The following is a 144,179-nucleotide window of genomic DNA, read 5'->3' as shown; positions in this document are numbered from 1 at the left end:
GAGGCAGCAAAGAAGCAACCATATCAGATTTTTGCAAACACAACAAACTGGAAAAATTCAGATGCTCAAAACGTGCATGCCAAAGTTTTGCATTTGAAGTATCCACATTTGCATTTGCAAAATTCTACCCACACTTGTCATACAAAGTGAGCTTAGCTTATATAACCCACGACATAAAATGCCTGATGCAATAATCTCATCACTAAAACTGACATCATGAATTGTACATCTGTCATCCACAAATTTCACAACAAGACCAAGTCTAGCAAGTGCAGATAGAGACAAAAGGTTCTTCTTGATCCTAGGTACATAAAGTGCATCAACAAGTGTGAAAGAACTACCATTTGCAGCAGCCAACAATCTTTCCAACTCCTGTGACCGAATAAGAGGCATTGTTGGCACAAATGATTGAATTCTCATGATGGACATCCTCGAGAGAGGTAAACAAGTCATGATAAGAGGTAATGTGCTTTCTAGCACCATTGTCAAAGTACCACACATGAGCATCTACGGCAACTGACATACATGCATCATGGACAGAAGGATCATAAGTGCACTCTGCACTAAAAGCCCATTTTGCATCAACATCAAAATCACAATCTTCTTTCATAGAAGACTCAAAAATAGTTGCATTTGTAGTGGAACCAGCCTATTTTTCCTGCAACTTAGGACATTGCTTGATTAAGGGATCATTAGCTTTACAATAATGGCAACACATCTTCTTTTTGCCCTTTTCACCAAAATTCCCAGACGAATTGCTGCTAGCAAAAGCATTAGGAACATGTGATTTACCACTCGCAAAAGAACCATATGAGAAGTGGCTACATTGTTGTTACCACCTTTCCTTTGAGCAATAATAAAGGCATGTTCAACTGCACACTGTTTAGCCCTGTTTTTTTTGGAAAGTGACACTTGCAACAGCAATGTGCATAATGCATCAAACTTGACAACTTCTGGATTTCCTTGAGTCATAAGTCTCATGGTACTAGCAAAAGTCTTGTAAGAATTTGGCAAAGCATCAAGAACAGTCTGCACAAGGGAACTGTCAGAAATGACTTTGCCTGCAGAAATAAGCTACCCATTAATATCCTTGACACCAACAAGAAAAATTTCTATCTCATCGTCCTCATGCATAATCTTTGACTCCATCTCTTTACACAACAATGCAATCTTAGCCTCATTGTGACCTGCGTAAAGACCAACCAAAGTATCCCAAGCCTATCTTGCAGATTTTGTTGAACAAATTGGAGCAGTAATAGTGCACTTCACATACAACGCAATCAATGCATGAGCCTGCGCATCTCTTGTCATAAAAACTAATATCTAATTCTCCCAAATAATTTTATCATGTTCAAACGATCATTTAATATGGGGAATTACCAGGGGAGTAAAAGCTAGAATATCGGTAAGGCTGTCAGACCGGTCTCAGTAGGGATCCAAAGGAGGGAGCATAGGGATCCAAAGGGGGGCAGTATGCAAAAGAGAAATGTGAATCAATGGAGCTTAGAAGACCTACGGTTCAACTCCATTAAGACCTCCATATGCTAAGGTTCCAAAAATTAACTTAAAAGTCCAATGGCCAAAGGTGGGAAAATTGGATGGTTATGGGAAGACTAAAAAGTCTTCCCACATCCCTAGGAAGGAGGGGGCGAACCCTAATGATAGGGGATGAGTGAGAAACACACACACACACACATACACACACTCCCAAGCTCTCCCCAAAGGGAAGAATGGACACATGGCAGGCTCCTAGCCCAGTTGCCCCCAATCTCCCCTCAAATCCTATTGGATGGCCATAGAGGTGGACCAATGAGAATTAGGCTAGAGTAAAATTAGTATAATCAATTTAATAATGCCTGATAAAAGAAACGATAGAAATTAAGCTCCCTAGAAGACTATTCGATAGTCTACCAAGGGTCCAATGAGCATCCAACAGCCTAATGGCTTGCTTGATTCCTATTGGCCCGAGAGTTTAAATAAATTATTCAATTATCTAAAGCTCTTACAAAAGGGGAAAGGGGAACACATGTCACAAGGCTATCAATTATGCTTCCAAATTGTTATTAGCTAATCTTTGTAGGGGCCAATGGGAAGCCAGCAAGAGCGATTTGGAGGAGGGATCAACCAAGTAGAGAGAGAGTTGGAATTTTTACTCTAACCAACTTTGCTACACATACACACACACAACTTATGTGTTGAGCAAGAACTCCATCTCCTTCTCCAAGCATTGAGAAGTAGAGGTGTACACCAACAACTCTTGGCTATGGAATGCAAATCCACCCAAGAGCCAAGCTTCAATGGCATGCTCATCTCCTCTACCAAGCTAATTACTAAGCTAAGCTATGCTATTAGAGTGATTATGTGAGGAGAATACTTCTTTCTCATAAGATAAATCTTCTTCCTCTCAATCTTTCCTTATTCCTTGCTAGCTCTCACCATTTTTGAAGGTGTGTGAGGTCTTGGGACTGAGGCTAGGGACACTAGGTGTGTTTTTCAAGCATAATTTGGTGCATGAAGCTTCCATCTTCATTGCACCAACTATTTTTTGTAAAGAAACACAAAGATTGTATTGTACAAAAGTCTCCTTTGATGGGAGAAGCTATAATACAAAGCCTTTTTGGAGACGGGACTGGCTCCATGTAAATCCGGTCCTCAATTGTTATCAATTGTTCTATTTCTCTCTTTTTTCAAGTATTGTCTATGCTAAACAACCTGGGTGTAAAATGCTATGTTGCTTTCTCAAACTAAGTACTCTCTCTATGCTCATTAGGAACTTGTTCTTAATGAAATGCTCGCTATGTTATCAATTTCCGCTACACACAAGTTACTAGTGCATTAAATGTTACATCTCTTACATCCCAACGAGCTTGCTCAGTCGTCCCAGGCAAAACAGCTCTGACAGCAACAACTCTGTCACCAAATCCTGCAACATCGCCTACATCCTAAAAATCGGGACGTACATCAATGCTAGGCCTACACAATATTTCAAACGTCCTTTGACACAAAGACACGTTGCATCATGTAAGCCCTCATAGGGTAATTGTCCCCATCCAATCTATTCTCAGTACCAAACATCTTGAACACATTTTTGTTGTTGTCAGCCATGTCAAATGCCTGCACCTGATGTGAAAATTGCCTGAAAAGATGAGAAACGAAGCGGGACCAACACGTGCTATATAACACAACCCGTAGAAGACCGTAAGGACCCATTATGCAAAATATGGAACTAATAAAAATTCTGCACAAAATGACGAAATTGCATGTGCAGCTTTGTTTGTACTGAAAACAGAGGCAAAAATGAGCCCGAATAAAAAATCTAAGCAGTCTAAGCTCTACTAGCTTACCTGAAGTATATTTCGACTTGCTGACGCTCACCAAAGCTCACAAAAATCTGAGAAAGTGAGCACATGTGTGCTGGCAATGCTTGCGACTAAGCGCGAGAGGATGCACCCTGCTCTGATACCGATTGTTGAAAATAGGGTTGCAGGGAAACACAAGCAGCTTGGAGAAGACGAAGAAAGTTCAAGGCGCACAACAGAGAGTGTATTACTTAGTGTGCATGGAAAGATCAGTTAGCCCTAGAGTGATGGGTGTATACACAATGCACGGGGGAAAAAACCTCCTAGTCATGGAAAAAAAATGCCCCGACGGTCCTAAGTGTTCACACACATCACTACCACATAAATATGGTAACATCTCAAGGGGAAGGTATGAGATATACCCTTACAAAGATACAATCCATAGGGGGAAGGGCGATAAGCAGTAATACAACCATGTAGGCATGGTAGATGGTGATAAAAGACAAGAACACAATCATAAAGACCGCATAGATAGCTCATGTAGGGCTGCCACACATTTGGAGATCTAGACTATACATGTTGAGCATAAGGGTTGTGCGAATATGACAAAAATTTTGCTTGGGGCATCAACAGATCTATGAAGCAGGTTGGCAATTATGAGCTCCAATGTTGGTCTCTATGTTCCCTTTGAGCATCATAAGAGCTTGCATGATCGTTGCATCTGGAAAATACGTCTAATGCCTAATAACACGGTGAGCCTCTCATGACAACAATAAAGAGCTGTGAGCTTTTATGGTAAATGGTAAGGCATGCCATTTTAAGTTGGTTACACATTGCTACATGTGCCTGCAATATCCACGGATATCACCAGTGAAACAATGGCACATAAGGTGTGAGCGTTGAGTCGCTTACACATTGCTACCTGTGCCCGCCATATCCACGGATCTCACCAGTGACTCAATAGCACATAATGTGTGAGCGTTGAGTCGCTTACACACAACCAATTCTTAACCATGTCAAATCCCTGTTGGATGCCATCTCAATGCCAAACGAGAGAGAGTTTTGGACGGCGCCTTGAGGTCGGTCAAATATGGTGCTGTGTTTGCCATGTTGATGACAAACAATCAGAGCTCGAAGCCATAAAACAAGTTAGAACTTTCGTGGCATAGGGGGAGAGGTGCCCAAAACTATATGGCAATGTGTAAGCAGCCTTAATTTATCTTCTTCTTCTTGTAGTTCATGAAAAGTACTTAGAACGCTGAGACTTCTCTTCTTCTTGCGGAAGAGAAATGCAGAAGGCCGACAATGCTCCATGGCAAAAATTGATTGGTTGAAGTTGAGGCTCGGCGGCGGCAGATTTGCAAAGGCTTGTTTCTTCCGCCGGTTCAGTCTGAACCCAGCCTTATTCCTCTTTCTCAATTTGCGTTGCCTCAGAAGAGTGACTTCTTGATCAATGCTGACGTTCACCGGATTCATGAGAGTTATGGGAACATCCTGTGCTGTAGGCGGACCCTGTGTCTGCGTCTTTGCAGCTGATGTGTCTGAGCCCTAGAGTGCTCGGTTGCAGAATCAATCAAACAATTGCAAGGAAAGATCAGGTACGCTCATATGATGGTAAATCTCTTGGCTTATGCTTTCACAAATGCACCAGGAGATATGCAAGATCTGCTTCACTTGCAGAAGATGATTTCGATGACCTGCAATCAGATTCGCAACCGGACAGCGCTTCATTTGGGTCCCTTTTGCGAAAATGTGGAGATGGAAAGATTTGGAAGGATGGCATGCTTGTTCATCATCACATTATTGAGCATGGTCTTGCACATGATGCATTTTTGCAGGGCCTCCTTGTGCAGATGTATGGCAAATGTGGACATATGGATCATGCTCTTCACATCTTTCGTGCTATGCCAGAGCACTCTGCATTTTCTTGGAACTTCATCATTCGAGCATCTGCCCAGCAGGAATACTATCAGGAAGCCCTTGATCTGTTTAATCGAATGCAACAGGAAGGTGCAGCACCTGATAAATTCACTTATGTGTGTGCTTTTGCAGCCTGCACTGGGAAGGGTGATTTTCTTTGCAGCATGCAATTGCATGCACGGATAGTCAACAGCACTAATGAATCAGATACCGTGATAGGGACAGCCGTGGTTAACATGTATGGAAAATGCGGAAGAATCAATGATGCAAGAAGCAACTTTCAGAAGATGAATGAACATGATGTCATTTCATGGAATGTCATGCTTGCGATTTATGCCGAGCATGACCAGATGGAACAAGCACTGCAACTTTTTTCTCACATGCGGCAACAAAGTTATTTGCCAACACGTGTTTCGTTTCTAAGCGTGCTGGATGTGTGTGCCATCAGGTCGGATCTAGTAGAAGGGAAAAGAGTTCATGTCTGTATCTTAGCAGGCGGGATGGAGGTAGATATAATGGTGGAGAATGCTCTTGTTAAAATGTATGGGAAGTGCTGCCTTCAGCATGCAAGGGCGGTATTTCAGTTGATGTACCTACGGAATGTGGTTACCTGGACCACAATGATTGCATCATGTGCCGAACATGAGCAAATGGAGTTAGCGTTTCATTTGTACGACCAAATGTGTCAGGAGGGTGTCCTTCCAGAGAAGGTCACTTTTCTGGAAATTCTAGCAGCATGTAGTAATAGTGTTTGGCTTCTCAAAGGTGAAAGATTACTGGCTTGTTTGACTGGTGTTGATGATGACATGATAATGACAGAGGTTGTAAATATGTATGGTAGGTGTGATAGTGTCGAAAATGCTCGTAAAGTGTTTGATTCAATATCTTCACAAAGCATAGTGGCTTGGAACACAATGATATCAGTGTATTCACAGCATGGAGAAGCTGATGAAGCTTTTCTGCTATTTGCACGAATGCTGTCAAAAGTACAGACGCCAACTAGGATCACCTTCATTAGCATGCTCGGTGCTTGTATCAAGATTGTTGAAGGCAGGACCTTGCATGCTCTTGTAATTGAGAGCTATCATGAAGCAGGTACCATTATGAGCAATGCCATTATGAGCATGTATAGTAGACATTTGAACATAGAGGATGCCTGGAGCATCTTTTCTAGCATGGGGAGACGAGATCTAATATCGTGGAACACAATGATTGCTGCCTATGCGCTGGATGAAAGAATAGGAATAGGGGAGGTGTTTGGCCTTCTTGAGAAGATGGTGAATGAAGGAATAACACCTGACAAGGTTACTTACACAACGATCCTGGAAGCATATGCCCATTACAAGATGCCAAGAGTCAATGATCCGCTTGGTAGCTTAGGTTCGGATGGGGAATGGGTGCAAGCTGCAGGATCAGCTTCCGTAAATAAGCTAAGCGAGCCTGCCACACTGCAGAACGTAAGGAGGCTATTTTATGAGGTGCATGAGCACGATGTGAGGGCATGGAATGCGATGATTAATATCTGTGTTAGTCATAATGAAGAGTCAGCCGCTTGTTCCCTGTTCAATAGAATGCTTGAGGAGGCTTTTCTTCCTAACAGGGACAGCTTCATTGCAATTATATCTGCATGCACCAGTGAGAGAGCTTTGATTGACGGAAAGAGGTTACATTCCTGCATTACCTGTAGTGAATTTGAGGCAGAATTTGCCGTAGGCACAGCTCTGGTTACTATGTATGGCAAGAACCTTGGAGTTCTGATTGAGGCAAGGAAAGCTTTTGATCAATTCACATACAAGAATGTGGTGCTATGGACCGCCATGATTTCTGTGTACGCTCAGGGTTGGCATGGAGATGAAGGGTTCAAGCTCTTTCTGTTTATGCAGCAGTGTGGCGTGTTGCCCAACAAAGTCACGTATGTGAGTGCATTGGAAGCATGTGTCGCCCAAGGATCTCTTTGTGAAGGGAAGAGCCTTCATGCTTGTATATCTGGTGGCGGCTTTCTGTCAGATGTTCCGGTCATTACATCTCTGATTGACATGTACTCAAAGTGTGGGAAACTGGATGATGCATGGGAGATCTTTGATCAAGCGCCTGCTCATGATATTCTTCTGTATAACACGATGATATCATTGTACAGCCAACATGGTGATGCGTTGAGAGCTTTGAAGGTTTTTGAGGCAATGGCAAAGGAAGGTATGAAGGCAGACAAAGTAACCTTCATCAGTATTCTGACAGCATGCAGCCACTGTGGCTTGATAGAGGATGGTTTCTACTGGCTTAGTACATTGCAGCAAGATCATGAGCTGTCAGCAAACAGTGCGCATTACAACTGCATGATAGATGTAGTTGGAAGAGCAGGGCAACTTGAAATAGCATGGTCTTTGGCGAGTCGTATGCCTTTCCAACCGACAGAGGTGCCGTATATCATGTTACTGCGTGCTTGCCAGCAGGCAGCAGATGTGAAGCATGGAGGGTGGGCTGCAACACATTCCTTTGAGGTGGGTGGTGAAAACACTGCTCCTTATGTGCTTCTATCAAACATTCATATGGTCGATAACAGGATACTCTTAGCAGAGCCTTTTCTTGCTAAAGAAGAGGTTGAATGTAAGATGTACATTTGATCAGCATGAAAATTGATGATGAAATATATCCCAATGGCTTCTAGCAACATAAATTCAACAGGGCTGAGTGCAATGAATTGTGCCCCAGAACCTCTATAGATATCATTGTGCGACAGATCAGCATCAAGAATATTGAAGGTTGTGCAACACCTCAACAGCGGAAAAACCAAGGACAGTGTGCCACCTCAACACAAAGAACTTGCAGCACGCTGTCAACTCTGGCCCTGCTCCCTCCGACTGTGATGGGAAGGACTTTCCGTCCTTTCCTACAGAAACAGCTCCACCATGGCTCCGAGCCTCTGCCAGTTTTCTGAAGGAAAGGACACTGTGTGTCCTTTCCCTCCCCCTTGAAAAGCCTTTATCCCAAACAAACACAAAATTCCTTTAAGCGGATTCCTGAAGCCTAAATTTACAAATTAAACTATAAGATCGGCTATATTTATACTATTCTCTTGCAAAATGAACAAATGAACCACTCCCCGGTTTGCTTCCTCTCCCCAAATTATGCAAACCCTCATCCAAAGTTTTTCGAATTGTATTGCACAAGCAAGGGGTGTGTTGTGTGAGCAATGCCCTAAGTTATCTCTAAGCTATTTCTTCCTAGATCAAGCTATTTTTGGTTTGAATCATATTCACCACTGGTTGCTCTCGTGTAAAGATTTCACTCCTCAAAAGTGGCTTCATCATCTAATGAGATAGGTTCCTGGAAGTGGTTGCATCCATGGGTTATTGTATGAAGTTTTAGTTGATGGGGAATTGTTGCTGATTTGCCTTTTTTTGTTTTTGCTATATGTGCTTGTTGCATTTTAGCATTATGAGTTGCCCAAAAATGTTAAACTCGGTACCTCATGTCAAAAGGAAAGCTCAAAATCTAGCCACGATTTTGCAATTTAGCCACTTAGGAATACTGTTTTCACTTTGTTCAAACACTTGACATCATGTGAAGGTGTCCTAGAACACTTTGTGTAAGAGGTGACCGGGTAGGATCGTAGAGGAGCAGGGAAATAGAGAGGGGGATAGTAATATGCTTGTAGTTGCATCTTTGAAACTTGGGTTGGGTGATGTTTAGAGGAATGCTCTCTTGCTGCACGCTTTAGGCAAAGAGGGGTCCCCTTGTTGGGACGGATTGACTACTAAGTTTTTGAAAGAATTTTGGCATGATCTTAAGTCCCCTATTACGCGGATGGCTAACCAAGCCCTGGTCGATGGAGTCATTGACTTAAGCATTCAAACGGGTCTCATTAAGCCTACCTCCAAACAAGTTTGTTGCTCCCAACTGAAACATTAGCGTCCCATAATGATGTTAGTAGCCTATAAAATAATTGCCAAAAAAAAAATTGTAGTCCTCATGCTCTCTCCCCTCCTAGACAAAGTCCTTACTCTCCACCATAATGGATTTATCAAGGGAAGGTCAATCTATGATAACATTGTGGCAGCAATGGTCGGCATAGAATATGTTGCTTTTACTAAGCAAGAGTGCATCATGCTACATTTGGATTTGGATAAAGCCTATGATAGGATCACTTGGTCATTCATTGAAGATGTCATGAAATCATTGGACTTTGGGCCGTGGATGTTTCAATTGGTAAGCACCCTTGGTGCTGGTAGCCAATTTGAACTCCTATTCAATGAAAGAATTGTGGGTGCATTCGAGCTCAAAAGGTCAATGAATAGGACTGCCCACTTTCCTCTCTAGTGTTCGCCATTGGATCCCATCCTTTTGTAATAATAGTCGAAGACAATGCTGCGAAAGGGGAGATTCTGTTACCATATACATGTGGTAGTGATGTGTGTGAACACACTTAGGACAGTCGAGGCATTTTTTCCCTCTTTAGGAGGTTTTTTCCCCCATGCATTGTATATACACCCATCACTCTAGGGCTATCTATCTTTCCATTGCACACTAAGTAATATACTCTTTGTTGTGTGCCTTGAGCTTACTTCGTCTTCTCCAAGATGTGTGTGTTTTTCTGCAGCCCTAATTCCAACAATTGGTATCAGAGCAGGTTGCGTCCTCCCGGGCTTAGTCACCCAGCAGCATCAGCAACGCTTGCTCACTTTATCCGTTTTCAGTGATCTTTGACGATTCGGGCTCATTTTGGCCTCCGTTTCCACTACATGCAATATTGCACAGGCTATTTCTTCATTTTGTGCAGAATTTTTGTCAGTGCCATTTTCTCCATAACAGGTCTCTACAGCCTTCTGCGGTTTGTGCTATATAGTACGTGTTGGTCCCGCTTTGTTTCTCCTTTTTTCGGACAATTTTCACATCAAGTGCAACATTTACCATGGCTCACAACAACACAGATGTGTTCAAGATGTTTGTTGCTGACGAAAAATTGGATGGGGACAATTACCCTATGTGGGCTTACATGATGCAACATGTTCTTGTGTCAAAGGGCATATGGAATATTGTGCAGGGCATTGATGTACGTCCTGGTTCTGAGGATGTAGGCGATGTTGAGGATGTTGCAGGTCTTACTGCAAGGATTGTTGTTGTTAGAGTTGTTTTGCCTACGGTCAGAGCACGCTCGTTGGATGTAAAGGATGCGTAGGCTCATGCGTTGATTGCGTTGTCTGTGAATTGCACCATTACTCCTCACATTCGTTCAATGAAATCTGCAAAACAGGCTTGGGATATTCTGGCTGGTCTTTATGCAAGCCGCAATGAGGAAAAAAATGCATTGCTGCGTAAAGAGCTGGAGAAAGATTATGCATGAGGAAGATGATATGGACACTTTCCTTGCTGGTGTCAAGGATATCAATGAGCAACTTATTTCTGCGGGTGAAGTCATTTCAGACAGTTCCCTTGTGCAGAGTGTTCTTGATGCCTAACTCTTACCAGGCTTTTGCTAGTACTTGGAGACTTATGACCCAAGGAAATCCTGAAGTTGCCAAATTTGATGCATTGTGCACATTGTTATTGCAAGAGTCACTTTCCAGAAAAAACAGGATTAGACAGCGTGCAGTTGAACAGGCTTTCATTGCTTCTCAAAGAAAGGGTCGTAAAAGCAATGCAGCCACTTCTTTTGGTTCTTCTGCGAGTGGAAAATCACTTGTTCCTAATGCTTTTGTTGGCAGCAATTCGTCCCGAAATTCTGGTGATAAGGGCAAAAAGAAGATGTGTTGCCATTACTGTAAAGCTAATGATCACTTGATCAAACAATGTCCTAAGTTGAAGGCCAAAAAGGCAAAGAAGAAATAGGGTGGTTCCATTGCAAATGCTGGCTCCATTACAAATCCAACTATTGTTGAGTCTTCCGTGAAAGGAGACTGTGATGCTGGTGTTGATGCAGAATGGGCTTTTAGTGCAGAGTGCACTTACAATCCTGCTATCCATGATGCATGCATATCAGTTGCTGCAGATTCACATGTGTGGTATTTCGACAGTGGTGCTACAAAGCACAATACTCACATCGTGAATTGTTCATCTCTCTCGAGTCTGTCTCTCATGGGAATTCAGTCACTTGTGCCAACAATGCCTCCTATCCGGTTCAGGGAGTTGGAAAGATTGTGCTTTACTGCTGCAAATGGCAGTTCTTTCACATTTATTGAAGCACTTTATGTACCTTGGATAAAGAAGAATCTTTTGTTTGTATCTGCACTTGCTAGACTTGGACTTGTAATCAAATTTGTGGACGACAGATGTACAGTTCATGATCTCAGTTTTGGTGATGAAATTGTTGCATCTAACCTTTTGTACTGTTATCATATACATGTGGTAGTGATGTGTGTGAACACACTAGAACCATCAGGGCATTTTTTCCCTCTTTAGGAGGTTTTTTCCCCCGAGCATTGTATATACGCCCATCACTCTAGGGCTATCTATGTTTCCATTGCACACTAAGTAACACACTCTCTATTGTGTGCCTTGAGCTTCCTTCGTCTTCTCCAAGCTATGTGCGTTTCTCTGCAACCCTAATTCCAACAATTGGTATTAGAGCAGGTTATGTTCTCCCAGGCTTAGTCGCCAGCTGCTCTAGCACACGTATGCTCACTTTCTCCAATTACAGTGAGATTTGGCGAGCGCTCGTAGGTCGAAAAATATTTCGGGAAAGCTCGTATAGCATAGTCTGCTCAGATTTCTAATTCAGGCTCATTTCGGCCTCCGTTTCCACTACAGGTAGGTTTGCACAGGCAATTTCGTCATTTTGTGCAGAATTTCTATTAGTGTCAATTTTTGCATAACAGGTGCCTTACAGTCTTCTACGGTTTGTGCTATATAGCACGTGTTGTTCCCGCTCCATTTCTCCTATTTTCGAGCAATTTTCACATCAGGTGCAGCATTTACCACGGCTGACAACAAAACAGATGTGTTCAAGATGTTTCCTGCCGAGGACAGGTTGGATGGGGACAATTACCCTATGTGGGCTTACATGATGCAACATGTTCTTATGTTAAAGGGCGTCTGGAATATTGTGCAGGGCATTGACGTAAGTTCTGGCTGAGGATGTAGGCGATGTTGAGGATGTTGCAGGTCTTGCTGTAAGGATTGTTGCTATTAGAGTTGTTTTGCCTACGACAGAACAAGCTCGTTGAGATGTAAAAGATGCGCAGGCTCATGCATTGATTGCATTATCAGTGAAGCGCATCATTGTTCCTCACATCCATTCAGCAAAATCTGCAAAACAGGCTTGGGATATTTTGGCTCGTCTTTATGCAAGCCGCAATGAGGCTAAAATTGCTTTGCTGCGTAAAGATCTGGAGTTGAAGATTATGCATGAGGAAGATGATATGGACACTTTCCTTGCTAGTGTCAAGGATATCAATGAGCAACTTATTTTTGCAGGTGAAGTCATTTCAGACAGTTCCCTTGTGCAGACTGTTCTTGATGCCTTACCAGATTCTTACGAGACTTTTGCTAGTACTTGGAGACTTATGACCCAAGGAAATCCAGAAGTTGTCAAGTTTGATGCATTATGAACATTGCTGTTGCAAGAGTCACTTTCCACAAAAAAAAAGGACTAGACAGCGTGCAGTTGAATAGGCTTTTATTGCTTCTCAAAGAAAGGGTGGTAACACCAATGCAGCTACTTCTTATGGTTCTGCTGCGAGTGGCAAAACTTATGTTCCTAATTCTTCTACTGGCAGCACTTCGTCTGGAAATTCTGGTGATAAGGGAAAAAAGAAGATGCGTTGCCATTATTGTAAAGCTAATGATCACTTGATCAAGCAATGTCCTAAGTTGAAGGCCAAAGAGGCTAAGAAGAAAGAGGGTGGTTCCACTGCAAATGCTGGTTCCACTACAAATGTAATCATTTTTTAGTCTTCTGTGAAAGGAGACTGTGCTGCAGATGTCAATGCAGAGTGGGCTTTTAGCGCAGAGTGCACTTACAATCCTGTTGTCCATGATGCATGCTTGTCAACTGCTGCAGATTCACATTGTGGTATTTCAACAGTGGTGCTACAAAGCACATTACCTCACATCGTGAATTGTTCACCTCTCTCGAGTCTGTCCCTCATGGGAATTTTGTCACTTGTGCCAACAATGCCTCTTATCCAGTTCAGGGAGTTGGAAAGATTGTGCTTACTGCTGCTAATGGAAGTTCTTTCACACTTGTTGATGCACTTTATGTACCTGGGATCAAGAAGAATCTTTTGTCTGTATCTGCACTTGCTAGACTTGTACTTGTAGTCAAATTTGTGGATGACAGATGTACAGTTCATGATCTCAGTTTTGGTGATGAAATCGTTGCATCTGGGCTTTTGTGCCATGGGCTATATAAGCTCACTTTGGATGACAAGTGTGGACAAAATTTTGCAAATGCAGTTGCAGATTCAAGGGCTATTTCAGATGCAAAACTTTGGCATGCACGTTTTGTTCATCTGAATTTTGTCAGTTTGCTGCGTTTGCAGAAATATGATATGGTTGCTTCTTTGCCGCCTCTTGAAGCACCTGTCAAACATTTTTATGAAGGTTGTATTTTGGGTTAGATGCAGCGTTCTAAGTTTCCAAAGGATGGTTCAGCTCGGGCCACATGCAGGTTCCAGCTTGTGCATGGTGATGTTTGTGGGCCCATGCAAACTCCGTCCTTGGGAAATTACCTTTACTTTGTGACTTTTATTGATGATTACTCCAGGCATGCATGGGTTCTTCTGCTTAAAGCGAAGTCCGAAGTTTTTATGTGCTTCAAACAATTTCTAGCTATGGCTGAAAATGTCTCGAAATGTACTATGGGCACCCTCCGTTCCGATCGAGGGGGGGAGTATATGTCTCATGAATTCAATGCATTTCTAGCTAGTCGTGGGATAAAACACCTATGTACAGTGCCTTATACACCTCAGCAAAATGGTGTTGCTGAGAGGAAAAGCAGGTCACTTACGGAAATGGCACGATGTATGGTCAAAAGTCAAGATTTGCCGCATTCTTTTTGGCTTGAGGCCATCATGTGTGCCACTTATGTACTAAACAGGTGTCCTACGAAAGCTTTGCAGTCTATTACTCCATATGAAGCATGGCATGATAGAAAGCCTTCTATTGAGCACATGCGTGTTTTTGGCTGTTTGGCATATGCTTTGGTGCCATAAACACAACGCAGAAAATTGAATGATAAGGATGCCAAATGTATTTTTGTTGGTTATAGTGTTGAAAGAAAATGTTAAGGGTTGTATCATCCGCAAACAAAACGTATTCTGGTTTCATGGGATGTAGTGTTTGTGGAAGATTCTGTTCAGCCCTTGCTGTCATGTACTAGAGACAATAATGTAAGCTCACAGGACATTTATGACACTTTGTTGGCTCTTTTCGGTGGTGGAAATACGAATGTAAGTTCCAATGAGGCAAATATACATCCTATGGGGGTTTCTCAAAATGTTACAGATCAGCCTATTACTGATGCAGATGTACATGATGTACTTGATGAGGAAAGGCCTGAAAATGAGCAGGCTAGAGGTATGCCAAAATGGCTGGTGCACACTTTGCGTGACAGTAAATTGGATGCATCTTTGTCTAGTCGTACTCGTTCAGGCTCTTGCCATGCATATTATGCATCAGATTGTTATGCTTTGGCTGTGTCTAGCTTACATAATGTTGAGGAGCCTCTGTCTTTTGATGAAGCACAGAATTCAAAAAATTGGATGGCTGCCATGCAATCAAAATATGATGCACTTATAGAAAATGACACATGAACTTTATGTGATTTGCCTCCTGGCGAAAAGGCCATTGGTACGAAGTGGGTTTACAAGTTGAAACGCAAGCCGGATGGTGAGATCGATCGCCATAAGGCTCGACTTGTTGCAAAGGGTTATGCATAGCAAAAAGGCATAGATTATGAAGAGACTTTTGCTCCCACTTGTCGTATGACTACTGTGTGTTTTCTATGTGCATTGGCGCCTCATTTTGGTTGGGATGTACATCAATCAGACATTGTTACTGATTTCTTGAATGGTGACATATTTGAGGAAGTTTATGTAACGCAGCCTCGCGGTTTTGTCATAAAAGGACAAGAGGAAAAAGTGTGCAAATGTAACAAGGATTTGTATGGGTTGAAGCAATCTCCTCGTGCTTGGTATGAGAAAGCTAACACTCATTTGGTCAAACAAGGATTTCGTAACAGTCCAACAGAAAGCACATTGTATGTAAAGCGTGAGGGTGATGTACTTCTCATTGTGGTTCTTTATGTCGATGATTTGCTGATCACTGGACCAAATGAGAGACATATTGATGTATTTAAGGCTGATTTGAATGCTACTTTCAAGATGAAAGATTTGGGGCTGCTGCATCATTACTTGGGTATACAGTTTAAGCAGTGTGATGGTGGTATTGCCTTGTGTCAGAAAAGTTACATAGAGACATTTCTATATAAGTTTGGACTTGAGGATTGCAAACCTATCGCCACTCCCATGGAAACAGGTTTGAAGTTGATTCTATATGATGCTGGCGATCCTGCTGATGTCACTCTTTACCAAACTGTTGTCGGCTGCCTCATTTATGTATGCAATACGAGGCCGGATATTCAGTTTGCAGTCTCACAGGTCAGCAGATTTATGCATAGCCTAGGGTCTAAGCATTGGCACGCTGTCAAGAGGATTTTCTGCTAATTGAGTGGCAGTTTACATCTTGGCTTGTTTTATCCCAAGGGGGGATCATCATCGCCAGACTTACATGCTTTTTCAGACTCAGATTGGGCTGGTTGTTTTGACACGCAAGTGTCCACAAGTGGTTTTTGTTTCATGCTTGGAAGTTCATGTATATCATGATTGAGCAAGAAGCAACCTACTGTGGCCACTTCGGGTTGTGAGGCTGAGTAGGGGGCAGTCTTCACAGCTACGGTTGATTCTGTATGGCTCAGACGTCTTATGTGGCTGATTTGGGTGTTGGACAGGACACTGCCAACACTATCTACACTGACATTCAGAGCGCATTGGCAGTTGCGAGGAACCCAGTTTTTCATGCTCACATTGAGGTGCATTACCACTATGTCAGGGAGAGGCTCTCAGCAGGAGAGATCAGCTTGGCTTATGTGCCAACACAAGACAACCTTGCAGATCTTTTCACAAGGCATTATCTCGTGAGAAGTTTGAAGCTTTTTGCAAAGCTTTGAGCTTACACCCCTTTGTGGTTTGATCATGTCCTCAGGGCATGAAACTTCCCTTTACTCATGTGCCAGCTCTCGTTCACCGCATCACTCCAGGGGGGATTTGTTACCATATACATGTAGTAGTGATGTGTGTGAACACCCTTAGGACCACTGAGGCATTTTTTCCCTCTTTAGGAGGTTTTTTCCCCTGTGCATTGTATATACGCGCATCACTCTAGGGCTATCTATCTTTCCCTTGCATACTAAGTAATATACTCTCTGTTGTGTGCCTTTAGCTTCCTTCATCTTCTCCAAGCTGTGTGTGTTTTCTTGCAACTCTAATTCCAGTAGATTCAAGGGTTGTCTCTAACTAACAACGACCAACTTCTAGCGAAGATTTTTGTGAATGACTCCCCGCTTTTCCTCAAAGATTTCCCTCAGGTAATTAGGAAGGCTCTAGGGATTGTGCAAATGTATGCCTTAGCATCAGGGTCAAGATTGATTTCTCTCTCTGAGAACAATCCATCAATGTGGGCTAGGGAGATAGTGTTAAGAGGAAAAATAGTTCGGCACCTCAGAGCCCCTCTAAGGGTGGGCGGACCTAACCCACAAGCAAAGATTCCTATGGGTCATGGAAAAGGTGGAAGTATGTGCTCCCCTTTCCGAGCAGAGTAAAAGTGATCAATTCATTTATGCACCCTTATATAACCTTTAATGGTCCGTTTCTTAAGCTAGCCAAGTGCAACTAGAAAGAGTTCTTAAAACCGGTGAAAATATTTTAATTGAAGAACAACACTGAAGACTCGACGCCCTGGCAGTGGGCTAAATGGGAGGCAATTACGAGACTTGTAGAGAAAGATGATATCGAGATTGTTAACCCTAGTACTCATGCGGAGGCCCAGTACACCAAGTTTGTGGTAGTACTCACGAAGCAAGACCATGCATGGTATGTTATGGAAAAGGCCAGGATGGACTATACCAAATTATGTCCGCAAGGTGGCCAGTGTAAAAGGCTCGGGGTGCATGACAAGCTGCTTGCCCCTCACCGGACCATCCTAAAACTGGGGGTACGATAGGTGAGCTCACTCAAAAATGTAACAAGGAAATAGAGTGACAAAACGATATCGATTAAATGATGATTTAGAGCAAGAGTACGCTACTATGCAACTTGGCACATCTAATCCCAATGCTAGAGATCAGCTATACGGAACCTTAGGTGCAAGGCAATCAACTTATGGGTTGATGGCCATATTCACCCTAGTGATCCAATGACCGATGCATCACCGTTCTTTTGTAACGTCACTGAGCTACTGCATTTTATTGGAGATGGGAGAGACGGATTGTTTGAAGATTGTATTCAACTTTTGTCAATGAAAGGAAAGTAAGAAAATATCTCTGTGCTACCTATTTGTCATTGCAAGATAAGTACGTGAAGGACATTCAGCAAGTCAGAGATGAAGCCAACGAGACGATGAAGTAGCTGAACGATGATATGGTGAAGCTTAATAAAAAAGTAGAGCATCAAAAAATGGAGCAAGAGTTCCATCTAGACAATCACATTCAGCTACAACACACTGCATGTAATATGCGTCGGTGAATCGATCATCTCGACACACATTCCATTGGGCTACCACATTCGCAAGTACAAGAGACATGCGATGTCTATGCTATCTTCAAGCGGTTGAGCTCAAAAGAAACGTGTCCGTCAAACTCGGTAGGGATACAAATACAAGCTTCTAATTTCTTACATTTTCTGCAGGTTGCTATAATATTATTTCAGTATGCTGGAACTTGGCTCAGATGATGATGGGGATCGATTTCGATGCTCAAACAACTGGACATACTCTATTGCAGCATATCATCAAGCGAAAGGACTTGGTGGATCTATTGGATGATCCATCCAATGTTGGAATTGCTAATGTTTTGCACCAAAAATATTTTAGTGAGCTAAAGAGCATTGTGTCGCCTCAGGAGATGATGGAGGTGTGTGACAGTGCAGGAATAAGTTTCAAGGCCTACAAAGCTCTGTATAGAATCGTTACACTAGTTCATATAGTAAAAGGTTTGTTTAGGCTGGTGCCAACACCTTACAGTGTCAGCATTGTAAAAAGGTATGCCAACAATGATGTTGCAAGCTTTTTGGGTGGATTTCAATATGTGGAGGATGCACCCTTCCATTACAACGAGTTCAATAATGTCTATGTTGACTTGTTGAAGATCCAGGAGTCAATTATCAGATTTTATGGGTTGACAAAGGAAGAGTGTGATGGAAAAGTTATATTTGTGATGAAGCTTGACGAGTGCCAGATTGTCAAAGGTCAACGGATCGAAAGGGTAAGTGTTATGCTTATGAATGGAGCCTAGGTGGGTGTCAATGTTGAGCCAAATGCCAATGATAAGGAAAACACCTGTTTAGGTGTTCAGTTAGAGAAGAATATTTGGTGGTAGGCAGCTTTTCATCTCCCACACGAGACACATGAGTCCCTTAAATGGTCTTTTAATCACACCCCAATCATTGATGTCATTCGGCAACAACAAGAAGGACAACGATTGCCGATTTCAGGTCCGGGTCGTTCCAAGTGGAGTGGCATTTGGCTAAAGACTCTCAAGTGTATCTAAGGGTGCAAGCAAGTTGTAATGACCCTCTTTCCATGCATTTATTACTACCACAATAAAGTACTACATAAAAATTGGGTAAAGAACTACAACAATGGTTTCAAGTTATCCTCAGTTGTAACCAGAGTGTACCCCCTAATCGAAACATGGATGATCCAAATTGGGATTCTATTCTACCGATTTCTTTGATAAATGTGCATGTGTGCACTCTTCATGCGCGTCTATGAATTCTTGACAAGTTTCTTATGATGCATATTAATTATTCTTGGAATATGGAGCCTGCAAAAAGAAAAGAAGAGTGTATAAGAGAACTCAAATCTATTCTATCAAGTGTTGGTCTACATGGGGGTGCAATTGAGTTATCAAAGAACAAGAAGACATCTGGAAGTACATGAGATTGTCCTAATAAAATATGTATGGGTGATAGTAAAGATAGGCATTTGCTTTCAGACTATTCTAACTCCCAAAGTCCCAATGAGTTTCAAATGTGGAAAAAAGTGTGTGACATTACCACCTACAAAGGTAACAAAGCAGCCCTAGGAATTAAGCGTGCTCATGTGTGGCAGTCTGTAGATGATATTTTTTGTTTGCTTGAAAAGGAAAAGCTAACCAATGCTGAGATATCCACCTGTACTGACAGCCTGGAAAAAATACATCGGCAGTCCTAAGTGTGTTCACACACATCACTACCACATGTATATGGTAACAAATCCCCCCTGAAGTGATGCGGTGAACAAGAGCTGGCACATAGAGTAAAGGGAAGTTCCATGCCCTGAGGACATGATCAGTTCACAAAGGGGAGTAAGCCCAAAACTTTGCGGAAAGCTTCAAATTTCTCACAAGAGAATGCCTTTGTGAAAAGATCTGCAAGGTTGTCCTGCGTTGGCACATAAGCCAAGATGATCTCTCCTGCTGAGATCCTCTCCTTGACATAGTGGTAATGCACCTCAATGTGCTTTGTGCGAGCATGAAAAATTGGATTCCTCGCAACTACCAATAAGCTCTAACTGTCAGTGTAGATAGTGTTGGTAGTGTCCTGTCCAACACTCAAATCAACCATAAGGCGTCTGAGCCATACACACTCAACTGTAGCTATAAAGACTGCTCTGTACTCAGCCTCACAATTGGAAGTGGCCACAGTAGGTTGCTTCTTGCTCAACCATGATATGCATGAGCTGCCAAGCATGAAACAAAAACCACTTGTGGACACTCGTGTGTCAAAACAATCAGCCCAATTTGAGTCCAAAAAGCATGTAAGTCTGGCGGCAATGATCCCCCTTGGGATAAAACAAGCCAAGATGTAAAGTGCCACTCAAGTAGTAAAAAATCCTCTTAACAGCCTGCCAATGCTTAGACCATGGGCTATGCATAAATCTGCTGACCTATGAGACTACAAACTGAATATTTGGCCTCGTGTTTCATACATAAATGACGCATCCAATAGAAATTTGGTAAAGAGTGACATCTTCAAGATCACCAGCATCATGAAGACTCAATTTCAAACCTATTTCCATGGGAGTGGCAATAGGTTTGCAATCCTCAAGTCCAAACTTACATAGCAATGTCTCTATGTAACTTTTTTGACACAAGGCAATACAACCATCACACTGCTTAAACTATATACCCAAGTAATGATGCAACAACCCAAATCTTTCATCTTGAAAGTAGTATTCAAATCAACCTTCTTAAATTCAATAATATGTCTCTCATTTGGTCAGACTTCTCTCATACAAAGGCTGACACTCATTTTGGTTGAAATGTACATCAATCAGACATTATTACTGCTTTCTTGAATGGTGACATATTTGAGGAAGTTTATGTAATGCAGCTATGCGGTTTTGTCAAGAAAGGACAAGAGGATAAGGTGTGCAACTGTAACAAAGCTTTGTATGGGTTGAAGCAATCTCCTCGTGCTTGGTATGAGAAGACTGACACTTAAATTCAGCAATATGTCTCTCATTTGAGCCTTGTTTGACCAAATGAGTGTTAGCTTTCTCATACCAAGCGCAAGGAGATTGCTTCAACCCATACAAATATTTGTTACATTTGCACACCTTATCCTCTTGTCCTTTCTTGACAAAACCGCGAGGCTGCGTTACATAAACTTCCTCAAACATGTCACCATTCAAGAAAGCAGCAATAATGTCTGATTTATGTACATCTCAACCAAAATGAGCTACCAATGCACATACCAATGCACATAGAAAATGCACAGTAGTCATACGACAAGTGGGATCAAAGTTTCTTCATAATCTATGTCTTTTTGTTGTACATAACCCTTTGCAACAAGTCGAGTCTTATAGCGATCAATCTCACCATCTAGCTTGCATTTCAATTTGTAAACCCACGTCATACCAATGGCCTTTTTTCCAGGAGGCAAATCACATAAATTCCATGTGTAATTTTCTACAAGTGTATCATTTTCTGATTGCATGGCAGCCATCCAATTTTCTGAATTTTGTGCTTCATCAAAAGACAGAGGTTCATCAACATCATGTAAGCTAGACACAGCCAAAGCATAACAATCTGCTGCATAAGATGCATGGTGAGAACCAGAACAAGTGCGATAGACAAAGGTGCATCCAATTTACTATCAGGCAATGTATGCACCAGCCATTTTGGCATACCTCTAGCGTGCTCATTTTCAGCCCTTTCCTCATCAAGTACATCATGTACATCTGCCTCAGTAATAGGCTGATCTGTAACATTTTCAGAAACCCCCATAGGCTGTACATTTGCCTCATTGGAATTTACATTCGAACTTCCACCACTGAAAAGAGGCAACAAAGTGTCATAAATGTTATGTGAGCTTACATTATTGTCTCTAGTACATGACAACAAGGGCTAAATAGAATCTTCCACAAACACAACATCCCGTGAAACCAAAATATGCTTTGTTCTAGATGATACAACCTATAACCTTTTCTTTTAGCACTATAACCAACAAAAATACATTTGACAGCCTTACCATCCAATTTTGTGCGATGTATTTGTGGCACCAAAGCATATGCCAAACAGCCAAAAACACGCATGTGCTCAATAGAATGCTTTCTATCATGCCATGCTTCATATGGAGTAATAGATAGCAAAGCGTTTGTAGGACAGCTATTTAGTACATAAGTAATATACATGATGTCCTCAAGCCAAAACAAACACGACAAAGCTTGATTTTTGACCATACATCATACCATTTCCGTAAGTGACATGTTTTTCCTCTCAGCAACACCATTTTGCTAAGGCGTATAAGGCATTGTACATTGGTGTTTTATCCCACGACTAGCTAGAAATTCATTGAATTCATGAGATATATACCCCCCCCCCCCCCTCGATCAAAATGGAGGGTGCCCATAATACATTTCGAGAAATTTTTAGCCATATATAAAAATTGTTTGAAGCACATAGACTTTGCTTTAAGTGGATAAACCCATGCATTCCTGGAGTAATTGTCAATGAAAGTCACGAAGTAAAGGTAATTGCCCAAGGACGGAGTTTGCATGGGCCCACAAACATCACTATGCACAAGCTACAACCTGCATGTGGCCCTAACTGAACCATCCTTTGGAAACTTTGAACGCTGCATCTTACCCAAAATACAGCCTTCACAAACATGTTTGACAGGTGCTTCAAGAGGCGGCCAAGAAGCAACCATATCAGATTTTTGCAAACGCAGCAAACTAGCAAAATTCAGATGACTAAAACGTGCATGCCAAAGTTTTGCATCTGAAATAGCCTTTGGATCCACGACTGCATTTGCAAAATTCTGCCTACACTTGTCATACAAAGTGAGCTTATATAGCCCACGACATAAAATGCTAGATGCAACAATTTCATCACCGAAGTTGAGATCATGTACAGTACATCTGTCATCCACAAATTTGACTACAAGACCAAGTCTAGCAAGAGCATATACAGACAAACGATTCTTCTTGATCGGAGGTACATAAAGTGCATCAACAAGTGTGAAAGAATTGCCATTTGTAGCAGTAAGCACAATCTCTCCAACTCCCTGAACCGAATAAGAGGCATTGTTGGAACAAGTAATTGAATTCCCATGAGGGACAGACTCATGAGAGGTGAACAAATCACAATGTGAGGTAATGTGCTTCGTCGCATCACTGTCAAAATACCACACATGTGAATCTGCAGCAACTGACATGCATGCATCATGGAAATCAGAGTTATAGGTACACTCTGCACTAAAAGCCCATTCTGCATCAACATCAGCATCACAGTTTCCTTCACAAAAGGCTCGACAATAGCTACATTTGTAGTGGAACCACCCTCTTTCATCTTTGCCTCTTTGGCCTTCAGCTTAGGACACTGTTTGATCAAGTGATCATTAGCTTTAAAATAATGGAAATGCATCTTCCTTTTGTCCTTATCGCCAAAATTCCCAGATGAATTGCTACCAGCAGAAGAATTAGGAACAGATGATTTTCCACTCGTAGAAGAACCATGAGAAGTGGCTGCATTACTCTTACCACCTTTTCTTTGAGCAACAATAAAGGCATGTTCAATTGCATGCTATCTAGTCCTTTTTTTTTGGAAAGCGACTCTTGCAGCAGCAATGTGCATAATTCATCAAACTTGACAACTTCAGGATTTCCTTGGGTCATAAGTCTCCAAGTACTAGCAAAAGTCTGGTAAGAATCTGGCAAAGCATCAAGAACAATCTACACAAGGGAACTGTCTGAAATGACTTCACCTGCAAAAATAAGTTGCTTATTGATATCCTTGACACCAGCAAGGGAAGTGTCCATATCATCTTCCTCTTTACGCAGCAATGCACTTTTAGCCTCATTGCGACTTGCATAAAGACAAGCAAGAATATCCCAAGCCTGTTTTGCAGATTTTGTTGAACGAATGTGGGGAGTAATAGCACGCTTCATAGACAATGCAATCAATGCATGAGCCTGCGCATGTTTTACATCCCAACAAGCTTGCTCAGCTCTAGGCAAAACAACTCTTATAGCAGCAATCCTTGCAGCAAGATCTGCAACATCCTCAACATCGCCTACATCCTCAAAACCAGGACGTACATCAATGCCGTGCACAATATTCTAGACGCCCTTCGACACAAGAACATGTTGCATCATATAAGCTCACATAGGGTAATTGTCCCCATCCAAATTGTCCTCAGCTACAAACATCTTGAACACATTGGTGTTGTTGCCAGCCATGGTAAATGCTACACCTAATGTGAAAAGTGCCCGAAAAGAGGAGAAACAAAGATGGAACAACATGTGCTATATAGCACAAACCGTAGAAGACTGTAAGGGACATGTTATGCAGAAAATGGCACTGACAAAAATTCTGCACAAACTAACAAAATAGCTTGCACATATTGCCTGTACTGGAAACGGAGGCCGAAATGAGCCCGAATCAAAATCGTTTTTCGATCTGTGAATGCTCACCAAAGCTCACTGAAATCGGGGAAAGTGAGCAAGCGTGTGCCGGAGCTACTGGCGACTAAGCTGGGGAGGATGCAACCTGCTCTCATACCAATTGTTGGAATTAGGGTTGTAGGAAAATACACACAGCTTGGAGAAGATGAAGGAAGCTCAAGGCACACAATAGAGAGTGTTTTACTTAATATGCGATGGAAAGATAGATAACCCTAGAATGATGGGCGTACATACAATGCACGGGGGAGCAAACCTCCTAAAGAGGGAGAAAATGCTCTAGAGGTCCTAAGTGTGTTCACACACATCACTAACACATGTGTATGGTAACAAACATGTCTTAAAGGGGTTCCAACATGTAAAGCCATGTCATATGCTTTTTTAGATCACTTTGTTACTTATGAGCCCATCAAAAAACTCTCTTGCATAGCATAATGCCTTCCATGCATTTTTGTATATGCATATAGGATGTCTCATCATTGGACACACTCATATTTTTCCACTCATGTACCTATGGTCAATAAATAAGCAAACATAAATTCTATCTTGCTATACTTATAGTTGCAACCATTTGTTACTCTACTGTTGTACATATCAAATAAGCAACAAAAAAAAATAAAAATTCATAAATCCTATATTTAATGGTACCACACACAAATTTTTATATCAAATGCACTTTTTTTGCACTCGATTTTTTCATGCTTAGTCACCAAAGTATTTGGAACGTAGTATAGGTTTACTTCTTTCCTTATGACTCTTCTACATGCCCCATGATAACTATGAGCATCATACTAACAATTTTTTGCCACAAAGAGCATACCTTATAAATCCATCATATACAAAACAATTTAGATTTCTAAAGATCTACAATGACATGAACATATTGAATCTTTATTATCAATATCTCATAAACATGCAAATAGAGTCTAAGCTCTCAAACAATAATGAATAAATATATTCCAAGATAAGGTGCAGATGAAGAGGAAATATTGATGAAAGGATGCATTCAAGATTGGAGGGACATCATACAAGTTTTCTCATCTATTGTAAAATCTCATTATTTCTCACCAACTTAACCTTCTATAAGTTGATACAAGCTCCAAGTGTTGAATATGGGCTTTAACCATGAACCTTCCCTTATGAGATGACATGAGATGATAGTTATTCATAGAAGTCCACATGAGGCATTCATTAAGGTCCGCGATTCCTACTATTGTGGGTGGATCCTTGTTCCTGGAAATACTTGTTGGAGGTATTTTTCCTTAAATACATTTTGTACTACAGAAATTGTACTAACCCTAAGATCCTAACTCATCGTTATTAAAGAGAACCCTCTTGTACTCTCTTCATCTTGAATAATATAAGTTAGTTTTTGGTTTAATTATCACTTGTCTAATTTTGCTTTCCTAATCATGACTGTCTCTTTTTCCTATCCACACTAATCCTAACAAGTGGTATTAGAGACACATTAGGATTAGTATTTTTCTAATCCATTATGATCTAATCAACACTAGTATAATAATCCATGTGACTAAGAATTCAAAGATTTATTAAGTGAGATAATGTTCTTGGGCTTTAATCCCTTGAAGCACTAGTCACCTTGGCTAAGTGAATGGTGATTAAGTAGAGGATTAATTCTTCTATTAGTGTGTGCACTTTGTAAGGGTAAGTCCAACTTGTGGCACCATGTGGGAAAGCCCTCTAGCCACCTAGGAAGGATAAATGTTGACATGGTCCAATAGCAAAAGGATGCAACCCATCTAGCCAATGATTGTTAAGCACCAAGATTTGTATAGAGGCTACTTTCTAATCAATAAATCGCACTTTGAATCCTATCATTGTGTCTCCTCTCTCTCTCTCTCTCTCTCTCTCTCTCTCTCTCTCTCTCTCTCTATGCGCCTGCTTTTGGCATAACCTAATCCTAAACCCTTCTCACCGTCTCTCTAACCCTAACCCTAACACCATGGTTGAGCTAAGGCTTCACCTTCCATAGCCCAATGCTAATCATTGGTGATTAGGAACACGCTTCCACAACCACTAACCCTTCAAGTGGTATCAGAGCTGACAGTTTGGTACCTACGCCTATCGCTCAATTAATCTCTATTTTAGCTTTCTTAATAATCCATATCCCTAATCACCACTTGAGCATGAGCATGCTCCACTACCCTTTGGTGATTAGGTGAGGAAAATTTACATTGCATTTTGCATTGCAATTAGTGTGTGTGTGTGTGTGTGTGTGTGTGTGTGTGTGTGTGTGTGTGTGTGTAGCTGTTTTAATTTTAATAAATACACACCAAGGAACAAGACGTTCAAAAGACGACTGGCTAAAGATGTCTATGCAAAGATTAGTACAAAAACAACTCAGTCTTTGATTCATAATTGTACAGCATAATAAGAATGAAGTATCATTCCAAATGAGTTTATACAAAGGTATCAGAACTATCCCAGTTGAATCATCAAGTGTTTTCAAAGTCGGACTGCAGCAAGCTAAACCTTTTTAAGCCAAGATAGAATTCTCACCTGTATCCATATAGTCAAGACAATAGATATGTTAGACTTGGCTACATATGGCAGGCTTCAAAGAACCTATCAGTTGTTATCCATGTCAAACTTCAAAATTATTAGACTAGCTACTATCCTATACATTAAAGTAGATAATATCTCAAGGTTTTTCTGCATATAAAGTAATCCTACCAGATTTGCTTCATATGTTTATAACAGTTCTTCTTTATAGCAACCATTTACTGTGAGAAGAAGTCGTCTACACCATATCATTCAAAGTATTCTTTAGCTAACATTGTATGAAAAAACAACAAAAGTTTTTAGATAGTTTTTTCCAAGCTCAGTGAGCAGGCCCGAAGCACAATCATCCAGTTTTAAGCCATATTTGGCCCGAAGAATTCCAACCTATTTTGTGTTGAAGCCAAATTTCCATATTTTATTTCTGTTAGACCATCGAGACCAAGTGAGCAGATCTTCCTGGATTATAAAAGATATTTTCTCAGACATTTCAAGTAAAACTTCAACTACTTAGTGCACCAAAACTAGGTAGTAAAGTACCACCAAGAAAATGAGCTAGCTGTAAAAAGTTTCAGGACTAAGCCAGATATCCAAGACCCAAAGGGCCAACAAGTAATCAACAGTCAAGGTGTAGGTGAATCAAAGCAAACCAGTACCCCCACCTCAGTATAGAGATTATTGTATTTTTTGCAACAAGTATGTATCATAAACAAACTCATATTTCATCAGTACATCAAACTAAGTCCAAGTCCAAGCTTATTTAAAGCCAAAGAAATATCCAATGGTGAACCTGGCATCCTTCATACCATATTTTCAAACATGGACCAAATTAAAGGCATTAATCCAGTATGTTGTATGTTTAGAGATTTTTTTAAAAGTCAAGGAAAGCAAGACAAAGTCAAGCAAGGTCAGCAAAAAGAAGTGAAAGGATCTTGCAAAAAAACACCTCAGAGAAGTTTTAGTCAGAGCTAGAGCAGGCCAAAACATTATGGAAGTAACCCTAAGAGCTAGCTGTAGTAGAAAAAAGATCAGGACGTATCACCACCAAGAACTAATTGTATGTATGAATAAGGTTAATAAAACCAGATCTAAACCTGTCATCCAAGCCAGATATCAAATCACACTCAGCATGTCAAGGCCATCAGGCTTCCAACATCATACCCACCACAGGTAGCATGCTTCATGTTTTGGGTTGAAGATTAGTTATTAACTTCCCTCAAAGAGGCCCCAAAAGTAAAATATGGCTAGAGTTCATCTATAAAAACCGGTATACCATAGGTTGAATAGAAGCTTAGTGTTAGAATCCCCCATGTTACATCATAAGCACAAGGTCCTGCCGAATCAATTTTTCTCAAAAAATGCCTTCAACCATAAAACAGGGCCAGAACACAGCTATTCCACAAAATCTCAGTAATAGTAACAATTTTAACCATTTGTTATGCTCAAGTCTTCCCATTAAAGGCATATAACAAGTTTAGAGTTTTAAGTTTTTTAAAAGAGCAGGAATGTATATTAAAATTATCCCTGCAACAATGGATTATAACAGGTATATCTTCAATTATTACCATTAGTCTAAAACAGAAGCTAATTAGGAAAAAAGCAAATTTGGTAAAATGCACAGTATACACAAATGATTGGTGAATAAAACCTTTTCATGTGGACGCAGCAGATAAGGTTTATTGCAAAGCCAGGCATTAGTTTGCCCTTTCACGCGTATTCTTATCCTATACCAAGTCTAAGTGAGGGAGGAGAAACAAACCCTCACCTTATATAGTGGAAGAGGGAGGGGAAATCATCAAAATGCCCTTAGTTATGGATGTGTTGCAGCATCCTAGCCTCGAACTTGAAGCCAGATTCACTGCCAAGAATCATATCGAGAGATGGAGGCAAAAGAATCCCTGCCAAGCCAACCACTGTCCAACGAAAACGTGAAGCATCATGGGTGAAGGGGGAGAGAGACCAGTCGCGACAAAGATCAGAGTGTAATCCCTTTACGCCAGAAGGGAGGGAAACCTAACCCCCTTTTTTTACTTTATGGGTTAAAAGATTTATTAAGGGATTGTTCCCACAGAGCTCTTATTCAAAAAATTGGTCCATATTGAACCATGCTAACCAAGATAGCAGTGTAAGTAATAATCAAAATCAAGGACCTAATTAAAATCATCTTATGAGCTAATTTACAAGTGTGGCATCAGATATTGAATAAAAAACATTGCATTGGTTTATGCCAGGAGGAGCTTATAAGAGGTACTCATACGACCATGCTCACCAAGTCAGCATAGTGAGCCAACAACAAGGAGTTCAAATCTTAATTTAGTAATTTCAATCTTAAGGTGGAGAACCTTATGCTAAGAGTAGGCTATTTGTAATTATGTAGCAAAAGGATTAGTTCACTACCAGAAGTATGTTGGGTACAGCATGAGCTACATACATAGTCTAGGTAGTGTTACTACTAGGTTGAGTTAGTGTAACTAGAACTAGTCATCATGGTCAGATGTTGTGACCATGTGTGTGTGTGTGTGTGTGTGTGTGTGTGTGTGTGTGTGTGTGTGTGTGTGTGTGTGTGTGTGTGCGCGCATCGTACCATTTAGTGATTTTTATTGCATTTTCATTTAGTGATTTTTGCTTCACAATTAGTTTTCTTCTCAATCTGCAACTCATTGCATTGTGAGTGTGTGGAGCACGTGCTTATCAAAAGCTTTTATTCCATGCCATCTTGGTTCAAGTATTGGGAGTAAATTGCTCGATTAATTGCTGCAAAGTCTCAATTTTTGCTATCAATTCTCTGTAGGAATTTGGTGGACAGACCCTAAACTTGGGTTTGTATACACACACTAAGAATAGAAGTGTGTATGTGATCTCGTGTGAAGAACCTCGGGGGCAAGCCCGGCAAGGTCAAAGGGAGGTCCACGTCCCAAAGGAGCACCCATACACACAACGGCCACCCCCAACGGATTTCAAAGAAGAGGCGCTCAAGCCTCAGCCGCTCAAGCCCATTTTGCAAAGGTTTCGGATCCAAGCTGTTTGGTTGCATATGCTCGTCACATTGTTCGAAAAAAATGTGTCTCAACTTAATATCGTGTTGTTTTCAATTTCAAAAATGCATGCCGGTTGAAGGCAAGGGGAAAAGGAGAAATTCGACCCCAAAATAGAGAAAATTAGTGTAAAAACCCAAAAAATAAACCTAATTTTCAAAATTTCCTCTTGGAAAATTCAAGAAAGGGAATTTTGTATGTTTGCAGAGATGATTTTTCCCGAACACTGGCTCGTCATCAACTGCACATGTCGTCGTCATTGGTCAACTTTGCTTCGTCAAAGCCTACTGACGCTAACTGAGCTAGCTCAAGGCCTCATCATCATTGCAGTGCAATCAACGTTGCACGCACACCCCGTAGCGTGAGTCGACGCTCGGCCAGGCTCCTTGTTGCTCATTGACGGATACATATCTCCCTGTCGAGTCCCGACCTTGTCCAGCTCTTCAAAGCCTTAAAGCTGTTGGGCACCGTTCCCGCACCAGGTCGTCGGCAACCGCTCCAGATAGGTTCCCTTTCTTGCGGGCAAGAGCTCCAAGCCATTGAAGCCATACAAGGGACAATTCCCACGGTGGAACCAGCTTCCTTCGAACACTCTTAGCAAGGGTCCATTCCCGTGAGCAGGAGATTCAAGCACAAGGCCTCAAGCTTCCAGAGAGTAGGATTTTTCGGGCATCCAAAAAAGGCCTTCACCAAGCAAGCTCAAAAGCACCATTAGCACCATGCTCAAGCACAAAGCACACTCCAATTTGAATGCATCACAAGTGCATGAAGCTACGTATGAAATGTATGTAACATTTGTGTCCAAAAGCACTTTGCACGGATGTAGACATTTCCTACACACTAAAGTGTATGGTAAGACGGCCCTTTTCCATGAGCACATACACAAGCACAAAAAACGATATGTATGTGTGCATTACAACATTAGCCAAGACAATTGCACCTTCAACACAATGCACCGATGAAAATCGACATCAACATGAAAATCAAGACATGAAGACAACGAAGGATGACATGAAGACACCAACATCAAACAAAGACAACAACATGAAGATGAAGATAGTGACAACAAACAAACACCCTGTTGTAGATTTGTGTGGAAGAGAAATTCCTCCAAAATACAAACAAAAATAATATTGTGAATCTGTGCGCACCCAATTTGTGTGTCACCCTTATTTGTGATAGGAGGAAGCTTTGTGTGTCTATCGTTGTGCTTGGGAGACTTGTGTGAGGAAAAGTTTGTGTGCTTACACCCATTGTGATAGGGGAGGAAAATTTGTGTAGCTTCAGCCTCATTTGTGTTTGAGACAAGACAATTTTTGTGAGTTCAGTACCCTTTGTGTTATGTGCAACAATACCTTATTTGTGTGAAACTTGTGTCAGCCATGTGAACCAAAACACATAAAGTCTTTGTAAAACCCAAAGTTTGGCTTAAGGGGGCGATTGGAAGGGTAAGCCCAACTTGTGGCACCATGTGGGAAAGCCCTCTAGCTAGCTAGGAAGGATAAATGTTGACATGGTCCAATAGCAAAAGGATGCAATCCATCTAGCCAATGATTGTAAAGCACCAAGCCTATTTAGAGGCTACTTTCTAATCAAGTAATTGCACTTTGAGTCGTATCATTGTGTCTATACTCTCTCTCTCTGTGTGTGTCTCTGCCTCTGCACCTAATCACCAGCTCTCTAACCCTAGCCCTAACACCATGGTTGAGCTAATGCTTCACCCTCCGTAGCCTAACGCTAATCTTTGGTGTTTAGGGAGTATGATTTTGCAACCACTAACCCTTCACACTTAGCTCCTTAATTAGGTCATTTCTAATAAAACCCACTTTTTAATCACCTATCATATACACACATTGATAGATTTGAGTTAACCTATAATCACTCTTATTAAGTGTTGATGATAGTGTTTGATTGATCTAGCTTGGTTCATTTCTCAAAGCTTTTCAACTTTATTTAGTGTGCATTAGTAGACCTATTCTCAAAATCACAATCATCAAATATTTTGAGCCTCAATTGTATTCACTTGCATGTGTTTGGAGTTTCCTTAATTTTCTTTTGTTTGAGCTATCAAAGGCTCAATTTTCATGTGATTAGCACCATTAACAAACACCCTATCTTTAGGCGGGTGTGTAGGAAATGTCGACAATGCCAAGAATAATTTCGGCTTCTCTCACACAAGTAACCATGTGGGTTGAAGTGGGTACACTATCAATAGTAAGCATATACTTTTTGTGTAGTCATGGGCTCATACCCACCTTCTTTTGAGGAGAGCACCTCAGGTGCATATGAAACTGAACCTCGTTGGACTTGACTCTCTATGGGTTTGTTAGTAGAAGCTCCCATTGAACAACCCTTTTAATTATTGCAGTTACATTCCCGTGAGCATTCTCTACAAAAGACAAGTGCCTTGGTGCTTTATTACCCAAGGGATCTTTCCCGCTCCTCTTGTGGTGTAAACAATCTCTTGTACAAATATACATTCCCACTTTGCACAATGCCAACTCTAGAGCAAAGGCAATTTACACAGGAGGCAGCCAATATCCTCATTAGAGGCTTGTCCCACATTTAGGAAAAGGCTTTAAAGATTTGAATTAGGGTGGAAGGTCACTTGAAAGAAAACTCTCTCTCTCTCTCTCTCTCTCTCTCTCTCTCTCTCTCTCTCTCTCTCTCTCTCTCTCTCTCTCTCAGTTTTTTATACAAGCACAATTAAGCAAAGGGATTTGTACGTCATTGCGATTTAAGGAGATTCTGTTTAAGTTGTGCTATTGTGAGGAGTTAGACAATGATCCTTGGTGAGTCTGCAAAGTGTAAAGATCGTTCCATAAGCACAATGAGGGAGATGGACATGGACAAATCTAATGGCCAAGGCTTCCACACTTGGCAAGGAAAAAATGAGGAGATATTTGATGAAAAATAACCTATGGTCACTCATAAAAGTCTCACTAGACAAACAACCTAAGCTAGATTTTGCTCAAACTACAACACCATCAACAACAATTGTTTGTGAATTGGCTTCAAAAGATGAGTAAGCCTTCGACATACTCATCACAAAACTACGTATAAACTATGTGGGCACTTTATAGATGAATGCACTAGTGCTTAGGAGACTTGGGAACTTCTTGAAAAGAACTTTGGTGCTAGGGCAAAGAAGAGTACATTCAGATTGATTAAACAATTGTACAAATTAATAGGAGAAGACATTGCAAGCCTTGTGAACAGGCTTAAAAGCAGCTTGCATACGTCAAATTTGAAGTACTAGAAGAGGATAAAATTACAGTACTCTTAGGAGCTCTACCCAAAGATTATGATCACCTAGTCACAATGCTTGAAGAAAAGGACCCAACATCAAATTTGCAAATTGTATGCAAATCACTGGAAGAGCTAGAAAGAAAGCACAAAAATGAATCACAATCCACTTCACGAATGCTTAGTTGCAAAGGGAGTGAATGTTGATAGACTTCTTTCACCGCATCTGGTAGATTCAAGCATTCGGAGAGATAGGAGGCTTCAGATTAGTACAAGGTGTCCCCAACTTGATTAAAGCAATTAGAATTGTAAAATTTTCTCCTTTATCATTACTACCACTACTTTGTCTCCAGCAAGAGGTTATTAAGATTCACAAAGAGCATAGCTCTTGGTACATAGCTTGGTATGCAGCGATGTCACAATAATAAGATAACCTCAGTTCAATCACAAACTCTACAAGGTCGAGTCACTGAGGAGAATTGCAAAATGCAGAGTGGTATGCTTGATGAAGCGCCGCCAAACTTTGGCTAAATACAGAGTTTGGTATGCTCTAACACCACACCAAATGAATGTGTGGAGAATGGACTACAAAGAGCGAATGTAGCAAGCGAACTGCTCGCTGTTTTGGCAAGTCATGAGTGATAAATTCGAAGAAATTAGGCTCGGGGTGCCTTGTTACATTCAATTGAGTGGACAAGCTGAGACAGACTTCTCTTCGAATACAAAACCTAAAGAAACTCATAGTGCCTGTGGTGACAATCTCAAGGCAACTCTCTTCCTTCCAAAAAAGGCTCCTACATTAATTTTGGCCTTTTCATGCATTAAGGAGATGGACTAAAAACGAATAAACGAGTCAAACCATTGGAGTTTAAGCCAAGAGATCTGGGCACGATATTAGCAAACTAGACACTTAACCATCACTACCATGGGTCATGACTAATACTAAACATCGTATTTAAAATTATAATTACTAGACATGAGCAAAGCTGAATAAGACTCAATGAGGTGGACAAAATGTGAATAGATTATTTACAGGCTTAACACGAGTGTGGTGGGATGAGCATCATCAAGGGGAGAATCAAAGGAAGGCAGGTGCAAGCTGGCAAAGTGGATAGGTGAATCTAAAAGGTGCAATTCAACCCCTAATCGATGGGTAGACCCCACTTTCTAGGGGAGATTTTACATGCTTTACAATATGTGAACTCATGGTAAATTACCTTCAGGTTGAGCAACCATACAATACAAAATAGGGAGCCAGTAGATTGCATTTTTCCTAACATTGAAGGATTGGGGGGTGGGGGGGGTTAGGTTTGGCTGGCTGGCTTTTATGTGGTAAGAACAACAACACAAATGTGAGAGGGTAGAAACTTTAGACAAAGCTCAGCAATTGCTTGCCAATATGGGATTGACCATTGGTTGCCAATATGGGATCCACGTAGTTGTTTGCAAAGACGAGTTTACGATTTATTGAGTGCATTCAACAATGGCGAGAATCAAACGTGGATACAATCATAATTAGCACCAACACCTTCAAATATCATTACTCAGCACAAATGTATATCATGATAGATCTCCACACTTGGCACACTTGCCCTCCACACACATCTCCTCACGGTAAGATGCCCCATCCACACACTCATAGAGCAAAGAGTGGACAACCAAGAGCACATTATAGTCGTCGGCAAGCTTTAACACCTCAATTGCCCACTGCAAATGAAAACCAAAAAAAGCTTCCAAGAGAGCAGCGGAGATGAATATAGATGCTTTTACATGTGTCCATGAAATAGCTTCCTAAGTTGCCCCAATAGACACAAAAAATTGCACGTAGTTGCCAAATTCCCACTATAAATGTAGCAATATGTATTACTGGCTGCAGAGATACTTCAGCCATAAATCCCACCTTTATGATTTCCAGGTAGCCTCAATAGAGGCCAGCCATAGTATACAATTTCTCGAATTTGAGAAAGGAAAAATGCGTAATAATCTAAAATCTGTTTTACCTTTGGTCAAAGTGAGTAGACTCATGCGAATTGCTGAGGATGTGTCAACCCAATTTCTATATGAACAGCTCAGCAAGTTTTACTTTTAGTAAGATCTGAAACTGACTTCAACTTCATCTTGAACTCGATGAGCCTTGATTTTTTGATCTTGTAAAATCTGTCAAGCCTTCCCGCAATGCTTTGATGTTGACACCATCATCGACAAGGATACTGGTCACACCCATCCGAGAAACCTGCACAATGGAGAAAAAGAAGTTGAAGCCATTTCATTCATTCAAAAGACTGCCACAATGTGCAAAAACTCACCTCTGTGGCCTTCATTAGTTCGATGTACTAAGCTAGCGATTAAATCGCTTGAAACACAATTTGTAAAATAACAAATGCATATTTTGTGTGCCATGCTACTGTCATATGTTTAGATACGGGATCTAGCAAACTAGAAGAAGTCCTGAATTCAGAAAAGATACAGATGCAGAGCAACAAAATGCAGACGACAGTTAACTCCGAGGCTCTCATTAATCAAATAACTTTGGCATATAAAGGAAATTTTTAGATGCTTATATTTCCCCAGGACATAGGTTGGGACATGGACATGGGACTCAACAATACGATGAATAATTTTGTTCGCTTTCAATTGGGACCCTAGCCAAGGCAATTTCCTGCATCATGACACTGGACAGTTCTTTTTTTTCCTTTCCTTTTCTTTCCTTTCTTGGCGGGAGTTGCCACAAGCTGTGGCATTTAATTCCCTTGCCGGAGCCAGGAGGTTTACGGCTTTTAACGCTAACAGCGGATTCAGTAACTTTTCAAGGACCCCTCGTCTGTCGAAGCTGTGGCATAAGAGCAGTAAGCAAAATAGATGAAAGCACTAGTACAAGCAAGTGTAGACAAAGCTACAACGATAATCCGTCTTACCTTTCGACATCGCCATTTTTTTTAAAAAAAATTAGCATGCTTTGAGAGAGAAAGAAAGAAAGAAAGATTTTTTAACGTCCATAAGAGGGCCTATGAGACATATCAAAGTACATGAGGTGGGTGTCCTCTGGATATCCGTGAAGGATAAAAAGTACGAAGTAAAAATAACTATCCTGTGTAATGACTGAGGGAGAAGGAAGGTGATACAAGGGTGGGGGGTGGAGCTCTAAACTAGGAAATAGATGCAATCCTATATGCTGGGGTAAATACAATCATGAGAGAAAATGCTATCATATCTCTAGCTCCATCCAGTCCCATAGTCAGGGTGCACGATATGATGCATGGGTAAGTGGGGTGTGAACAATCCGCGTAGGATGACGGTTGGATCTGCAAAAGCCCATATGCGTCTCTCCCCTAGAGATCTGTAGTAGCGCTCCTAGATCTCTCTCTGGTGAAATCGGGGTGCCCTAAGTCCATGGGTGCGTGGGCGTCTGCGAGCTCGGACCTCCTCAACCTGCTGTAGGGTCACTCCTCTCTGAGTAGTCTGGGGTGGTGGTTGTAAGGTGCAGCGGAAGTGAATGTAGAACTTTGCTCAAGATGAGTGCTCCGAACTGTGCTCAAGGTTCCTTTTACTTACAGAAGGGAGAGCCTTCCGTTCCTTTAGTGAGAGAGTGCAAAGGACACAAACGAAGTGGTGAACACTGTGAATGAAGGTGCTCAGACTGAGAGAGAGAGAGAGAGAGAGAGAGAGAGAGAGAGAGAGAGAGAAGAATCCGACACCAGAATGTTGTCAAACCCTCCTCCGAAGGGCCCACTCTCTATGGCGAGAGCGGTCTACTATTGATTGCACAAATCTCTACAATGCTTGGACTTGCCAACGATGTCGACGACGATGAGGACGACGACGAGACGGGCTGAAATCTGAAAATTCTAAGAGCTGAAATCTGCAAATCTTTATCTGATGAATTCTAACTCTATGTCGGTGACGATGTCGATGATGACAATGCAACGATGAGGCGCTGAAAACGCAGATGCTGAAATCTGGTCTACTATTGATTGCACAAATCTCTACAATGCTTGGACTTGCCAACGATGTCGACGACGATGAGGACGACGACGAGACGGGCTGAAATCTGAAAATTCTAAGAGCTGAAATCTGCAAATCTTTATCTGATGAATTCTAACTCTATGTCGGTGACGATGTCGATGATGACAATGCAACGATGAGGCGCTGAAAACGCAGATGCTGAAATCTGTGTTTTCCGGGCTGAATCTGCAAACTACGCTGGATCTGACCGTGCGGCGAGGAACTGCTGCGGGAAGGTGAGATCTGCGAGGTTTGGGGGTTCTATTGCGGAAACTGACTGCTGAAAACTGAAAACGCTGAGTCTAGGGCTGATTCCGTCACGAAGATCTGCAAAAACGCTGAGGTGGTTCTGCAAATCAAAAACGCTAGGAGCTGAAAATGGTTCCTGCTGTGGAATCTGCTAACGCTAGGGGATCTGCTGTCTACTGTGGTCGCCGGGGCGGATCTGCTGTGCAAAACGCAAGGGCTGGTCTTGAATCCAAAAACGCTAGGTTATGCTATCTCTTGCAAAAACGCTAGGCCTCTGTGGGGGTCTTGCTAAGAAGTTGCCTGTTGAGCAAGGTGCTCTTGTTGCCTCTTCTGCCAGAAAGTGATAGCGCTAGGTTTCTATGTATACAAACTTAGTAAATTTGCCCTACCTAGTTCCCAACAAAAGTCAGTTAAAAATATTAAGTGAAAAATGTCAAAAATAGGAAAAATAGGTCTATGCACTGTAAAAATGCTCCTGATGGGTTCTGATGGAAATCTGATGATCATGCTGTGTGCAACCAGAGGATATGCATCTACGTCCAAGTGTCTGGACATGCACGGTCTGCGAACACACTCACAAAAGTGCCAGATCATATCCTATTCTAGACTGACTTGACTAAACTGAACCCTAGTCATGCTGTAGCTTGTCCACCGACACATAGGGTTGGATGTGTCATGTGACATCCCCTCCTTTTCAAAGTGAGGTACTGGTACCGAACTGTATGGCGTCGAGGGAGATCGCCAATAACATCTGGAATCCTGGAAAGGACTCTTCGCCGGCCCACTCTGATGTGTGGGTCGTGCGATACTTGAACTTCATAAAGGTCTGCAACGCTTGCTTCTTTGGGCCGCGCCGAAAGCGACACAAATGACACAGTCATTTGTGGCTCCTTCAATGCTTCAACTTCGTTTATAGTCATGCGTCTACCTTCTTCAAGAATCTCCGAGGCTGAAAATTCCTGAAACCACTTCCAACTCAAAAACATGAACATACCCATACCACGTAAAGTGATTGGAAAAGCTCTTGTCTTCTCTAAAGACTCTGCATGCAATGTAGATAAACATAGAGACGGAGTGCCAAACCGTTCATCAAACACATGCAAACAATAAGATCGAATCTTTTCTTTCTGATCTAAATCAATCAATTGTGGCAAATCATAATAGAAATGCCGATGCTTGATGCTCAATCCTTCTTGTGCTCTTTCTACGATTGGGTCGTGCCAAGGAAGAGACATGAAATGTGACTTCCTTGAATGCATACTTTTCAGCTTTTCATGAGAAATCCCCATACATCTGTGCTCATTCATGAGTGAATCGTGCTCAACGTACAATATGGCATGCCTATGAAAAGGGATCACATAAGGACGGTGACTAAAATACAGGAAACGATCACGAATGATACACTCACTGCGTGCTGACTAATCCTTCGAACACATAATACTTCCTGTGGGGGTTCTTGAGACCTAGGCTCGAGAGCCAAGATCGGTTCTTCGTGATCTATCGAATCTGTAATGAGGTTAGCTTTACTAGAAAAAGTATCAACTAACCCATCCTTCTTGTGAACAATCACATCATCATGCTCGTGAATAATCACATCATCTTCCTGCAAATCAACGTGCTTATCATCATGCAAATCCTGTGTATCATACTTTGGAGAAGATGAGACTGAAAGAGTCTCCTTCTCCTGAATCCATTCAATCTTCGCCTAGCCTACACATTAGAAATGAGAGAGAGAGAATGAACAACTTGCTCTCCACAAATGACAAGAGAAGAGTCACTTTTGGCATTGAAAATGAACGTATTTTTTGCTAAATCAATAAGAGGGTTATGTTCACGAAACCATCAAATGCCTAAAAGCATATCACATCCTAAAAGCGGAGAGACTACAAATTTTCTGCAAAAGGACACTTGTTGAACAGTGAACAAAACATCAAGGCACTCTTGCGTGATGAGAGAGTCCATACCGGGAGAGAAGCCAGACACCTCGAAAGGAGATGTCTTGCGAACCTCCAAGCGGGCTCTTTCGACAAGAGAGTCACTAATCAAATCATGCATACTGCCTGGGTCAAACAATATGACAAAACGTTGACCATTCACATGACCATAACACTTAATGAGAGACTCATCAATGGGAGGATCATGAGAGACTTGGATCACACTCGTGTTCTCATTTATTGCATTGACAGAGGAAGTGGGTTCTATGGGTTCTTTAGATTCAATAGATTTAAGCTTAGGACATGTTCTTTTTATGTGACCCTTGATGTGACAATGAAAACAACAACCTTCCTTAGAATAAATGCTTTGTTCTTTCGACGTGATGTATCCTCCTAAAATTCCTTGTTCTGCCTTTTCATCTGGAGTGAGCTTAGGTTTAGCAATTGTGTTAGCTTTACCCTTAGGTTCATTGGAAGAATTCTTTTCTGAGAGACTATTGGAAGATTGGTTAGAAGAGTTACCGTTCTTACCATTCTTACCCTTTTGAGGGTTCTGAGAAGTCTGAGAGGTACTTGTGGAAATCTTGTTTTCCTTAGGCTTTCCATTGTCGTGCTTCATCTCCTGTGCAAGAGCAATCGCTACCGCCTTGTTGAGATCGATTGGATCGAGCGCCTCAAAACCATACTTGATATACTCGTCCGATCCATAAAGGAATGCCTCCTTGCGCTCCGCATCCGATTTGCATAATTGAGTGTCAAGCTGCAAAACACGATTAGAGAAAGACATAACTGGCATACCATTTTGCTTGAGATCGCGCCAATCGTCCTTCAATCGTGTGAGATACTGAGCTGGCATAAGCCGCACCTTGAGCTTGTCTTGGAAGTCGGCCCAATTGAAAAAAAGGGGCGCGCCATCCTCGGCTTCCTCTAGGTGCGCCGCCAACTGTGTCTCTTGCCATGCGTGGTACCAATTGATGGCATCACCGGCAAGGTACATAGCTACCGTCAAAACCTTGCTATTGCCCTTCTTAGTTGTCGCAAAATAAGCATTAAATTGATGCAACTAAGAATGAATACCAGTAGCATCCATCTTACCATCATACTTACTGAAGGTGATCTTCTCTATGGCTAAGTTGTTGTAGCCCGAATCTCGGCTTGCGCCACTTGATGAACTACCAATATCTTTGGCTGGCTCAGACTTCCAGGCGAGAACATGTCGTACAAACTCTTGCATGCGTCGCTCACTCGTGGCGTAGATGGGGAAGGGGGAGGGTCGGAAAAACCTCCTGGTGGGGAAAATTCTTCTTCACCACCCTCATGCTCATCACCTCATGCGAAGTATCCATGCCGCTTCGGGTGATGACCATACACTTTGATCTTTGGTTCTTAAGTTCACAAGGAACTTGGGTTCTTGTGGGTCTTGGGTTCTTGCGGGTCTTGAGGTTCTTGGGGGTCTTGAGGTTCTTGGGGGTCTTGAGATTCTTGGGTTCTTGAGTTTCTGAGGTTCTTGAGTTCTTGAGGTTCTTCTTTCGCTTGCAATCTGTGTTAGAGAAGGATCTTCTCTTCACCCGAGTTCTACTCTTTTCCGCGGGCGCACCCCTTGGCGGCCTTGCGCTCACACCAAGGTTGCTTTTTCCCACCTCACGTCGATTGGCCGGCCACTAAGTGCACGGTCCACTCTCAATGAGTGAAAAAAGAAACAAGGAGAGGCTGGACAAGCCCTTCTTTCTTGGGCTTCCTGTCACTCTTCAAAAACACGATTAGGAATGGACACGCCCAAGTGGACTTGGGTTACATGCGATCGCAACAAGCAAAAAAAATTCTTGTGGTTCTTTCCTTGAGTGATACAGAACACTGCCAAAGCTTTGATGCCAATGTAAGGTGCAGCGGAAGTGAATGTTGAACTTTGCTCATGATGAGTGCTCCGAACTATGCTCAAGGTTCCTTTTACTTACGGAAGGGAGAGCCTTCCGTTCCTTTAGTGAGAGAGTGCAAAGGACACAAACGAAGTGGTGAACACTGAATGAAGGTGCTCAGACTGAGAGATAGAGAGAGAAGAATACGAACCAGAATGTTGTCAAACCCTCCTCCGAAGGCCCCACTCTTTATAGCGAGAGCGGTCGACTATTGATTGCACAAATCTCTACAATGCTTGGACTTGCCGACGATGTCGACGATGATGAGGACGACGATGAGACGGGCTGAAATCTGAAAATGCTAAGGGCTGAAATCTGCAAATCTTTATCTGCTGAATTCTAACTCTATGTCGGTGACAATGTCGATGACGACGATGTGCTGAAAACGCAGATGCTGAAATCTGCGTTGTCCGGGCTAACTACGCTGGATCTGACCGTGCGGCGAGGAGCTGCTGCGGGAAGGTGAAAACTGCGAGGTTTGGGATTCTACTGCGGAAACAGACTGCTGAAAACTGAAAACGCTGAGTCTGGGGCTGATTCCGTCGGGAAGATCTGCAAAAACGCTAGGGGGTGAAAATGGTTCCTGCTGTGGAATCTGCTAACACTAGGGGATCTACTGTCTACTGTGGTCACCGGGGCAGATCTGCTGTGCAAAACGCCAAGGCTGGTCTTGAATCCAAAAACGCTAGGTTATGTTGTCTCTTGCAAAAACGCTAGGCCTCTGTGGGGGTCTTGCTAAGAATTGCCTATTGAGCAAGGTGCTCCTGTTGCCTCTTCTGCCAGAAAGTGCTATGCTAGGTTTTTATACATACAAACTTAGTAAAGTTGCCCTACCTAGTTCCCAACAAAATTCACTTAAAAATATTAAGTGAAAAATGTCAAAAATAGGGAAAATAGGTCTATGCACTGTAAAAATGCTCCTGATGGAAATCTGATGATCATGCTATGTGCAACCAGAGGATATGCATCTACTCTAAGTGTTTGGACATGCACGGTCTGCAAACAGACTCACAAAAGTGCCAGATCACTTCCTATTCTAGACTGACTTGACTAAACTGAACCCTGGTCATGTCCACGGACACATAGGGTTGGATGTGTCACCTGATAGTGGTGCTGCTGGGGCCCTTTGGAAGAAGTCTGTGAGCTCTGTCCGGCGCTCGTCTCTCACAGCTGATGATGTCTGAAGGAGAAAGTCCCGGTGGTGCTGTGCCTCTATGAGGAAGCGGTCGAATTGTCGTTGATCTCTGGACTCAAGAATCTGATGTAAGGTGGGCTGATCTGCAAACAAGGTCGGGTATCTGTCTCTAATCTCCTCATATGCTCTACATTTGCATACAAAATGCTCCTCACTCTCAATCTCTGTTGTGCAAAGTCTGCATATCCTCTTTGCTCTGGTAACATGTGCAACTCTCCGTGCCTCAATCTCTAGCTAGTGTGATGATACTCTGAGATGTCCAATGGCAACCCGTGCTCTATGTGGCATGTAGACGTCCATGTATCTCGGTCTCTGGATGAACCCATCTGCTAGATTGGTCAGGAAGTCGTCTCTGTAGTACTGCCTCTTCGTGGGAAGAGGCTCTCTGGGTGTGATCCATGTCTCTCGGATGTATAGCTGCCAGAGGTCCTGTCTGAGAACTCTATTCCTCTCATGGTGTGAGAGGCGTATGTGTGGGGAGTCGGGATCATACTGAAAAGGGGGCAAGTCCGTGATGTCCAGGCCATGACTCTGTGACCTGTGAGTACCATGCGCTCGTGTCCCCCTCCTGGTGTAGCTTATCGATGCCTCGAAAGCTCTACGGGTGAGTCTATCTGGTGGGAGCTCTCACATGCGCTGGATGAAGCAAATTGTCTGGAAGAGGGCATCTACGAGCATCGGGGGTACCGCTAACTCTGCTCTAATAATGTCATGTGGTATTGATGGTTTGCTATGGAGCAGACGAGAAATCAGAATGATCTGTGGTCGCCCTATCTGTGTCCGGAGAGATGCTGATAGCCCCGGTGCCTATACTGCAACAACGTACATCATGGCAGGTGTGACTAGAGTGTCAAAAAGCCACCCCTTGGTGCGGGGCTCCTGAAAGTGGGCCTGGTGGCATCTGTGCTCTAAGGTGGCCAGAGCTGCATATCCTCGTGTAAGCTGATCTCTGGCTGCCTGCGTCATGGAAAATCTGCCAGTGGTGCCAGTAAAAGTCACCCCCAAGTATACATATGAATCAACTACCTCCACCTGTCCACTTGCTACAGTGAGCACTGCTCTACTCCGGACTGTCCTGGAGGTGTGGAAGATCATGGCCTTGGTCTTGCCAAGGTTCAGTGTGAGCCCTCTATGTGTGCAAAAATCATCCAAGGCTCGTAGATGGCTTTGTAGTCCCTCCTGTGTCTCAGAAACTAGAATGATAACATCTGCATAGAGCATAATATGGACTCGTATACTTGCTAAGTCTGATCTCGCCCCGCCTGCTCGTAGGATGTAATCTGATATCTCGTCGATGTAGAGGCCAAATACAGTCGGGGAGAGGGGACATCCTTGCTTCACACCAATGGTGCTAGCAATGGGATCCCACAGTCCACCTGGGCATCGCACTCTACCTATGACCTGTGCATACAAAGAATGAATGGCCCATATCATCTCAGATGGTATCTATCTCAGATGGTATCTATAGCTCCTGGAGGCGCTGGAAGAGTCTCTCTCTGGGGATAGTGTCAAAAGCCTTGCGGAAATCCACAAAGCAACAGTAGAGTCTCCTCTTCCGTTCTTTTGCTCCATCGATCAGGCAATGAAGCACGAAGATGTGGTCGATGGTCGAGAAGGTGCATCGAAAGCCTGCTTGACCTGGTGCGCATAGCCCTGATGTCTCTGTGTATGTGCTAAGCTCTGCCTCCACAACTGCCCCATATAGTTTGGCCAATGTGTGGCCAATCATGATAGTCCTGTAGTTCCCTGGGTCCAGGGTGTCACCAGATTTGAGGATAGGCACAATGGTGTGCATGGTCCACTCCTCTGGTAGTCCCTCAACCAATGCACAGTTGAAGAGACGTGCTATCAAGGGGGAGAGGGTGTCTGCTGCATAGATGAGGTGCTCACTCTGTGATCCAGTGTGGCTTGCTAAGCGGCCATGCTGGAGACGTCGAATAGCCCTCTTCACCATACTAGACGTGAAAAAAGTCGAGGTGGTAGGTCAAGGGTCGGATGGCTTTGGGATCAGTGGCTGCCCAAATATCTGGTATAGGCGCTCGGCATAGTCATGCCAGATCTGAGGGTCCTCCAAGGGGGTGGTAGGGCGTGGCTTTTTGAGAATCCTGCATGCGGTGGCGCAGTCTGTACTCATGAGAAGGTGGTAGAGCTCAAGGTCCTGCGCCTCTTCGAAGGCCCGCCGTCTGCGGCGTGTGATGGCCTTCATCTGTCGCCTGACCTCGCTCTCAATGATCTCCTCCAAGGCTCGTCGAGCCCGTAGCTGTTTGTATAGATCCCTGCACTCCTTATCATACCATCGGTTCTGGGGCATCGTCCCAAAGGGTGGAGGTCTACCACTGTGGGTAGTATGTGGAAAGCAGCTCAGGGCTGAGGTGTGTAAAACTGCGGAGAGCTGGCTAGTGAGTGTAGAGAGTTGTGTGTCTCGGTCGAGGGTGTAGATCCCCTCATAGACATGCGATGAGTAAACTCTGGCTAGCTCATGTGTGAAATGTATAGTAGTGTGGGGTGTGAGTGTAGGTGGTGTGTGTGAGATGGGTAAGCCAATGCAAGAGAGGGCAAGATACGCATGGTCAGCCCTGATAAGTAGTGGTGGGATGGTGAAGGATGTGAGGAGGTGAGTTGCCTCTCTGAAGCCGCTGGAGACTGAGGGTGGTATGCAAGTCAGGCCTCTGGATGATGGCCATTGTGCCATCCCGTTGTAAATAATGAGACGGTGCTATGATCCCAAGCGGAGTAGATGTCTCCCATATGGTGTCGGTGTGGTGATGTCTTTGGAAGTCCTCTCTGTCTCTGTGTTCTCCATGGTGGAGAGTAGCTCTGGGTCATCAAAATCGTAAATGTCACACTATCTACTTTGTGCCTTGGCGTTGAAGTCTCCCGTGAGGAAGACTTCCCCTAGTCTGGAGCACTCCATGATCTCCTCCCTGAGACATGCATATGGTAAATGTGTATCATCCTCCTCCTCCCACGTGTGTATGGGCCTCATCTGTCTCTCCTCCACCTGTCTGTGAAAATCTATAACCATTGGGTGCTCAACCCGTACCCACATGTGGCGTGATCCTAGGTCACGAGCTACTATCTGTACCTTATTATGGAGTGAGCGGCGATAGAGGACTGCTACTCCACCCGATCCTCTAGAGGTGTTGTGCCGTGTGCACTTCCTGTGTGTGGACTCCCACTGATAGTCCTGTACTCGGGGTAGACCTCTCTCTGAGCTCTCATGTGTCTCTGTGAGTAGAATGATATCTCGGTCATGCATTACCTCCTCCAATCTCCTTGGGTTGTCCACAGAGAGCCATTGCAGTTCCAAACTGCCATGTGCGTCTCCTCGTATACTGTCCCATAGGCCGCGAGTCCCTATGCTACGGCCTTGCCATCGATGATGACCCGGCCATCATGATAGGAGGCTCGTTTTCCCTCATTGCACGCGAGAGAGAGAGAGAGAGAGAGAGAGAGAGAGAGAGAGAGAGAGAGAGAGAGAGAATTTTAACGTCGTAGGAAACTATCCCAATCACCTTAAAGATCTATCCGACGAGGAGAGTTGAACTCAAAACCTGTTATTCAAGAGGGAAATGGCATAACCAATCTACCGAGAGAGAGAGAGAGAGAGAGAGAGAGAGAGAGAGAGAGAGAGAGAGAGAGAGAGAGAGAGAGAGAGAGAGAGAGAGAGGTCTGGGTACAAAAAGTACAAAGAACTGAAAAGCAAAAGGGGGGTAGGGGTGGGGTGAAAGCTTATACAAAGGGGACACAAAGGGAGGGGTGAGCTGATACAATGGAGATCTCAGACAGTAGGGGCACCATATACATATCCATCAGTATCCAAAAGGGGGACACAAAGGGGGGGGGGGGGGGGGGGGGGGGGGGGGGGGGGGGGGGGGGGGGGTGAGCTGATACAATGGAGATCTCTGACAGTAGGGGCATCATATACATATCCATCAGTATCCAAAAGGACGGCTCCTATGTCGCGCCAGTATGGTATGGATCCTCTGTCGCAATCTGCATCGATGTTGAGAGGGCCCCCTCATCCGTGGGCAATGGGACCTCCCCAACTCTATCCCCATCAAACAGCATGCCTCTCGTGCCTTTGGAGTTGCTCTGCTGTGGGGGCTGCTCGAACTCCTTTGTCTGTGACTGAAAGAAATCCGTAATCGGCCGCTGTCGCTGGATCTCTGTCATTGTGCCCCTCTGAGTCTGAGAGAGAGAGAGAGAGAGAGAGAGAGAGCATCTTGCTGCGACACCCATCTCTATGCGCAAGGTTCCTCGCGTGCAACCTGTCATTTCTACCACCAATGCCGAAGCTGCTCACACCCTCTCTCCAACTGCTATCCATGACCCAAATCCTCCTACCGATGTTTGGAATGCAGCCGATTGCATGCGATGCGAGAGAGAGAGAGAGAGAGAGAGAGAGAGAGAGAGAGAGAGAGAGAGAGAGAGAGAGAGAGAGAGAGAGAGAGAGAGAGAGAGAGAGAGAGAGACTTCTCTGCTGCATTGCCTAGCGTTGCTAAATCTCGTGCTCGCGCTCTGCTACCGGGCCTCCAGATATGGATTCGCCTGTTAATCTTGCTATTGTGGTGAAAGTCATGGGGCGGATTGGCTCCAGAGGTCAAGTGACTCAAGTGAGGGTCAAGTTTGTTGATGACCAAAATCGTCTCATCACGAGAAATGTGAAAGGTCCTGTCCGAGAAGGAGATATCCTAGCTCTTTTGGAGTCTGAGAGAGAGGCTCGAAGACTTCGATAGCTGTGGTGGTTTTTTGATGGTTCGAATGGGTTATTGTCATGGATCATAAGTTGGAAAAGCATTTTGGAGAGTACGGCCGGTTATAGGATGATAGGCTTGCTGTTTTGGCAACAACTTAATCATGTTTTTGACAATGCGGCATGTGCTTCTATGTAACATGAGTTTTTCAGAGTGATGAGAATCAAGTATTGTTTTTAGTAAAAGAGAGAGAGAGAGCAAAAACGTTGACTCTATATCTACAATCAATGGATATTATAGGGGGTAAAGGGTTCCCTATATGTGCTCCTCACCCCCTGGTGCACTGCTTGCAATCCCCCTTTTGCCCCTTCGCATTGTTTGCCATATCCTCCATCACTTAATAAAAACAAACCATTATTCACTTGAATATGCTTTTAGAAAAGGCATATGCAAAATAAGTTAAAAGATTTACATAGCTGAAACTTTGAAACAAGTACTTAACTTTAACAAACAAGTATAAGCCATCACATAGATTTATCCTAAAATTCAAACTCTAGACAACAGCTCGGAATAGAACAACTTAAATCCTAATGTAAACTAAAGACTACTACTACCTACCTAGAAGAGGCAAAACAAAACCAAACTAGTGAAAAGTTGAAAACTTAACAATGTGCCACCTTAGCTTCATTGCTAGTCCAAACAAGGCAAATACGATCGTCACCTTTATCAAGGTAGGTTTTGTTCAGCGTACGAGACGTCTCGTCTAACTGTCCCATCCCGTCTTGCCCGGCAGTCTCGTGCGGTTCCGTCCATCAGCTTTCTCGATTCCATCCGGTCAGCTGTGACCATTGATTGTTGACAACACAGACACCTTGGCCTTGGATGCCTTTTGGGCCATCCCTTGAGAGCATAGGATGCTCCCACGTTGTTAGAGAGAGCCTTGTCTGAGCCTCAAGGATCAAGTACTTTAAATTGAAGATTTTTCTTGAAGGGGATTTGCAATCTGGTAGACTCCACACACACTCAAGACTCCTTTGCTCTCTCTCTCTCTCTCTCTCTCTCTCTCTCTCTCTCTCTCTCTCTCTCTCTCTCTCTCTCTCTCTCTCGTGTGGTAGATTGGTTATGCCATTTCCCTCTTGAATAAAAAGTCTTGAGTTCAACTCTCCTCGTCGGATAGATCTTTAAGGTCTCTTGGGGTAGTTTCCTACAACGTTAAAATTCTCTTCTTCTTCTTCTTCTTCTCATTGATACATGGTATCCAATAATCTCTCTCCCCCCCCCTCTCATTGACACAATGGAATCCAATGCTCTCTCTATAACTGGCATGTACAACGTAGAGGGCGGTACTATTTCAATTACCTGTTAACTTTACACAGAGCACTGAGAAGGAAAGAGAACACAGTTGCGTCCAACGACTCGAATGTCACTGCGCACATGAGACCGACACCCTGTAGGCCCCAAAGATTGGCGCCCCTTTCGGTATTTCTTCATTCAATCTAAGGTAGACGATCCGACCACTTAGTACACGCTTTCACAAAGCTGTCCAAACCTGGCGAGGGCTGAAAACGCATGTTTCAGACCTGATTTCGGCAACATAACGGCGCAAAAACCCCTGCAAGTCAAAAGTACCTGTCTAGGGCGGATTCCCTCGCTATCTGGAAGCTTTCTGGTGAGCTGTCAGAGAAATTCAGCGGGCTGTAATTCTCTGTTTTTCACTGCCCGGGTGCCCAAAAGCCTGTACACGCATCCCAAGGCTCTCACGAGGCTCCCCTGGTGTTCCCTTGCAGTTAAGGTGCGAAACCCTAAACCTGCAGAAAAACACAGCATGCTGTAATTCCCTGTTTCGGATCGTTTTTAGCGGAGCGAACATGCCTACGCGTGTCCCAAGGGCTCCCGCACACAATGGGACAGTTCCCATGTGAATTGGACGAGTTTTCACGCGAGAAAAGTCTCCAAACTCGCAATCTTTCGCGATGGAACTGTGCGTACCTGTGGGGGATTAGCAATTAGCTAATCCGATTCCTGTTCAGAAGGCTCTTGCCTTGGCAAACGCGTATAAACCCCCAGAACTGTACATGTTCATCTGAGTAGCCCAACTAGTGGGGCATTACCATATGTGCCAAAGGGGAGAGAGAAGCACGAGAGCAAATCATCGTGCTACATGAGACAGAGGAGAAGGCAAGCTTTCCATTAAAGCTGTAGACCTGCACCCACTACTCACACACACATTGTAGGTCACTTATGATCAAAAATCAGCCCTCTCTCTCTCTCTCTCTTGGGCGCCTCCTCCAGCTGAGGTGTCCTGCAGAAGTGATCTCCTCCTGCCAAGTGTCCAATTTTCCCCTTTGAGTTAATTCCCTAGTTCCCACTGACTTATAAAGTTGTAGGTGACTTTCCGAGTGGCCCAGACTTCATTTGGCGCACACAAGCTTCCATACTCATCAGAATTCAGTGCTAACTAGCCCAACCAGTCCCAGACTGACCGACCTAAACTTCCGATGCGAGAAACCTGTTCGGCCACAACCGTTTCACACTGGCTATGCAATGTCCACTTGCACCTTTTCAAAGGTTCCGGGCAAAATAAGTAAAAATAAAAATAAATAAATAAATAAATAAATATATATATATATATATATATATATATATATATATATATATATATATATATATATATATGTAGAGAGAGAGAGAGAGAGAAGAAGAAGAAGAAGAAGAAGAAGAGAATTTTTAACGTCGTGAGAAACTATCCCAAAAGACCTCAAAGATCTATCCAACGAGAGTTGAACTCAAGACTTGTTAGTCAAGAGGGAAATGGCATAACCATTGTGTCAATGATAAAGGGAGAGAGAGATCATTGGACACCTTGTATCAATGTGTGTGTGTGTGTGTGTGTGTGTGTGTGTGTGTGAGAGAGAGAGAGGGGAGGGGGGGAGGGAACATTGCAGTCTCAAGTGTGTGTGGAGTCTACCAAATTGCAAATCCCCTTCAAGAAACATCTTCAATTGAAAGTACTTCAGCCTTGAGGCTTGGACAAGGCTCTCTCTCACATGGGAGCATCCTATGCTCTCACGGGATGCCCCAAAAGGCATCCAAGGCCAAGATGCCCCAAAAGCTGCCATAAAAGAAACTGCGCAGTCAACAGTCAATGGTCAAAGCTTGCCGGACAGAACCCAGAAATCTGCCGGACGAAACTGCACAAGACTGCTGGATGGGACGGGATGGAAAGGACAAGATGTTCCGTACACTGAATGAAACCTACCCTAGACTCTTGTCAACGTATGTCTCAAATTTGTTTAGTTAGACTAGTACCACACGTCATTGTACGTGTATACATTGTACACAACCGCACTTGTCACCTCTGACCTTTATCATGCATAGCCTGGACAACAGCTATGATATCCCTACTCATGTTGTCAGTGCCCAAGAGTAGGTGCAGGTTTGTATAGAGGTCATTCATGATTAGAATGTACTCTATAAAACCAACAAACTGAGTTTCTATCACAGTCCAGAGGTGATGTTCCATTGAATTACAACATCAAGAGCACACATAAGACAATACTCAAAAAAGCGTAAACGCTTTTGACTTGCCACCAGATCACTTGACAGTTTAACAGAAAAAATATGACAGATCTGAAAAGTGGTCAGTCCTCTTGTTAAGACCAGATTCACGGTCTCCCGGAACAGTTTCTTTGCTTCAGGAGTTAATAATCTTGCACGATAAAGAGGCTCAAGCTCTCTTACTTAGAACGAACTCAGAAAGAAACCATCATTAAACTTTTGACAATAGACTTGTCTCCTAAATTAAGGTTCGACATGGTTTGCTTAAAAGTCAAGAAATCAAAAACCTTCAAATTTATCCACATCCTCAAAACCAGAAGAGAGCCAAAGGAACCCTTACAGATTGTATGTTGCGGTCCTCGTCATCAAAAAATAGCATAGAGTTGTAAGGTATACTTGTTTTTTGCTGAATGTTCTTTAAGTGCTCTGTCTTGTGTGTCCAGCTAGGAAATATTTCCTGCATCATTGATCATCTTAGATACATGTGGGCCCTTATCAAACCCTTCTAACAGATGCGTAAGCTCAATTAGCAGGAGGCAAGCTGCAAAAGCCAGACTGATAACAACAGTGTGGAGATCCAAAATTTATGCACTGAGGTAAAGAGCTATTTGCTAGACGATTACCACCCTAGCATTACCATGTTGACGACTTTTGCTAGAAAGATTCTACTTTCTAAAAAGCTTAAAGATAAAAATTGTCCAATAGAAGAACAAGCCATTCCCTTGACACATGCAGAATACTAATCATTATTTGAAAATTCTAGGATAAATGTAAGAGCATACAGAAAATCCTAATCAAGCCAAAGGAACGCCAGGTTTACTGTTTCAGCTTTGAATAGCAGCAGTAGTGCTGCCGAAATAAAACTCAGGTGGATCAGTCAGTAACTATAATGTTTGACAAAAAGTGCTATACATGAGAAACCCAGAAAACTCAAGAAAAGTAAACAGCCAGGGAACCATAAGACAAACTGCACACACTGTTGAGACAGAAGAGTTCAGATATGTACCATGCAGAGTGCTTTTATTATTTCTTACCATGTCTACGACATGCTTGCATCTATATGTTGTTTCTGATTGGACACACAGAAGGCATACCATGTCCACAAAGAGACTCGTGAGTCCAAGCTTGTTGAGAAAGACTTGAGCAATATCTGGAGTAGGAGTTCGTGATGCAATGGCCATTTTCACCTCTTTTTCTTTCAATGCATTGAGAATGCCTCTTGCTTCAGGGTACAAACGAGGGCTCTCCCTTTTGGAGCGGCATTCACTGTTCATAGGAAAACAAAATGTAATGCTCAATAAAATCATAGCAACAGATCTGCTGTGCACAACATGAAGAACAAATTGCAAGTCTTCCTGACTTTGGGTTCTCTGTTTAGACATCTGTAACATAAACATATTATTTTTCTTTGCTCACACCAAAACAATGTGTGCACTAGATAAGGTCTTTTGTTCACACTAAAAGAACGTAGAAGTACCCAGAAAAACATTGGAAGTCATCCGTCAAAAAGCAACGAAAGAGAGCCAGAAACTTGGAGCCACTCTTAATATACCAGTTAGTCCAAGAGTCCCTCTCTCATACAGCAGTAAGCTTAGCTGCTGCTTTTGTTGACATTTGATTTCAAGAGGCACATTTTAGAGAAGGATCTTTTTCTCGGAAAAAAAAGGAATCATCTTTCTGCGTACTTGATCTTTGGAAAAGAAGTACCTGAAGTTGTATCTAATTTGTCTACCTGAGATAAAGATAGGTCAACTTTTCTAAGTGGTTTTAGTGATTGTTTTTCGGACTCTTTGCCAGGGGAGTTACCTCCTGAGAGACCTGAGGATCATACTATAGATCTTGTGCCAAGTTCTAGTCCACCGAATAGACCACCGTACAGGGTTAGTGCAGCCTAGCAAAAACAGATTATGAGTCAAGTCAATGAGCTTTTAGAGAAGGGACTGATTCAACCCAGTTTATCCCCTTTTTGTTCGCCTGTACTCCTAGTGCTGAAGAAGGATGGTTGATGGCACATGTGCATTGACTATCGCGCCTTGAATAAGAATACCATCAAGAGCTGGTTCCCAATACCGAGGATAGATGACAAGTTGGCTGGTCCAAGTAACCAGAAGCCCTACTTGCTGATATTAAAGTTTAGCAGAAGGCCTCTTTACTGCTCTCTCATCAAACATACGTGCACACGCATACTTACAAACACCCACATGCACACATACGCGAACCCACACACACACTTAAGAGACACACAGAGAGACAATAGCGACACACCTGTGTCTCTCTGTCACGATTGTGACTTGTTACACTCTTCTTGATTCATTACAGATTCAGATGCGAAGTGTGACTAACCCAGGAGGACTCCTGTTCTCGAATGGTCACACCCCTTCGCCCAAAAGACATACCTCTTCGCCAAAAGCCACACTCCTTCGACGACTGGTCACACCCCTTCACCTTATGGATGCGACTCTTCACCCAATGGTTGCAGCTCTTCGCCGAAAGGATGTGTCTTTTCGCCTAAAGTCATGTCTCTTCACAAAGAGACATGCCTCTTCACTGATGACTATTCAATTCCTATAAAAGGAACCCTTGTATCACACTTTCAGTCAATCAAACACAGGATCTTCTAAGTCTTGTTCTAAGTTCAATTTCAGTTTCTTAAGTCTTAATCATGAGTTTAAGTACTTAATTAAGGATTAGCGCCTAGAATCCTTACAGTGGTATCAGAGCAAATTTTTCCCGGGACCCGAAGGTTGTGAGCCTCTCACCCTCGCCGCTACTCTCCCCCCCCCCCTTCCCGGAGTTCTATGGAAGCAGAAGAAAGATGGCCAAGACCCACGTCAGCATGAGGTAGTCTTTTCTTTTACACTTACATAAAGATAAGCAGAAGATGGCAGACAGAGTAGGTGTTGCGGCATACCGGTTGCACTTCAAGACTCTTCGCGAGGACTAAACGAGTTGTACCTTTTCCCTCTTGCGCAATTGACAAAAGCCAGTGCTTCCAGGCCGTCCCTTCACCAAGCAATTCGCAGCAGGCAGAAAACGCTGGCAACGCAGGCTGTTTTCGATAGAGGCAGCAGTGTTCGAATTAATAGAAACAGCGCAGCGTTTGGGTTATTTCTGCCAACGCTGGATTAAAATAAAGGCCACCCTTTTAATTTAAGGGGTTTTTGGCCGGGGTTTTTTTTGCCGGCCGCCCAACCCAAGTTTTAAGTGGGCACCCTTTGGGGATAATTAAATAAAAAGGCCAACTAACGGCAGCCAGCGAAATGAATCACCAGCGCCAGCGTGCAGAAACTCTCTCGCTCCCTCTTCTGCTAATCCTCAGCGCTACCAATTCTGGCCATCGCCAGGTGCGCACGCGGGCTTGTTCACAGTCATGGCAAACGATGCCCTCTACGTTCCCGTCAACTCTCTCATACATAGACGAGATGCCCGAAGAAATACTGTCAGAAAATCCTCCTCAGGCTCCCGAAGTGATAATTATACCAGATACCCCGGAACCAGAACCCGCATTCGAACCAGAAGTAATTCTCATTCCCCATCTCCAGAACCAGTTCCAGTTGCAGAGGAAAGACAGGTTCCCGACTTCATTCCGGCACCCGAGCCTGCTCCTGTTCCTGCACTACAGCTAGCAGTGTTGTAACCGGCCCGTACAACGTAGAGGGCGGTACTATTTCAACTACCTGTTAACTTTACACAGAGCACTGAGAAGGGAAGAGAACACAGTTGTGTCGAGCGACTAGAATGTCACTGCGCACACGAGACCGACACCCTGTAGGCCTCAAAGACTGGCGCCCCTTTCGGTATTTCTTTATTCAAATTAAGGTAGACGATCCGACAACTTAGCACAAGCTTTCACAAAGCTGTCCAAACCTGGCGAGGGCTGAAAACGCAGGTTTTCGACCGGATTTCGACAACATAACGGCGCAAAAACCCCTGTAGGTCAAAAACACCTGTCTAGGACGGATTCCCTCGATATCTGGAAGCTTTTTGGTGAGCTGTCACAGAAATTCAGCGGGCTGTAATTCTCTGTTTTTCACTGGCGAGAGCCCAAAAGCCTGTACACGCATCCCAAGGCTCTCACGAGGCTCCCCCGATGTTCCCTTGCAGTTTAGGTGCGAAACCCTAAACCTGCAGAAAAACACAGCAGGCTGTAATTCCCTGTTTCGGATCGTTTTTAGCGGAGCGAACACGCCTACGCGTGTCCCAAGGTCTCCCGCACACAATGGGACAGTTCCCCTGTGAATTGGACGAGTTTTCACGCGAGAAAACTCTCCAAACTCGCAATCTTTCGTGATGGAACTGTGCGTACCTGTGGGGGATTAGCAATTAGCTAATCCGGTTCCTGTTCAGAAGGCTCTTGCCTTGGCAAACGCGCATGAACCCCCAGAACTGTACATAGGTCAAATGAGAAGCCCACTAGTGGGGCATAACATACTGTACGTAGGGGAGAAAGAGAGCAGTATGTAGCGTGCGGGGCATCACTCCCGTCACCATACTGTGCATAGAGGGCAAGGTCAGCATTCCATAGCTTCTGTACCTGCTACAATCCACCTGAGGCTGAAAATGGTGCCCCCTTTGTTGATATGCAGCTCGTTTTTGCCTCCCAGAGTGGCAGAATCGCTCACAGAATCGCTCACAGGCTGACACGTCGCCCAATTTCCGAGTTTGGGCTTTCCCTGCTAAAAATATCTCAACTGGTGCGTCAGTTGACTTGGCAGCAGAGCAATAAAATGTTCCCCTTGTCATTCCAGAGCTAATGACGCAAACACATTTTCCGGTAAAAAATAGCAGTTCCCTAAATTTTAGGAGATGCTTCCATGGCGTCCCTATCGGTCTCCTGACCATCATTGAAGACTACCATTTGACCAACGTCTACAATGTGGGTTAATTTACTGGCCCCTTTCAACTTATAAAGTTGCAGTGACTTGACGAGTGGCCCAAATTCCAGTTTGGTGCACACGAGCTTCCATACTCATCAGAATTCAGTGCTAACTGGCCCGGGCAGTCCCTGTCTCACCGACCTAGATCCCCGATGTCAGAAACCCATTTGGCTGCAGCCGTTTCACACTGGCCATGCAATGTCCACTTGCACCTTTTCAAGGGTTTTGGGACAAACAAGTAAAAATAAAATAAATATATCTAATACTTATTTACGGAAGGCAACAGGAAAAATATACCTCCTGGTGACACACTCCACCCTTGAAATACCGCAAGCGACCTCGCTTGCATGCCAATAATACATGCAGATATCTCCTGATATCACATATATTCTATGATGGGAATCCAAGATATACATGCTTCCGGAAATGTAGCGTTGGACGATTAAACAATCCCACCAACCTGGCTATGACACATATATCAAGCATAGAAGTCTTCTAGTGTACTCTTGAGCACAAACTTCTCTAGCTAAATTCTGTATGGAAAGAGTAGATACAATTGCTTAACTACTCTCTTGAGCATCATGAACCATGCTCTTGCCTTGCTCCAAAAAGGTTGCATCAAGTCACTGTGGGTTCCATTTGAAAGGCTTCAAGATACAATTGCAATAGCTGAGGTGAATCAAGCAATTCAGACTCTTCCATCCATTTAGCATCTAATGATGGATAGTTCTTGAACTTCACCAAATAGCGTCTTGCAACTTTTCCTCTAACCTTTCTTTCTTTATGTGCCAATATCTGTTCAAGAACAAGGATTTCATCCAATTCTTCCACTTCGGGTTGTTCCTCATCAAGCATATTCTCTGGCACATCACCAACAAAGGGCCTTAGAAGGCTGACATGAAAAGCATTATGTATTTTCTAGCCTTCTGGTAGCTTTAACCTGTAAGCTACATCGCTGATCTTTTCTGAAATCTGAAAAGGACCATAATATCGCATACTGAGCTTAGGAAACAAGCGTTCCTTGCCTTTCCTTTTCCTTAACCTGGCCTTTTCAAAGCGCAAAAGTACCCAATCACCAAGGTAAAATACAAGTTCACGACGGTGACGATCAACAGCTTTCTTTTGCTTAGCCTGAGTCTTCTCAAGAGCAATCTTTATCTTCCTGTATGTTTCATCCATATCTTGCACATACTTGTCTGCCTCAAATATCTTGTCCTTAGTCTGCAAAATGGGTGGGACTTTCTTTCCTCCTTCCACTATCTCAAATGGTGCCTTACCTGTTGATGTATGCACAGTGTTATTGTAAGCATATTCAACCAATGGGAGATGGTGTTCCCAAGTTGCCTTGTGCTCTGAGACATAACATTTGAGCAGGTCCAAGATAGTAGAATTTGCCTCTTCTGACTGTCCATCAGTTTGCGGATGAAACGAAGAAGAGAACTTGAGCGTAGTGCCCATGTTCTCAAACAATGCCTTCCAAAAAAGACTCGTCATACGTGGATCCCTGTCACTGACAATTGACTGAGGCATCCCATGATATTTAAAGATATTGCTCATGAATATCTTGACCATGTGTTCTGGCTTTATCTTCTTCCTAACAGGAATGAAATGGGCCTGCTTACTGAACCTACAAATGATAGTCCAAATCCCATCATTTCCTGTTTGCGTCCTTGGAAGATCAAAGATAAAGTCCATTGCTATACTTTCCCATGGCCTATCAGGGATCGGCAATGGCTGCAACAATCCCGGTTGCTTTTGTCTGTCAAATTTGACTTTTTGGCATACTAAGCATGATCTTACAAATGTGTCAACATCTTGACGCAAAGCTGGCCAATAGAAGAATGCCTCAACCCCTTTCACTGTCGCATCAATTCCACGATGCCCAGCATAAGGTGGAGCATGACTTTCCATCAAAATCTTTGGCCGTAACTGTTTAGTAACGCATAACTTTCCATGAATCATGAGAATTTCATTCTTAAGCATATAGTGCTCATGATGTTGCCCATCAACAAGCTGGTCATAGATCCTTGCAAAATCTGAATCTTCAGCATATTGTGTCTTCATTTCGTCTAGTTCACAATGGTACGGAATTGACACTGCTGAAATTTGGGGCTTTCGTGACAACGCATCAGCCACCACGTTCTTTTTCCCTTGCACATGCACAATCTGAAAATGGAACATTGACAAGATGTTTGCCCATCGCATGTGCTTCTCAGACAACTTCGTCTGTGTAAGAAAATATCGCAAGGTTTGATGATCCGTTTGGACAACAAAATCAGCCCCTAGCAGATAGTGTTTCCAACTAGTGAGAGCGTGAATTAATGCCAACAATTCTTTCTCATAGACTTGCAAGTTCCTTTCAGTCTTCAAAAGAATTCTGCTCTCATATGCAACTACTAGGCCATTCTGCATTAGAACTGCACCAAGACTATGGCCACACGCATCACATTGAACCACAAAAGGTTTAGAAAGATCTGGAAAAATAATGACCGGATCTGAAGTCAGCTTCTCTTTCAAGTGTTTGAACGCTAAAATTTCCTTGGCTGTCCACTTGAAAATAACTCCTTTTCCTTGCAGTGCATGGAGTGGAGAAGCAATCTCAGCAAAATTTCGAATGAACCTCTTGTAATAGGAACATAAGCCTAGAAAGCTTCGAATGTCATGTACGGACTTCAAGTCTGGCCATGACCTAATTGCTTCCACTTTAGCGGGATCCATGCGTACCCCATCCTTTGAAACAATGTGCCCAAGGAAGTGAATCTCTTGCAAAAAGAACTCACTTTTCTTCGCATTAATGAGTAGCCTATTCTTGCGTAGCTCATTGAAAACTGCGGTCAAGTGATCCCTATGCTCCTCTTCAGACTTTGAGTAGACAATCATGTCATCAAAGAAGGTACCCACGAAGTTTCTATGTGGTCTAAAAATTCTGTCCATCATTCTATTAAATGTGGCAGGAGCATTTGTGAGACCAAATGGCATGACAAGAAACTCATAGAGACCAAATGTTGTCCTAAACGCAGTCTTATGGACATCTTCTGGTCTAATGCGTATCTGATGATACCCGCTCTTTAGGTCTATTCTTGTAAACAATGACGCTCCCTCAAGCCGATCAAGAATGTCATCTATCCTTGGTATGGGGAACCTGTTCTTGATGGTATTCTTATTCAAGGCGCGATAGTCAATGCACATGCGCCATGAACCATCCTTCTTCTGCACTAAGAGTACAGGCGAACAAAAAGGGGATGAACTGGGCTGAATCAGCCCCTTCTCTAAAAGCTCGTTGACCTGACCCATAATCTCTTTCTGCTGGGCTGCACTAACCCTGTATGGTGGTCTATTCGGTGGACTAGAACCTCGCACAAGATCTATAGTATGATCCTCAGGTCTCTCAGGAGGTAACTCCCTTGGCAAAGAGTCCAAAAAACAATCACTGAAACCACTCAAAAAAGTTGACTTGTCTTTATCTAAGGTAGACAAATTAGATACAACTTGAGGTACTTCTTTTGCAAAGATCAAGTACGCAGAAAGATGATTCTTTATTACAGATGAAATAGCAGAAGCAGAAACAACTGGAACAGACTGGCCTTTAAGCTTTACATCAAGGACATGAGTCTTTCCTCTATGTACAAGGGTAATCTTTTTGTTGTAAGTATCCACCATAGCATGCAACCTGTAACACTATGGGATACCCAATAACACATCACAGCCCTCAAGCGGCATAATATGAAATTCTTCCGCATCCACATAGCTCTGAATGTGCAGACGAAGCTTTCCCAGAATGGGAGTAACAGGCTCTGAATGTCCTAGGCATGCCAAACCTGCTTCGCATGTCATACCCATCTCCTCTGCACGAATGCCCAACTTTGATGCTAATTCTGGTCATATGAAATTTGCACACGCTCCTGGATCAAAGAAAACCAGCACTGTCTGGTCTCTAACTTTGCCCCAAGCTCTGCACAGCTCCGTGGCATCTGTGTTTGGCTGATCTCCAACCAAATCTGGAACAAGTCCTGCACTCAGCTTTGGCTTCTTCCCTTTATGGTCTGACTTGTCATCCTTATCCTGTGACTTCTTCTGTGGGCACTCATTTGCAAAGTGTCCTTCCTATTCACAAATGTAGCATTTCTTGGCCTCCCTAAGAGCTTTCCTTTCTTGAAAAGTTTTGCCAGAAAAATGCCTTTTTTGTCCTTGTCCTCGTCCCGAAGAAGACTTAGACTGCTTCTTGGACGTATCACCTTCTTCATTAGAGGGCTTCTTTGTGGGAGGCTCAGAAGGCTTTGCTGCAACATTGCCCTTGGCTGAAAACTGTTTGCCCTGGGACCCTTTCTTGTGGCTATTAAATCCATCGGAATCTCCCTTCGACAGATTGTTGGCCACTCTTGCATTCTCTATCAACTGAAACATATTCATGACAGTAGTCTTTGTGCAGTAGTCCCTGATTTTCTTGGGCAATCTGCAACAGTACTTCTCAATCTGTTCTGACAATGGCACAAACCTGTAAGAGGTGACTGGCAACAGTGAGGCCCAAAACTGTTTATTGTACTCTTCCAAATTCGCACACTATTTAGCATTCAACTCGTGCCATTCTGTCATCACATCCACTTCAAAAATGTTTGTCAACCATGCAGGCGCAAAAAGTTGTTTGAATTGGACTCACGTTGTTGGGGCTTGACCTTGGTTCAACAATGCGGTCCACCATTGAAGCGCATTCCCTTTCAAGAAAGTGGCAGCCTTGCGTATCTTTGAAGATTCCATGAAGTTGCCTCCAGCATAAGCTGCATCGAACTGTTGTATAAAGGTCAAAGCCTTTAATTGGTCCTCAGTTCCTCTGAAAGTTTCAAACTTCACTCCCTGCCCACCTTCCTTGTAATCCTTAGGCTAACTCAAAGGAGCCACATTATCATAAACAGGTGCCTGTAGCAGTGGTGCTCCATGAGTGTTCATTCCAGCACTCGCATCAACTGTTTTCCCTGTCATATCTGCATTTTGTACGTATGGCTGCGAAAAACCAACCATACCAAATTGTGTTCTAGGCACTCGAAACTGGCCATAGGCACCCTGAAAACCAGGTTGGACACCTATGTTCGCGTACATAGGGTTACCCATGCTTGTTTGCATTGTCCCGAACACATTCCCTGGCATATAACCTGTGCAAGGTCCAGCCATAGCTTGAAACACTGAACCACCTCCAAAATAACCAGGATAAGTATTAGGTAATGGAAGGGTCTGACGCATAGCCTGTTCATTGCTCCCTTGACCATTCACAAACGGTTCCTGTCCAGCTAAAGCAAGTTGCTTTGGATCATTGGACACCGCTAGTTGCTCAACCACATGGGCTTTCCCTCAAGCATCATGAGTCCTCTGCGCATTGGAAATCTCCTTTTCCTGCAACGGCTCAGTCATGCCCTGTGTAGGAGGCTGAAAACCCTGTGTCCGAGCCTGTAAGAATTCCTGCATCCTTGGGTTGTTAGCCAACTGCTGAAACATGTCCATGCAACAACGCGGTTGAGTTCTAAACAACCTGTCCTCTTCTTGAAGAGTTGAAGGAATTTTCTCTGTGCCATGTGAGGAAGATCCCTCTTCAGGTACTTGGTCTCTCTTCTCTGCCATATCGACAAGCTCTGTGTTGCTTTCACCCACAACAATCCACGCTGCACTTTTTGAAGAAAAAGTGACTCCCGTCGATGGAACCATATAACCGGCCTGTACAACGTAGAGGGCGGTACTATTTCAATTACCTGTTAACTTTACACAGAGCACTGAGAAGGGAAGAGAACACAGTTGCGTCCAGCGACTAGAATGTCATTGCGCACACGAGACCGACACCCTATAGGCCCCAAAGACTGGCGCCCCTTTCGGTATTTCTTTATTCAAATTAAGGTAGACGATCCGACCACTTAGCACAAGCTTTCACAAAGCTGTCCAAACCTGGCGAGGGCTGAAAACGCATGTTTTCGACCGGATTTCGACAGCATAACGGCGCAAAAACCCCTGTAGGTCAAAAACACCTGTCTAGGACGGATTCCCTCGATATCAGGAAGCTTTCTGGTGAGCTGTCACAGAAATTCAGCGGGCTGTAATTCTCTGTTTTTCACTGGCGGGAGCCCAAAAGCCTGTACACGCATCCCAAGGCTCTCACGAGGCTCCCCCGATGTTCCCTTGCAGTTTAGGTGAGAAACCCTAAACCTGCAGAAAAACACAGCAGGCTGTAATTCCCTGTTTCGGATCGTTTTTAGCGGAGCGAAGACGCCTACGCGTGTCCCAAGGTCTCCCGCACGCAATGGGACAGTTCCCCTGTGAATTGGACGAGTTTTCACGCGAGAAAACTCTCCAAACTCGCAATCTTTCGTGATGGAACTGTGCATACCTGTGGGGGATTAGCAATTAGCTAATCCGGTTCCTGTTCAGAAGGCTCTTGCCTTGGCAAACGCGCATAAACCCCCAGAACTGTACATAGGTCAAATGAGAAGCCCACTAGTGGGGCATAACATACTGTACGTAGGGGAGAAAGAGAGCAGTATGTAGCGTGCGGGGCATCACTCCCGTCACCATACTGTGCATAGAGGGCAAGGTAAGCATTCCATAGCTTCTGTACCTGCAACAATCCATCTGAGGCTGAAAATGGCGCCCCCTTTGTTGATATGCAGCTCGTTTTTGCCTCCCAGAGTGGCAGAATCGCTCACAGGCTGACACGTCGCCCAGTTTCCGAGTTTGGGCTTTCCCTGCTAAAAATATCTCAACTGGTGCGTCAGTTGACTTGGCAGCAGAGCAAGAAAATGTTCCCCTTGTCATTCCAGAGCTAATGACGCGAACACATTTTCCGGTCAAAAATAGCAGTTCCCTAAATTTTAGGAGATGCTTCCATGGCGTCCCTATCGGTCTCCTGACCATCATTGAAGACTACCATTTGACCAACATCTACAATGTGGGTTAATTTACTGGCCCCTTTCAACTTATAAAGTTGCAGTGACTTGACAAGTGGCCCAAATTCCAGTTTGGTGCACACGAGCTTCCATACTCATCAGAATTCAGTGCTAACTGGCCCGGGCAGTCCCTGTCTGACCGACCTAGATCCCCGATGTGAGAAACCCATTTGGCTGCAGCCGTTTCACACTCGCCATGCAATGTCCACTTGCACCTTTTCAAGGGTTTTGGGACAAACAAGTAAAAATAAAATAAATATATCTAATACTTATTTACGAAAGGCAACAGGAAAAATACACCTCCTGGTGACAGTGTTGCCACAAAATTACTTGGTTTATGTCACTCATCGGCATGCCTCGCGCTCACAGGGCTGGGTGGTGTGGCATATCATAGTTACGTGTGAGCCTCTTCATTTGCCCCACTACGAGCACATATTGGGCCGGTACCCCCACTTGGCCTATTCTCTAACGGAGTGTCGCGTGGATACAGTAAACGACATCATTTCCCAGCAGCCTTTAGTTCGGGTTCACAGGGAGTTACAACTTCCGGACTACACGCCTTTGACGCCATACGACACACCTCCTATCAACGAGGTGGAAGATATCGAGGATTCGGATCTTGGACCAGATTTCTTAGAGGAGTGGGACGCAGCATCACCAGCAGCTTCACCCTTTTACGGCAACCACACCTCTCCAGCCTCTCCGAGATATTCCCTCTGAGCCGTCAGTATGTCAGAGACAGGCAGTGCTGCACCCGACGATCCGATAACCATCCTCAGAGAACAGATGTCCGTCCTCCAAGAGGCACTCTCCACCGGTCTTGCATCGATGACCGCACGTTTGGATGTCCTGTACGCCTTTTCTTCTTCGAGGACGCAGCCAGCTACACATTCAGTTTCTTCAGTAGTAGAGTCAGTTCCTGAGCAAGTCGAAGCTCCGGAACCAGAGGTAGACAATCCTGAATTGAAATATCTTTTTAAGATAATAAACACAGCACAAAAAAAGAAAATAGATGCAAAGTTGCTCGAGCCATACAACGGTCGCCGCGATAAGCACATGCTGGACCATTGGCTTTTCAAAATGGAGGTTTACTTTTCAAATACTGATCTCATTGAAAGCAAGAAAGTTGCTTTGGCTAGCTCTCTACTAAAGGATACTACATTCCTTTGGTGGCGTCGCCGCATTAAAGATGGAAAATCACCGCTACTTGGGACAAATTCCGGCGCGTTCTTTGCAAGGCTTTTGAGCCTGCAAATGCAGATTTTTACGCCCGGTCTTCTCTCCGCCGCCTGAGCCAAACTGGTTCCTTGGCCGCGTATCTCAGAGTTTCAGAAATTAACTCTGGAGATAGAGACTCTCAGTCCTTCCGACAAACTCCATAGTTTTGTTGACGGACTTGAGCCTTCCCTGCGAGATAATGTCCATAAATTTAACCCTGCCACACTGGATGCTGCAATCGCTTATGTTGAGCGTCTTGGTGACAATTGGCGCCCACTCAGAAGTTTCCTTCCTGGTGATCGAGTTTCCAATTTTGCAAGCTCTTCACAACGTAATTACCAAGGATAAGGTGGTCAAAATCAGCGTTCTTTCTCAGGAGCTCACTCTTCGAGACAATACTCTACTGGACAAACTTCTTTTCGACCCCAATCTTCTGGACAAGCAGCCACTTCCAGAGCCTCCTCTTCGGCAAATAATCAGAATCGACGAAACAATCGTCCCAATCATAGAAGGAATGGTCATCGTGATTTTCGGCCGAATACGTCCTCTGGATAGCAATCCTCTTCATCAGCCCCTTCAACCTCCAACTCCAACCGTACAGGGTTATGTACAATTTGTCATGGAGATCACAGGTGGTATGAATGCCCCAAGAAGCCAAATCCTTCAAATCCTCGCCAGAATTCTCACATGGAGACCACAATTTCAAAACCTATCCACAGCCAACCTCCTGTCCCAAACAAAGGCAAACAAGCAGCACGTTGTGTTCGAGTTTCCAAGGTTGTAAGTGCCTTAATGATGAATGCTCGGAATCACGTCACTGCTCCAGTGGATCTTTCGAATCAGGTTCTTAGCCTCCTTGGCTTTGTTGGCAAGCAGCCAATCAATGTTCTTGTGGATAGTGGGTGTTCTACTAATTTCGTCAGCACATCTTTGATTACTAAACTGCGCCTTCAAACTCAACCTAGTGAGGCAGCTTACCAAGTAGAACTTGCTGATGGTTCCTTCCTCGAGTGCAACAAAAGGATTGAAAAGCTGGATTTTCAGATTCAGGATTACCAGGATCAACTTGGTTTTTCAGTCATGCCCTTGTCACATTACGACTTGATCCTTGGTCAATCTTGGTTATTTCAGTATGATCCAATAATCAGTTTCAGAGATCACTCAATTCGGCTCTTTCACAAGCAACCGGAAATAGAGCTTCGTGGTCTTTTCAGTACCAAACCCATTATATTGGTTTCTGCTTTACAAGTCAAACGGCTGATTCGAAAACGTGATTGTGCTACTGCCTTAATCATGTTAAGAGATGTTAAACCCGGTGCAGAAGAAGCAGAAGTTAAATCCTCCTCAAACATTGCCTATTTGCAGCAACCCTTCTTTCAACCACATCTGGACTTGTTTCCCGATGAGCTACCAACAACTTTGCCTCCTCGAAGTCCCGTGGATCATCCCATTGATTTGATCCCCGGCCAACCTCCACCAATTCGAGCCCCTTATCGAGTTTCATACTCAGAATCTCAAGACATACAGCGGCAGCTAGAAGATTTGTTGGATAAAGGTCATATTCGCCCAAGCAAAAGTCCCTTTGGAGCTCCTGTTCTGTTGGTCAAAAAGAAAGATGAATCTATGCGTCTTTGCATCGACTATCGTGCTTTGAATAAGTTGACGATCAAAAACAAGTTTCCCCTACCTCGCATTGACGAGTTATTTGATCAGTTACTGGGAGCAAAGATATACTCCAAAATTGATCTAAAATCAGGGTATCACCAAATTCGCATTCGCATTGGTGATGAGTACAAGACAGCTTTTCACACAAAGTATGGTCATTATGAATTTCTGGTATTACCATTCGCGTTAACCAATGCCCCGGCCTCTTTCATGACGCTGATGAACGAAATATTCGGACCGTACTTGGACAAATTCGTGATCGTGTATTTGGATGACATTTTAGTTTTCAGTCGAACGATGGCTGATCACAAGGAACATTTGAAGCTTGTCTTCCAAGTTTTGCGAACCAATGTGCTATACATCAATAAGAAGAAAAGTGATTTCTTCAAGAATCGGGTTGAATACCTTGGTCACATTATTTATGCCAGTGGCGTTGCAGTCGATCCCAAGAAAATACAGGTCATAGTGGATTGGCCTTTACCGCTCACCATCTCAGAAGTGCGCTCTTTTTTGGGACTTGCAAACTTCTATCATACCAAGGTCCACAAATTCTCCAACATTGCAGCTCCTTCGACTGAGCTTACCAAGCAAGATAAACTTCAATGGACTAAAGAAGCAGAACAGTCGTTCAAAGCCCTTAAACACGCCTTGACGACAACTCCAGTTTTGGCTATTGCAGATCCTACTCAACCTTTTCAGGTCATGACCGATGCGTCAGATCGTGCTTCTGGAGGTGTTCTTATGCAGAATGAGCGTGTCATTGCTTTTGACAGTCGCAAATTTTCAGCCATACAAATGAGATACCCAGTTTATGACAAGGAATTTTTAGCCATTGTTCATGCTTACCGCACTTGGAAACACTATCTTCTTGGCGCAGATTCCGTGGTGCAAACAGAGTTCTTGGCAAATTTTCATATGATTATTCAATACATGCCAGGCCTTGCAAATGCAATTGCAGATGCCTTAAGCCGCCTTCCTCGAGCCATCAACTTTGCCATTTCCGGTGTGCAGATGGAAATACCTGCTTGTTTCAAGCATTAGTATTTGACAGATCGAGATTTTGGGGATGCATTTCAAGCTCTTAAATCCTCTACTCCGACTCCTGCAGAGATGAATATGTTTGCAGCTTACACCATTGTCAATGACTTGTTGTATTACATTGATCGCATTTGTGTTCCACACAATACACCATTGCGGAAAATTTTAATCCAAGAACATCATGAAGTCCCTTTTGCTGCTCATCCAGGCATCAACAAGACATACAGATTGTTATCTGCAACATATTTTTGGCCACAAATGCAGCAAGATGTTATCAAGTTTGTCAAAGCTTGTCATTCCTGTCAAACAATGAAGGCTTCTCGACAACTTCCTCAAGGGTTACTTCATCCTTTGCCCGTACCTCAAGAAAGATGGGAAAGGGTCAACATGGATTTTATCACTACATTGCCTCGTTCTCAAAAAGGCAATGCACAGATTCTCGTAGTGGTGGATCGGTTTTCAAAGATGGCACACTTTATTCCTTGCAAGAAAGCTGCCTCGGCACCGGACGTTGCGCAATTGTTTGTGCAACGCATTTTCATATTACATGGATTACCAAAGTCTATTGTTTCAGACAGAGATCCAAAATTCACACGACATTTTTGGACATCCCTTTTCAAATCCCTTGGTATAAATTTGTTATTCAGCTCAGCATACCATCCTCAAACTAATGGGCAGACAGAAAGAGTGAATCAAATTTTGGAAGAAATGCTTCGACCATAGTAGTCTCGTACGGTCCCGTACGTTTTGTACGCGTACGATGATGTGCGGTACTAAACGAACTAAAAAAATTTATGATGTACGATGACGTTATGTACGTTCAAATTTAAAAAAACAAATAATTCTCAAGTCTAAGGGCCTAAGGCTTAGGCCTTAATACTTACTTATAGAAACTTGACATTTGTATAGATTACAAGTTAGTAGTTACAATACTACATAGTACAATGTAAAGAGTCAAGACTCAAAGACTAAAGAGAATGAGCATTACATAAACCAAAATGATCATTGAAATGTGATAAGTAGAGACCAAGTGGCAAGGGCTACAAAGTACTCAAAAAGTGACAAGGGATATAAAAAAGTGGGGGGACCAAGTGGCAAGGGCTACAAAGTACTCAAAAAGTGGCACACCATAATAGAGAGACTAAATAGTAAAGTCACTAGTCACTAGTGCTCTCATCATCTTCCTCTTCTGAGCCTTGCTCACCAACATCATCCTCTTCCTCACAAGAGTCGAAGGATGACGGCTCATAATCTCCATCACTAATGAGGTTGCCTTCATCATCATACTCTGGCTCTCGAGGCTCTCTATCCTCGGAAGTGATGGCCGCCGCACAAGAGCCGCTTCCGGAGCCTCGCCGCACATAGGTCCTAGGAGCCTCCATGGGTGTTGTTGATGCTTTTCCTCTACCTCTTGTAGACACGGCACCTCTGCCTCTTGTAGCCGATGTAACTCCATGGATGACGACCTTCTTGCGTGATCGTGTGCGAGAAACCCGGCGATCAATCTCCTTAAGCTCCAAGTAGAGCTCACGAAAAATCATTTGCTCCTCAGGGTCTTGCTCTTTATTGACACTCTTTAGAGTGTCAATCGTAAGTGTGAGCTCATCCACGTTGACATATTTGACATTTACAACATTGGACAATGAAAACATAATTAGTATATTCAAACTAATTAAAGACTAGACTCTAGAGTATAGAAAATGGAGTGAGTAGTGATTATAATTTATAATTTATACCTGTCGAGCCATAGGCATCTCATGCATAGAGCACAACATGCGTAAATTGGAGCGACAATAGATAAGTCGCTCTAATTGCTTCGTTGAGAGCTTGTTTCGGATTTTGGTGTGGATGAGGGAGTATGTGGACCAATCAAGAGAGGCATAAGCTATAAGAGACTATAGTTGAAGAGATTAAGCACAAAATGTAAAAGTTTGAGGCTTGTCGCTTACTTGGCCAAGAACCCTCAAAGCAAGTCGTTTGAGAGTAGGCAATTGATAGCCAAAGCTCTCCCACCAAAATAAAGGCTTCACCAAGGATTGCCGCTTCCAACACAAGTTGGAAGTAAATGCGGTGCCTCGTTGGTCGCTATAGTTGATTACCTCTTGGAGAAATGCTCCAATGTCTTCTTCTTTTAGCACCTTAAAGAGGTAATTGTTGCGCTCCTCAATAAGCTCTTGATTTGCAAAGAGTTCGGGCTTCTTGTAAGCTGGATGCAAGAGAGCCGCAAAGTAATGGATAGGTCTCTTCATCCAATCCCACCGCTTTGTGATTAGGAGGAGAATGTCGTCTCTCTTGGGAGAGTTCTCGAGGTAATCACTACAAGAAGAGAGAGGAAATGTACTAAGTAGAGAGACAAGCATGTAGAATTTAGATATATAGAGAATGACATATGTAATAATAAATATGTAGTTATACCGTGTTCCATCGGAAGCCCCATCTAGGATTGTAGACTTCTCAATCTCCTTGTAAGCTTCCTCCATGAAGTGCCATAGAAGCCCAATAGTTGCCCCTTCCATGTCGGTCATGCGGAGAGCCTTGTACAAGGGCAAGATCGCAACGACAAGACCCTTAATTTCTTGCCAAAACTCCTCCCGCAAGCAAAGCCGTTGGATGGCTTTTGCATCTTGTTGGGAAGCGGCGGACTCTCCATTCATCCACTCCTTAAACTCATCGGAGACCATGGTCTTTTGTATTTTGTTTTGCACATCATAGAGCCGCTCTAGAAGTAGCCACATGGCGGCAAAGCGAGTGGCCGATGGCTTCTTCAACTCAAGGTCGGAGTAGGTGCGGTAAATGGCAAGCACCCTCACTTTGCCATTGATGCAATTGATGATGGAGAGTGCTTGGTTGAGGATATCTTTCACCCAACCTAGCTCCCCTATGTCTTCAAAGAGAAGGTCAAGGCAATGAGAGGCACATGGAGTCCATACTATGGATGGAAATTCCTTCTCTAGCCTCTTACTCATTGCCTTGCAATTTGAAGCATTGTCGGTAATCACTTGCACGACATGCTCCGCACCAACCTACACAAGAGGCATTTGTGACAAGAAGAGTTAAAACTTAAAAATTAAAACATAGGACTCATTGGCAATTGCTCAAGACATAAAGGCTCGATTTACGGTTTTACCTCAAGAATGGCTTGGCGGATGTGCTTCCAAATGAATGCCCCGGTCACTTTCTTCCCTCTCGAACCCGCATCCACCGCCCGCAAGAAGTACGTGCCAAGAGGACAAGAAACAAGAATGTTGATGATGCCCCTCTTCTTGCGGTCGCTCCATCCGTCGGAGAGGATAGAGCATCCATACTTTGCCCAACCCGCACGTACGGGCTCAAGTGACTTGTCAATCCTTGCCCTCTCTTCATCAAGCTTCTTTGTTCTCATGTCATGGTATGACACACCCGTCCACCCTTCGCATGGACCAACCGCTGCAATTGCTATGATCATCCTCTTCCATCGCTCCAACCGAAGAATGTTGAAGGAGAGATTGCATTCAATCACCGTGCGGGCAATCTCTATTTCCGCGATTCTTTGTCTCTACTTGAGAAAAGACAAGGGGCTGGAGCATCCACCCACCGATTTCGCAAGAGAAGTTTGCTTTGCCATCTTCGGAGGTCGGCCACCATCACTTGAAGACCCCTTGGACTTCTTGGACTTCTTGGAGGAGGCACTACCATCACATGAGGCCGCGGTGGCACCGGTAGCCATGGACATAGTTGGAGAGGCCTCTTCCTCCGAATCGGAGCTATCAACATCCGGTGACACGAACTCATCCGAGGTGACTCTACCCTTGCGTGTCTTCAATGGAAGATACTTTCTCTTGCATTCCGCAAGGATATCTTCGGGGATTTTAGGACATGGCCCCGCTTGTCCTCCCATCTTTGTCAAGTGGATGATGAGACGAGTGACGGAAGAGGTCATAGCTTTTGGGCAATATTTGCACCACCACTTGCAAGAGTTTTGCTTGCCCCCCACCCGCTCAAAATATCGGCAATGCTTCTCAAAGGCTTCATGAAGAGGAGGCGGCATTATGTAGTATGTAGCTAGTAGCTACTAGTATGATGTATAATGTATCAATAGATTAGAGAGAGAGAGAGAGAGAGAGACCCAAGGAAGCTTGAAGGAGAGACCCGTCACCCAAGGGAGCTTGAAGGAGAGAGATGGTAGACCCAATGGAGACTCGAGAGCTTGAGCCCACTTGAGAGCTTCAATGGAAGCACATGGAGATGAGAGGGTAGAGCATTGAGAGGCTTAGGGCTAAAGCTTGTAGCTTGTAGTTGTAGGTTGTGTTGGATAACAAAGGGGAAGGGTTGCTTAAATAGGAGAGGAAGAGCATGTGAGGCTTGACTCTTGAGCAATGGGCATTGGCCCTTGGGCAATAAGCATGGCAATGGCCCATGGGCCATGGGCTTGCATTTGGCTTCAAAACTGCCCGTAAACGGCTCCAAAAGGCCTACAAAGTGGACGTTGCAAACAGTCAAAAACCTGCCAACGGTCATAAACTGCCGAAAAAAAGTGACCGAACGGAACGCACGGGACGAGACGGGTCCGGCCGGACGGAACGAGAGGTTCCGTTCGACGTACGAAAACTACCCTAGCTTCGACATTACATACAAATTCGATTGGGGTCATGGGAAGAGTATTTGTGTCACCAGCGTGTGACTACTATCTATCCTTTTTGTTGATTTCTTTCTTATTATCTATTTACTTTCACTTTTTGGAAACACCCCTCGGGAAATCTAACTGCCCTGCATTGCATAGCTAGTGTGGAACTGTCCAGAGGGAGTCCAGGCCTGAGGGCAAGAGAGCACTAAGGTTGGACAAGGACTATGGTTAGCCAAGTGGGGTCATTGACTAGCCAAAGTGGAATCCTTTGCTACAGAGGCTACATTTCAGTTCTGGATGTGGCCGCAGTGTACAAAGAGGGTCGGATGACCTAGAAAGATACAATGGCAGCATCTCCTAAAATTTAGGGAACTGCTATTTTGGGACCTGAAAATGTCTTCGCGTCATTACGTGCAGTTTGACATGGGGATCATTTTGTTACTCTGTGGCCAAGTCAACAGAGGCTGCAGGTGAGATATTTTTAGACCCGAGGGTCTAAAGCGGGAAAATGCACAAATGAGTGACACTTGGCACTTTGAGGCCAGTTTACTACTTATAGAGAAGGCAAAAACGTGATTTATAGTTGGGAGGCTCATTTTGCAAGTGTCTGTCACAGGTTAAGAGCTATGGAGTGCTTGCTTTCCCTCTTATGCACAGTGCGGTGCCAGGAGTGATGCCCTGCACGCTACGCACTGCCCTCTCTCTCCCCTTTGGCAGTATGTTATGCCCCTCTAGTGGGCTTTTCATTTGACCAATGTACAGTTGTGTGGGTTCATGCGCGATTGCCGAGGCAAGAGCCTCTTGCACAGGTACTGGATTAGCTAGCGGCTAATCCCCCCGCAGGTACAGGTGAATTCGGAGAGGTTTCACGCCAGAAATCTCGTCCGATTCAAAGGGCAAGTAGCCCTACAGGTGCGGGAGCTCGAGGACTTGCTAGGGATGCGACCGGCACGCGAAACGGAGCCCGAAACAGTGAATTACAGCCTGCTGTGTATTTTTGCAGGTTTAGGGTTTTGGCCCTAAACGGACCCTAATACCCCCAGGAGGTTCGGGGACGCAAGGGGACCGCTGTACAGGTGATCTGGCGCATTTTCAGGGCTGAAAACAGAGAATTCAGCGTGCTGCAGATTCTCGCCAGGTTTTGCAAAATGCCCGTATGCGTCGGGAAAGTCGGCCAATGCGTGGGAATACTGACTGTGAAGGGTTCTAGTACAGTTATGCTACCGAAATCAGGCTGGAACAGTGGAAATTCAGCCGAGTTTGTGCGGGGCAGCTTGTAGGGAACCACAGCGTTTATTCCCTCTTTTGAACAATAAAGAAATACCGAAAGGGGCGCCTAAGTTAGGGGCCAATCTGGTGTCCGTCTACTCATACAGGTGCAATCTAGCAGCCTGTATCCCTCTCCCCTTTGTTGTGTCTTGAAAGTACAGGTAAAATAGACGACTAATAATGGGTGAAAGCTAAATCAAGGTTTAAAGTAAAGTCTACCGCCCTTTTTGGATTGAACAGGCCGGTTTCATGGTTCCATCGACGGGATTAAATCACTTTTTCCCATAGAAGTGAGCCTTGGTCAGTTTTGGGCTTGAAGACACAGGGGATCATAGACGAGACACAGGGAATTGTAATTATGGCTGACAGACCAGATGATGTGACTGAAGAGGTTTCCTCTTCACAGGGTCAACAGACACATGAAGTGGGTGAGTCCTCAAGACCACCACAGACTGATGATGATATATTCAGGACCCAGTTGGCTACTGCTGTGGCTATGTTCACACAAGTAATGCAGAACCCAAGGTTTTTAGCCTTTCTGCAACCTCCTGTTCCGTCTCAGCAAGTTGGGTCACTGGATCATATTCAAAAGCCTGTTAAGGCTCGAGCACAGGTGATTCATACCGCACAGTCAATGGAAACACCTGTACACTTGACGGAGAACATGCAGTCTCCACAACGTATGCCTAAGGTGCAAGAACAGGTGGCTGAGATGCCAGTTTTTCAAGCTGTACCAATTCAGCCCGCCACCTTTCAGCAGCCTATAGCTGGTTCTAATGGGCAAGGAAGCAACTTACAGGCTATGCAACAGGTCTTCCCACCACCTTCAGTACACCCTGGCTATTTTGGAGGTGGATCGGTATTTCAGAGCATGGCTGGTCATGCACCTGGAAATCAGTTTTATACGCCAGGAACAGTGTTTGCGGGTGCTCAAACGATGATGCCTAACCCCATGTACAGTGTCATGGGTATGCAACCAGGGTTTCAAAGCACTCAGGGACAATTTGGGATGCCACAAGCAAATTTTGGTATGGCTGGAATTACAAATCAGCAGCCAAATATGGCATTTCCAGGTCAAGTTAATAGCGGCCAAGGAACACAGATGAACCTTAATAGTGTTCCCATGTTTCAGTCACTTCCATATGACAATTTAACGCCGCTGGAGAGGCCAACTCCGTACAAAGAAGGTGGCAAAGGAGTGTCATTCACGACCTTTACAGGGTTTGATGACAGGAAGAAGGCTCTTTCATTCCTCCAGCAGTTTGACAAGGCCTATGCAGGGGGAAACTTTACAGAGGCTTCAAAGGTCCGCAAGGCAGCCACTTTCTTGACAGGGAATGCGGGACAATGGTGGACAACTTTATTGCTTCAAGGGCAAGCTCCGTCCACATGGATTTACTTCAAGCAGATTTTTGCAGCAGCATGGTTATCTGATGATTTCGAAGCAGATGTCATGACAGAATGGCACCAGCTTAATGCTGCCACTTGCAGAAATCTGGATGATTACAATCGGAAGTTTTGGAAAGCTCTACTTCCAGTAACTTCCTATAGGTTTGTGCCATTGACAGAACAGATTGAAAAATACTGTTGTGGCCTACCTAAAGGATTGAGAAAGTACTGTACGAAGACAAAAGTCACTACTTTGACGCAGCTCATCGAGGTAGCAAACACTGGCAATGGTTTGCTCAAGGGAGAAGATTGTGAATTTAACACTGGCGTCAAGGCAGGATCAGGCAAGAAAAATTCAGCCAAGAAGCACGTTCCCAATGAGGCTCCTAAAGGGACTCAGGAGTCGGCCAACACAGGGAAAGACAAAGCTACGGCTGAATCAGAAAAAGGACCAGCAAAGAAATGGAAAAGACGTTTTCCTCGCAAGTCAGAAGAGCAAAAGAAGGTCCTGAGGACAGAGAACAAATGCTTTATATGTGAGCAGCCTGGCCACATTGCTTACAACTGTCCTACAAAGAAAAGGCCAGCTGATTCTGAAGACAAGGAAGACAAGAAAGGAAAGAAGCCCATGGCTGGTCTAGTGCCAGATATGGTGGGCGACAAGCCAAATTCAGATGCAAGTGAGCTTTGCAGAGCATGGGGAAAGGTTAGGGATCAAACAGTGCTTATCTTCTTTGATCCAGGTGCCAAAGCCAACTTCATTTCCCCAGAATTGGCTTCAAAGTTGGGAATCAGACCTGAAGAGATGGGGTATACAGCAGAGGCAGGTTTGGCATGTCCTGGCCATACAGAGGCTGTGACACCCATCATCGGAAAGTTGCGCCTACATATCCAGTCCTATGTAGATGCTGAAGAATTTTACATCATGCCACTGGACGGATGTGATGTGTTGTTAGGTATTCCTTGGTTGTTTCGTGTACAGGGAATCATGGATGCCTACAACAAAAAGATCACTGTACAGAGCAGGGGAAAGACTCATATTCTGGATGTAAAGCTTAAAGGGGAGTCTATTCCTACTGTATCAGCTTCTGCTATTACTTCTGTAATGAAAAAGCATCTTTCTGCGTACTTGGTTTTTGCACGTGAAGTGTCAGATTGTGATGAATCAAATTTATCTGTGCTAGATAAAGAAAGGTCAATGTTTTTACAACAGTATAGTGACTGTTTTTCCGATTCATTACCGTCTCAATTACCGCCAGAGAGACCCGAGGACCATGCGATAGATTTGGTGCCAGGCAGTAGCCCACCAAATAAGCCTCCATACAAGGTTAGTGCGGCTCAGCAGAAAGAGATAATGGGCCAAGTACAGGAGTTGTTAGAAAAAGGGCTGATTCAGCCCAGTTCATCTCCATTCTGTTCTCCAGTGTTGTTGGTGCAGAAAAAGGATGGCTCATGGCGTATGTGCATCGACTACCGTGCACTGAACAAGAATACCATCAAGAATAGGTTTCCTATACCTAGAATTGATGATATTATGGACAAATTAGAAGGAGCAGCTATGTTTAGCAGGATAGATCTAAAGAGTGGGTATCATCAGATCCGCATTAGATCAGAGGATGTGCACAAGACTGCTTTTAGAACGACGTTTGGCCTTTACGAATTTTTAGTGATGCCCTTTGGTCTCACAAATGCTCCTGCTACGTTCAATAGGATGATGGACAGAATTTTCCGTCCACACCAGCAGTTTGTTGGTACGTTCTTTGATGACATGATAGTCTATTCAAAGAATGAAGAGGAGCATAGGCATCACTTGGCCATTGTGTTCAAAGAGCTACGCAGTCATAGGTTGCTCATCAATGCAAAGAAAAGTGAGTTTTTTCTGGAAGAGATTCACTTTCTGGGACACATTGTCTCAAAGGACGGTGTCAGAATGGATCCTGCAAAAGTCGAAGCGATCAAGTCATGGCCAAATTTGAAGACGGTGCATGATGTCCGAAGCTTCTTGGGACTATGCTCCTATTACAGAAGGTTTATCCGAAATTTTGCTGAGATTGCTTCACCTTTACATGCTCTTCAAAAGAAGGCAGTCACCTTCAGATGGACACAGAAAGAGATTTCAGCTTTTAATCTCTTAAAGGAAAAGATGACTTCAGATCCAGTCATTGTGTTGCCGGATCTTAGGAAGTCATTTGTGGTCCAGTGTGATGCCTGCGGTAGTAGCATTGGTGCAGTGCTAATGCAAGATGGCAGGGTAGTAGCCTATGAGAGCAGAATTTTGCAAGGGCCAGAGATGACCATGCAGGTCTATGAGAAAGAGTTACTGGCTGTGATTCATGCGCTCTTAAGTTGGAAACACTACCTGCTAGGTGCAGATTTCGTTGTCCAAACGGACCATCAGACCTTGCGATACTTCTTGACACAGACAAAGTTATCTGAGAAGCATATGCGATGGGCAAATATCTTGTCCATGTTCCATTTTCAGATTGTGCATGTGGAAGGCAAGAAGAACGTTGTGGCTGATGCCTTGTCTAGGAAGCCACAAATTTCAGCTGTGTCAATTCCTTATCATCATGAACTTGATGATATGAGAGAACAGTATGCAAATGATGAAGATTTTGCAAGGGTCTTCGAGCAACTAATGGATGGACAACGTCATGAACACTATCTTCTTAAAGACGGGTTCATGATGATGCATGGCAGATTGTGTGTCACAAAGCCATTGCGACGCAAAGTTATGGAAGAGAGTCATGTCCCACCGTATGCAGGGCATCGTGGTATCGATGCTACAGTTAAAGCGGTTGAGACATTCTTCTATTGGCCTACATTGAGAAGGGATGTGGATGCCTTTGTGCGAGAATGCCTAATATGCCAAAAGGTCAAGTTTGACAGGCAAAAGGCACCAGGGTTATTGCAACCACTACCTATTCCAGATAAACCATGGGAAAGTATTGCTATGGATTTTATCTTTGATCTTCCAAGAACGCAGACAGGAAATGATGGTATTTGGACCATTATTTGCAGATTCAGCAAACAGGCTCATTTTATTCCTGTCAGGAAGAAGATAAAGCCAGATCAGATGGCACGCTTGTTTATGAGCAATATTTTCAAGTATCATGGCATGCCACAGTCGATTATTAGCGACCGTGATCCACGCATGACTAGTTTGTTCTGGAAAGGTTTGTTTGAGAATATGGGCACCACGCTCAAATTCTCTTCGTCATTTCATCCTCAAACAGATGGGCAGTCGGAAGAGGCAAATTCTACTGTCCTAGATCTGCTCAAGTGCTATGTGTCAGAGCATAAAGGAAAGTGGGAGCAGTATTTGCCATTGGTGGAGTATGCATACAATAATACAGTGCATTCATCAACTGGCAAGGCACCCTTTGAGATAGTTGAAGGTGGCAAGAAAGTTCCTCCCATATTGCATACAAAGGACAAGATATTTGAAGCAGATAAGTATGTTCAGGACATGGATGAAATGTACAAGAAGGTCAAAGTGGCCTTAGAAAGGACTCAGGCAAAGCAAAAGAAAGCAGCTGATCGTCACCGTCGTGAAGTGGTATATTCACTTGGTGATTGGGTGCTTCTACGGTTTGAAAAGGCAAGGTTAAAGAAGATGAAGGGCAAGGAAAGACTGTTTCCAAAGCTCAGCATGCGTTACTATGGGCCTTTTCAAGTGTGCGACATAATCAGTGATGTTGCATATAGGCTGAAATTGCCTGACAGTTGGAAGATTCACAATGCGTTTCATGTGAGTCTTCTCAGACCCTATGTGGGTGATGTGCCAGAAGCTATTCCAGCTGAAGATCAGCCGGAAGTCGAGGAACTTGACGAGATCTTGGTCCCTGAACAGATTTTGGCACACAAAGAAAGGAAAGTGAAAGGCAAGGTTGCTAGGCGTTACTTGGTAAAGTTCAGAAACTATCCACCAATGGATGCTAAGTGGATGGAAGAAGGTGAACTTGCAGAGTCACCAACTGTGTTATCACTTTACCTGGAAGCCTTCGATTTGCAACCTACCTTGACCCCTTGAGTTTCAAAGCTACATGGATTGTCAGTGTGACAATGGCTTCTGAAACAAATGATGTACATGGTATTTAAAGTGAGCTCAAATCAAATACCTGTTACATGAATGTTAGAGCTGTACAGATTGTCAGTTTGGCAATTGCTCTTATGGAATGTCCAAAAGTTTGGTTAGTGCTATAGAAGTGAGTATTTCTTGTCAGTTTGTCAAGGATACAGTGATTGCTTCTATTCAGGAGTACATGTGTAACTGCATTCTTAAACTGTCGGTTTGGGTATGCTCGAAAGTGTTACGGGATCCAACGTGTACTATAAGACAGTGGCAAAATGTGCAGCTACCATTTTGTCATTGGAAAGTTAGTGACTCAAAGCAATGGCAGAGTGTGCAGCTACCACTATGTCATTGGGACAGGGTTCACACGCAGGCAATACATGAGTCGACGAGGTGTTGAATACACCAGGGTTGACAATGAGCATGTATGTGTCGTATATGTGTCGACAGGTGTTGAATACATCAGTGTTGACAGTAAGCATGTACGACATAGATGCAAACGAGGACGTTTGAGATTTCAAGAGGGGGGTATGTCACCAGCGTGTGACTACTATCTATCCTTTTTGTTGATTTCTTTCTTATTATCTATTTACTTTCACTTTTTGGAAACACCCCTCGGGAAATCTAACTGCCCTGCATTGCATAGCTAGTGTGGAACTGTCCAGAGGGAGTCCAGGCCTGAGGGCAAGAGAGCACTAAGGTTGGACAAGGACTATGGTTAGCCAAGTGGGGTCATTGACTAGCCAAAGTGGAATCCTTTGCTACAGAGGCTACATTTCAGTTCTGGATGTGGCCGCAGTGTACAAAGAGGGTCGGATGACCTAGAAAGATACAATGGCAGCATCTCCTAAAATTTAGGGAACTGCTATTTTGGGACCTGAAAATGTCTTCGCGTCATTACGTGCAGTTTGACATGGGGATCATTTTGTTACTCTGTGGCCAAGTCAACAGAGGCTGCAGGTGAGATATTTTTAGACCCGAGGGTCTAAAGCGGGAAAATGCACAAATGAGTGACACTTGGCACTTTGAGGCCAGTTTACTACTTATAGAGAAGGCAAAAACGTGATTTATAGTTGGGAGGCTCATTTTGCAAGTGTCTGTCACAGGTTAAGAGCTATGGAGTGCTTGCTTTCCCTCTTATGCACAGTGCGGTGCCAGGAGTGATGCCCTGCACGCTACGCACTGCCCTCTCTCTCCCCTTTGGCAGTATGTTATGCCCCTCTAGTGGGCTTTTCATTTGACCAATGTACAGTTGTGTGGGTTCATGCGCGATTGCCGAGGCAAGAGCCTCTTGCACAGGTACTGGATTAGCTAGCGGCTAATCCCCCCGCAGGTACAGGTGAATTCGGAGAGGTTTCACGCCAGAAATCTCGTCCGATTCAAAGGGCAAGTAGCCCTACAGGTGCGGGAGCTCGAGGACTTGCTAGGGATGCGACCGGCACGCGAAACGGAGCCCGAAACAGTGAATTACAGCCTGCTGTGTATTTTTGCAGGTTTAGGGTTTTGGCCCTAAACGGACCCTAATACCCCCAGGAGGTTCGGGGACGCAAGGGGACCGCTGTACAGGTGATCTGGCGCATTTTCAGGGCTGAAAACAGAGAATTCAGCGTGCTGCAGATTCTCGCCAGGTTTTGCAAAATGCCCGTATGCGTCGGGAAAGTCGGCCAATGCGTGGGAATACTGACTGTGAAGGGTTCTAGTACAGTTATGCTACCGAAATCAGGCTGGAACAGTGGAAATTCAGCCGAGTTTGTGCGGGGCAGCTTGTAGGGAACCACAGCGTTTATTCCCTCTTTTGAACAATAAAGAAATACCGAAAGGGGCGCCTAAGTTAGGGGCCAATCTGGTGTCCGTCTACTCATACAGGTGCAATCTAGCAGCCTGTATCCCTCTCCCCTTTGTTGTGTCTTGAAAGTACAGGTAAAATAGACGACTAATAATGGGTGAAAGCTAAATCAAGGTTTAAAGTAAAGTCTACCGCCCTTTTTGGATTGAACAGGCCGGTTTCAATTTGCCACTTGTAGAGTTCGCATACAATAACTCTATCCATTCAGTAACTGGCATGACTCCATTCCAAGCAGCTTATGGGCATACTCCTCTTATAGACAAACTTTGTTCTTCAACACAAAAGTAGCTCTAGCAAATCAGTTGGTTCAAGAAATGCAAGATGTACTTATTCAAGTACGTGACAAGTTGGTTCATGTCCAACAAAAGTACCAGAAACAAGTCAATAAGCATCGACGACATGCAGACTTCCAAGAGGGAGATTTGGTTTTATTATATGTAGCACCTCATCGCTACAAAACTGTGAAATCGGTCTTTCCAAAGTTGCGCCCTCGCTTCTATGGACCTTTCAAAATAATGAAGAAGTACTCAGTTGTCAGTTACAAGTTGGAACTTCCACTCTCATGGGGAAAACTTCATCCAACTTTCCACATTTCTTGGCTCAAACAGTACATACAAGGAGATTCGCCAATTCCAGACTTATCTTCTTATGTGCCAGAAATTGAGGATGAACACATAATTCTTGTTCCAGAAAAGATTCTTGATGTTAGACAAAAAGAAACAAGACGAAAGATCACAACAGAATTTCTTGTCAAGTGGATGGATCTTGATGAGTCAGACTCAACTTGGCAGACGGATGAAGATATACAGCAGTACCCAAACCTCCTTCAAGAATTCTTTGAAAAGAGGAAGACTTTCATCTGAACACGGGGTTTTAATGTAAATGGGAGGGAATGTCACGATTGTGACTTGTTACACTCTTCTTGATTCATTACAGATGCAGATGCGAAGTGTGACTAACCCAGGAGGCCTCATGTTCTCGAATGGTCACACCCCTTCGCCCAAAAGACATACCTCTTCGCCAAAAGCCACACTCCTTCGACGACTGGTCACACCCCTTCACCTTACGGATGCGACTCTTCACCCAATGGTTGCAGCTCTTCGCCGAAAGGATGTGTCTTTTCGCCTAAAGTCATGTCTCTTCACAAAGAGATATGCCTCTTCACTGATGACTATTCAATTCCTATAAAAGGAACCCTTGTATCACACTTTCAATCAATCAAACACAGAGTCTTCTAAGTATTGTTCTAAGTTCAGTTTCAGTTTCTTAAGTCTTAATCATGAGTTTAAATACTTAATTAAGGATTAGCGCCTAGAATCCTTACACTCTCCACTTAAGAAGGTGCCTTTTAATATACCCTATCATGCACCAACTCCCTCTACTGCATCTTCATGCCATTACTATATATTTTTTCATGCACATTTGTTGAAATAGGCTTGGACACTCCAAGCAGAGATCTACAACAACACATGTGAGAAAACTGCAAACAATTAAACTGAACTTGAAGAGAGAGAGAGAGAGAGAGAGAGAGAGAGAGAGAGAGAGAAATGAAATGAAATGTTATATTAGCGTCTTCAAAAGGCCAAAATAACCCATGAGACCAAACTGTTACAAAATTGTGAATCTGATACCATGTCTGGGTACAAAAAGACTAGAACAAAAATACTACTACTACTAGAATCCATCCTCATATGCACTCTGGATGTCGAGAGAGTATGGCTCGAATCCTCTGCTGTAGTCTCCATCGATGCTGTGTAGCCCCTCTAGAATCCATCGTGGCCGCCTGGATATCCGTAGCTCCAGTGCTCGGTGGATGAGAGTGTCGGTAGTGGTCGAATGTGTGTGGACCGAGCTCTGCAGTGATGGCTGCTCCTCTGGCTGTCCCATAACTAGTGAAAAGAAATCTGTAATCCGTCTTTGGGACTATCTCTCTCTAGCTCTCCCCAGTAAAGTGTCTCTATATTTGTGTAACTCAAGTAGATATAGCCCAAGACATCTCTGATCCTCATAACTCATGACCCTAGAGAAAGGACCGAAACCCTCTCTAAATAAGCAATGGAAACGGCCCCGAATCTCATAATACACTATGCAATGACATATGTAATGTAGCTCTGTCTCTGGCTCTAGCTAGCATAAGCGGCACATCCTGTTGTCTGCTGGTATCCCTCTGAATTTACCAGTCTCAATCTCCAGCTGATGTGAGGATGTGCGTATCTGACCAATGGCACACCGCAAACCATGAGACATGTGTATCCATGTAGCTGGGTCGAATCACAAATTCACCTCCTGTGAGGTGGAGAAGATGCTCTCTATAGAAAGCCATCTTCGTGCCCAACTCCAGTGGCGGCTCTATCCATGTCCTCCTGGTATCCAGTTAGATCAGGTCCTAATGAATGAGTCTAGTAATCCCCACCCGTGTAAGAGACATCGAGGGTGTCTGAAGAGAGTACTGGAAAGGGGGCAGTCTGTCCATGGTGAAGCCATGCATCTGAAACCATGATGTCATCTGTGCATACCAGCATGAAGTGTCCCCTTGAAGAGCTAACTGTCTGGAAGACTCAAGGGCCAGTCTAACATATCTATCTCTAGTAGTATCCCACAAGTTGTGCACAAAGGAGACTGATTTGGTAAGCGCCTCAATCTCCATAGGAGGGGCAGCTACCTCTGCTCGAATGATAGCATGGGTACGGAGGCCTTGGCTTTGATCAGTCGAGAGATCATAGATACCAAGGGCCTCTCCATACGTCTCCAACCATCTTGGCCTATAGAAGGTCCCCATATCTGCACCGCATACAACATAGCTGAGGCTAATAAAGTATCAAAGAGCCATAGCTTTGTCTGAGGTTCCTAGAACTAAACCTGCGAACACATCCTCTCCACGCCTCCCAAGGCCGCATAAGCTCTAGTCAGTCTAGTCTCTGCTGCTCTCCCCAAAGAAAACCTCAGCCCAGTGAAGACAATCCCAAGGTAAGTGTATGCATCTGTATACTCTACAATCTCCTTATGTGAAAGTCGGTGCTGATCTCCTGATCCACTGTGGTGTGGTGTTAAACACCATAACCTTGGTTTTACCAAGGTTTATAGACAATCCACTATCCTCTGCAAAACTATGTAATGCATCCAATTGTCGCTACATACCCTCTAGTGAGTAAGAGATCAATACAATATCATCAGCATATAACAACAATGGGATCCACGTCCCTGCCAGCTAGGCACCTCTATCACCCTCTTTGTCAATGTAATCAGACACCTCATCAACATACATACCAAATAGAGTAGGAGACAATGGGCAACCCTGTTTCACCCCAATGGTGGAGTGAACTAAATCAGATATCCCCTCCAGGATGCGTAAATGTGTCATTACTGATCTGTATAGAGCCATAATCCCCCAAATCAACACTATCGGCACCCCCATCTCATGCAGGCTGCGCATAAGTCGAGCTCTCGGTACCATGTCTCAAATGCTTTGCGGAAATCCACAAAGCTACAATAAATCCGTCTCCCATGTGACCTGCCCTCCTCAATGATGGCTCTGAGTGTCAGAATATGATCAAGAGTGGAGAAACCCCTCCTGAAACCGGCCTGGCCCTTTGCTCGTACACCCTCACCCTCTGCCCAATTACTCAACTACTGCTCAAGAATGGATGCATACAACCGTGCCAATGTGTGCCCAACCATAATAGTGCGGGAATTCCAAGGCTCTGTAGGATCACCTGCCTTGAAGATAGGCACAATAGTAGACAACCTCCAAGTCTCAAGTAACCCTTGACACATGGCACGATTGAACAACACTGCAAGAACCTCTACCAGCATATCTCTAGCATGTATAAAGTGCTATGCTACTAGACCATCATGATCATATGCCCTGCTGGTCCTCATCCTGTCAATGGCTCTCTTTACCATCTCAGTGGTAAAGAAGGTGCTGGCACCTGGGCATGGCTCTGTAGGATCTGGAAGGGGGTCCTGTCCAGGAACTGTATATAACGATTTCGCACACTGGCCCCACACATCAGGAGAAGTAATCACTGGGGAAGGGGAGTGCTCATGAAAGAATCGCCATGCCTCTCCTGAGTCTCTACGCAAGAACAGCTGATACAAGTCTCACTCGATCTGGGCCAAATAAGCTCGTTTCTTCCGTTGCACAAGGCACCGGGAAGCAATCCGAGACTATCTATAAGTGATGACTCCTAAGAGAAGATCTCTCCGGAGCTTGACTCTCATCTCTCTGCACTCCTCATCATACCAACTATTCTAGGGCATGCTCCCATAATGTCGCCTCCGACTCGGCTGAGTGTGAGGGTATGCCTCTGATGCTGCACCATGCAATGTCTCGGTCAGTAAAGTGATGCACTCCTCCATTGAGAGACCAGGACTAGTTGTGCATAGACGGCTATAGATCTCCTTTGTATAAACCGAGTCAGTCTCTGGTGTAAATGTATAACGAGTATGTGACCTGCCTCCTGATGTCTGGGTTGTACTATTACTGAAATGAAACGGACAATGTCAAAAGAGCATGATCCACTGCTACACCCACTGGTCTGGCTCCCATTATAAAATCTTGAATACAAGGAATAAAGCTCGGTTGTGCCATAACATAGTCCACTGTACTGGCCCCGTGTCTGTGTGGAAAGGATGTGAAACCAGCTGCTCCAGAAAATCGTTGTAAGCCATTAAGTATGGCTAATCCATGTGTGGTCGTCATCTCCGTGAGGTATCTCCCATACTCCGTCTACTCTGTCATGTGAGCATCTGTCAAGCCCCAAGTTATCCACCTCCATCTCTCTAAGCATCTCATCTGAAGTGTCGTAGAAGACTCTTTCAAAGTTGCCCGTTCGGGCATTGAAGTCCCCTAGGAGGATGATATCACCATCCCTAGAAAACTCCCATACATCATCATCTAGTGTAGAGAGAGAGAGTCGACACGAAGCGGTTCTAAATGCATTGGCCCCAAAGATTGGCGCCCCTGTAGTGGGAATAATGTGTTGTGCTCTCTATTGTGGGTGCTCCTCAGTGCAATGTGCATGAAATCTCACTCCAACAGAATGAAAACACTATAGACAATGAACACCAGAGCAAACAAGTGACTCAACAGTAAAACCTGAACAACATGGGACTCAACTAACTCAGATGAACCAGTACAAACTATGTCATGGCAGCACACTCTGCTCCGAAACTCACGGGTACAATGGGGGTGTCCATGTAACAAACTTGGACACCCCAAGTCAAGATTCTACCTTGACACAACAGAGATTCACTTCAAAACAGTTCACAAAATTGACACGGCCCGGCGTAGTTCCGTGCCTAGAGGTATTGGCCCCAGAGACTGGCGCCCCTTTCGGTATTTCTTTTTGTATTAATCTGTGTTCAAAGTACAAGAGAGTGGGTAGGTGCTCACTCCGAGACTCTGCGTCCAGATGCTTTGAGAAGTGAGGCCTTGCCCACTTATTTAAAGGTACAAGGGATGCCCAAAAGCAGAGCCCCAAAATCTTCTAAACTCAAAAACTTTTAACTTCCAAAAGCAACTGTCCGAGGGTCCGTACAATGCCCACGTGTCAGCCTGTCTGCGCATATTCCGAGACCTGCCACGTCAACAGTGTGTCCAAGTCTATGGGCACTGCCACGTAATCGGTTTGTGATATACCCCCCTCTTGAAAGAATTGTAATCGCCCTCGATTACGCCTGCAAAACAAACAGAGACCATAACTGTCTTAACAGACACTGACTGTTAGTATCGACGCACTAGACACAACACATCTAGCACATGTACCAATCGACAGTCACATCACTTGACATCACAAGACATCACATCACAAATCACATTCAAATTCATTCCAAATCTCAAACCATGATTAATCGGCAATGTATTTAGTAATTGTAACAGACTTGGACACTCCAAGTCAAGAATCTACCGCGACAGCACCAAATAACCACTTCAAAACAATTCACAGTTCCCAATTTTATTCGACATTGGCCCGGCGGAGTTCCGTGCCTAGAGATATTGTCCCCAAAGACTGGCACCCCTTTCGGTATTTCTTTTTGTATTAATCTGAGTTCGAAGTACAAGAGTGCGGGCAGGCGCTCACACTCAGACTCTGCGTCCAGATGCTCTCAGTTGTGAGTGGCCTACCCACTTATTTATAGATTACAAGGGGTGTTAAAAGCAGAGCCCAAAAACTGAAAATCAAAATCCCCAAAAAGCTTCTAAGTTTAAAAGCTTTCAAAAATAAAGCAAAGGCTTTTTCTCTCTCTTTCTCTTGCTTAATGTAGAAATAAAGCAATTCAAAAAGCTCAAGCTCTCTCTCTCTCTCTCTCTCTCTCTCTCTCTCTCTCTCTCTCTCTCTCTCTCTCTCTCTCTCTAATTGCGTAGGAAAAGCAAAAACAGTCGGCTGTAAAACCCACCGCAATTCACGGGATGCCACGTCAGCAGTACGGCTTTTTCCGGATTTTTCGCCGCTTTTTGCGGGGCCTGCTACATGTCACCTGCGGGTTCTTATGCATCCAGCCAACCACGCCATCCTTAGCCAACAAAGAGTGTGTATGTGTGTGTTAGGGTTTGCCAAGTCACCATATTGTGACATACCCCCCCTCTTGAAAGCATTGTAATCGCCCTCGATTACGCCTGCAAAACAGACAAAAGCCATAAACTGCCTTAGCAGACACTGAGTGTTAGTACCTACGTACTAGGAACACACATCTAGCACATGTACCAATCGACAGTCACATCACAGGACATCACATGACATTCAACATTCATTCGGATCGTAGACCATGAGTTATCAGCAATGTAGCTAGCAATCGCATCTAGGTCCAGTCGGGACCTCATAGATGCCCGATTGACTAACCCCTATTGCAACCATGTCTATTCGAGATCATTTAGACCAAAATGCTGCAGTCATTTCCTCTATCAATTCCTGCACTTAAAACAAGTCAAGAACAATCAGTTTCATATTTGGGAATTCCATTACATAAAGTCATCCAGCAGAATAATGTCAGCTCTCAGTATCCCTGAAGCTCAAAGAGACATCAGTGACTCTAGTATTCAAAAATCGAGGCATCTGTTGACAAAGGAGCGGAGTAACTCCCCTCTTGTGCAAACCCACTGCACCAGATCTCCGACCAAGCTGAATTCTGGGTTCCATTTGGAATAGACTATGCTAAACCAAAAGCTTCAAAGTAAAGATTTACATTCCGAGGAATATCTGCTAGGTCTTCCTCCTCCATTCGCTTCACATTCAATGCGAAGTAGGTCTTGAATTTAACCGAGAACCGTCAATTCGCTTTACCTTCTTTCTTTCTTTCTGTGCCAATTTCTGTTCTGGAACGAGTATCTGCTCGTTTTCGTCCAATTCGGGTTGCACCTCTGGCTTCCCATCATCGGGCACATCGCCTTCAAAAGGCTTTAAGAGACTGACATGAAAAAAAAAGAACATTGTGAATCCTTCAAGTATTCTGGCAGCTTCAGTCTAAAGGAGATATCATTTATCTTTTCGAAAAACCTGGAAAGGTCCACACTATGTCATGCTAAGCTTACAAAGAAGCCGCTCCTTTCCCTTTTGTTTTCTTTCTCGGTCGTGCCTTTCCATAATGTAAGAGCACCCAATTCTTCTCCTTCAATTTCAAATCGCGACAATGGCGATCTGCTGCCTTTTTCTATCTTTCCTGAAATTTTTGTAAAGCCTTCTGGACCAAGTCCCTCGTGAATTGGTCGGCTTCAAAGAAAAATCTTTTCTTTTGCGCTAAGGAAGGATAGAACCTTCGTAGCAAATTCAAAAATCTCAAATGGCATCTTCCCCATCAAAGAGTCAAACGTGTTTATTCCACCAAAGGTAAAAACCTTTCCCAAGTAGTCTTCTGATCCAACCAAGAAGATTTCAACAAATCCAGTACCACTGCATTAGCAATCTCTGATTGTCCGTCAGTCTACGGGTGGAACGAGAACTACAATCGCATGCCTATGTTCTCCCAAATAGCCTTCCAAAACAAACTCGTGAACCTGGGGCCCTGTAGGAGACAATCGTCTCAGGCATGCCATGTAATCTAAGGACCTGGGCAATAAACAATCGTGCCCACGCTGTGTTCTCGGGAGATGAAACCCATTGCAATACTTTCCCAGGGCGGATGGGTATGGGTAAAAGGCTGTAACAATCCCTGTGCTTTCTGTTGACCTTCGGGCATACCAAGCAACTGCACACAAACTCGTCCACATCCTTCTTGAGTCTCGGCCAAAAGAAGTATCCCTCTACCCCTTTCAAGGTGGTAGCAATGCCGTGATGACCCGTGAAAGGCGGACAGTGGCATTCGGTCAGAACCTTTTCCCTCACGGCTGTGTAACGCATAACATGGTTTTCTTCATCAAGTAGCCATCCCGAATGGAATAATCGGCTACTATCTCCCCTTGTTGTATTCAACTGAATACATCTGCAAAATCTGTTCCGTGGCGCATTGATCAACAATATCCTCGAAGTTCCTATGATGTATCGCGGAAATAGCCAGAACCAACGGCTTTCGGAACAAAGTATTTGCTACCAATTTCTTCTGTCCCTACATATGGACAATCCGGAAGTAAACCATGACAAGAAATTTTGCCCACCGCATCTGCTTTTTCCGATAACTGCTTCCGTGACAAGAAGTAGCGTAAACTCCCATCATCTGTGAAAACCGCAAAATCGGCTCCGAGTAGGTAATGTCGCCTGAATAAGAGCATGGATAGCCGCCAAAAGCTCTTTCTCACAAAGCTGTGCTGTCAATTCTGGCCTTGAGAACAATCGGCTCTCGTAGGCAATGACATTGGCCTTCTTGCATTAAGACCGCATCTAGACTACGACCACAAGTATCACAATATACTTCAAACGACTTCTGCAAGTCCGGCAAAGTCAAAATTGGTCCCGTCGTCAATTTCTCTTTCAAAGTCTGAAAGGCAGTTACCTCTATGGGTCCCCACGAGAAAGGGACTCCTTTTTGTGTCAAGATATGCAAAGGAGAAGCAACCTCTGCAAACTTTCTAATGAACGGCCTGTAGTACGAACACAATCCCAAGAAGCTTCTAACTTCATGGACATTCTTCAAATCGGGCCAATCACGGATAGTCTCTATCTTGGCCGGATCCATTTACACTCCTGCTGCTGTCCCAAAAAAGTGTATCTCTTGGTAGGAAAAATTCACTTTTCTTCGCAGTAATCACTAACTTGTGATCTCGTAATGCCTGAAAGACCTGAAGCAGATAATCTCTATGTTCTGCCTCATTCGAGAAAACAATGATATCGTCAAAGAAAGTGCCAACAAATAGCATGTACTCTCAAAAAATCATGTCTATCATCCGGTGCCATTCGGATCTGATGATATCCACTCTTCAAATCAATCCTACTAAAACACAAGGATCCCTGCAATCTGTCGAGTATATCATCGATCCTAGGAATCGATAATCTGTTCTTGATGGTGATTTTGTTGAGAGCTCTATAATCGATGCACATTCTCCAAGATCTGTCTTTCTTCAAAACCAGCAACACTGGAGAGAAATACGGTGAAGTACTAGGCTGGACAAGACCCTTTTCCAAGAGGTCTTTCACTTGGTTCATAATTTCTTCGTTCTGGGCTCGGCTCACACGGTAAGGTGGCCGGTTTGGTGGTGTGCTTCCAGGTATCAGATCAATAGTAGGACGAGCGGATGGTACCTCGCCTGGCAGGCCCTCTGAAAAGCAATCGACATGAGTGTGGAGAAAATCTTAGCGTTCTTTTGTTCAAGTCAAAACATATTCGACCTTTATCCATCGGCAGTTCTCTCCCAAAAAAAATGAGTAAAGAAACTAAAGTTCATCAAGTACAATCTCTGAGCCCTTCATTTGTCAAAGTCGCTTTCTCAGCCCGGTAGTCAACCACAGCGTTGTTGTTGTGGCACCAACGGATTTCGAGTAGAACGTCACAACCTTCCAAGGCAAATACGTAAAACTCCTCCTGCCCTAAATACCCCTGTCATTGCAAACGAAGTTTTCCAATGCTCGGTGTAATGGCAACATCCCGTCCGGGTGCCACTCGAACTACCTCCGCATGTGGCCTCACCTTATCGGGCATAATTCCAAATCGAGCCGCCAATTCCAAGTCAAAAGAAGTTAGCCTTGGCTCCTTCAAAAGAGCTTCCTGATCTTTCACTTTGCCCCAAAAGCGGCAAAGTTTGTACTTTCATTCATTTGATTCAGTTCAGGCCCCACGCAATGTGGTACCAGTTCTGCTTTTTTTATCTGCCTTTTCTGCCACGTCTCTCAGCTGCTTTGGAACTTTCTGGCCTTTCTTCATCCTGTTCATTCGGTGCCTTGTTAGGGCACTTCGCGGAGATATGCCCAGTTTCCCCACATTCAAAGCACTTCCCCTCCTGTATGTAGAGAGCCCTCTCTTGAAGAGTAAGCTTGGGTCGTGCATCCTTATCTTTCTGTTATGGGTTGCTCTTTCTCTTTCTACTTTCATTTTTTGAAGTTTGTTCGACTCTTTGTGTCATGATCTCATCTGTGAGGTTGGTCAGACTGCCAGAGTGAATGGTGTAGCGCGGATAATGTGTCGTGCTCTATACAGTGGGTGGTCCTCGATGGTCCTCGGTGCAATGTGTGTGACAATCTCACTCAAACAGACTGAACAGAAAGGAAACAATAGACGTCGACAGAGCTCACAAAGACACAACGGCAGACCCGAACATATGACTCGACTATCTCAAATACTGATACAGACTCTGGCGTGGCAGCACACTCAGCTCCAGCCCAGGACTCACAAGTACAATGGGGGTGTCGAGGCTCAGATGTGCACGGATGGTGAAGACGTGCTCTGTGTATAGACTCACTCACTCTAGACGACTACTTCCGAGCCCTCTGACCCAAAACTACTACTCGTATATACAATCATAAAGAGCCACCAACGACTCATAAAGAACATCATCTAAGTCTATCCCCAAGGAAAAGGAACAACAAGGATGCCGAAGATAGTGATTCCGAAGTTATTTAAGGGTTCAGGAATTGGCGAGGCTCAACACTTGATTGTAGACCGGTTAGACCCTTGATCGGCAGCTTAAGCATGATAGCATTTGATCCGAGATCCATTGACTAAAGGCAACGGAACTCCTTCGAGGGTGGCTAATTGTACAGCTCCATGGGATAGAATCTCCATCACCTTATATGGTCCTTGCCATGCTGGGACCAACTTCTTTGCTTTTTTCAGAAACTTGGCTTGATAAAGTAGCACCAGTGCTCCTTGCGTTATTTGCGGCTTTCTGAGATGGCGATCATGCCACGCTTTACGACGAAGCTGCTCTGCTTCCAGAGCTAGTGAAGCCAAACTTCGACTTTCATCCAAAAGGAAAAGACGAGAGACAGATGCCGACCCCAGATCTCCATTGGCACGAAGACTGCCCACTCGCGGAGATCCTGAGTTGAATTCGAAAGGTGCTATCGCTTCCAAACCGAAATCTAATTGAAATGGGGTGTAATTGGTTGTGGCTTTGAAAGAAGTTCGATATGCCCAAAGGGTATCGTGGATAGCTTGAGCCCAAGTCGAGGGATGAAGATGACATGCTTTCCGCAGAAGTGCTATCAGAACCTTATTAGTGCTCTCTGCCTGCCCGTTTGCTCTAGGGTAATAGGCACAAGATTTTCGGTGAAAAATCTTGTAGTTGGCAAGCAAGGTTGAAATTGTTTCATTCACAAAGTGACTACCCCTGTCACACTGGTGATTTCCAAGGGACATCCAAACCTGCACAAAATATTTTCGTAGAGAAACTTGGCTACCGTAGTGCCAGTGCAGTCCGTTGTTGCTAGTACCTCTGCCCACTTTGTTGCATAATCTGTAGCCACCAAGAGATACTTCCGATTGCCGGGTTGGGCGGAGGGAGTAATTGGACCTACAAAATCTATGCCCCATCTCTCAAAGGGTTGCCATGCCATAGAGACCTGCAGAGGACGGTTTGACTGCTTGCTTGGTTTAGGGCCACAGCGCTGACATACATCGCATACCTTTACATAGGCAATTGCATCGCGAAAAATATAGGGCCACCATAAGCCACACTGGAGAATCTTCTGTGCACTAATATGACCAGGGTAATGGCCACCAGTGGGACCACTGTGGGCATCCTCCAAAATATACTCGACTTCATGAGGGGAGACACACCGCCTCAGAACATCATCCTGCCCTGATTTGTATAGCTGGCCCCCAATCAGAGTGAATGGCCTATACTTCAGCAACAGGAGTCTCTTTTGCAGTGGAGAAGCGTTCTCTGGGTATAGGCCAGTAGAAAGCAAATGCAAAACATCACCGTACCATTCCGGAGTGGTATCCACCTTAAAGAGATTGCTATCGGGAAAGTCGTCAGCAACCCCTGTTGCTTCTTCACCAGTGTGAACGCAAGAAAGGTGGTCGGCAAGGACATGATGTTTGCCAGGCCTGAGTACCACTTCGAAATTAGACTCTTGAAATAAGAGTAGCCATCGCCATACTCTACCTGCAACCTGCGGCTTGTTGAGCAGATATCGCAGGGCATGGTGATCAGTAATAACTGTGAAGTGGACTCCTAATAAGTAATGCCGAAATTTTTGCATAGCATACACAATAGCTAAACCTTCCCTTTCTGTGGTGCTATAGTTGCGCTCTGCCTTGGTGAGTAGGCGACTCGCATAATGAACAGGGCGATCCAGGTTGTACTCCTTACTAGGCTGAGCCAGCACCGCACCCACAGCCAGTTGACTGGCATCTGTATGCACATGAAAGGTGAGAGACCAGTTGGGAGCTACTAAGATAGGCGCTTCAGTGAGGCGTTTTTTAAGGTATGCAAAAGCTTCAGCCTTTGCATTTGACCATTGAAAGGGAACAGCAGCACTGGTTAGGCGGGTTAGGGGTTGAGCCACCTGTGCATATATGCGTATAAACCTGCGATGATAACCTATGTGGCCTATAAAGCTCTGCACCCCTTTTGGGTTGATGGGAGGTGGTAACTTTAAGATTGCCACGATCTTCTCTAGGTCAGGCGCTAATCCTTTAGTAGACACCACATGGCCTAGAAGTGTGCCCTCAGTAACCAAAAAATGACATTTGTTAGGATTTAGCTTTAGGTGTGCCTCTCTGCACATGAGGAAGACAGCAGAGAGCTGAGCGAGGTGTTCCTCTAGATTTTCCACTGGGGTTGAACATTGAGCACCTGAGAAGGTCGAAAAATCGTCCATGAAGATGCGAAGATGATCCGTAAGCAGAGGACAAAAGATGAGATATACCGCCCTATTGAAAGAAGATGGAGCATTTTTCAACCCAAAAGACATTCTAGTGTAGATAAAAATACCCAAGGGAGTCACAAAGGCCGTTTTCAACTGATCACCTGGATGGATGCCCACCTGATTGTATCCACTAAACCCATCCATGAAACTGTACAATACATGCCCTGCTATATCTTCGAGCACACGCTCAGTGAAAGGTGTTGGGAAACCATCTGGGATAGTTACCTTATTCAGAGCACGGTAATCTACGCACACATGGATTTTGTTGGACTGCTTCTTAGGCGCTATCACCATGGGTGATAACCACTCAGAGTGCTCCACAGGTACAATGATCCCTGCCTCTTGCATTTTTTCTAACTCTGACTTGACCGCCTCAGTATACTTCGGGTTGAGCTTGTAAGCTCGGCCTCTTACAGGCTTATCCCCTTCAACCAAAGGTATAGTGTGGACACCCAATTTTAGTGGGATCCCCTCCAAATCCTTGTAGGACCAAGCAAAAACATCTTTAAAAGAGTGTATGAAAGAGACTACTTGATTGAGTAATGCGGGATGCTCCCATAACCAAGCTGCTAAGAGTACGTGCTGAGGTTTGTCAGGATCTCCCAGGTTGACTTCTCTCACCAGGTCAGGGGGTGTAGCTGGAGAGGGTGCTTCTGAAGATGAGAGGTGAGCTGTCTCCTGGAGCTTCGAGACATCATGTGCAAGTGTTTGATCGATTGGAAACTCCGCATATTCTTCTTGTAACCATCTTGGTGGAAGCTCCTCGAAGGGTAAATCTTCAGACCCAAACATAACACAGTGCTTTTGAAGGGGGTCCGACTTGGGAGATGCTACAGGAAGGGGGAATCTTTGGCGAGTTCATGCAAAGGAGATTTCTTCCCCCTTCGGTGATGTGTTATAGTTTCCCCGAGACCGAGGGCTTCCATTGGCAGGTCATTCGAAGCATGAGAATTTGGGGCTGAAGCCTGACACACTTACACTTACTTCTTCGACTATTGTACTGTCCGCTGTAGGACTTTGGACATTTGTGTCCTCCTGAGGAGTTGGAAGATAGAGTGTTACCGGCGGCACAGATGAATATTGAATAGAGACCATGTAGCATGGCATCGATGTGGTAGCTTCCAACCACTGTAGCAGATCCTCGTCAGACCCGTCAGGTGGGATGGGCTGCTCAAGGTCGGGGTTGGACTGTACTGACAATGAGTTGTGATGAGCCACTGGATCCATCCCTCCTTCAAGCCAAATTGGTTGCATTTGGGAGCCAGGAGTATGTATCCACATGGAGTCGTTTCCCCAATCATGAAGTGCCTTAGTATGCCGCAACCATGGTCTACCAATCAGCAAAGGGAATCCTCCCTCCGCCTGAGGAAGACTGACCACCACAAAATCCAAGCTAAATGTGAAGTCTTGTACCTTCAAAGGCACCTTCTCTACTATGCCCACAGGGTAGACTATCCTCTGGTCTGCCAATGTAACAGTGAATGGAGCAAGGCGGGTAGGCTGCAGACCTAAGGCTGACATGGTAAATTCGGGCATTAGATTGATTCCAGACCCACCATCCACTATGACGCCTGAGAATTGATGCCCAAGAATAGATACAGTAAGACGTGGACTTTTATAGTCGGTGAGGGGAGCAGCTGGATATGAAATCATGTAGGACTCCAAGGGCTGCAAAGGTAGGTGCCCGCCACTAGGCCCTGTACCAGGGTACAAAGACTGAATTATTGAGAGGGTGTCACTTCTAAGGGTTGCATCTAGCCGGAGCAACTCATAAAGAGACACTTGCTGAAAGGTGTTCTTCAAGATTGCTTCCGTTGTGGGCGTAGCTCCTACAATCTGGGCCTCCTCGGAAACTTTGACCTGTTGCAAGTCAGCCCCACTGCTGCCAGGAAGGCTCCATCAATGTCCGAAAGCATAGAGATTGGCCTATTCTTTTCACCACTTACGGGTTCGACATTTTGAACAGGTTGCGGAAGGGTTGGACAGGATGGTCCCGTTGGCAAACTTAAACCAAGGGATGCTCTTTGTGCTCGAGTGAGCACGCCAGCAGGCTCTGCTGCTTGTTGTGGCCGAACTGTATGTGTAGCAGGTGCTGGCTGAGGGGTGGTTTTCATTGTGATTTAGATTGATTTTCGGGAATGTAAACTCTTGTTGGTTTTGATTCGGGCCTGAAGATGAAGATGCCCTTTGTTTGGGACAATCTTTACTGTAGTGGTCCTTAGACTCCGAACAATGTCTGCAAGGAGGAGACCCTTCAGGTAAAGGACACTTACTTTGGTAATGCCCATATTCACCGCATCTGTAGCATAAGATTGGCCGATTAGACAGCGAAACGGGGGACGAGGTGGTCGCTGCTCTTGTTGTTGCATGGCACTGGAGGCTGAGGTGTAGAAGCTTTGGGGAACTGAGAGAGTACTAGCATGATAAAAGCTCGGGGGTGCAAAGTTGTTGTGCATACCTTGCTACATAGGGGGTGTTGTCAGCAGAGGGGGCAACGGGTTTTGATGGCCATGGGGTGAAACCATGTTGGATGCAGGTGCTAGCCCTTGTTGGAGAGAAGGACCTAGACTTTGTTGTATTTGCCGCAATCCTTTGATATAGTAACAATCCTTATCTTCGTGCCCAGATTTTTCGCAAAAGTGGCAATAAGCCCGAAGGGGACAGTCCTGTGGAGGATGTCCGAGAGAGCGACAAGAGCTGCATCATACCATAGCTTTAGTCTCCTGCTGAGACCGAAGCTCTTCTAGTTCTCTCTTGATTTGATCCAAAGCCTCAAGGTGCAATGGTTTCTCTTGTCTCAAAGAGATTGATTTCTCTTCTTGGAGAGCGCATTGTAGTTTGAGGGCTTCAAGTTCCCTGCGCAAGGAAGTCAATGGATCAGCAGGACTACCTTCCGAGAACACAGAGGGAGTATCTATGTGAGAAGAGTTGTTGAACAGCTTCCTAGCCCCCTCTATCCTAGTAGCAGCTGCGATGAATTCCTCCAGAGTGGCGTCGGGTCGGAGGCTCTCTCGGAGTTTTTGCTAAGAGGTTTTGGGGAGCGCCTTCTCCACCCACTTCTTAACCATGAATTCACCGGGTTGTTGGGGAAGCTTGGCAACCAGAGACTTGGTTTTGGTCATAAGCTCTGCAAAAGTCTCCTTTGGCTGGAGCACCATGTTGGCTAACTCATCCAACACCTTCTCCATGTAGTCACCGGGCCTGAAAGCTGCACAGAACTGTTGCCTTAAGGCTGCCCAGGTTGCAAAATGGTTCTCTACAAACTGGCTGTACCATTTGTCTGCTAAGCCATCCAAGGTGGAAGGAAAGAATACCAAATAAGCATCTTCCCTGTTAAGACCACGACCCCTACAGAGAGATGCAAACCTCCTTGCATGGTCGTCAACATCTTCTGAAGAGAGTCCTTTGAACGTAGGGAACTTGATGTTTACCTTAGCCAAAACGCTAGCCAACGGCTCCATGGCGCCTTGCTGAGCCTGTTGCCCAGTAGCCTACTGTAGAAGAATAGGAGAGATCTTTGCTGGAGAATGTGATATGGAAGATCTGGAACCGGATGAAGGAATGGGGGATGTCGTACGTGGAGGTATGGCTGATAAGGTTAATGGACTTCTACTAGATACCACAGGTCGTCTTCTCTTATAGTGCTTCAAAGGGCTCAGTAGTGCGCTTTGACGCTCAACTGACCGCCTTGTATGTGTCATGCAGTGACCACCAATCCAACCAAGCTTTGGGCAAGAAGACTCTAACTGTGGGCTGAACAACACAGGTCTAATACAGGACAAATGAGGATAGTGACTAGACGACCTGGTCCAGGACCAGTGACTAGACCACCTAGCTGGCAGGACGAGGAGAACTGGACCAACGCAAGGACTAGACCAAGACCAGGGACGAGGACTAGGACTCGTTGGACCAGGGCGAGAGAGGACCAGACCAGCAAACTATCTACACAGTGCAAGCAAGTGTGCGGAGCTAGATAACCACCAATTAGCTTCACGATTTGTATCTCCACAAGAGTGAGACTTCCTTCGAGGTCCCATCGTAATCGCCAAAATGAGAGCAACTGTAGCACGGATAATGTGTCGTGCTCTCTACAGTGGGTGGTCCTCGATGCAATGTGCGTGACAATCTCACTCAAACAAACTGAACAGAAAGGAAACAATAGACATCAACAGAGCTCACAAAGACACAACAGCAGACCCGAATATCTCAAAGACTGATCCAGCCTCTGGCGTGGCAGCACACTCAGCTCCAGCCCAGGACTCACAGGTACAATGGCGGTGTCGAGGCTCAGATGTGCAGGGATGGCGAAGACGTGCTCTGTGTATAGACTCGCTCACTCTAGACGACTACTTCCGAGCCCTCTGACCGAAAACTACTACTTGTATATACAATCATAAAGAGCCACCAACGGCTCATAAAGAACATCATCTAAGTCTATCCCCACTGGGTGGTGGTGGTGACCTGACCACGATGTCCACTAAACCACCGTATCCTTGCCACGTGTCTCTGCCCAACGAGTCCATCTAGTGTGAACCGACCATACCAAAGACCAACTGTAAACTAACTGTCCTGTGAAAGTGACACTGTAGCCTGCTACAAATGACAAAACCCCCTTTCACATGACTCATCAAGTCCTGAATGGAAGCTGACTTTTGTTCTAAGCAGTGATCTCGGATCTCTGTAGGTAGACCCAAGGTAAGACCCAAGGTAAACCGCTCAATCTGCTCCTTGAACGAGATCTTCTTAAATGAAGAGGTAGGTAGAAAAGAGCTCCAGAATCTCTTGCAATAAGCGTCCACTGTATCCTTCTTGGTCATCCGAAGATGGTTCCAAGCAGTTCGTATATCGCGTTCATACTCTCGAGTCAGCCAAGAAGAAATAAAAAGCCTCTTGAATTTCAATCATTTAACTAGCGCAGTCTTTGCTTAATAGAAGCGTAGACCACCAAGTTCGAGCATTCCCCTTAAAATAAGAGGCAGCTCTCTGAATCTTAGAGTGCTCTGAGTAACGCCCTCTCGCAAAAGCAATATCAAACTATTGTACAAAAGACAAAGCCTTCGAAGCATCTCTATAACTAGAAAACGTGTCAAATTTAATTGACTATCCACCTTCCTTAAACTCTCTGACTTTCTTGCTTTTGTCTTCCAGAAAGTCATATTGGTTGGCTTTGTAAAAATTCTTCTTCTTTGCATAAAAGTTGCTGCCTTCAGAGTCTGAACTGGCTGTAGACGAGTCCTCTATAGAACTATCACTCACGGGGCGAGATTTAGACTTCTTTGCCTTTTTCTTGCCCTTGCCGAAGCGTTGCTTTTTGCTTCGCTTTTTGCCTTTTCGGTCCTCTTCGCTCGAGTCAGATGAGCTAGACGAACTGTCAGAAGAAGAAGAAGAAGAAGAACTGGGTACTCCTTCAAATCGAACACGCTTCTTCTGCTTTCTTGCCTTTTCAAAAGTAGACTGACGACCCAAATAACCCGGGAAGTCAACGCCTTTCTTCTACTTTTTGCCATGCTTTTTAGCTTTGTTCTGCGCGTCAAAAAGCTGAGCAATTCGTGCATCAACCACCTCTTCTAATTCCTTCTCTGTATACTCCTTGGGAGTAGGAGGTTTCTTGAGAGCGGGTTTTCAAGGTGGTTATGTGGCTTTCTGCCACTGCCTGTGCACTTCCTCCAAAGAGGTCTTGCTCATATATTTTGCCATTTTTGGGTCCTTAGTAAAATTGAGCATCATCTTTGTTGCGTCGCCGATCAATCGTTGGCGCTCCATCTCTCGACGCTCCGCCTGAGTAGGCCGAGGTGGGCCATACTCCGTTGTGATCCGGTCGTTGTGATCCCTTCCCGCATTTCCGGATGCAGAGGGAGTCGACTGATCTTTGCCTGAAGCCATAGGTGCCGTGGAAAAAAAATTGGGATCGGATTTCCCGTAGAAGAGAAATCGGCCGTGCTCTGATACCACTATAACAGACTTGGACACTCCAAGTCAAGAATCTACCGCAACAACACCAAATAACCACTTCAAAACAGTTCACACTTCACAATTTTATTCGACACTGGCCCGGCGGAGTTCCGTGCCTAGAGATATTAGCCCCAAAGACTGGCGCCCCTTTCGGTATTTCTTTTTGTATTTAATTTGAGTTCAAATTACAAGAGTGCGGGCAGGCGCTCACACTCGAAACTCTGCATCCAGATGCTCTCAGTTGTGAGTGGCCTACCCACTTATTTATAGATTACAAGGGGTGCTAAAAGCACAGCCCAAAAACTGAAAATCAAAATCCCCAAAAAGCTTCTAAGTTTAAAAGCTTTCAAAAATAAAGCAAAGGCTTTTTCTCTCTCTTTCTCTTGCTTACTGTAGAAATAAAGCAATCCAAAAAGCTCCAGCTTTCTCTCTCTCCAATTGCGTAGGTAAAGCAAAAACAGCCAGCCGTAAAACCCACCGCAATTCACGGGATGCCACGTCAGCAGTACGGCTTTTTTCGGATTTTGCGCCGCGTTTTGCCGGGCCTACCATGTGTCCTTGTAGGCTCTCATGCATTCAGCCAGCCACGTCATCCTTGGCCAACAAAGAGTCCAACAAAGAGTGTGTATGTGTGTGTTAGGGTTTGCCAAGTCACCATTTTGTGACAGTAATCGCATCTAGATCCAGTTGGGACCTCACAGATGCCCAATTAACTAATCCATATTACAATCATGTCTATAGAGATTCATGAGACCGAAATGATACAGTCACTTCGTCTTTCAGTACAAATCAATGAATATCATTTTCATTTTCGGGAATTTCAGTTCACAAAGTCGTACAACAGAATACTGTCAGCCCAGCAGTATCCCTGAAACCCAAAGGGACATCAGTGACTCTATATCAAAAATCGGGGTAATATGTTGATAAAGGAGCGAAGTGACTCTCCTCTTGTGCAAGCCCGCTGCACTACATTCACCCGTGCTGAAATCGGGGTTTTATCGGAGTAGACTATGCTAAACCAAATGCTTCAAGGTAAAGTTCCACAATCTGAGGAGTATCTGCTAGGTCCTCCTCCTCCATCCACTTCGCATCCAAACCAGGATAGTTAACCAAGAATCGCCTAATCGCTTTACCTTTAATCTTTCTATCTTTATGTGTCAATATCTGTTTTGGAACGAGTATCTCCTCGCTTTCCTCCACTTCGGGTTGCTCATCTCACTCCCCATCATTGGGCACATCGCCTTTAAAAGGCTTCAAGAGACTCACATGAAAAGCATTGTGAATTCTCCAAGTATCGGGCACCTTCAGTCTAAAGGAGACATCATTTATCTTTTCTTTTATCTGGAAAGGTCCATAGTATCTCATGCTAAGCTTTGGAAAAAGCCGCTCCTTTCCTTTACGATTTCTTAGGCGTGCATTATCAAAACGTAAGAGCACCCAATCTAAAGGCCGAATATGTTTTGACCTCGAAAAAGAACGTCAAGATTTTCTCCTCACATGCTGATTGTTTCTCTCAGGGCCTGCCAGGCGAGTTGCCACCAACTCGTCCTAAGGATCATACTATTGATCTGATACCTGGAAGCACACCACTAAACCGGTCACCTTACCATGTGAGAGGAGCATAAAATGAAGAGATTATGAACCAAGCGAAAGAACTCTTGGAAAAGGGTCTTATCCAACTGAGTACTTCACCTCACTGCTCTCCGGTGTTGTTGGTTTTGAAGAAAGACGGATCTTGGAGTATGTGCATTGATTATAGAGCTCTCAATAAAATCACCATCTATCACGTGCACATCTAACCCTATGTGTACGTGGACAAGCTACTTCATGACAAGGGTTCAGTTCAATTCAATCAGCCTAGATTAGGAAGTGATCTGGCACTTTTGTGAGTCTGTTCGCAGACCGTGCATGTCCAGACACTTAATATAGATGCATATCCTCTGGTTGCACACAGCATGACCATCAGATTACCATTAGATAACAGTCGGAACCATCAGGATCATTTTTACCATAGTTACAGGGAATGGTCATTTTCAGGTCACCGTTCCTCGTTCCCCGTTCCCATCCCAATTTCCCGTTCGGGATTCCTGTTCCGTGTTTCAGACGTGAGTATTAGTAACAAGGAATGACATTTCATGCATGTTGCCGTTCCCCGTTCCCGTTCCAAATTTTCCGTTCCGAGTAACTATGATTTTTACAGTGCATAGACCTATTTTTCCTATTATTGACATTTTTCACTTATTATTTTTAAATGACTTTTGTTGGAAACTAGGTAGGGCAATTCTAGTAAGAATATATATAAGAAAACCCTAGCGCTAGCATTTCTGGCAAAAGAGGCAGCAGGAACCCTGTGTTCATCAAGCAACTTCTCAACAAGACCCCCCAAGACAGAAGACCTAGAGTTTTTGCATTGCAAGGCCTAGCGTTTTTCACCCAGATCAGCCCTGGTGATTTGCATTGCAAATCAGCCTCGACAGCAGCAAGACAACATGACTCCCTAGCATTTTTGGCATCAAGACCACATATCAGCCATAGCGTTAGCAGTTTTCCACCGCAACAAACAGTTTTCAACCCTAGCGTTTTTGCATCAGAACCAAAATCAGCCCTAGCGTTTTTGCATCAGCCTAGCATCTCAACGTTTTGCAGATCCACCGCGACGGAACCCCCACAAGCACCAGCGTTTTCAGTTTTCAACACTTAGTCACAGCAGAACAAGTCCCAAACCTCGCAGATCTCACCCTCCGGCAGCAGATCCTTGCCACACAGTCAGATCCATTGAAGTTTGCAAATTCAGCCCGGAAAACGCAGATTTCAGCATCTGCGTTTTTAATGCGTCGTCGTTGCATCGTCGCTATCGACATCGTCACCAACATAAAGTCAAAATTCAGCAGATAAAGATTTGCAGGTTTCAGCCATTAGCGTTTTCAGATTTCAGCCCGTCTCGTCGTCGACATCGTCGGCAAGTCCAAGCATTGTAGAGATTTGTGCAATCAATAGTAGACCGCTCTCGCCATAGAGAGTGGGGCCTTCGAAGGAGGGTTTGACAACATTTTGGTGTCGTATTCTTCTCTCTCTATCTCTCAGTCTCAGCGCCTTCATTCACAGTGTTTGCCACTTTGTTTGTGATCATTTGCACTCTCTCACTAAAGGAACGGAAGGCTCTCCCTTCCGAAAGTAAAAGGAACCCTTTCGTAAGTAAAAGGAACCTTGAGCACAATTCGGAGCACTCATCTTGAGCAAAGTTCAACATTCACTTCCGCTGCACCTTACATTGGTATCAGAGCTTTGGCAGTGTTCTGTATTACTCAAGGAAAGAACCAAAGAATTATTTTTTTGCTTGTTGCGGTCGCACGTAACCCAAGTCCTCTTGAGCGTGTCGATACCTAATTGTGTTTTTGAAGAGTAACAGGAAACCCAAGAAAGAAGGGCTTGTCCAGCCTCCCCTTGTGCCTCTTTTCACTCATTGAGAGCGGACCGTGCACTTAGGGGCCGGCCAATCGACGTGAGGTGGGAAAAAGCAACCTTGGTGTGAGTGCAAGGCCGCCAAGGGGTGCGCCCAAAGGAAAAGAGAAGAGCTCGGGTAAAGAGAAGATCTTTCTCTAACACAGATTGCAAGCTAAAGAAGAACCTCAAGAACCGCAAGAACTCAAGACCCTCAAGAACCCAAGTTCCTCGTGAACTTAAGAACCCAAGACTTCAGTGGATGGTCATCACCCGAAGGGGAATGGATACTTCGCATGGAGGTGGTTAGCATGGGAGTGGCAAAGAAGAGTTTTCCCCACCGGGAGGTTTTTCTGACCCCCCCTTTCCCCATCTACGCCAAGGATTGCACTAACTCCTATGGAGGCTTTCGACAAGATGATGATGGACAGGAAGTTAGAACGCGAAGCAAGAAATCAAAAAGAAGAGCAGAAATGGATCCTAAGCACAAAGAAAGAAGAGCCGAAATGGATCGCGAGCACCAAGAAAGAAAAGCAGAATTGGCTCGCGAACGCGAAGAAAGCCGGTTAGCCTTTGAGCGTGAGCACGAGCACGCACGCTTGGCGGCCGAAGACAGAAGGGCAGCCTTGGAGCGTGAGCATGAGCAAGTGCGCTTGGCGGCCGAACACAGAGCCCAACACATGCAAGAGTTGTTGCGACTCTTTTTTAGTATGCAAGCAAGGATTGCAAAGGATCAGGAAAAGGAGACTCTCTCAGTTTCTTCTTTTCCAAAGCATGATATACATGATTTGCATGATAATGATAAGCATGATGATGAGCATGATGATTTGCATGATCAAGATGTGATTATTCACGAGCATGATGATTTGCATGATCAAGATGTGATTACTCACAAGCATGATCATTTGCAGCAAAAAGATGTGATTGTTCACAAGGATGATGGTTTAGTTGATGCTTTTTCTAGAAAAGCTAACCTCGTTGCAAATATGATCGATCACCAAGAACCGATCTTGGCTCTCAAGTCAAGGTCCAAAGAACCCCCACAGGAAGAATTATGTGTACGAACGATTAGTCAACACGCATTGTTCGAGTGTGTCATGTATTTTAGTCACCGTCCTTATGTGATCCCTTTTCACAGGCATGACATATTGTGCGCTGAGCACGATTCACTCATGAATGAGCACGGATGTATGCGGATTACTCATGAAAAGATGAAATGTTTGCATTCAAGGAATTCACATTCCATGTCTCTTCCTTGGCATGACACAATATCCGAAAGAGCACAAGAAGGATCGAGCATCAAGCATCGGCATTTCCATTGTGATTTGCCACAATTGATTGATCTAGATCAGAAAGTCCAGATTCGACCCCATTGTTTGCGTGTGTTTGATGAACGGTTTGGCACTCCGTCACTTTGTTCATCTGCATTGAATGCACAATTTTTTCAAAGGAAGAGTATTTTTCTAGTCACTGTACGTGGAATGGGTATGTTCATGTTTTTGTGTTGGAAGAGGTTTCAGAATTTTCATCCTCGGAGATTCTTGAAGGAGGTAGACGCATGACTATCGAAGAAGTTGAAGCATCGAAGGAGCCACAAATGACTTTGTCGCTTTCGGCGCAGCCCAAAGAAGCAAGCGTTGCAGACCTTTATGAAGTTCAAGTATCGCACGACCCACACATCAAAGTTGGTCGGCGAAGAGTCCTTCCCAAGATTCCAGACCCTGTTGACGATCTTCCTCGACGCCATACAATTCGGTACCAGTACCTCACTTTGAAAAGGAGGGGATGTCAAGTGCACATCTAACCCTATGTGTACGTGGACAAGCTACTTCATGACAAGGGTTCAGTTCAGTTCAGTCAGCCTAGATTAGGAAGTTATATGGCACTTTTGTGAGTCTGTTCGTAGACCGTGCATGTCCAGACACTTAGAATAGATGCATATCCTCTGGTTGCACATAGCACGACCATTAGATTACCATCAGATAATAGTCGGAACCGATCAGGAGCATTTTTACAATGCATAGACCTATTTTTCCTATTTTTGACATTTTTCACTTATTATTTTTAAGTGACCATAAGAAAACCCTAGCGCTAGCATTTCAGGTAGAAGAGGCAGCAGGGACCCTGTGTTTGCCAGGCAACTTCTCAGCAAGACCCCAAGCGTTTTTACATTGCAAGGCCTAGCGTTTTTCACCCAGATCAACCCTGGCGATTTGGATTGTAGATCAACCCCGGCAGCAGCAAGACAGCATGACTCCCTAGCGTTTTTGGCATCAAGACCACAGATCAGCCATAGCGTTAGTAGTTTTCCACCGCAGCAAACAGTTTTCAACCCTAGCATTTTTGCATCAGAACCAAAATCAGCCCTAGCGTTTTTGCATCAGTCTGGCATCTCAGCGTTTTGCAGATCCACCACAACGGAACCCCCACAAGCACTAGCCTTTTCAGTTTTCAGCACTTAGTCACAGCAGAACAAGTCCCAAACCTCGCAGATCTCACCTTCCCGCAGCAGATCCTCGCCGCACGGTCAGATCCATCGAAGTTCGCAAATTCAGCCAAGAAAACACAGATTTCAGCATCTGCGTTTTCAATGCATCGTCGTTGCATCGTAGCCATCGACATCGTCACCGACATAAAGTCAGAATTCAGAAGAAAAAGATTTGCAGATTTCAGCCATTAGCGTTTTCAAATTTCAGTCCGTCTCGTCGTCGTCCTCATCGTCGTCGACATCATCAGCAATTCCAAGCATTGTAGAGATTTGTGCAATCAATAGTAGACCGCTCTTGCCATAGAGAGTGGGGCCTTCGAAGGAGGGTTTGACAACATTCTGGTGTCGTATTCTTCTCTCTCTATCTCTCAGTCTCAGCACCTTCATTCACAGTGTTTGCCACTTTGTTTGTGATCATTTGCACTCTCTCACTAAAGGAACGGAAGGCTCTCCCTTCCGTAAGTAAAAGGAACCTTGAGCACAGTTCGGAGCACTCATCTTGAGCAAAGTTCAACATTCACTTCCGTTGCACCTTACACCACCAAGAACAGATTTCCGATTCCGAGGATCGATGATATTCTTGATAGACTACAAGGATCCTCTTGTTTCAGCAGGATCGATTTGAAAAGTGGATATCATCATATCCAAATCGTGCCGAGAGATGTCTACAAGACAGCTTTTCAGACAGCTTTCGGTTTATATGAATTTTTGGTGATGCCTTTTGGCCTTACCAATGCTCCAGCGACTTTTAACCGAATGATGGACAGGATTTCCAAAGAGTACAAATCTTTTGTTGGCACTTTCTTTAATGGCATTATTGTCTTCCCCAAGGATGAGGCACACCATAGACATCATCTGACACACGTCTTTCAGGCATGCGCAATCACAAGTTCGTGATCACTACAAAGAAGAGTAAATTTTTCCTACCGGAGATACACTTTTTGCGACACATCGTCTCAACAGCAAGAGTGCAGATGGACCCCGGCCAAGATTGAGACTATAGGTGATTGGCCCGAGTTGAAGAATGTCCATGAAGTTAGAAGCTTCTTGGGCTTATGTTCTTACTAACAGCGGTTCATTAGAAAATTTGCAGACGTTGCGTTTGCATATCTTGACACAGAAAGGAATCCCTTTCTCGTGGGGTCCACAGAGGTGACTGCCTTTCAGACTTTGAAAGAGAAAGTGACTACAGGACCAGTTTTGACTTTGCCAGATTTGCAGAAGTCATTCGAAGTATATTCTGATGCTTGTGGTCGTAGTTTGGGTGCGGTCTTAATGCAAGAAGGCCATGTCATTGCCTATGAAAGCCGATTGTTTTCAAGGTTGGAATTGACAGCACAGATATATGAGAAAGAGCTTTTGGCGGTTATCCATGCTCTTACTCAGTGGCGACATTACCTACTCGAAGCCGACTTTACGGTCTTTACAAATCACCAGAGTTTACGCTATTTCTTGTCACAGAAGCAGCTATCGGAAAAGCAGATGCGGTGGGCGAACATCTTGTCACAGTTTCACTTCCAGATTGTCCATATGCAATGACAGAAGAACTTGGTGGCAGTGCTTTGTCCGGAAGCCGTTGGTTCTGGCTATTTCTGCAATACACCATAGAAGCTTCGAGGATATGGTCGATCAGTATGCCACAGACACAGATTTTGCACATATATTCAGTCAAATACAAAATGGGGAGATAGTAGCGGGATATTCCATTCGGGATGGCTACTTGATGAAGAAACGATGTTGTGCGTTACACAGCCGTTGAGGGAAAAGGTTATAATTAAATGCCACTGTCCACCACTTACAAGTCACCGCGGCATTGATACCATCTTGAAAGGTGTGGAAAAATACTTCTTTTGGCCGAGACTCAAGAAGGATGTGGGCGATTTTGTACGCAGTTGCTTGGTATGCCAGAAGGTCAAGTTTGACAGGCATAAAGCACAGGGATTGTTACAGCCTTTACCCATTCCCACCCGCCCCAAGGAAAGTGTTGTTATGGGTCACAATGGTATCTGGACTGTTATTGACAGATTTAGCAAGCAAGCTCATTTCATTCCAATGAAGAAAACAGTCAAGTCGGATCACTTGATTTTAGTCTCAAAAACGCACATTTGTAAGGCCCTCATTATGAGGAGAAGCTATCATACGTAAGAAAAATCATTGTTCATTGCCCAGATATTCAGATTACATGGCATGCCTGAGACGATTGTCTCTGACAGAGATCCCCGATTCACGAGTTTGTTTTGGAAGGCTATTTGGGAGAACATTGGCACACGGTTGCAGTTCCGTCATCTTTCCACCCGCAAACAGACGGACAATTTGAGATTACAAATTCAATCGTACTGGATTTATTGAAGCCTTACATCTCGGATCAGAAGACTCAATGGGAAAAGTATTTGCCCTTGGTGGAATTTGCCTACAATAACACAATTCACTCTTCGACGGGGAAGGCGCCATTTGAGATCATTGAAGGTGCTCCGAAGGTTCCACCCTTCATCAGCACGAAAGATAAGATTTTTGACCAGTACACGAGGGACTTGAACACAGCTTTTGCCAAGGTCCGAGAGGCTTTACAGAAATCTCAAGAAAGACACAAAAAGGCAGCAGATGGACATCGTCGCGATTTGAAATTAAAGGAGAACGATTGGGTGCTTTTACATTTTGAGAAGGCACGCCTGAGAAAGAAAAAGGAAAGGAGCGGCTTTTTCCAAAGCTTAGCATGAGATACTATGGACCTTTCCAGATAAAATAAAAGATAAATCATATCTCCTTTAGACTGAAGCTGCCCGATACTTGGAGGATTCACAATGCTTTTCATGTGAGTCTCCTGAATCCTTTTAAAGGCGATGTGCCCAATGATAGGGAGCCAGATGAGCAACCCGAAGTGGAGGAAAACAAGGAGATACTCGTTTTAGAACAAATATTGGCACATAAAGATAGAAAGATAAAAGGTAAAGCGATAAGACGGTTCTTGGTTAAATTCAAGAACTATCCCGCATTCGATGTGAAGTGGATGGAGGAGGAGGACCTGGCAGATACTCCTCGGATTGTGAATCTTTACCTTGAAGCATTCGGTTTAGCATAGTCTACTCCGAAAGAACCCCGAATTCATCTTGGGTGGAATTTGGTGCAGCGGGCTTGCACAAGAGGGGAGTCACTCCGCTCCTTTGTCAATCGATTGCCCCGATTTATAACAATAGTCATTGATGTCCCTATTGGGTTTCAGGGATACTGTGAGTTGACAGTATTCCGCTGCAATGATTTTAAGACTTGGAATTCCTGATAATATGATACTCATTTGTACTTGACTTGTTTAAGTGTAGGAAATGATAGACGAAGTGACTACAACATTTCAGTCTAATAAATCTCTATAGACATGATTGCAATAAGGATTAGTCAATCGGGCATCTGTGAGGTCCCAACTGGATCTAGATGCGATTGCTAAATACGTTGCCGATTAATCATAGTCTGAGATTGGAATGATTGTTGAATGTGATTTATCATGTAATGTCAAGTGATGTCCGGTGATGTGACTGTCGATTGGTATATGTGCTAGATGTGTTGTTCCTAGTGCGTCGGTACTAACAATCAGTGTCTGCTAAGACAGTTTATGGCTTCTGTCTCTTTTGCAGGTGTAATCGAAGGCGATTACAATACTTTCAAGAGGGAGAATGTCACAAACCAGTGACGTGGCATGCTGGACACACACACCCCTGGCTGGCACCATTGGAAAATGCGGCAACAGGCTGACGTGGCAATACCGTACGGATTTCCGCATTCCACGTTGACTGCTGTTCGGAAATCCCGATTTTTTGCGCTGCACTGCTGACATGGACAGGCTGTACGAAAATGTGCTTTAAGCGCTGCATAGGCTGAAATTAGCAGCATTTGGGGTCCAATTGCTTTATTTTTCAAGGCTTTTCACTGAAAGCTTTTGGGGCTCTGCTTTTGGGCATCCCTTGTAACTTATAAATAAGTGGGCAGGGCCCTAGCATCTGGACGCAGAGTCTGAGAGTGAGAACCCTCCCACTCTCATGTACTTTGAACACACATTAATACAAAAAGAAATACCGAAAGAGACGTCAGTCTTTGGGGCCAATATCTTTAGGCACGGAACTACGCCATGCCGTGTCAACTCAATTGTGAAATTGTGACTGTTTTTGAAGTGAATCTCGCGGTAGAATCTTGACTTGGGGTGTCCAAGTTTGTTACATCAGCAGACAGCAGCCAGCATTTTGCAGATTTAGCTAGATCAGCCAGCGTTTCTGCATTTCAGCCCTTGCTCGCCTCAGTGGTTGCAGATTGGCCCGGTAGAACCGCCACAGTAGCAGATCCACCGAAGAAGTACCTTGCATTTTCAGATTTCACCATTGACACATCGTCATCGTCGTCATCGAGTGCCACAGCATCTAGAAGCATTGTACCAGACTTTGTGCAATCTCAAGCAAATACCTCTCTAGCAATAGAGAGGGGGGCCCTTGGAGGGGGGTTTGGGACCCCATCTGGTGTCGTCTCTTCTTTCTCTCTCTCTCTCTAGCACTCGTGCACACTCACTCAGTTTGCATTCCACTCCCGTGTTTTGGTCATTGCACATTCTCTCATTAAGTCAAGGAAGGCTCTCCCTTCTCGTCAGTAAAAGGAACACTGATCACCCACTGATCACTCATCCTGAGCCATACACCATCATTCACTTCCGCTGCACATTACAAAGACGAATACCCAATTTTCTCTATATTGGGTAAAGAAAGCTTGCCTACCAAAATAATTTGTAAGGATTCTAGTTACTAATCCTTAATTAGGTACTTAAATTCATCATTAAGACTTAAGAAACTTAAACTTGACCCAGAGATAAGACTTAGAAGACTCTTTGTTTGATTGATTGAATGAATGCTTTTAAAATTGAGTACAATAGGCTCCTTATATAGGAGACGAAGAGACACAAATAAAAAGACACGTCTCATAGTGAAGAGACGCGACTTTAGACGTAAAGACACATCCTTTCGGCAAAGAGTTGCAAACGAAGAGTCGCAATCGTAGAGCAAGGGGGTGTGACCAATCGTCGAAGGAGTGTGGCTTTTGGCGAAGAGGCATGTCTCTTGAGCGAAGGGTCGTGACCATCCAAGCATAGGGGTCCTCCTTGGCATGGCACTTCGTATATCTGCAACTAGGAGTAGATAACATAGTCACAATCGTGACATAATTGAGAGTTCACGGTCCATGGAAAAACGTAAAAGATGAGAAGCTGTCAAACAAAATTGTTACTGCTTGGAAGATGCCCACCGTAGTGCAATAAGTTATAACATCTGTCAAAACGCGTATACAAACCATTTATGCAAGAGGGTTCCAAAACTAGAAAACCTAACCTAATGGACTTGTTCGGACATGCAGGTACTGCGAACAAGCTCGCAAAATTGCTGGTACTAATCCTCCTAGGATTCTAGACATCCCTATCTAGGAAGAAGGGGAAAACTGGCTCTCGAAATCGATGAAGAATGTCCACATGGCACACAGAGCCATGTGCACGTGACACATTTGGCGGGAAGGAGATTAACATGAGACCTACATGCTATGTGCTAAGCCACGTAGCTGCCTGATGTTGCACCCCCTTTTCGTCTACTTGCTGTCCCAATCTAAGGCACATTAAATGTTGGTCGCTGCTCTACTTCATGCCTACATACTTGTCACAAAAATAGGGAAGCGTAAACTGACTTTTTAGTTGCAGTTCAAATACTCAAGAGAATTTGAGATAGAAAGAGAGAGCTTGACACTTCATTGGGGACCTGAAGATGGGTTGGTTCCCCCCCCCCTAAAGAGAATATCTTTATTACTAAGGGAGAATCTTTACAAGCACAGGAACGGGGCAAAGCCCGTCCTCTATTCTTTCTTTGTTCCTTTTTTCCTTCTGACTGAGAGAGTGAGAAACCTACTCTCTAACTACTGAGAGGATTTTCCCTCTGCTGTGAGATTTTGGGAAGCTCTCGTAAGCGAGAATCTATCTTCCACAAAAGTCCACGGAAGCTCTCAAAAATGAGAGTCTACCTTCCGCTAACTGTGTCCCTTTATGCATGATCATTCCTACAATAAAAACAAGGGAGAAACACACAAAATGCACGCACACATGCTTGCTGTAATTTTCTGCACATAACCTGAAAATGTTACCTGAGCACGTTTCAATGCCGAAATAGAGACCTTTTTCACGATGGAATCGCACCAAACTCTGTGTACGCGTAGTGTAGGTAGAAAAGAACTAGATTATATGAGTACTTTGCTGAAATTCACCCTAATATAGGTGATTAGGGGTTGAAAACAGAGAATTTGCAACAGCTAGGCGAGAGAGAAAGAGAGTTTCCTTCTACTTTTCGTGATGAATCTTCCCCCACAGCAGCCTATGATCAAGAGAAACCTTGTTCTAGGTGATGGGAGCTCCAGGACCCCACATACACCACAAGCGCTGATTCTCAAGCTTCAATGAGAGTTATGGTGCGTAGAGCACACTCACTTTAGGGGGGGTAGGTAAACTGCCAACCCGTGGGGTGCTCCTACATAGCCGGCCAGAAGAGGGGGCGCTAGAGGATGAGGGAGGGTGAGAGTGAGAGAGTCACTTTGCATTGGAAGTGTGCCAAGTGGCACACTTGATAACTTTAAAACCATTCAACTTTCACATTTTCCCTAGGGTATTAATAAAATGTGCAAATTAACTCACAACTGCACACATGGATACTACTAATAAAAACGTTAGTTTCTCCCAGCACAATGCCATACCGGCACTGCACAGGCATTACCTATTCGCACTTGTCCGGCCATTTGGTCCAGCACAAACAATTTAAATTAGTTTAACTAACTTATTCTAAGGCTTTAAAAATAATTCAGGCCTTAGGGTTACTGTTCTAAGGACCCATCTCATTCCTGTGCTCGCACTGATGCACGTAATTTTCTGAGCCTGAAATTTGAAGCTACTGTCTGCCCCTTATTGAAGACCCGATTTCCCAATCACTAGAGCTTCAGGGTATTTTCTGCTAGGGTCTCCCTAAAGTGCTCTGGCCCAAGTTTAGGTGCACTTGAGGCCCTAGAACTGCTAGTTCTATTATGATGTGCACACAACTAATTGTATAACTATTTTCTCGTAAATAATTTAATTATTTACAAAGTCTGACATTGTTACAGTACTGCCCTGTTCAAGCCACATATCTACCTAATGTTGCACCCTATGTGCTGCCCAAACTGAGCCTTATCTACCTCCGGCTGCAATTTAAAGGCTGCCCAGACAAAGCCACATATCTTCCTAATGATGCATCCTATGTGCTGCCAAACTGAGCCACATATCTACCCAATGATGCATCCTATGCACTACACAAACTGAGCCACACAGATGCCTATGAAGCTAATTGGAACTGTCTGCTTAGAGTCATACCAATCAAGGACCACCACTTAGCACAAGATGAGTGGATTGAAGTAGCCAGCTCTACCCCCTCATTAGTTGATTTGTTAGCGCCTTAAAAAGGACGCAACCTAGGCAGCATGTGTGGTTTTGTGGCCAAGGAATGAAAGAGGAAGGTGCTGCAAGCTCACCCCCAAGAAAGTGCCTTCCGAAGACGTGGGGGCTGCCCCCATCGCCCAAAACAAGGAAGAGAGGACTCCTTACTAGAAGCTTAAGGAAAATGAATGAGAGCTATGACTACTCTAATGGAGTTGCCCCAAAGGCTGCTAAATTGCAGGCCTGAGTTGGGCAAGTCATGAATAAATGTTCCAGGGAGCAACCCCCCAATCTCCATTGAGATGCTCAAAAGTCTGAGCTCACCTTCCCCCTAAAAGTACTCTAGGAGCTTGACAAGCTCCCTAGCTGGTAATATTACCACATAAAGCATGGCTTCCTGTGAGACAGATGCTCCTAGAAACCATTGCAAAAGGGGATCCACCATCAGTATGTAGCCACATCTCCACTAAGTATCGCAACTATACCAACCCAGTTGCGCCATGAGGAGTGCTAGCATGCCATCAAAGGTGCCCTCATGGCTGAAAACAGAGGGCCTCCATCGTCATGTGCCTTATGCCAACATCAACCACCACACGAGAATCCATGAAAAAAGAGGAAAAAAGAAATCAGTATACCCTAGACTCCTGCCACCAGTTTGCATGTGCCCCCCATGTCCATCGAGGTCCCACACCATCCTATTTGGCAGTGGAGTGCACCCGTCGCCCTGAACCATCACGGCCCCATGGCTCTAGTGGTTTTGTTGTCACGTGACACATCCAACCCTATGTGTCCGTGGACAACCTACAGCATGACCAGGGTTCAGTTCAATCAAGTCGGTCTAGAATAGGAAGTGATCTGGCACTTTTGTGAGTCTGTTCGTAGACCGTGCATGTCCAGACACTTAGATTAGATGCATATCCTCCGGTTGCATACAGCATGATCATCAGCATTCCCATCAAGGGAATTTTCCAGTGCATTTAACCTATTTTCCCTATTTTTGACATTTTTCACTTATTATTTTGAAGTGACTTTCGTTGGAAAGTAGGTAGGGCAATTTTGCTAAGATAATATATAAGCAAACCAGAGCTAGCACTTTCTGGCAGAAGAGGCAGCAAGAGCATTGCTCACAGGCAACTTCTCAGCAGGGCCCCAAGGACCCCTAGCGTTTTTGCTCCACAGCAGATTGACTAGCGTTTTTGGACAAGAACTCAAATCAGCCAATGTTTTGCTTCTGCATCAGCATGGCGACAAGACCACAGTAGATCAGCCTAGCGTTTTGCATTGCAAGGCCACCGGTAGCATCAGAAGACAGAAACCAACCCTAGCGTTTTTGCATTTGCCAAGCGTTTCAGCGTTTTGCAGATCTACCGCGACGGAACCAACACAAGCACCAGCATTTTCAGTTTTCAGGAGTCAGACTCCACAGTAGAACCCCCGAACCTCGCAGATCTCACCTTCCCGCAACAGATCCTCGCCGCACGGTAAGATCCAGCGCAGTTTGCAGATTCAGCCCAGAAAAGGCAGATTTCAGCATCTGCGTTTTCAGCTCGTCGTCGTCGCATCGTCGTCATCGACATAGAGTCAGAATTCAGCAGATAAAGATTTGCAGATTTCAGCCCCTTAACATTTTCAGATTTCAGCCCGTCCATCATCGTCCTCATCGTCGTCGACATCGTCGGCAAGTCCAAAGCATTGTAGAGATTTGTGCAATCATAAGTAGACCGCTCTCGCCATAGAGAGTGGGGCCTTCGGAGGAGGGTTTTACAACGTCTATGGTGTCGTATTCTCTTCTCTATCTCTCAGTCTCATGTACCTTCATTCACAGTGTTCATCCACTTTGTTTGTGTCCATTGCACTCTCACTAAAGGAACGGAAGTTCCGTAAGTAAAAGGAACCCTTGAGCACAGTTCGGAGCACTCATCTTGAGCAAAGTTCAACATTCATTCCGTTGCACCTTGCATTGGTACCAGAGCTTTGGCAGTGTTCTATATCACTCAAGGAAAGAACCACAAGAACCACTGAATTTTTTTGCTTGTTGCGGTCGCACGTAACCCAAGTCCTCTTGGGTGTGTCGATTCCTAATCGTGTTTTTGAAGAGTGATAGGAATCCCAAGAAGAAGGGCTTGTCCAGCCTCCCCTTGTGCCTCTTTTCACTCATTGAGAGCGGACCGTGCACTTAGCGGCCGGCCAATCGACGTGAGGTGGGAAAAGCAACCTTGGTGTGAGCGCAAGGCCGCCAAGGGGTGCACCCGCGGAAAAGAGCAAAACTCGGGTGAAGAGAAGATCCTTCTCTAACACAAATTGCAAACGAAAGAAGAACCTCAAGACCTCAAGACCTCAAGAACCTTAAGACCCTCAAGAACCTCAAGATTCAAGACCCTCAAGAACCACAAGAACTCGAGACCCGCAAGAACCCAAGTTCCTGGTGAACTTCAGAATCCAAGACTCCAGTGGATGGTCATCACTCGAAGCGGTATGGATACTTGGCATGAAGATGATGAGCATGAGAGAGGCGAAGAAGAATTTTCCCCACCAAGAGGTTTTTCCGACCCTCTCCCTTCCCATCTACGCAAAGGATTGCATTAACCCCTATGGAGGCTTTTGACATGATGATGATGATGGACAGGAAGTTAGAACGCGAAGCAAGAAGAGCAGAAAGAATGGCAGAATTTGATCGTGAATGCACAAAAAGAAAAGCAGAAATGGATCGCAAGAACAAAGCAAGAAAAGCCATGAACGACCGACACATGAAAGAGATGTTGTCACAAGACGGGCACCACGTGCCAATAGAAAAGAACAAACTGAACAGACTTTTAGCTCTTTAAATAACAACTGAATTGAGAGAAAGAGAGAGATGACACGCAAAACAGAGTGGCAGAATTCCACCCCAGAGAGTATTGGCCCCAAACCTTGGCACCCCTTTCGGTATTTCTTTATATTGCATCAACACAATACAAGCCGGTACTCTAGACTCTGCACCTTCTCTAAGAAGCATGCCAAAGAATGGGCCCTAACCTCATATTTAAAGGCCCTTGGCCTAAAATGCAGTTTACAATAAAAAGCCTTCAAACTTAAAAGCATCTGGTCCAAAAGCAAAGCCAAAAGGTGCCAACGTAAATCACGGAAATCCGTACGCCTGCCACATCATCATCCAACGCAAAACGCGGAAATCCGTAAAGCATGCCACGTCATCATGTCAACGCAATTTTCGGGATTCTGCCATGTCATCAATTTTTTTGCGTGTGTGCGGATCTTGCTTTGTTTTAATCCTTTATGTCACTTGGGGCCCCATCGGACGGGGTCCCCATAAGTTGGTAGCACTTCTTCTTCTATTACTTGTTCTTCTTAGGGTTTAGGCCCCTCGACCAGCATTTGCAAGTTGGCTCCATTCTTTAGGCTTTGACACGTCAGCAGTTTGTAACATCTCCCCTTCTTGAAAGAGAGTAATCGTCCGTGATTAGAGCACATCTACAAAACAACTCAAGTTAGCTCAAAAATTTCCGAGGGACAATCAGTTTGCTCTTTTTATTAAGGAGTTAGTTTCTCCTTTCTGCTCTTTTGATCAAGGAGTTAGCTTCTCCTTTCAGCTGTTTTGATCAAGGAGTTAGCTTCTGCTTTCTGCTCTTTTGATCAGAAGTTAGCTTCTCCTTTCGTCCAGATCGGAACTCTTGATATTCCGGTGTAGTAAAATTAGCCATTACACCCAGCCCGTACTGATCTTCCACAGGTGTCTTGATGCACTAAAAAAATTACATACCCAGGCAATCTCATTCAATTAGGAATATTCAGTACAATGCAACACAAATGCTTACATATGCATGTTACAAGACATAGAAACATAAAGTCGCCGATGAGCACTCCTCCCGCATAACCTAATAAGGTCCAGGCTGGGAGATATTCAATAACTCCCTCATCACTCCTCCCGCATAACCTAAAAAGGTCCGGGCCGGCAGATATAGAGGCCTTTTACAACCAAACGCCCCCCAGACCACAGCATGCGTCGTTTGGACGTGCTGAGAGTAACCACTGCTCAGACTTCTTAATACTCCTCCCGCATAACCATCCAGGTCCAGGACGGGAGTCACGACAACAATTATTTAACAAGCATACAACCAAACGCTCCCCAGGCATTGGCTTGCGTCATTCCGAGGTTCAAACAATACCAAAACAGTATTTCTCACTTCTCCACCCGGGAGTAAAATCACCAATCATTGAAACCAGTATTAAAACCAGAGTCAAACAATTCAAATCGGCACCAAAACAAGTTCAAAACAGATACCATCCATCTCAAACAAATTCCAAACAGGATCACCAAACAAGATCAAACAGATCTCAAAGTCGACTGACTTTCCATCTTGAAACCTGCATCAAAAATTAGGGTTAGGTTCCTTCCATAAGGTCGCGGCCGAGCACAGCATGGTCCATCAGCTCTTGGACAAACAATGTTTCTTTGGCAGCGATGATAGTCCCAAGATAGCAATCGCTCTGGACCTCCAAGATCATCTGCTCGTGCAGAGACATCTACTGGGAGATGTCGAGAAACTGCAAGTTATAATCTACTAGGGTTTCCATGGCAAGCATTTCAGGATACCCCACTCTGCCAAAAGTTGCATTCCGAAGGAAGATGTCAGAAACCATATAACTTCGGACAAATTTTTTTTCTTGAAAGCTTGCCAAGTCCTTGGAGTATGCTGCTTGGTAGCTATCAACATCTGCATGGCACTGCCTCTGCGTTTTTCAGCAGGTAAAGACCAACAGATTTCAGCTCTGAGACCAGCAGAATTCAGCCCTAAAGACCCACAGTTTTCAGCCATTAAGAACCAGCCCTACCAGCGTTTTTAGGAGCAAATTCTTCAGCAGCAAATCAGCCGCAGAATTCAGCCATCAACGTTTTTGGACAGCAGTACATAAGCATCAGATTTCAGCCCTTAGATCCATCTCGCCATCCCCGTCGTCGTCATCGATCTAGACTAGACTTGCATCAATTACATGCATTCAATTTGTACCAGTTTGTGCAATCAATAGTAGACCACTCTCGCCGAACGAGAGTGGGGCCTTCGGAGGAGGGTTTTACGTCTTTGGTGTCATATTCTCTTCTCTCTCTATCTCTCAGTTCATACACTTGCACGCAAGTCTCCATTCACTTTGTTTGTGATCATTGCACTCTCTCATTAAGAACGGAAGGCTCTACCTTCCATAAGAACAAAAAGGAACCTTGAGCACAGTTCGGAGCACTCATCTTGAGCAAAGTTCAAACATTCATTCCGTTGCACCTAACAGATTTACTCCAAAATTGATCTAAAGTCAGAATATCACCAAATTCGCATTCGCATTGGTGATGAGTACAAGACAGCTTTTCGCACAAAGTATGGTCACTATGAATTTTTGGTCTTACCATTCGAGTTAACCAATGCCCCGGCCTCTTTCATGACGTTGATGAACGAAATCTTGGGTCGTCACTTGGATAAGTTTGTGATCGTATATTTGGATGATATTCTAGTTTTCAATCGAACGATGGCTAATCACAAAGAACATGTGCAGCTTGTCTTCCAAATTCTGCAAACCAATGTGCTATATTTCAACAAAAAGAAAAGTGATTTTTTCAAGAATCAGGTGGAATACCTTGGTCATATTATTTTTGCTAATGGCGTTGCAGTAGATCCCAAGAAGATACAGGTCATTGTGGATTGGTCATTGTCAGATGTGCGTTCTTTTTTGGAACTTGCCAATTTTTATCATACCAAGGTGCACAAGTTCTCGGATATTGCAACTCCATTGACTGAGCTTACCAAGCAAGATAAACTTCAATGGTTTGAAGAAGCAGAACAGTCGTTCAAAGCTCTTAAACATGCCTTGACGGCAACCCCAGTCTTGGCTATTGCAAATCCCACTCAACCTTTTCAGGTAATGACAGATGCTCAATCGTGCTTTTGGAGGTGTTCTTATGTAGAATGAGCGTGTCATTGCTTTTGACAACCGCAAATTTTCAGCCATTCAAATGAGATACCTAGTTTATGACAAGAAATTCTTGGCCATTGTTCATGCTTATCACACTTGGAAACACTATCTTCTTGGCGCAAATTCCATTGTTCAAACAGATCATCAGTCATTGTTCAAACAGATCATCAGTCATTAACATACATTTTTACTCAACCAGTGATGAATCCTCGTCAAGGACGATGGGTTGAGTTCTTGGCAAATTTTCATATGATTATTCAATACGTGCCAGGCCTTGCAAATGCAATTGCAAATACCTTAAGCTGCATGCCTCGCGCTACCAACTTTGCCATTTCTGGTGTGCAGATAGAAATACCTGCTTGTTTCAAGCATGAGTATTTGACAGATAGAGATTTTGGAGACGCATTTCAAGCTCTTAAATCGTCTAATCCTACTCCTTCAGAGATGAATATGTTTGCAGCTTACACAATTGTTGATGACTTGCTCTATTACATTGATTGCATTTGTGTTTCTCACAACGTGCCATTGAGGAAGATTTTGATCCAAGAGCATCATGAAGTCCCTTTTGCTACTCACCCAGGCATCAACAAGACATACAGATTATTGTCCGCAACATATTTTTGGCCACAAATGCAGTAGGATGTTATCAAGTTAGTCAAAGCTTGTCATTCCTGTCAAACAATGAAGGCTTCTCGACAGCTTCCTCAAGGTTTACTTCAATCTTTACTAGTACCTCAAGAAAGATGGGAAAGTATCAGCATGGATTTTATCACTACTTTACCTCGTTCCCAAAAAGACAATGCACAAATTTTCGTACTGGTTGATCGGTTTTCAAAGATGGCACATTTTATTCCTTGCAAAAAGGTTTCTTCGGCTCCAGACATTGCGCAATTGTTTGTGCAACACAGATTTAGATTACATGGATTGCCGAAGTCTATTGTTTCAGATAGAGATCCAAAATTCACAGGATCTCTAAGAATAAATTTACTGTTCAGCTCAGTATACCATCCTCAAACTCCTCAAACTGATCGTCAGACAGAAAGAGTGGATCAAATTTTGGAAGAAATGCTTCGACATTACATACAAGTTCGATTGCGGTCATGGCAAGAATATTTGCCACTTGTAGAGTTCGCATACAATAACTCTATCCATTCAGTAATTAGCATGACTCCATTCCAAGTAGTGTATGGGCATACTCATCTTGTACCGACAAACTTTGTTCTTCAACACAAAGTAGCTCTAGCAGATAAGTTGGTTCAAGAAATGCAAGATGTGCTTATTCAAGTACATGACAAGTTGGTTCATGTCCAACAAAAGTATCAAAAACAAGCCAATAAGCATCGAAGACATGCAGATTTCCAAGAAGGAGATTTTGTCCTGTTATATGTAGCACCTCATCGCTACAAAATTGTGAAATCAATCTTTCCAAAGTTGCGCCCTCGCTTCTATGGACCTTTCAAAATAATCAAGAAGTATTCAATTGTCAGTTACAAGTTGGAGCTTCCACTCTCATGAGGAAAACTTCATCCAACATTCCACATTTCTTGGCTCAAACAGTCCATACAAGGAAATTCGCCAATTCCAGACTTATCTTCTTATGTGCAAGAAATTGAAGATGAACACATTATTCTTGTTCCAAAAAAGATTCTTGATATTCGTCAAAAAGACAAGACGAAAGATCTCAATGGAATTTCTTATTAAGTGGATGGATCTTGATGAGTCAGATTCCACTTGGCAGACGGATGAAGACATGCAGCAGAACCAAACCTTCTTCAAGAGTTCTTTGACAAGCAGAAGACTTTCATTTGAACACGGGGTTTGGGAGGAAATGTCACGATTGTGACTTGTTACACTCTTCTTGATTCATTACAGATGCAGATACGAAGTGTGACTAACCTAGGAGGACTCCTGTTCTCGAATGGTCACAACACTTCGCTCAAAAGTCATACCTCTTCACCAACAACCACACTCCTTTGACGCCTAGTCATGTCCCTTCGACCAATTGTTGCGGCTCTTCATCGAATGGATGTGTCCATTCGCCTAAAGACATGTCTATTCGCCTAAAGGATGTGTCTCTTCGTGAAGGGTCATACCTTTTCAAATGTACCTTTTCGTTTCCTATATAAGGAGTCATTGTATCACACTTTCAATCAATCAAACATAGAGGCTTTTGAGTCTTGTTTCTGAGTTCTGTTCAAGTGTCTTAAGTCTTAATCATGAGTTTAAGTACTTAATTAAGGATTAGTACCTAAAATCCTTACAGTAATTGCAACCATTAATCTTCTCTAAGAGGGGTATGTGATGACTTGGTGACATGGCATTATCGTTGAGCACGAGTAGAGGGAGAACAAAAGAGAGTCAAAAGAGAGCGACACATCAATTGACATGGTTTGCCATGGAACTTACAAGATACTAACATAGCAATAAAGTCTACACAAGGTTTTTAGAGTAGCACAATAAGTTTTAGATGTTGTTTTGGTTAAGTTGCTTTTAGCGAATGTTTCGCTGCTTTTGAGTCCTAAGGGCCTAGAAATCAATGGGTTGTGTGCCGATTGTAGCTCCAATTTTGGTAAGTGGTCTCATCCAACAATTGCAAAACTTTCTTGATTCCTAATAAAGAAAGGCGGCTAGGCATGCAAGACTTGGGGACCAATATTCTTTGAAGAGAAACTCTTGCCACTTTTGTGTCGGGTCCAAAATTAAAGTGTGAAATTTTCTCTATTCATTAATTATGAGTTGCATCATTAATTTCTTGTTGGCTCATGGTGCCAACCAATTACACCTTCCTTGGAGTATTCCCCATACTTTCAAACACCAAGTCAAATAGGCATTGTTGGCGGTGTATGCAATCCACAGAGACTCGTACTCATTTACTTGGTTCTGCCTACATACTCAAGACTTCTTCTGGCATATAATTGGATATCTACATGTGCAATTTTTCATTGGTCAATTCAACAAGTACGTCTAGCTATACGGTATCACTTCATCTCTACCATTTGTTTATGTAGGTTCATTATCGGGTTTTGGAGTTGCGTCTCTTTCTCTTCTTTATTTAGGTTCTCTATCAGTTTAGTGTTTGTCAGAATGATCCGGAAGATAGCCAGATACCACTTCTGCTTTCAGATTAATGAGTTTCCTCTGTCAACATTAGAGTCGTTTCATGATTGTTTGACGTTACATGCGATCTCTACCCCATTTGGACCTAATTTGAGATGTGGCACACTTACTGAATATTATCTTCATCAACCCGTAGTACAAAATCGCAAAAGAGTGGGTTGCGCGTTCACGTGTGTGTGTGTGTGTGTGTGTGTGTGTGTGTGTGTGTGTGTGTGTGTGTGAGAGAGAGAGAGAGAGAGAAAGAGAGAGAGATTACCAGTAAAAAGGCCACAGAGTGTAGTCGAGATCAAAGACCACAAGGCGGGGAAGAAAAGCAGCAGCTGAGAGAATGCCCAACACTTCCGCTGTGACATCTTCGTCAGTAACCCCCCCTCGCGATGCCCTCATGCTTCCAGTTGAAATGGGGAATGCAGAAATATTGCAGATCCTTTATTTATAGCTCTCAAAAAAAAAATCAAAATTAAATTTAATGATAATATATACATTTCTTTTAAAAAATTTAAATCATTAAATATTGAGTTCTTAGCTATCAAGACTTTACTCTCATACATTTGTAAAAAGAAGAAAGCAGATTCCAATCCAGATCCGTTCAATGATCATCCTTACGTAGGTCTCTCATAGCCAGTCAAGCAAACCCCATAAAGTAAAACAATGCTCACAACTTAGCCTCTACACCCTCAGCCTCTGGGTGCCTCCTCATCATCTGCCCAACACCCTCAGTCCCTACACTACCCCTACTCGTCTACCCGCCACCTTGCCCGCACACCCTCCTATCCGGATGTGAGTCGCCCGACAATCGGCATTTTGGTTCGACTTCCACTCACGTCTTTCTTATCTACATTGATTCCTTCTAGTTTCCGATTTAATATGTAACATTTAATGCACTAGTAACTTGTGTGTAGCGAAAATTGATAACATAGTGAGCATTTCATTAAGAACAAGTTCCTAATGAGCATAGAGAGAGTACTTAATTGGAGAGAGCAACGTAGCAATTTACACCTAGCTAATTTGGCTTTGACAATACTTGAAAAGAGAGAAAAATAGAACAATTGACAATAGTTGAGGACTAGATTTACATGGAGCCGGTCCCCCTTCCATAAAGGCTTTGTATTAAAGCTTCTCCCATCAAAGGAAATTTTTGTACAATACAATTCTTGTGTTCCTTGACAAAACTCGTTGGTGCAATGAAGATGGAAGCTTCATACACCAAATTGCTTGAAAAACACACCTAGTGTCCCTAGCCTCAGTCCCAAGACCTCACACACCTTCAAAAATGGTGAGACCTAGCAGGAAATGATCTTACAAGAAAGAAGTATTCTCCTCACATAATCACTCTAATAGCATAGCTTAGCTTAGTAATTAGCATGGTAGAGGAGATGAGCATGCCATTGAAGCTTGGCTCTTGGTTGGATTTGCATTCCATAGCCAAGAGTTGTTGGTGTAGGCCTCTACTTCTCAATGCTTGGAGAAGGAGATGGAGTTCTTCTTGCACACATGAGTTGTGTGTGTGTGTGTGTGTGTGTGTGTGTGTGTGTGTAGCATTGTGTTAGACTAAAAATGTCAAGCTTTCTCTCTCTTGGTCGATCCCTCTTGCTTTTTGCTCATGCTAGCCTCTCATTGGCTCTTGCAAAGCTTAGCCAATCACAAATTAGAAGCATGATTGATAGCCTTGTGACATGTGTCCCCCTTTCCCCTTTTCTGAGAGCTTTAGGTAATTAAATAATTCATCTAAACTCTCATTGGACCTTTTTGTCTTCTGGCCAATAGGAACCAGGCAAGCCATTGGATTGCTGACCCCTTGGTAGACTGTCCAATAGTCTTCTAGGGACCTTAATTTCTATTGGTTCTTTGTTAACCCTCGTGGCTCGCGGACACCCTATCGCCTACGACGGACACCGTATTATTTATCTAGTAGAGTCAGGCACCGGGCTTGTCGGTCCAATAGGAAAAGGGTGGAGTGATCGCCGATGAGAGGCGCACTCTAACTGGAACACGCAAGGGTTAGTTGGCTAAGCATGGTGGGCACCCAAATGTGAATGGGGCGAGCTCATATAAAAGTCACCTAAACCTAAAATTGACATGTTCTCTCAGTGTGCAATAGAAGAAGTGCTCTTGCCCTATCTCCATTGTGTGCTCACATGTGTGTGTGTGTGTGTGTGTGTGTGCGCGCACTTGAGCGAGAGAGGGAGAGAGTGTGTGTGTGATCGAGCATTGCAACGGCACCTGCGGCGGCGAGGCGGTTGAGCGCAGTACGGCGGCGGCTCCCTCTTCTTCGCGGCGAGGAATCCTTCACGGCGACAAGCGCAGGAAGGTGAGTGACACACCCTTGCTCTCTGTGAGCTTGCTAGGCCTACTAGTTGTGTGCTTGCAACCTTCGTGGCTCGCACACGGTGCTCAGCAAGTCCCTAGCTCCGACACGTGCAGCAGACGCGCACATTTTTGGCGTCGTTGTCGGGGATTGCCCTGCACCAAGCTCCGGGAAGCACTCTGTGTTGCCCCGTGGAGTCACTAAGCTTAAGTAGGAAGGAAGAAAGAGAAGCCTGGTGACTGTGTGCGCAGATCTGGTGTAGATTTGCAAGAGTTTTGTGTTGTGGGTTAGTGTACGAAAGGTCTGTTTATTTGCACAGTCTATTACAGTTCTGCTGCTGCAGCTCACACAGTTCTGTTTGAGCTCACAGCAAGTTTGCACATTTCGATTTCTGCTTACAGTTCGGTTCAGCACAGTCAATTCAGTTCGTTTTCGGTACATCTAGTTCAGTTTGTGTTCTGCACAGTCGGAACGGCTCAGATCTAGTTTGCACGATCCTGTTATCCGCACTTAGTTCAGTTGAGTGCGCAGCAGTTTCACTGCCCACAAATCAACACGTTTTCGTCAACATTATCTTTTTAAACAAAACAAAACAAAAAAAAAAGCAATTGTTGAAGGTTTCATGCGCAAGGCTCTCTTGTGAGGGGAATATTTATTTTCACACAAAAATTAGTTGTAAGTTTGTCCCAAAAAGATAGATCGGGATTGCTTGACGAGCTTGGGCTTGGGCTTGGGCTTGGTCTTTGTCTTATGATATAAGGTAAATGCTATTCACTATATATAGGCTAGTGCTCAAGTGAAAGGAGAAAGCATGTGGGGCAAAGCCTTCACCTTTCCCTCCACAAGTCACCCTTCAACTTTCTATTTTAAGCCATGTGCCCGAGTAGAAACTAGGAGAAATTGACTGTTTTAGGGACTTGGGGAGCTTTCGATAGTCAAACGGTGTTATGTAAAGTGCGCTAGATCTCCTAAGCGATACGCTCGTTTCGAGCTATCACACGTCCCAATCCGTTTTTCGAACCTCAAAAAACATCAAAAACAAGAAAAAAATCAAGTAGAAAATGGGGTACAAAACACCCACAAAACAAAGCAAGTAACCTTTGAGGGTACTTGCCGACACTTGTAGGGCGCCCAAAGCACATGTATCTACGCTCTGGTTGTGTTCTAGAGTCCGAACAACTAGCTAGTGCTTTAATTTACGGGGGTACTCACTATCCTTCCACGCTAGGGTCTACGCCCTCGGCGAGGACCCAAGGTAGTACAACCCAAGACCCAAATATAGCGGCTAGCGACTCTTCCTCTGACTACGATATTATGGAAGAGCATCTTACACAAAGCCCCAGGGGGACAAATGAAACCGTACCTAGCTGGGCCCAACAACCTGGAACTAGTGTTTTTAGCCGTTTGATGGAAACTTTTAGTAGATCAGCTACGGGCTCTGAACCTACGGCTAGTGAAGTAAACGAAGGGGGTGGGGAAGTAGAATCACCATTCACATCTCCTGTAGACCCCACACTCCCTCAGAGTGTCCACGTGGACATTCTACCTACCTCATTTAATGAGGGCCCTACCGAGCTACCACCTTCCAAAGTCGCCTCTAAGGTAGCAGTGACTAAAAGTCAAAACACGGGAAGCAACATTGCATCCACCTCCCGGCAACCCTCTAGTACACCAAGTTTGGACGGGGTATTTCTCAATGAAAATTGGGAATATGACCTACACACGGAGACTTTGACCGACCTATACCTGGGCTACACATACCATGTGGGTTGGTTAGAAGTTGTACAATCCACATCTAGTGCCACTAGTCTAGAGGAACAACAACACATGATCTGCAATGTCATCCATAGGATTATCCAGTCCGAGAGGCAAAATCGAGGAATGAACATACCTTCGACGGGTCCTATGCGATTTTTAGACACGGGCAAATGGAAACAACCCACTCTATCACAAATGGAGACTCCCCCAGTGAGTCCCATCAATCCCCCATATGTTGTTTCGCCAGGGGTCTCAATGCAATCTGAGCCCACAAGTGATAGCTTTACTTTTTCAAGTCTAGCTCATCTTTCCCTGGATGACACCACGGACACCATGCCTACCCCAATGATGGGCATGCCAAGAAACACACCATGGACCTTGTTTGTTAGTAAAGCACCGCTACATGGTAGCTCAATGCCTGCAATAGTACCTACAAGTGCGTACCAATCAGATGCACCTATGGGTCCACGTACTCATGTAATCCCTACCCCTCCCATTGTTTCAACTACCTATGCTCCACAACCACAATACACAAGTTCTTATTTCCATGGGACTATACCGGCTAGCATTAGCATGTCACATCCAACGTCTGCTATGCCTAGGGCCACTCATATGAACTATGGACCACCACATGGCACAACATCGTACCCAACGTGGAACCCAAGGGCTTCCTATGCGCCAAGCCCAATGCTAATACCTACTCCGCATGTAGTCTGTGGAGCGCCTTCACCCACAGTGCCTGCTCACTCAGGTGACTTGGCAACATTTGCTCAAGCTATTGGTCGATCTATTGCTGAGAATATGAGTAACACGCATGATAGAGAGCTTAGAAGTAAGGCAGTACAAATAGCCAAGCTCACACAAAAATTTAGTGGAGACGGGGATGTGAGAAAGCATATCGAAGTGTTTGAACAAATATGCGATTCTCTAGGAGAACACAATGACTTACATAAGAGCAATGCTTTAAGCCTAACCTTAAGTGGAAAGGTTGGGGATTGGTATAGAACCCTAAGGGTGGAAGAAAAAAGGATTTACCCTACTCTTAGGAGACTGTTCTTAAAAGAATACATACGAGAGGGAGTGCTTTGGGGTGTAGCCTCTCAGCTCCAAAAAGCCGAACGAGAGGAAGGAGAGTCGGTGAGACACTTTATTAGTCACTTAAAGCATTTGAATTCTCGTTGTAATCCAAATGAGCGCTTCAATAATAATCAATTGCTTGATAGATTCATTAGGGGATTAAAACATGAGGATATCTACAATGGCCTAGTCATTAGAGGTATCACCACTTGGGAAGCAGTCACCACCAATGCGATCCAATTGGAGGATAATTTAATGATTCAAGGAGAAAGAGTGTCTGTTGAGCCTAAATCTATTAGCTCGCAAGCATCAGGGCATCAGCCAATGACCCTAAAGCCTATTGCTAAGGAGCCAAAGATATCTGAGATAACTTTAGCAAATCTCACCAAGGCTATTCAAGAGAGTCTTAGAGACAATCGTGCTCCGCAAAATAATCATATGTATCCAAGAAGGGAGCAACAATGGTGCTCAGTATGCTATGGACCGCATAGTACTAGTGAGTGCCCTACTTTTAGAGTAAAATTCAATGGGAATTGCAATGCCTATGGAAGGTATGGTCATCAAGCTAAGGATTGCATAGTATTTAAGCGTGCGATGGCCAATAGACCAACCTTAGCATGGACAGACACACCTCGAGTGCCTGCATTGATGCCGGCCCCACCTCTTGAACAAACAGCACAACACATGGTCCCTAGGGCCCAAAAGGTTGTCCAAACAACACCCTTACCACCTCCAATGCTAGGACCGCAACCACCACATTCGAGAATCACTTCGGTGAATCAAGTGGGTTGTGAGTCATCTATTGCTTGTTTGGAAAGCTATGAGAAAGATATAGATCCTAATATTGCCTATGGGATGGATGTGCTTGAAGAAAGTCCACAATACTACATGGAGGACTATTGGGGACAGGTCAAACCTGTATATCAAGTAGCTGCTCTTGCTACAAGAGGCCAAAATATCAATTACACTGCCAAGAGACCACCTCTTCAATGCTATGAGTGTAGAGGTCCACATCGTGTAGCCAAGTGTCCTATTAGGCTATAAAAGAACACCACACTAATGCAAACCAATCAAGCGAGCACGTTTACAATGCCAACACTCATGTGTAATCGATGTGGCATAGATCATTTGATTGCCCAATGTCCAAATAATCCAAATGCATCGAAGATCTTGCCATTAAACTTGATTGAAGTTACCGAGGAGCCATCACCAAGTACACCCGTGGTACCAGTAAACGTACTCACACGATCGATGCTCCAAAAACAAAATTATATTCTTGAGGAAAGAGACACGGCATCAATTGCCCAATCTTAGAAAAAGAAGAAAACACGAAGAAAGAGATCGCAAAAAGCAGCGAAGTCAGACCCTAGTTGAAAGACCAACATAGGGAATGGTGATGACCCCGTATATATGAACGACGCTGAAGAAGATTCTGATTCAGGTGAAACCATGGAGACCAAAACGACCACTAACATAAAAACCAACAAGGAAGATCTTCATGAGCCACAATGGCCAGGATCCAAAAAGAAGATAGGAACTTACCCAAACCCTACAGAGGAGATTGAGCGAGTCAAGAAATTAAGGAGTTGGGTAGAAGATACCCAAAGGGATCTAGAACTAGCACCTAGGAAGATCCAGATTACAGACATCGTGTTCCCTACGCAACAACAACCTCACCAAGTCCATAGACCCTTGGACATACCTAGTGTCATCCAAGAAGAAAGTGACTTAAAGTCATGGGAAAGTGGGCGTACTCACTTCTTGATGGAAAGAATGTTTACAGAGGGACTACCTGATCCTATCGAAGAAATGGAGATCCCATCTTTCCCACGTCAAGGGACTCAAGGCCAAAAGGTGCCGTTAAACATTGCCAAATTGATGGATTTCATGTCTTCAGAAGTTAGAACCACCATCATGTCCAAACTATATAAAGACCCCGAGCTAGTCTCAGCTCTTCGAGCCTTCCTCAATGGAGAACTGAAGTTTGGGCTACCACAATTTGCACAGATGGATGGAGCTGGGGAGATGCCAATAGAGGAGGAACACTTAGATCCACAACCCAACCTAGATGAGAACCTTGTTATAGAAATACATGTTAACAAGTTGGGACAATACTTTGAGGGTGATGAATCCAATGCGACCATACCAATCACTACTAAAGGATTAACTGTGAAGGGAATCCTTGATGGTGGCGCTGGGGTTAGCATTGTGACTAAAAATTGCTGGGAAACTATGGGAAGACCTCACCTGGCGACCACAACCATAGTAGTGAAGATGGCCAATGGGTCTATTGTTAAACCTATTGGGATGCTAGAAGATCTCAAGATCAAGGTCTTTGGACATAAAATAAAGATTACCTTTATTATTATGGATTTCTCCAAACACACTATGGCATCGGAGATGATCTTAGGACGTCCTTTCATGAGGGAAGCAAAAATGGTGCATGATTGGTCTAAAAACCATGTCTACTTGCAGTTCCAAAATTCTGTCATTCGAGTGGATCTTGTGATGGGTCGAGCACATCCTCTAGGAAACAGGTTTATAATTGATCATAGATCTGACACCACAGTTCACTCGGCCCCATTGCAGTATTGTTACACGTGTAAAGCAGACACTGATGTTGGGGAAGATTCTCCTTATATGGATGTACTACCTGGGATGACTGAGTCGAACAATGTGGATTGGGTCCACCTAGCAACAACCATAGACACTTGGGGAAATAGGGGGACGACCTGGATAACACCTGAGGGGGATGAAATACCACCACTTGTACCCTGAAACATGCTAGAAGCAATGCATATAGCTTATGATGATCTACAAGATGAAAGTTTGATTGGCATTGAAACCAGTAGCGTCTCACAAGACTATAGCCCACACGATTTGGGGTCAGAATCATCAGTTGAAATTGATTGTGAGGACGAAGAATCTGAGTTAAATCTTAGTGCAAATGTGGGGACAAACCATTCAGGGCCCAGTGGTAACCTAGATGATAATCTATCCAAGGAAGCAGAAGACACAAGTAGTGATTCATCTAGTGAGTCTTCACTAGAAATCGACCGTAATTGAGAATTAAACAAGAAGAGTAAGAGATATAAGAGGCGACGATATCGAGAAAATGTGCGTGCTAGAATAAATGAAAAGAAATCTACCGTAGAATGGTTTAATTACATAGGGGCATGTGATGCTCATCGAAAGTTGGTAGATAACTAGGGTGAATACCTTCAAAGCGTTATGTGGTGTAGTCCACAACCCATTGACATCGCACAACTAGAGGCTATAGAGAAGCCAAGGTTGAGCCGTACCGTAAGGAGATGACAAAATCGAGAGTTAGCTCAACAACAAAAGGAATCAGAAGTTAAATCACAGTCCACAGAACAACTGGACCCCACAGACTTACACCCTGCACCTGAACATTTCAAATCCTATACCACAGAGGAACGTAAGGTTCTGTATACAAAGGCCCAAAGAAAACCTATCGATGGGAGCAATGGAGTCTATGATGGTCCAGCGATAGTTAAGGAAATAGAGTTAGCAGACCCAGGAGAAGAGTCTAAACCTGTCTTCATTGCCCAAGATCTGACAGCGATTGAGGAGTGTGTACTTAAAGAACTTCTCAAGGAATTCAGGGATATATTTGCTTGGACATATCATGATATGAAAGGTGTTCCACCTTTTGTGGTGCAGCACACAATCCTCATGAATAGCATGGCTAAACCAGTTCAGCAACGACCCTACCCAATGAATCCTAAATATGCAAAGATCGTTCAAGAAGAGATTGAAAAGCTTGTAGAATGCGGATTCATATACCCTATTGAGCACTCAGAATGGGTGTCTCCAATAGTGATTGTACCAAAAAAGAATGGGAAACTCAGAGTGTGCGTAGATCTCAAGATGGTCAATGCCGCCACTAGGAGGGACCATTACCCCTTGCCATATTCGGAACATGTGCTTGAAAGAGTTGCAGGGAAGGAAGCTTATAGCTTTTTAGATGGGTACTCTGGCTACAATCAAATCACAATTGCGCTAGAGGACCAAGCTAAAACACCCTTTATAACCGAATTTGGAGTGTTTGCATTCCGTGTTATGGCCTTTGGCTTAACCAATGCCCCTGCTACCTTTCAAAGATTAATAAACACTGCTTTTAGAGAATATTTGAGGGAGTTTTGCCAAGCTTTCTTAGATGACCTTTGTGTTTATTCCTCTTGGAAAGAACATCTCTCGTGCTTACGAAAAGTGTTTGAGAAGTGCATATTGTATCACATCTCCTTAAATCCTTTCAAATGCCAATTTTGGGTTAAACATGGAGTCATTTTAGGGCATATAGTGTCCAAAAATGGGATTTCCACAGATGAGAGAAAAATTAAAGCCATTGCTGAATTGCAACCACCTACAAACTATAAGGAAGTTCAAAGATTCATGGGCCATGTTGGTTATTACCGACGGTTTATTTTAAACTTTGCCGAGATAGCTCATTCTTTGTACAAGCTTCTTATTGAGTTCCACTGGACTGCCGAGTGTGACTATGCTTATGAGTCATTGAAAAAGACCTTGACTAGCGCTCCTATTCTACGAGTGCCCGATTGGGATGTAATCTTCCATGTGCATATTGATGCATCAAACTTTGCTATTGGGTGTGTTCTAGCTCAACCAGGAGAACATAAATTGGACTACCCCATCAGCTTTGCAAATCGTCAATTGAATGATGCCGAGAGAAACTACACCACTACAGAGCGAGAAGGGTCAGGTATGATTTATACAGTGAAGAAATTTCGCTACTACCTTCTGGCCAACAAGTTTGTTTTCTATGTTGATCATCAAGCCTTGTTGTATCTCGTAAATAAACCTTGTTCCACGGGAAGAATTACACGATGGTTGCTAATTCTCCTTGAGTTTGATTTTACCATTGTGGTTAGACCTGGTAAAAGACATGTCATGGCAGATCATTTGTCTCGCATACCCAATGGTGAAGCCCCTACTGGAGTCGATGATGAATTACCCGATACTTCTCTATTCCTAGTCGAAACCATACCTGAATGGAGTGAGAAGATTGTGAACTTTCTAATTAATGGTTTTCCACCCAAAGAGATTCGTAGGGACATAGCTCGAAAACTGTTAAAAGAATGTGAACCTTACTCTCTCATTGCAGGAACTCTCTACAGACTAGGGAAGGACGATATTCTGAGACGTTGTGCCCGTGAGGATGAGTATTTGTACATACTGCAAGAAGCCCACATGGGTATAGCCGGAGGACATTTCTCGGGGGGACTAACAGCTAGAAAGGTGTTGCAATTAGGCTATTGGTGGCCAACCTTATTTAAGGATGCATCACTTTTTGCAAAAGGATGTGATGAATGCCAACGTTACAAGATCACTCAACGAAAGGATAGGATGCCCTTACATCCTGTTAAAGTGACTCAACCATTTGAAAAATGGGGTTTGGACTTTGTAGGACCAATTAGTCCGGCAGTTCATAGCACTCAATCTCGATATATTATCGTTGCCACTGACTATGTAACAAAGTGGGCGGAAGCCAGGGCGATACGAAAGGCTGATGCGAGGTCAACTGCCAACTTTCTCTTTGAGAATATTATTACAAGATTTGGGTGTCCCTTTGAGATTGTGAGTGACAATGGTACTCATTTTATAAATGGAGTAATCAAAGAACTCACTACTAACTTCATGATAGCTCACCATAAGTCCACACCTTATTATCCGCAAGCAAATGGCCAAGCTGAGAGCACCAATAAAACCTTAATCTCTATCTTGACCAAAACGGTGGAAGCTCATCGCACATATTGGGATTTAAAGTTAACTTCAACTTTATGGGCTTATCGTACTGCGTACAAAGTTGCCATTAATTGCACACCGTTTAAGATGGTGTATGGCCAAGAAGAGGTTATGCCATGGGAGTTTGTCGTTCCTAGTCTTCAAGTAGCTTCTCAAGAAGGTTGGGATGGTAACCCTTTAGTTGAGCGATTATATATCCTTGAAAGGCTAGATGAAGAGAGGCAATTAGCTGTGCAAAATGCACTTGTGGAGAAAGATAGGAGGAAGAAATGGTTTGACCGTCATCTAAAGAACAAAGATATCAATGTTGGTGATAAAGTCCTTATGTATGGAGTGCGTAACGAAAAGAAAAAGTTGAAATATGCGGGAAAAGGACCATATAGAGTATGTGAGATCACCCCACAAGGAACCATTTGTGTGGAGACTCTTGATGGAGTTGAAACCATTGGATTCCTCAATGGGAGCAAATTTAAAAGATACTATGATCCTTTAAGCCAAGAGGAGCTACGAGCCATCCATACGAAAAAGATAGCCAAGGCTCAAACAGAGTTGAAAAAGATACAAGCTCAGGCTAAGGCGAAAGAGCGCCAACAACGCATAAGACGCCAGCGAGAGGCTAACCTTGGAGTTACACATGCATTCCACATTCAAACAGAAGATGATTGGTTGGACTCTGACACGCCTCTACGATACCCTATTGAGTTAAATAGTGCCTATGGAAAAGTGCTATATAACGCCTTATTGGACACGGGGGCTAAATATAATCTGCTATCATATGGGGTGTGGTGTCAGTTAGGGAAGCCACCTCTATCTGAGAGTATTATCCAAGTCAAGGGTGTCAACAAGAAAAAAACTGTGGTTTTTGGAATCTGGCACACTTATGTCAGTTATGACAATGGGGTTGTAGCTCAAGACTTTTTGGTCATGCCTACTGGAACTATGGAGGGTAATATAAACCTAGGACGCACGTGGATGATAGCCACCAAATGCACTATTGATTGGGGGACTGGGGGTGTCACAACGCAAAAACCAACTCTTAGCCCTGCCACGCAAGCCATAGTCCCTGAGATATTGCCTCTTAAGGAAATAAAACCCAAAACATTGCATGTCCAAGAGGTTGAACCATATGGCCCCATAGCCCAAGTCTCTAGAGCTTCAACTGATGTAGCTGAAATAAAGCTTGAGACACACAAGACCCATCCCAATATAACAAAGAAAACATACAAGTGGGTCCCTAAAGCTTCTTTAGCAACCATAGCGAATGCTAAAAGACAGCAGCCTCGTAAGAGACGTCCCATTCGCCCCAAGAAATGTAAATAAATATTGCGTTGGATTCCTAAAAAACTATTGGAAGCCCAAGGCTACTATGAAGGAAATGATCAAATCTGGGTGCCAAAACGTAAATTGTGCTTTTACTTGTCACCGGGCCCATGTGAGCTCAATCCTGTGGCTCCAAAACAAATTGAAGATTGTGGAAAGGAAAAAATCACGGAATGCGACACACCTGCTCCAGAGATGGTTTGGGTACCAAAGAAAGAACGAATTGTTCCACCTAGCTCAGGAACAGGGAAAGCAAATGAAGCTTCTTGCTCTTCATGTAGTTCCTATACGGAAATAGAAGCTTCGACACAACCTCCACCTACCATTGTACATATCCATACAAGCAAGAAAGAGTTTATACCTACCGTTGTAAGTTCACCACCTACAACGATGTTGCAAATAAAATCATGGGAGAGTACCTTACCACCCTTGCAACTAGATGAAACGCATAGGGAAATCGAAAACTATTGGTTAAAGCCTTCATCCATAACAACTTGGAACAATTGGTTTCAAAAGGTGACGACATCATTCCAAAAGGTATGATCTACCCAAGGAAGGGGGGAGTGTTTGCTGACATCCATCATTCACTTGCTTCCCTCTCAACCTTCCTCCCTGACCTCTCAATCTCCAATCCTAGGGAATGTATATATAAAGACTTATACTAGTTCTAGCAAACAAACAAAAAAAGATTTTTTTTTAAAAAGTAAAAGAGCAAGAGCGACTAACAACGAGAGAGCACCCTATCAGATCCTACACATAAAGTCTAAATTCACCATGTCACATCAAGTAGCACACAAAAACAACTCATGTTTTAAAGAACTAACCAAATCTATCTGTATTCTCAGAGATGGCTAGTTCACCAGAGGCATGCGCTTCTATTTTTTATGAAAGGTACGCTTTTTCTTTTTCTCAAGTGTTTCACATCTGCCACCCTGTACTTTCTTGCGAATGGGATTTAGTAGAGAGACTTGCGCGTGAGCGAAATTTTGAGGAGTTAGAATGGCTGATACGTCTATGGATAACTAGTGATCCCTACCCAGTAGCGAATGTTTCTCCGGTGGCACATGCTTATTCTTTTGCACAAGATGAGTATCCACACATCGCAAGGTTCTTGATTAATACGCTTGCGCAAGAGGATGATGAAGAAGAAATAATAGAGACCGAGGAAGACTATGGCCTCACGGAAAATGATTTCGTTTATCTAGATGATGAGGATAGAGGCCTAGCCTTAGGGTGGCCACGCGGTTTATATAATATCCTCTTTCCTTGATTCTAAAAGGGATGACAAATAGGTAGGTTAGGGGTCTGGATTGTGTTTTGAGTTTGTTTTCTAGGAGTTTTGATTTTGTCACACTGACATGCCTCCTAGAGGTATAGTGCTTGTTTTTTTAATGTGTTAGGTAGGACTTATCTGGATTTCCATCCACATGGTTGAGGACATCTGCTTCGACGAAATGAGCAACTCCTTACCTCCAGTTGTACTACTTTCCATGATTCATGTTGGTGGATATGTATAATTGCTAATAATGATTTTTCATGGTTTGTTTGAGTGCAATAGTTATGTTTGTTATCTGCCATTATAGATGTATAAATTTGTCTTTGCTTAAGTTGATGGAACTAGAGTTTAATCTTATGGATGAGCCTTGAGATTAGGAGACCGTGACTTTAGGTTAACTCATTTACTTGACCACTAGGCCTAGCTGATAAAATTATCTGAGTATTTGAGACTTTAGGAATGTTTAAGGCATAGAGAAGCTTGCTCACTTAAACAACAAAAACACTAGTGAGAATACAAAGGAAATGGAAGCAAAACATATAAGTGTCACAAATGAAAAATCTAAAGCTGGAAGAGAAATCCTGGCTTGATTTGGTACTTCACTCACATGTATTGTCTATGGTACTAGAGCCCTAGACATTCCCAGTGTGGGCGCTTTTCTTTGAGAAGCAAAAATTCCCGGACATACAAAATAAGCACACGTCAAATGATTGCGAACCAAAGTAAAAAGAAAAAAAGAAAAAAAATGAATGACATTTAAAAGACTTCCATCGAGCTGACAGTTAACATTTCAAGCTTTTGTTTGCAGTTGTGAGAGCTAGTTGGCTAATCAAAGCTGAAAAGCACAATTAGGGAATCTTGCATTTAGATAATCTTCTTAGCTTAGCTAGTACTAGAGTAGTTGTTTTAACCTTAGTCATAGCTAACTAATTGATAGACTCACCCATAAGCCCAAAACTCTTGATTAATTAATATACTCAAAGTGCGATTTATTTGTCCTTAATGGCAACATTTCATAAATCTTGCATTTACTCATTTCCACATGTACTTTACATTCCCCTCATGATTTATGGCTATATAATTCTGCTTGCTGCAAGAGTGACTTTGCCTTGCAGATTCAAATCCAGATGCTCTACAACATGGACATAACAAGCTTCAACTCAATAGCTTCCGAGGACGGAATCTACATCAGGAAGGGGGGCATGTTAACCCTTGTGGCTCACGGACACCCTATCGCCTACGACGGAAGCCGTATTATTTATCTAGTAGAGTCAGGCACCGGGCTTGTCGGTCCAATAGGAAAAGGGTAGAGTGATCTCCGATGAGAGGCGCACTCTAACTGGAACACGCAAAGGTTAGTTGGCTAAGCATGCGTGCCCAAATGTGAATGGGGCGAGCTCATATAAAAGTCACCTAAACCTAAAATTGACCTATTCTCTTAGTGTGCAATAGAAGAAGTGCTCTTGCCCTATCTCCATCCCCATCTCCATTGTGTGCTCATAGGTGTGTGTGTGTGTGTGTGTGTGTGTGTGTGTGTGTGTGATCGAGCATTGCAACGGCACCTGCGGCGGCGAGGCGGTTGAGCGCAGTACGGCGGCGGCTCCCTCTTCTTTGCGCGGCGAGGAATCCTTCACGGCGACAAGCACAGGGAGGTGAGTGACACACCCCTGCTCTCTGTGAGCTTGCTAGGCCTACTAGTTGTGTGCTTGCAGCCTTCGTGGCTCGCACACGGTGCTCGGCAAGTCCCTAGCTCCGATACGTGTGGCAGACGTGCACATTCTTTTATCTAGCATTTTTTAATTGATTAGAATAAATTTACTCTAGCCTAATTCTCATTGGTCCACCCCTATGGCCATCCATAAGAATTTGAGGAGAGATTGGGAGCAACTAGGCTAGGAGCTTGACATGTGTCCAGTATTCCCTTTGTGTAAAGGGGGAGCTTTGGAGTGTGTGTGTGTGTGTGTGTGGGTGTTTCTCTCTCATCCTCTACAATAAGGGCTCGCCCCCTCCTTCCTAGGGATGTGGGAAAACTTTTTAGTCTTCCCAAGATCGTCCAATATTTCCCCCACTTTGGCCTTTGGACAATTCAGTTAAAATTAGGAACTTTGACCTATGGAAGTCTTAATGGGGTTGAACCTTAGGTCTTTTAAGCCCCATTGAAGCACATTGCTATTTTGCAGACTGTCCCCCTTTGGATCCCTGTCTTCCCTCCTTTGGATCCCTGGCAGAGACCGGTCTGGCAGCCTTACCACATTTCTGGCTTTTACTCCCCTGGTACTTCCCCATATTAAATGATTAGTTTAACATGAGAAAATCATTTGGGAGTATTAGATATTAGTTTTTATGACATTACCTCTCTCTTGAAATCATAGTCGTCCTCGACTATGTGGTAGAGAAGATAAAGCTTAGTCATTAGTCCGTTTGCTAGCGGGTAGAGGATCCCTATTTTACCCTACGACACCATTCCAGAATGGATGACTAGTCCATTTGGTGCTTGAGAGCCTTAGCTGTCGCAAGCATGCCTGCACTTTAGTTCGTATCAATCTTCCATAGTAGAGTGACAAACTCTACTTGGCGTTCAGGAGACGGCGTCCCCACAAACATGATCCTAAATATGCATACTTATTAACATGTGCGCACATGTACCTTGAGTAGCAGGGGACTTTTTGATCTTCCCTCTATCACCTCAAAAGGTGCTTTTCTTGTGGAAGTATGTGCAGTGTTATTGTAGGCATTCCACTAAGGGTAAGTACTTCTCCCACTTGGACTTTTGATCTACTTCTATGACATAAGCTTTTAGTATGTCAAGAATGGTTAGGTTAGCTATTTCACTTTGGCCATCCATTTGGGGATAATAGGCCGAAGAGAAGTTTAGCCTTGTACCTAAATTCTCAAAGACACCCTTCTGTAAATTATTGGTCATTCTAGGATCTCTATCTGACACTATAGACATTGGCAAGCCATGGTATTTGAAGATTTGTGATATAAAGAGGGTTGCCATTTGATGGGCCTTGATAGTCTTTTTGACAGGTACGAAATGCGCATGTTTGTTAAACTTGTCTACTATCGTCCATATTCTTGTATTCCCATGGATAAACTTGGGTAATCCAAATATAAAATCCATGGAGAGCATAAACTTGGGTAATCCAAATATAAAATCCATGGATATGCTCTCCATGGTGAATTAGGGATTGGCAAATATTGAAGCAATCCAAGTTGCTTCCCTCTATCAAACTTCGTCTTTTGGCATACCATGCATTTTGAAACATACTCTTGTATGTTTGCTTTCATGGTAGGCCACTAGAAATATGTTTCCATCCCTTTTAGGGTAGACTGAATCCCTCTATGTCCCGCATAAGGAGGAGCATGAGATTCATACATTACTTTCTCACGTAGTGAGTTAGTAATGCATAGTCTATTTCCATAGAGAAGATAACCATCTTGTAGGGTAAATGGTTCTTCCTACTTCCCTAGTGCAAGGGCTGAAATCATATCTCTAAAATCGGGATTGATAACATACTGATTTATCATAGAAGATGGATCATTGTGAGTTGCTATGGATACCGCATTCACTCTCGGTCGTCTTGAGAGTGCGTCGGCTACTTGATTATGCTTGCCAGATGTGAGCAATATGAAAATGAAACTATGAATGGAAATTTGCCCACCTCATTTGTTTGTCGGAGAGCTTGGTCTGCGTCATAAAGTACTTAAGGATTTGGTGATCCATTCACAGAATGAAAGGAGTCCCCAATAAATAGTGCTTCCATGAGTCTAGAGCATGTAGAATTGCTAAGAGTTCCTTCTCATATATGCATAGAGCTTGCTCAACAGGGTCGAGCCTTCGACTGTCATAGGCTATGGTGTGCCCTTCTTGGAGCAAAATAGCTCCAAGGCAATCACCACAACCGTTGCATTGGACCTAAAATGGCTTTGAGAGATCCGGTAGTGTAAGCACAGGTTGAGAGATAAGCTTCTCTTTAAGCTTTTCGAAAGCATTGTTCTCCTTGGTGGACCATATATACCTAACGTTTTTCTTGGTTAGTCATGTAATGGTCGTGCGATTTGTGAGAACTTTTCTATGAAGTGTCTATAGTATGCACACATACCTATAAAGCTTCTTAGCTCATGCAGATTCCTTGGATTAGGCCATCCTTTTATTACTCTAACTTTGATGGATCCATTTGGATGCCATCTTGAGAGATAATGTGACCTAAATACTAAATCTCTTGTAAGAAAATTTCAATTTTCTTTCGATTTATAAAAAGCTTATTCTCTCGTATAACTTGAAATATTACCTGGAGGTGTTGCTTGTGTTCGTCTAATGAATTAGAGTAGATGATCATATCATCAAAGAACACTCCATTAAAGGTTCGGTGAGGCCGCTTCTCCATCAAGCGGTTAAATGTGGTTGGTGCATTGGTCAAGCTAAAAGGCATGACAATGTACAGCTCATAAAGACCAAACGTAGTGCAAAATGCGGTCTTTACAATGTCTTGATCAACTATCCTTATTTGATGGTAGCCACTTTTTAGGTCAATACTACTGAAGTAGGTTGACCCTTGTAGCTTATCAAATAGGTGTTTTACCCATGGAACAGGAAACCTATTCTTGATAGTGATCCTATTTAGTGCTCTATAGTTGACACATATACAATATGTGCCATCTTTCTTTTGCACTAATGACACTGGTGAACAAAATGGAGATGAGCTATGCCTACCCATGCCTTTCTCAACTAACTCATGGACTTGCCGCATAATCTCCTCTTGTTGAGCTTGAGAAACTCGATAAGGAGCCTTATTAGGCTGTGAACTTCCTGGAAGAAGTACAATTGCATGGCTGTCACATTGCCTCGTTTGGGAGGTAGTTCACAAGAGATGTCGTCAATAAAAACATCTTGAAACCCTTGAGGAAGTTGGATAACTCTAATTCCCCCCCTTTTTTTTGCTAAAGTAGTAGGGGGTGCCGGCTGGAGGTAATTCAAAAAAAAGGGAGAATCTTCTTTGATGCTAGGCGGAGGCCATGCAAGCACAAGGCAGAAGATGTGCGGACAGAGGTGGGGGTGGGGAGGGATGGGATGTTGAGAATCTTTAACAAAAATCATGTACAGAGAAATAGAGCTCTTTATTGACTTATTGAAAGCTTGGTTATGTACAAGGGGTATGGTACTACCCAACTCCTTAGCATCTATGTACATATCTTTTTCCTTGAACCTAAAGTAGATTTGCCTTTCAAGGAATTTAACATTAGCACCCATGCGATCAAACCATGGTGCCCCTAGGATTACATCCTCATGCTTGAGAGGAGAGATGAAGAAATCCTCCTTGTCCACATAGCTTTGGACATGGAGCCTCAATTTCCCAATTAAGGGAGTGACTGAGGCTTCTTGCCCCTTAATCGCACCATTGGCAGGTAGGACATCTCCCATCTCATAGGCCTGGATACCTAGCTTGGTGGCCAACTCTGTGGATATGAAATTGTGAGTAGAACCAAGTCAAAGAGAATAAGAGCATCATGTTCTCTTACCTTTCCCCAATCATGGCATAGAGGAAATCCTCTGTGATGAGCATCCTCTTCTTGAATTTCGACCAAGGTAGCTCTAGGAGGCTCATTACGTGTATTCTTGTGGGGGCAAGCACGATAGGCATCCCTTGCCCCCGCACTTGAAACAACGATTATCTTTCCGATAACGCTCTAGCTTTTTAGGAGAGAGTTTATTTTTGCCTTTATAAACTCCCTTCTCCTTAGCTTTGTTGTTGTTGGCATTGCCTTTGGGAGACTTTTGGACGTTGTCCTTCCCCTTAGGCTCGTTACAGTCCTTGTTTTTCGTGGGCTTAAGATTTCTCTTAGCCGCTTGTTGGAAGTGAAGGAGTACGAGCGGAAGTGCGACGCGAGAGAGAGTGCGAGAAGAAGAGCACGACGATATGGTGAACTCGCTCTACTGTAATGTGTAGAGCATAGTGAGTTCTTATTAGGTTTTTACAAAAGAATATGTGTACATACCTGGCGGCCCGTCCACTTACCTGGGCGACCACATTGGGCTTTATACCCCAACAACCTCCCACTTAAAGTCCAATGTGGTACTTTAAGTGTGAGAAGCTACTATACAAGCTAATATACAAGAGATGTAGAGAAGTGATGTACTACCCTACACCTAACTGCTTGCAAAAATGCGCAAAGCTCTCTGAGGGAAGTCCTTTTGTAAGTAGATCAGCAGGATTTTCTGTGGTGTGAACTTTGACAAGCTGAAGTTGCTTATCCTCGAGCATTTCCCTAATGAAATGATACTTCACATCCACATGCTTTGTCTTTGAGTGATAAACTGGATTGCGAGCCAATTGTATAGCACTTTGACTATCACAATATAACACAGGCATCTCTTCTTTGATTCCCAAATCTGTTACTAGTCGATTAAGCCAAATTGATTCTTTGCATGCCTCTGATGCTGCAACATATTCAGCCTCTGTAGTAGACTGAGTAACACAATCTTGTAATCTAGAACGCCATGATACTGCTCCACCAGCCAATGTAAAGACATACCCTGACGTAGACCTTCGGTTGTCTAAGTCACCTGCATAATCTGAGTCTGTAAAACCCTTTACACTTAGCTCCTGACTCCCATAGCATATACGCATACTCTTTGTAGCTTTCAGGTATCTCAATATTCCTTTCACTGCCTCCCAATGTTTCTTGCCTGGGTTTGACATGTATCGACTTACTACTCCCACTGCATATGCAATGTCTGGGCGAGTAGCAATCATTGCATACATCAAACTACCCACTGTAGACGCATATGGAATCTTATCCATTTCAGCCTGTTCTTCCTCAGACACAGGACAATCTTGTTTGCTAAGTTTCACATATGGTGGCAATGGAACACTCAATGCCTTTCCCTTCTCCATATTGAAACGTTGCAAAACCTTGTCAATATACTCTGTTTGAGATAACCAAATCAACTTCTTTGATCTGTCTCTCTCAATGCGCATACCAAGTATATGACTTGCCTCACCCATGTCTTTCATGTCAAACGATTTTGCCATCTTGGACTTCAAAGCTGAAATTTCTTCCAAGTGCTTGCTAGCAATCAACATGTCATCCACATACAAAATAAGGATCAGCCAACTGCCACCCTTAGCCTTCTTTGTATATAGACAGTGATCGAACTCACTACGTTTGTAGCCTTGAGAAAGCATAAACTTGTGGAATTTATGGTACCATGCCCTCGGTGATTGTTTTAAGCCATAAAGACTCTTTAACAACTGGCATACCCAATCTTCCTTGCCTTTCTCAACAAACCCTTCTGGCTGCTGCATGTAAATTTCCACATCTAAATCACCATGCAAGAACGATGTCTTGACATCCATTTGGTGCAACACCAAATCTAATATGGCAACCAATGCAAGAAAGCATCTCAATGTAGTCATCTTGACCACCGGAGAGAAGACTTCATCAAAGTCAATGCCTTGTTCTTGCTTAAAGCCCTTGGCAACAAGCCTTGCTTTGTACTTTGGTTGACTATCATGAGCGGTGATCTTATACCTATAAACCCATTTACAGGGTAGAGCCTTTTTGCCCCGTGGTAATTTAACTAGCTTCCATGTCTGGTTTTTATGCAGAGCTGTCATCTCTGATGCATGGCCAATTGCCAATTCCCGGAGTCCTTCATTTGCACTGCTTCCTTGTAACATGAAGGCTCATTGCAATCAGTCAACATGACATAATTCATAGATGGAACAAACCTATCAGGAGGTCGCGTGACACGTCCAGATCTACGCACAATAGGTGGCTCAGGCTCAGCCACAACCTGTGGTTCCACTCTATCCTGTCCTTGCTCCTCTTGAGCCCTGACATTTTGTCTTGCACGTGCAGGTCCATCTTCTTGGAAGACAACTCTTCTAATCTCCTCAACCCTCTCTGGTTTAGAATGATATTTGGATTCATTAAAGTGAACATCATTCCTGCGGACAACCTTTCTGGATTCGGGATCCCAAAGTCTGTACCCCATCTCACCAGAATTACCATAGCCTAGAAAGATGCACTTTCTACTCTTTGGCTCAAATTTGTTCCTAAATTCCTTTGGAACGTGAGTATATGCCTCACAGCCAAAGACTCTGAGATGCTTGTATGAGGGCATTTTGCCTGACCATACCATCTCTGGCACTGAATCCTTCTGCAAAACCTTGCTAGGAGATCTATTTACAAGATGAACAGCTGTTGATACAGCTTCAGCCCAAAACCCATTTGGCAGCTGTGCATTAGACAACATACTTCTGACCTTCTCTTGTATGGTCCTATTCATCCTCTCAGCAACACCATTTTGAGGAGGATTGTAAGGAGCAGTAAGTTCACGTTTTATACCTTTTGACTCACAAAAGTCCTGAAAGGCCTTTGAAACATACTCTCCACCATTGTCAGTGCGTAAGCATTTAAGCTTCTTGCCACTCTGATTCTCCACAAGTGTCACAAACGTTTTGAAAACACTAAACGCTTCATCCTTGTGCTTGAGAAAGTAAACCCATACTTTCCTCGAGTAATCATCTATAAATGTCATAAAGTAAGAAGTTCCCCCTAGAGATAGGTTAGGCATAGGTCCACACAAATCACTATGAACAAGTGCCAACTGTGTATCTCTTCTACTGCTTCTATGCTTATGTGGATGCTGTGTTTGCTTACCATACAGACAATGTTCACAGAATTCAAAATCATTAAATGAAAAGCCAGGCAAATAACCAGAACGAGACAAGATTTCCATTCCCTTCTTGGACATATGTCCTAACCGGCTATGCCACAAAGAAACGTTCGGCTGCTCGATTACATTGATTACATTTTTAGAGACATTTGATACATAAATCATGTAAAGTCCTCCAGACTTTAATCCATGTGCTACTATCATAGAACCCTGGGATATCTTCCACATGTTCTGTCTAAAAATGGTGACGTAGCCAGCATCATCAAGTAAACCTGTGCTGATCAAGCTCTTTGTAATTACGGGAACATGTCTCACATTCTTCAGTGTGAAAGAAGAGCCATTCTGAAACTTCAATTGAACATCTCCAACACCTAAGATCTCACATGTCTGCCCATTGCCTAGCCGAACATGATCTTTAGTGGTCACATAAGAAGTAAACCACTCCTTGTTTGGAGACACATGAAGTGATGCCCCTGAGTCTATAATCCAGTCACTCAGTGCATTTCCATCAGATGCTGTAAGAAGAGCTGAGTCCATTGTATTCTTCCAGAAGTAGATGTCTCCTGACACTAGACTGTCATCCTCTGCAACAGTGTTTGTCACATTTATTTCTTGAATCTTCACTGAGGACTTGTTCTTCTCACCATGGTCTTCAGCTTTCTCTTTGCCT

The 144,179-nt window shown here is 43.9% G+C and overlaps 2 protein-coding genes and 2 pseudogenes across 3 annotated transcripts; 2 read left to right on the top strand and 2 right to left on the bottom strand.

Annotated features, from left to right (window-relative positions):
- The first annotated feature begins 4,499 nt into the window (after window positions 1–4,499).
- LOC147422800 (pentatricopeptide repeat-containing protein At5g39350-like) lies at window positions 4,500–8,549 on the top strand. 2 transcript variants are annotated; one of them, XM_086503131.1, is made up of 2 exons: window positions 4,500–4,897; window positions 4,980–8,549. In XM_086503131.1, the coding sequence occupies exon 2, from the start codon at window positions 5,081–5,083 to the stop codon at window positions 7,838–7,840; it is 2,760 nt and encodes a 919-aa protein (XP_086359257.1). In that variant the 5' UTR covers window positions 4,500–4,897; window positions 4,980–5,080; the 3' UTR covers window positions 7,841–8,549. The 2 variants fall into 2 exon arrangements, with proteins under 2 accessions (XP_086359257.1, XP_086359256.1); XM_086503130.1 differs by having other exon boundaries at window positions 4,500–8,549.
- Window positions 8,550–34,693: 26,144 nt separating this feature from the next.
- On the bottom strand, window positions 34,694–121,711 carry LOC147422797 (Haloacid dehalogenase-like hydrolase (HAD) superfamily protein). The gene is made up of 4 exons (XM_086502474.1): window positions 121,554–121,711; window positions 51,824–51,995; window positions 51,070–51,186; window positions 34,694–35,411 (listed from the first exon to the last, which is right to left on the bottom strand). Exons 1-4 carry the CDS (start codon window positions 121,682–121,684, stop codon window positions 35,292–35,294), a joined length of 540 nt encoding a protein of 179 aa, XP_086358600.1. The 5' UTR covers window positions 121,685–121,711; the 3' UTR covers window positions 34,694–35,291.
- On the top strand, window positions 46,958–47,416 carry LOC147422799 (small ribosomal subunit protein eS28 pseudogene; annotated as a pseudogene).
- LOC147422798 (uncharacterized) lies at window positions 68,361–70,892 on the bottom strand (annotated as a pseudogene).
- Window positions 121,712–144,179: the final 22,468 nt, after the last annotated feature.

The sequence above is a fragment of the Adiantum capillus-veneris genome, chromosome 27, assembly GCF_014529385.1.
Source record: "Adiantum capillus-veneris isolate H3 chromosome 27, ASM1452938v2, whole genome shotgun sequence".
Classification (NCBI taxonomy): domain Eukaryota; kingdom Viridiplantae; phylum Streptophyta; class Polypodiopsida; order Polypodiales; family Pteridaceae; genus Adiantum; species Adiantum capillus-veneris.
The sequence above is the reverse complement of the archived record's forward strand: the minus strand, read 5'-3'. Positions and strand labels throughout refer to the sequence as shown.

Bases quoted from the DNA above. Each gene is read 5' to 3' on its own strand.
- LOC147422800 (XM_086503130.1), top strand. From the start codon at position 4,835: ATGTGTCTGAGCCCTAGAGTGCTCGGTTGCAGAATCAATCAAACAATT.
- LOC147422797 (XM_086502474.1), bottom strand. From the start codon at position 121,684: ATGAGGGCATCGCGAGGGGGGGTTACTGACGAAGATGTCACAGCGGAA. The intron at 51,996-121,553 runs GTAATCTCTCTC...TCCTATGAACAG, and splicing joins ACTCTGTGGCCTTTTTACTG to TGAATGCCGCTCCAAAAGGG. The intron at 35,412-51,069 runs GTAAGGGTTCCT...TCCATTGTGCAG, and splicing joins AGGACCGCAACATACAATCT to GTTTCTCGGATGGGTGTGAC.